General features: G+C 44.3%; 1 protein-coding gene across 6 annotated transcripts; it reads right to left on the bottom strand.

Annotated features, from left to right (window-relative positions):
- Positions 1–29,212: 29,212 nt before the first annotated feature.
- On the bottom strand, positions 29,213–120,172 carry hspbap1 (hspb associated protein 1). 6 transcript variants are annotated; one of them, XM_078227883.1, is made up of 8 exons: positions 119,986–120,172; positions 112,951–113,130; positions 84,566–84,750; positions 74,196–74,332; positions 65,692–65,863; positions 49,295–49,378; positions 33,958–34,068; positions 29,213–31,874 (listed from the first exon to the last, which is right to left on the bottom strand). In XM_078227883.1, exons 1-8 carry the CDS (start codon positions 119,993–119,995, stop codon positions 31,377–31,379), a joined length of 1,377 nt encoding a protein of 458 aa, XP_078084009.1. In that variant the 5' UTR covers positions 119,996–120,172; the 3' UTR covers positions 29,213–31,376. The 6 variants fall into 6 exon arrangements, with proteins under 6 accessions (XP_078084009.1, XP_078084010.1, XP_078084012.1 ...); XM_078227884.1 differs by having other exon boundaries at positions 119,875–120,057; XM_078227886.1 differs by lacking the exon at positions 49,295–49,378 and having other exon boundaries at positions 119,875–120,124.
- Positions 120,173–144,179: the final 24,007 nt, after the last annotated feature.

Here is a 144,179-nt window from a genome sequence, read left to right as displayed (position 1 = left end):
CACTGTCTGTGCGGGGTTTGCACTTTCTCCGCCGTGTCTGAGTGGGTTTCCTCCAGTTGCTCCGGTTTCTTCCCACAATCCAAAGACGTGCTGGTTAGGTCCATTGGCCATGGTAAATTCTCCCTCAGTGTACCCGAAAAGGCGTCAGAGCGTGGCGACTCGGGAAATTTTCACAGTATCTTCATTGCAGTTGTTGCAGCCATTTTAACCCTTATACGATGGACAAAGAATTGCGAGTAGACTTCTTGTTAATATAACAAAATTTATTTACACACAATTATTAATCACCCACCCAATCAATAATAAGTTATCTTACAGAATACTAAAGTTCAAGTCGAATACTAGACCTTAACTTTTGCGTGACTGGCAAGTACCCAGGCAGATATCTTTTTTGTTTATATCCAATTCAATCCAATCAAAGTCCAATTCAAAGTCTCAGCAAGTGAGACATTCCCGATCCAAGCTGACAAGACAGGCTCACCACTTCCTGTCTTGGCCTTGATCTACATGATCCAAGCCCATTGGAGCAGGCATTGTGCCTTCTCCAAGACTTGATTTTATTTGCATTTTAACCAAAAGACCAAGATGCCTAGTCCGTGTGTCGGTCTCCTTGGCCCTCTGTGTAGTCTGGTGCTTTGGGCTGGTCTGATACTCTGGCTCTGGTCTTCCTTCCTGCTTGGGTGTGGTGGCTCTCCTCGCGCTGGTCGTTGCTGGCGATGGTCACCGTTGTTGTCGTTCGTTCACGGGGGAGAGAGAGAGAGAGAGAGTGAGAGCTTTTTCTGTTGTGCAGCATCTTTTATCCCTCCTTGGTTTCATGTCCTTTTGGGCGGTCTCTTGATTTTCGCCAATCAATCGATCAGGGCTTGATCACCCTGATCGATAAGAGTCCAATCAGGTGCTGCCACACCGATCTCTGAGTGTGTAACTAACACAGTAAGAGTTTTAACAACACCAGGTTAAAGTCCAACAGGTTTATTTGGTGGCATTTGCTACCAAATAAACCTGTTGGACTTTAACCTGGTGTTGTTAAAACTCTTACTGTGTTTACCCCAGTCCAACGCCGGCATCTCCACATCATGTGTAACTAACAGCCATGCCTGTAGGTGCTGGAGGCACGTGGGTCACATACCTCCCTCCCAAATAAGGGGTTAAAGCTCCCCTTTGTCTGGTAAACAAGTATGTCTGACCAGAGAGTGTCCATTGTCTTTGGGACGGCCTATTTCCTGTGTATTCAGTCGTCTGAGCTGCAGCCTGTTTCTCTCTATCCTTTTCTTTTGAGGCCGCTTGTCTGTTTCGGTACTTGGCCAATTATCCCAGCATGCTCTGTAAATTGCCATTTTAGGTGGCCTGTTCTGCCACATTCCCTCCTGTTGATCCTGAACGTAAAGCGTGATGGATCACAGACTCAGGACCAATATCTGTCAGGAAATCCCCAGTCACTCAACAGTCAAGTAAAGCCCAGGCACTGGCAGACGCAGTAATAACAATTTACATTTCAGAAGATCTGTCCAGTTAACAGACAGCAAACATTCTACTGTTAACCATAAATGACAAACAATCACACATTCTAAAGCAAAATCATTAAAATAAGCCAGTTCCAAACAACAACACATTCTAAAACGAAAGGTTGAGGGAGCTAGGGCTGTTCTCTCTGGAGCGGAGGAGGCTGAGGGGAGACTTAATAGAGGTTTATAAAATGATGAAGGGGATAGATAGAGTGAACGTTCAAAGACTATTTCCTCGGGTGGATGGAGCTATTACAAGGGGGCATAACTATAGGGTTCATGGTGGGAGATATAGGAAGGATATCAGAGGTAGGTTCTTTACGCAGAGAGTGGTTGGGGTGTGGAATGGACTGCCTGCAGTGATAGTGGAGTCAGACACTTGAGGAACATTTAAGCGGTTATTGGATAGGCACATGGAGCACACCAGGATGGTAGGGAGTGGGATAGCTTGATCTTGGTTTCAGATAAAGCTCGGCACAACATTGTGGGCCGAAGGGCCTGTTCTGTGCTGTACTGTTCTATGTTCTATGTTCATTACAATAAGCCAATTACGAACAACCAAACATTCAAAAACAATTGCAATAAGTATTCACGGGTCCAGGGTACATTCCGATATTAAGATTTTCAACTGTCCATCATTGTCCATTAGTGCAAAGAGTAATCCGGCGGGTTCTCTGTAAACATTGTGCTAATGAATTAGAGGGGGCTATGATTTGAGGGAGGACCCCACGAGCCCGCTTTTACCAAAACGGGCGTGAAATCGCGGTAAAGTTGGGCGTCGGGCCTATACTGAGATCTGCACCCGATTCCGAGCAGATCGCGGCTTTACCGACACCCGATTGACCCGCGCCCGAATCGGGCGGCCCAATGATTTAAATGCATTTGTATGCATTTAAATCAACTTAATTAACCGCGCGCCCAACCCTACCACCAAATCCCACTTTACCGTCTTCTGGCCCGTTCCGCATCCGCGCTGTTACCGACCTGCAAAATAAAAGTCTGAAGTCGTCACTGCAGCCTCCGAAGAGCGGGGTCAGCGCCTCCAACGGCTCTCTGACCCAGGTCGTCCTCCGGTTGATTTGGGGGGGGGGGGGGGGGGGGGTGATGGGAGGAGGAGGGGGGGGCGGGACCCAGATCATCCTCTGGTCGGGTGGGGGGAGAAGGGGGCGGGGGGTGGTGGGGGCGGGGGGGGGGGGGGGTTGGTGGGACCCAGTTCATCTTCTGTTCGGGGGGGCCAGGCGGGGTGGTGGGAGGGGTGGGGTGGGACCCAGATCATCCTCTGGTCGGGGGAGGGGGGGGTTCACTGCCAGTCTGCGGCCGATCGGTGGGGAGGGAGGGGGCAGGGGGGTCCGCTTCCGCTCTGCAGGCGATCCCTCCTCCCCACCAGAGGAACAAATCCCTGCTGCCGGAGTGGACGTGCGGCCATGCCATCCCACAAAACCTTCAGGATGAAGCGATTCCTCGCTAAGAAGATGAAGCAGAACCGGCCAATTCCACAGTGGATCTGCATGAAAACCGGCAACAAGATCAGTACAAGTCCAAGAGGAGACACTGGAGAAGGGCCAAGCTGGGCCTGTAAAGGGAGACACCATCACTGGTACACTACCAGCCACAGATTACTCTTCCCTGCAGGGGCAAGAGAGCGGGAGAGATGGCTGTGGCTGGTAGTGTACCAGTGATGGTGTATCCCTTTACAGGCCCAGCTTGGTCCTTCTCCAGTGTCTCCTCTTGGACTTGTACTGATCTTGTAGCCGGTTTTCATGCGGATCCAGTGTGGAATCAGCCGGTTCTGCTTCATCTTCTTAGCGAGGAATCGCTTCATCCTGAAGGTTTTGTGGGATGGCATGGCCACACGTCCACTCCGGCAGGAGGGATTCGTTCCTCTGGTGGGGAGGAGGGATTGCCCACAGAGTGGCAGCAGACCCCCCTGCCCCCTCCCTCCCCACCGATCGGCCGCAGACTGGCAGCGGACCCCCCCCCCCCCCGACCAGAGGATGATCTGGGTCCCCCCCCCCGACCAGATGATCTGGGTCCTGCCCCCCTCCCCCCCCCCCCCCCACCTCACCAGAGGATGACCGTCAGAGAGCCGCTCTCTCCGCTTTCTGCTTTTTTTTTCTTTCGTGCCCTGGCGCGCTCTGTCAGATTTTTTTCAAACTGCGCATGCGCAGTTCAGAGCACCGATCGGTCCGCCAGCGCTAAGCCCCGCCCACAGCATGAATCGGACTGGAGCCAGCAAAACGCGTATGGGCGCGCTGGGAAGAGGATTCCAGGCTCGGATCTATTTGACGCCCGGATTCGGCACTTAGACTCAAAATGGTAAAATCAGGCCCCACGTCTTGTCGTTGTGTCAAACCACAAATAGCCGGGATACGAAAATAATCCATCTTGCTTGCGGTGTCCTGCGTGTTGATTCCGACGATGAATCCGATGAGGTAGATCTTAAGTTGCATCTTCATCATTGTCCTGAGGAGATCAACATAATTTCTGTTGTTATCGTGTCTAATATCTGATGTATATATATATATGAATTTGTTTAAATTTTACATGATTTCCCCCTTTTTTTTCTGAACCCGATTTATATTCAGATAATCCATTGGCAAAAAGTTTGACTCTCAAGTGACAACGTTCTGGTCAAAGGACCATGCCAGCTGATGAAAGTACAACAAATGACATTTCATATTTAAAAATCAGGATACCGTTTTGAAGAAATTAGTTTTAAAACAAAAGACCATCAGTTTGCTATCAAAGAGTCTTGGAATAATTTACAGGAAGAGGCTGCTGTGTAGGAAGATCTTTCATGACTTTTCAGTGGCAAGGTAAATGACTCAAAAGTAACTGGGTGCATTGCTGGCAATATTCAATCCCTCGACAGATGTTCCATGCCAATTTTCCAAGTGAAGACATTTAAATTCATTAAAAGTCACATGGCTTATTTTTCTTTAATGAAATAGTCAATCCTCCTAACGAGTTAACCGAGTCAACAACTGGATAACAAGATTAATCATGGTGAAAATGGTTTTCTAGCATTTTAACATAACAGGCAAATCAAATTTCATCAGATACTGCTTTCTGATGGAGGTTCCAGGAGCCATTTTAGGAACAAGGTGGGAGGTTGATCCTGAATTTGGCAGCAATGCTTCTCTTGCTTTGATCTGTCATAGTCCCTGTATGAGCGGCTTCTGTAACCACCACGACCATTTCTCTGTCTCTGTACTGTTTCCTGCCATTCTATATTCAATGCCAAGGGGTAGGGAGTTGATCAGACTCCGGGTACAGCTTTGGGCTATGTTCTGGTCCTAATCCCTCCGGATTCTAATATAAACCTGCAGAGTTTACCCTATCATCCTCGTTAGTAACAACGCATGCAACAATAAACAATTTCCCGAAAGCAGTTATTTGTCCAATAAGGAGTTTACACCTATTGGCTCTGAGTTTTAAATAATCATTCAATATAGACCTTCCACTCCCTTTGATTTATTTGAAATTCTGGCCATCACGTGGGGCATTTGCCATCTTAATTCAGGCTTAGGCTAAATCTCCAGGAATATTAGGTTCTGTGGGATTTGATATCAGAGTAACAAAGTTATTTCTTGTCAATATCCCACCAGAGTCACCAATTATGTTGCTGCGCCTGCCGTACAGTCTGTTTCAACCCTTATATGGCGGACAAAGAATTGCGAGTAGACTTCTTGTTAATACAACAATATTTATTTACGCACAATTATTAATCATCCACCCAATCAACAACAAGTTACCTTACAGAATACTAAAGTTCAAGTCAAATACTAGACCTTAACTCAACTCTTGTGTGACTGGCAAGTACCCAGGCAGATATTGGCCTTTATCCGTGTGTTGGTCTCCGTCGTCCTCTGCTTAGTCTGGTCCTTCGGTCTGGTCTGACACTCTGGCTCTGGTCTTCCTTCCTTCTTGGGTGTGGTGGCTCTCCTCGTGCTGGTCGTTGTTGGCAATGGGCACCGTTGTTGTTGTTCATTTGTTGAGTAAGAGAGAGAGAGAGAAAGAGAGAGAGAGATTCTTCTGCTGTGCAGCACCTTTTATCCCTCCTTGGTTTTGTGCCCTTTTGGGCGGTCTCTTGATTTTCGCCGATCAACTGATCAGCGCTTGATCACCCTGATCGATCAGAGTCCAATCAGGTGCTGCCACACCGATCTCTGAGTGTGTAACTAATGGCCATGCCTGTAGGTGCTGGAGGCACGTAGGTCACATACCTCCCTCCCAAATAAGGGGTTAAAGCTCCCCTTTGTCTGGTAAGCAAGTATGTTTGACCAGAGTGTGTCCATTGTCTTTGGGACGGCCTATTTCCTGTGTATTCAGTCGTCTGAGCTGCAGCCTGTTTATCTCTATCCTTTAAGCTGCAGCCTGTTTATCTCTATCCTTTAAGCTGCAGCCTGCTGTTTCAGTGCTTGTCCAATTATCCCAGCATGCTCTGCAAATCGCCATTCTAGGTGGCCCGTTTGGCCACACAGCGTTAATGTAAGCCTCCTTGTGACTAATAAATAAACAATGATATGTAACATTTGATGACCAATTTTGTAGAATTTACACGGATTAACTGAATTATGTGGGAATAGAATGGACTGCGGTACATTGTTACCGATAACCAGCTCTGTGCACTGCCAATTGAAGAACTGAAAGCCCATTTTTTAGTTGACGCGGCTGATATCCAACCTCAGGTTGTCTGCTCGTCAATGCTCCAATGCATAAGCCTGGCGGCACAGCCGATCACATCATCAATCCTGACTACATGTGGAATAAGAGTAGCCCATACAACTCCTTGAGCCTGCTCTGCCTTTCAATAAGATCATAATTAATCTTCTACCTCAATATTATTTTCCCAACATATCCCTTGATTTCCTTCGTGTCCAAAAAAACTACATATCTAAGTCTTAAGTAGGCTTATTAAGACTGTTGAATTCCCCATGCCAGTGAGATGTAAATCCTTGGTTAATGAGTGTATTCAAGACAGAGGTCGATAGATTCCTGGGCATGAAAGCCATCAATAGATATGTGGATACAGTAGGATTGTGGAGCTAAGGTCGAAAGTCACAGAATCACAGGATTGTTCTGGTGCAGAAGGAGGCTGTTTGGCCCATCGTGTATACAAACAAGCATCACAACTTAGTGCCATTCTCTTCCTTTTCCCTGTAACCCTGCACATCGTTTCCATTCAAATAAGCATCCAATCCCCTCTTGAATGCCTTGAATTAACCTCCCTCCACCACACTTCCAGGCAGTCCATTCCAGACCCCAACCACTTGCTGTGTGATAACGATTTTCTTACATCATATTAACTTCTCTTACAATCATCTTAAATCTGTGCCATTTTGTCCTTGATCCTTTTCCGAGTGGGAACAGTTTCTCCCTATCTACTCTGTCCATTCCCCTCATGATTTTGAGCATCTCTATCAAATCTCCTTTTAGCCTTCTTCACTCCAAGGAGAACAGACCCGACCTCATCCCTGGAACCATTCTTGTAAACTTCTTCTGCACTCTCTCCAATGTGTTCACATCCTTCCTGTGGGAAAATAATATTGTGGCGCCCAGAACTGTACACAATATTCTAGCTGAGGTCTAACTAGTGTCTTTTATAAATTCAGCATAACTTCCTTGCTCTTACACTCTATGCCCCTATTAACGAAGCCCAGAATACTGTCTGGTTTACTAACTGCTCTCTCCACCTGTCCTGCCACCTTCAATGATCTATGCATATGTGCACCCAGGTCCCTCTGCTCCTTCACCCCTTTAAGTACTTCACCCCTTGTTTTATATCGTCTCTCCATGTTCTTCCTATGAAAATGCACCATCTCACACTTCTCCGCATTGAGCTACACCTCACACCTATGAAGTTTAGTGTGGAGAGGTGTGAGGTGATGCATGATGCATGGCCAGCCATGATCGTATTGAATGGCAGAGCAAGTTTGAGCGACAATATGATCTTTGATTTGATTTATTATTGTCACATGTATTAGCATACAGTGAAAAGTATTGTTTCTTGTGCATTATACAGACAAGACCATAAGACCATAAGACATAGGAACAGAATTAGGCCACTCGGCCCATCGAGTCTGCTCCACCATTCAATCATGGCTGATATTTTTCTCATCCCCATTCCCCTGCCTTTTCCCCATAAGCCCTGATACTGTTCATAGAGAAGGTAAGGAGAGGGTGCAGAATGTAGTGTTGCAATCATAGCTAGGGTGTAGAGAAAGATCAGCTTAATGCAAGGTAGGTCCATTCAAAAGTCTGGTGGCAGTAGAGAAGAAGCTGTTCTTGAGTCGGTTGGTACGTGACCACAGACTTTTGTATCTTTTTCCCAACGGAAGAAGGTGGAAGAGAGAATGTCCGGGGTGCGTGGGGTCATTAATTTTGCTACTCCAACACCTGTCTCTTATCATATTAACAAATGGCTCTAGGGTGGAGAATTCCAAAGATGCATAGCCCCAAGAGTGATTAAGAAACCTCTCCTCATCTCAGACCAAATGATGAACCCTTTATCCTGAGACTATGATCATTCTAGAACCGCCGGATTAATAAAACAGCTTTTCAACACCAACTCTTTCAAACCCCTTAAAAAATTCAATAGCAGAATTTTATGATGCCCCACTGGTGTGTTTTCAGGCAGAGGGTGGGGGAGGGGGGCAATAAAGTTCCCCAGTGGTCTTCCCACCATCCTCCTGCCCACCCTGACCTGTCCCCAATTTTATGCCGACTCATCCATCCAATTACAGCCACCATCCATCCAGTCTCAATTTGGTGGGAGGATTTCAGGGGCAGAGAGAATTCGGCAAGTTACCCTACTCGAGTCTCAGTGAGGCAGGAGCGCCATCTCCCTCATGGGTCCCTTTTCCACATTGGACTCCCCCAATGCGTACCCCCCACCTCAACCTGCGGGTGCCCCCTCCCCACCTGATCTCTCCATTAAGACTCCCAAACCTTCTCAGCCCACCGCCCCTTCCATCAGCCTCACCTTCCCTCTCTGTCATGGAAGCTCCCGCACTTATCGGGTCTTGGACTCCGGGACTATGGATCCGGGCACTGCTTATAGTCCCAGTCCTGGTCACTGCTGTCACTGGTGCTGCTGGATCTGCAGAGACATTCTCCCCAGTGAGGTTGGGGGGTGTTGGGGGGGAGCAGAGGAGGGGGCAAGTCCTGTCTCCAGCCAATTAACACCTCTTGGAGTGTTGAATGGCTGTGAAGGCTACTATGATTGGCAGGGATGTGTTCCCTGCTGATACTTTGGGTGTTAGGAAGCCGCACAATTTGAAACCTCCTGCCCCATTTGATAGAGGTTTACAAAATTATGACGGGTTTGGATAGAGTGGATAGTCAGAGTCTTTTTCCCAGGGTCGAAGGGCCAATTACTCGGGGGCGTTGGTTGAAAGTGAGAGGGAGAAAGTTTAAAAGCGATGTCAGGGGCAAGTTTTTCACACAGCGGGTGATGAATGTCTGGAACGCGCTGCTGGAGGAGGTGATGGAAGCAGATTCTATAACAACATTCAAGAGGCAATTGGATGGATTCATGAATAGGCAGCGAATAGAGGGATATGGACCATGTAGCAGCAAGACAATATTAGATTAGAGAGGCATCTGTGTCGGCACAAACTTGTTGGGCCGAAGGGCCTGTTTCTGCGCTGTACTGTTCTTTGTTCCTTATCTGTTTAATGAGATCACCTCTTACTCTTGTAGCAATGTGAGACTCCTAACCATTGTACAGATATTCTCCACCAGCACCCCACAGCCAAAATGCCGCTCTTCCATTCTCCTGCAATCTGCAGGCATTCGAACCTTCATTTTCCTGAACAAACTTCAGAAACTCTTCCCACTCTCTGCCCTTTACAACATTGCTATCCCAGTCTATATAATGAGAACTAAAGTCCTCCATTGTAACTACTCTGTAGTTTTTGCATCTCTCAGTAATTTCCCTGCAACTTTCCTCTGCCATATTATTCCCATTAGTTAGCGGTCTATACCATTCACTACCTCTGTGGAATGGCACCTCTGTTGTTTTTAAGATCAGGGAGGTTAAGCTTAAAGTTTCTTTATTAGCGTCACAAGTATACAAGTATCTTACACTAACACTGCAATGAAGTTACTGTGAAAATCCCCTAGTCGTCACACTCCGGCACCTGTTCGGGTACACTGAGGGAGAATTTAGCATGGCCAATGCACCCTAACCAGCATGTCTTTTGGACTGTGGGAGGAAACCAGAGCACCCGGAGGAAACCCACGCAGACAAGGGGAGAACGTGCAGACTCCACACAGACGGTGACCCAAACCCGGGTCACTGGCACTGTGAGGCAGCAGTGCTAACTACTGTGCCACCATGTCGCCCATAGGATGGAGCTGTATAAAATGCTTGTTCGACTAGTGTACTTGTTCAGTTCTAGTCACACCACTATAGGAAGGATACGATTGCACTAGAAAGGGTGCAGAGGAGATTCACCAGAATGTTGCCTGGGCTGGAGTGTTTCAGCTATGAAGAGAGCCCAGATAGACTGGAGTCGTTCTCCTTACAGCAGAGAAGGCCAACGGGAGATCTTAGAGGTACTGTAAACATAATTTGAACATTATTACATTTCCTCTTATTCTGACTCCGCATAAAGCCTTTCTTACTCTAGCGCTATCTGTCTTTCCCAGTGTTTTATGCAGCTTGTTTTATCTTTCTAACTTTACATACCGGTTTCTGTCCCCTGTTAAGTTTGTTAAAATCTTCCCAACTGCCCTGCAAAGACATTGGTCCAGGCCCTATTGAGGTGCAACTTGTCCAACCTGTCAAGGTCTCACCTTCATAGAACCAATCCCAAAGTCCCAAGAATCTACAGCCCTCCCTCCTACATCATCCTTGGAAAAAAGAATAGAGGCATGGACTATTTTCTAAACGGTGACAAAATTCATAATGCTAAAGTGCAAAGGGACTTGGGAGTCCTAGTCCAGGATTCTCTAAAGGTAAACTTGCAGGTTGAGTCCGTAATTAAGAAAGCAAATGTAATGTTGTCATTTATCTCAAGAGGCTTGGAATACAAAAGCAGGGATGTACTTCTGAGGCTTTATAAAGCACTGGTTAGGCCCCATTTGGAGTACTGTGAGCAATTTTGGGCCCCACACCTCAGGAAGGACATACTGGCACTGGAGCGGGTCCAGCAGAGATTCACACGGATGATCCCAGGAATGGTAGGCCTGGCATACGATGAACGTCTGAGGATCGTGGGATTATATTCATTGGAGTTTAGGAGGTTGAGGGTAGATCTGATAGAAACTTACAAGATAATGAACGGCTTAGATAGGATGGACGTAGGGAAGTTGTTTCCATTAACAGGGGAGACTAGGACGCGGGGGCACAGCCTTAGAATAAAAGGGAGTCACTTTAGAACAGAGATGAGGAGAAATTTCTTCAGCCAGAGAGTGGTGGGTCTGTGGAATTCATTGCCACAGAGGGCTGTGGAGGCCGAGACATTGAGCGTCTTCAAGACAGAAATTGATAAATTCTTGATTTCTCGAGGAATTAAGGGCTATGGGGAGAGAGCGGGTAAATGGAGTTGAAATCAACCATGATTGAATGGTGGAGTGGACTCGATGGGCCGAATGGCCTTACTTCCGCTCCTATGTCTTATGGTCTTATCCTTCCAACTACACATTCACAGTGTAGCTGAAGGTGCTTCCTGCAAATGTTATTGTCCAGTACACAGAAAGTGTTCTGGAGTTTCCACATGTAACAGGACGTGAACTCCACAAGACCAAGATGCCCTGCCCTGCCGCGATTAGATTATTAGCTGATATAACAGAAATAAACTTAAGACTTGATTTAACAGCTTCTTGCCAATCAGCTGCTTCCCTTGTGCAAAGTTCAGTTTATCTTAATGGTGTGGTTATGTTAAATGCTTTTAATTAGTTCTTATCTACAATCTCATGTCAATTTACTAAAAAAATCAGAATCTTTATTGTTATTATCCTTTGTTGTTTATCTCCCAGACCTAATTAATTAACTGAACACTGATTATAATTATCTGATACATTATCAAGTTGACTTTAATTTTCATACCAATAAATAGATATTTATTGACCTTACAGTCGCTTTGTTTAAACTAAATTCAAAGCTTATCAGTATATTCAGCCGACAGAATTAATTTTGTTCTATGGTGTAACTTTATGATTCAGTCCCTCTGTGTTTATGGGTTGTGGTTGCTGTGATCTTGCGTGGACTCTGCTCCCTTTATCCCCATCGCTTCTCTCCTGCCTGTACAAATGACCCTGAGACTCGCTGCCCGCCAGTTCACCCAACTGGTACCCAGCCGCAGGAGCTCTCACCAGCAGCAAAACAAAACGAAAGTACCGCAAATGCTGGAAATCTGAACACCCTCGAGCCAGGTCAGCGTCCTGGAGAGGGAGATAGAGTTAATGTTTCAGCTTGACATTCCATTGTTAGTGGAAGAGCAGAGTGCCACATTCCAGGTCATGGGAATCTTCTCCTCTTGGCCAGATTCTGCGTGCTTGCCCTCCCTTTGTGCAATGCCGCAGTAAACGTCTCATCTCGTTTCTACAATTGTCTCATCATTTGCTTTACACCAACATCACTTTTGCCATTTCACCATTTCTGATCTTCGCCCAACACTGACTCACCCCCCCCCCCCCCCGCCCCCTTCTCTTATTTTCACAGGAACATGAACAGGTCATTCGGCCCCTCGAGACTGGTCCTGCATTTCCATTGGATGGCACTTGTCATGTACCCCACCTCCATCTTTGCTTCATGCACCTCGAGTCTCTTTATTTTCTCCTTTTTCCTCAGCTCATTGTTTCCCAGTTCCAAAGAAAAGGTTGCTGATCTGAAACCATAAGACCGTAAGACATAGGAGCAGAATTAGGCCACTCGGCCCATCGAGTCTGCTCCGCCATTCAATCATGGCTGATATTTTTCTCATCCCCATTCTCCTGCCTTTTCGCCATAACCCCGGGTCCCCTTATTAATTAATCAAGAACCTACCTATCTCCTATTTCTCCCTCCGTAGATTCTGCTTGACCTGCTGAGTGTTTTCCAACATTTTCTGGCGTCATTCGCAATTGTATGGCTGGCACCCACTTCACGCAGCCTGAGTCCATCCATCTAGACTTTAGCTCACTGGAATCAAAATGTTTCACTCCCATGACTGCATTTGATGGAGTGTTCGACTGGGGGCTATTCAATAATAAACAGAGGTCACACTGCAGGAAATGTAGCTTCTTAATGTATTCGAACAGTACAATTACACATCACTAACTCACGCTGCTTACATAACCACTCTGACATGATAGCTGAAGTGGCCTGAGCAATTTCAATGAAAGGTGTCTTCATAATTCTTATGAGTCAGGGAACAGTCCGCAATGAGGTAAGTTATTAACGACACAACCTTTCCATTGAGCCAAGTTACAATCATAAAATCAGAACGTGCTTCAGCACAGGAGGAGGTTGTTCGTCCCATTGTGTTTGTCCTAGCCCTTCGGCAGAGCTATCCAATTGATCCCATTCCCCTCTTCTTTCCACATAACCTTGTATGTTTCTTCCCATCAACTATTATCCAATTCTCCTTTGAATGTTACTATTGGACTACTGGTGCCAGGGACCTGAGTTCAATTCTGGCCTTGGGAGACTGTCTGTGTGGAGTTGCATGTTCTCCACGCTGCTGTGTGGGTTTCCTCCGGGTGCTCTGGTTTCCTCCCACAGTCCAAAGATGTGCAGGTTAGGTGGATTGGCCGTGCTAAATTGCCCCTTAGTGTCCCAAGATATGTAGGTGAGGTGGATTAGCCATGGTAAATGCACAGGGTTATGGCGATAGGGCGGAGGGGAGGGTCTGGGTGGGATGCTCTTTTGGAAAGATGGTGCAGACCCGATGGGCCAAGTGGCCTCTTTCTGCACTGTAGGAATTCTATATATCATAGAATCACTACACTACAGAAGGAGGCCATTCGGCCTGTCAGAGTCTGCCCCGACCACAATCCCACCCAGGCCCTATCCCCATAACCCCATGTATTTACCCTAGCTGGTCCCCCTGACATCAAGGGTCAATTTAGTAAGGCCAATCTACCTAACCCACACATCTTTTGGACTGTGGGAGAAAACCCATGCAGACATGAGGAGGAAGTGCAAACTCCACACACATACAGTGACCCGAGGCTGGAATTGAACCTGGGTACCTGCTAACCACTGCGCCACTGTGCCGCCTAATATATTCTATATTAAAAAAAGATCTTTGGATTATGAGAAACAGTGGGATTTTGAGGGAAGGGAAAGAGAACAATTCTCCATGAAATTTAACTCCTGCTCAATATTACTCAACTTTCTTAAGCTTAAAATAAATAGTTCAAATGCGTTGATGTAAGAACAAAGATGAATCAGTCTGAGGGTTGAGCGGGTTAAAGAGATGAATTGGAGAGGTATGTCAAACTTGGGCATTTGCCCAAGTTCCTGTAACTCAAGTAAACAAAACTAACTGAAATCTCTGCACTGTTGTATGGAAATAGTCCAGCGTTCAGGCTCTAATACATGGGAGCTATCAGCCTGTTCCACAAAAATCCTCCCACGTCCCCGGGAAGTCAGGAGCTTGATCAAGGCCACTCACTGCTTTGGCTGTTGGTAAACAGGCCAAAAACTGTCACATTTGAAGATGCGCAGGCAGGAATGTATCACTCCTACTTTAGGAGTTCACACATTACGCACGAGACAACTTTACTAAGACATGGTTGTAATATCAGTGCGGCTGATGTCGATACAAGAGAAAACTGGCGCGGGGGGCGGGGGGGAGGGGGGGGGGATTCTTAACAAATGAAAAATTCCAAATAACTTCCAAAAATTCAATTAATTTGACAACTGCTTGATATGATGGAGGTGTCTAAAGTTAACAATTGAGCCTCTTTAACCTTGAAGGGCAATGGAAACTGGGCTGAAAGACCATTTATTGCTGTCACGCTTTCGTGACCAGCTGGATTATGTAGCTAGCGTTAGGATTAATAAGTAGACAACCAATAGCTCTTCACGCCAAGTGCTGGAACTATGATTCCTTCAGATTCCCCGTCTCTTGCAAATGCGAGTGTGCAATCAAAATTGTGGTTGGAAGGGTGATGGAAACAGCAGAGGAAATTCAAAATGGTGGGGTGGTGTGTTAGATGGGTGAGGGGGAGGGGGGCGGGGATTGGGAGTAGTTTGGTGGATTAAGAAATCCATGAATTTGATTTCAAAATCTATTCCCTTAACATCCAAAACCAGAATAAAGACTATGGGTGGAATTTGCCCGTCCCGTCCGCCACAGGAATCACAGCGGGCAGGACAGAAAATTCAGCGGACTACGCAAAGATCCGTTAACCTCAGCTGAGAATTTCCGGCCTTAGAGCGAGCATGGCCGGAAAATCCCGCCCCATATTCCATTTCCTATTTTGTCCCCCTTCATACATCCTGTTGTTATCCTCAAAATCTTGACATGCTGATCACGTGGCAGTGGTCAGGGACGTGCTACCAAACTCCACTTCTCTTCTGTCCATTTGAAACACAGGAACATAGAAACCAGAAGCAGGAGTTGGCCAATCGGCCCTTCGAGCCAGCTCCGCCATACATCTTAATCATGGCTGACCATCAATTTCAATATCCTGATCTCCCCTTCTCCCCCATATCTCTTGATCCCTTTAGCCCCAAGGACTAGATCTAATTTCTTCTTGAAATCACACAGCATTTTGGCCTCAACTACTTTCTGTGGTAGTGAATTCCACGTATTCACCACCCTCTGGGTGAAGAAATTTCTCCTCACCTCAGTTCAAAAAGGTTTACCCCTTATCCTCAAACTATGACCCCTAGTTCTGGACTCCCCCACCATTGGGAATTCAATATCCTGATCCCCCCTTCCTCCCATATCCCTTGATCCCTTTAGCCCCGAGAGCTATAGCTAATTTCTTCTTGAAATCACACAATATTTTGAATGCCGATACCAAAGCAACAGTCAAATGCTGGGAATCTAAAATATTCAGCGGGGCGGTAGAGAAATGCAGAGTTTGCATTTCAAGCCATTGGATATGCATCGGGAATGGAAAAGGTTCGAGATGTTCCAGTCATTAACCAGGTGCAGAGACAGAGAAAGTGGGAAGAGGAGGGAAAATGTTTGCGCAGCACAATAGATTAAAGGGCAATATGGATGATGGTGTGAGATAAAAAGTGGCTGAAAATGGTTCGAGAAGAAAGAAAACAGTTTTGTAAGGGCAAATGATCTTCTAGAGGACATTTGATGTTTTCAATGGATGCATGTAGATGATCAACCCCAGCCCTGGATAATGCTACCTTTTCCTTTTTGCCTTGTCACTTCCAAGAGGTTGCCTCATTTTGCATTATAATGGATGTTGGGTGCATTTCTACAAACATTCATTCCCTCCACCACCGACGCTCAGTAGCAGCAGTGTGTACTATCTACAAGATGCACTGCAGCAATTCACCAAAGATCCTTAGACAGGACCTTCCAAACCCACGAACACTTCCATCTAGAAGGACGTGGGCAGCAGATACATGGGAACACCACCACCTGCAAGTTCCCCTTCAAATCAGTCACCATCCTAACTTGGAAATATATCGCCGTTCCTTCGCAGTCGCTGGATCAAAATTCTGGAATTCCCTCCCTAACGGCATTGTGGGTCAACCCACAGAACATGGACTGCAGCGATTCAAGAAGGCAGCTCACCACCACCTTCTCAAGGGTAACTAGGGATGGGCAATAAATCCTGGGCAGCCTTGTGGTTGGAAGGGTGATGGAAACAGCAGAGGAAATTCAAAATGGTGGGGTGGTGTGTTGGATGGGTGAGGGGGAGGGGGGGCGGGGATTGGGAGTAGTTTGGTGGATTAAGAAATCCATGAATTTGATTTCAAAATCTATTCCCATAACATCCAAAACCAGAATAAAGACATGTCCCACGAATGAATAAAAAAACAAACTTCACTAAACTCCTCAAGTGATCCAGTCATTTACCATCACAGCAGTAAAATGACAGATTTGGTTTCTGAGAGTTAGATTATGTGATCATATAGGAGTTACATAGAGTATACTGCACAGAAATATGCCATTCAGCCCAACTGGTCAATGCTAGGATTAATAATCCTTTCGAGCCTGCTCCCATTTAAATCTATAATTGTACCCTTCTATTCCCATCTCAGATACTTGTCTAGCTTCATCTTGAGTGAGTCCATACTATTTATAGAATAGAATAGAATCCCTACAGTGCAGAAGGAGGCCATTCGGCCTGTTAAGTCTGCACCAACCACAATCCCATCAGGTCCTATCCCCATACACTCATGCATTTACCCTAGCTAGTCCCCCTGACACTAAGGGGCAATTTAGCATGGCCAATCAACCTAACCCGCACATCTTTGGACTGTGGGAGGAAGCCGGAGCACCCGGAGGAAACCCACGCAGACACGGGGAGAAAGTGCAAACTCCGCACAGTGACCCAAGTTGGGAATCGAACCCGGGTCCCTGGCGCTGTGAGGCAGCAGTGCTAACCACTGTGCCGCCCTATTTACTTCAATCATTCCCCATGGTAACGAATTCCACGTTCTCACCACTCTTAAGTTAAAGAAGTTTCTTCAGAATTGCTTATTGGATTTCCCCCACAAGAGAAAATATTCTCTCTGCATCCACTCCATCACAATTTTTCATAATTTAAAAACCTTTATTTTGGGTGACTGCTAAGCCTTCATTTTTCAAAATTGACCCAGCCTGTCGATCCTTCCCTGATATGGAGAGCCATGCATTTCTGGTATCCTCCTTGCCAGTTCTTGTCATCATTAGTTACGACGAGTGCACTCTTGTGTGAAATGTTTACAAGGGTAGCAGACTGATATAGGAGCTTGACACAGATCAATGGAGAAGGAACACATGAATCAACTGGTGAGCGAGCAGAAGGGAAACATGTTGGACATGCATTATACAGAGCTGAAATCAGCCAAGGGAAAAGCTCGGGTATGGTTCCAGTACAAAAGTTTAAAGTTCATTTTTTAGTCATAAGTAAAGTTTATATTAACGTTGCAATGAAGTTACTGTGAAATTCCCCTAGTCGCCACAATCTGGCGCCTGTTCGGGTCAATGCACCTAACCAGCACGTCTTTCAGAATGTGGGAGGACACCAGAGCACCCGGAGGAAACCCAGGCAGACACGGGGAGAACGTGCAAACTCCACATAGACAGTGACCCAAGCCGTGAATCGAACCCAGGTCCAACTCTGTCTCAGTGTGTCAGTTCTGTCTCAGTGGGTAACACTCTCACCTGCGAGTAAGAAAGTTTGTAAAGTTGAGTCCCACTCAGTATTAAGGGAACGCCGCACTGACAGAGGTGCTGTCCTTTGCATGAGACCTGAAACTGAGGCTCTGTCTGCAATAAATTCTACAGCACTACTGTTAGAAAGAGCTGGGGAGACCTCCCCTGTGTCCTGGCTAATCTTCATTCCTCAACTGACATCACTAAACAGATTATCTGGTCATTCTCCAAAGATGTTCTGGTCACGCTATTATAGAAAGAATACTATTAAACTAGAAAGAGTGCAGAAGGGAATTACTCAGATGCTAACGGGACTTGATGGTTTGAGTTATAAGGAGAGGCTGAATAGACTGGGAATTTTTTCTCTGGAGCGTAGAAGGCTGAGGGGTGATCTTATCGAGGTCTATAAAATAATAAGAACATAAGAACTAGGAGCAGGAGTAGGCCATCTGGTCCCTTGAGCCTGCTCCACCATTCAATAAGATCATGGCTGATCTTTTCGTGGACTCAGCTCCACTTACCTGCCTGCTCACCATAACCCTTAATTCCTTTACTGTTCAAAAATTTATCTATCCTTGCCTTAAAAACATTCAATGAGGTAGCCTCAACTGCTTCACTGGGTAGGGAATTCCACAGATTCACAACCTTTTGTGTGAAGAAGTTCCTCCTCAACTCAGTCCTAAATCTGCTTCCTCTTATTTTGAGGCCATGCCCCCTAGTTCTAGTTTCGCTGCCAGTGGAATAATGAGGGGCATAGATCAACTAGATAGTCAATATCTTTTCCCAAAGGTAGGGGAGTCTAAAACTAGAGGGCATAGGTTTAAGGTGAGAGGGGAGAGATAGAAAAGGATCCAGAGGGACAATTCTTTCATACAGAAGGTGGTGAGTGTCTGGAACAAGCTGCCAGAGGTAGTAGTAGAAGGGGGTACAATTTTGTCTTTTAAAAAGCATTTGGACAGTTACATAGGTAAGATGGTATAGAGGGATATGGGCCAAATGCGGGCACTAGGAGTTTAAGAAAAAGGGCAGCATGGACAAGTTGGGCTGAAGGGCCTGTTTCCATGCTGTAAACCTTTATGTGCGGGTTAAGTGGATTGGCCATGTTAAATTGCCCCTTAGTGTCAGGGAGACTATAGAGCGCAAATGCATGGGGTTATGGGGATAGGGCCTGGGTGGGATTGTGGTCGGTGCAGACTCAATAGGCCAAACAGCCTCCTTCTGCACTGTAGGATTCTTTGTTACATTGGTGTGTGTGGGAGTTTGCTGTGTACAAATTGTCTGCGGGGTATTCTATGTAGCAACAATAACTATACTTCAAAAATACTTCATTAGATGAAAAGAGTTTCGGCAGGTCCTGAGGTCGTGAAAGGCACTCGATAACTGCAAGGTTTTTTTTTTCACTTCAATGAATGGTAGGATTAAATTAACCAGAGTTTGCTGCTCTTTGAACCTTCTCACTCTAACTGCTTCTTTTCTAGATCAGAATTGTTAAGTATCTGGAGACTGGAGACTCAATAGAGGGTTGTGTGGGCTTATGGAAAACAAGATTCAATCCCTATGCAGGATTTATGGCATTAAAGGGAGAATTGATCTTCTGAGCATCTTTCACGAACCATGACATTAAATCAATTGTTTCCCCACTGCACATCCTCCGAAACAGAATGAATGTCAGAAACGGACTCTGTATAAAGTCAAATGAAACTAGGCAATTTTAACCCATCCTTCCCCAAGCACAAGACATGCTCTCCAATCCCAGGTACTGGCTGTGACACCACAGAATCAAACTTTTGCCATTTTAATGTTGTACATGATGTGTGTGGAAGTTTTCCTCAGCTCCTGATTCTAGCATGGGTACTATATCCTTGGTGTGTAACAATCAGGTTGCAATCTATAGAAAGCCCTTCCCATTTCCCACCATGATATTTTTCCATCCGAAGGGTCCATCAACCACCTTCAACAGGCCTCGAGTCATCAAAACCTCTAGGGTCACACGAGAGACATCAAAGTGATCCCAACCCAACCGGTACTAATGTCACAGAAAATCAACCAAATCAGAGGCATATAATAATCAAAAACCTCCGTAAAGTAAAAGTTAAAATAAAAGTTTATTTATTAGTGTCACAAGTAGGTTTACATTCACACTGCAATGAAGTTACTGTGAAAATCCCCTCGTCGCCACATTCTGGCGCCTGTTCGGGTACACTGAGGGGAAATTTAGCATGGCCAATGTATCTAACCAGCACGTCTTTTCGACTGTGGAAGGAAACCGAAGCACCCGGAGGAAACCCACGCAGACACGGGAGAACGTGCAAACTCCACACAGTGACCCAAGCTGCGAATCGAACCTGGGTCACTGGTGCTGTGAGGCAGCAGTGCTAACCACTGTGCCACCGTGCTGCCCCAGAGAGTCAATGTGGCACAGGAGGTGGCTATTTAGTCCACTGAGCCTATGGCAGCTCCAAGGGGAACAATCCAATCGGTCACATTCCCCTATTTTATCTATTTGATTTGATTTATTGTCACATGTTGAGATATAGTGAAAAGTATTGTTTCTTGTGCAGTGCACAGACAAAACATACCATTTATGGAGTATGCAGGGGAGAAGGAAAGAAGAGGGTGCAAAATATACAGTTACAGATAGGGTGTAGAGAAAGATCAGCTTAATTTATGGTTGTCAATTCAAAGTTTGATGGCCGCAGGGGAGAAGCGGATCTTGAGTCGGTTGATATGTGTTCTCAGACTTTTGTATCTTTTTCCTGACGGAAGGTGGAAGAGAGGGTGTCCGGGGTGCGTGGGGTCCTTGATTATGTTGGCTGCTTTTCCGAGGCAGCGGGAAATGTAGACGGAGTCAATGGATGGGAGGCTGGTTTGCGTGATGGACTGAGCTATGTTCACAACCCTTCGTAGTTTCTTGCAATCTTGGTCAGAGCAGAAGACATACCAAGCTGTGATACGTCCGGAAAGGATGCTTTCTATGGTGCATCTGAAAGAATTGATGAGAGTCGCAGCGGACTTTTTAAAATTTAATGTCGCAAGTAGGCTTATTGCAATGAGATTACTTTGAAAATCCCCTAGTTGCCACACTCCGGCGCCTGTTCGGGAGAATTGAGCATGGCCAATGTACCTAACCAGCACGTCTATCAGACTGTGGGAGGAAACAGGGGCATCCAGAGGAAACACACGCAGATAAAAGGAGAATGTATAAACTCCACACCAAGTCAGGAATCGAACCCGGTCCCTGGCATTGTGCGGCAGCAGTGCTAACCACTGTGCCACTATGCTCTCACGCCAAATTTCCTTAGCCTCCTGTTGGTGAGCTTCCCTAAATATAGCACGGCCTGGAGTGACCAGGACAGGTTGTCGGTGATCTGTACACCTAGAAACTTGAAGTTCTTGACCATTTCCACTTCATCACCTTTGATGGAGACAAGGGCATGTTCTTCACTGTGCTTCCTGAAGTCGATCACTATATCCTTCACATAGCCCTGTAAGTTTGTTTCCCTCATGTGCCTATCCAATTTTGTTTCAAAATCATGAAATGTCTCCACTTCCACCACCTTCATAGACAGCAAGTTCCACATCATTACCACTTGCTGTGTAAAAATGTTCTTCCTTACATCGCTCCTTCATCTCTTAGCTGAATGTAACTGAAGTTGACCAGTTGGATCAATTGACTGCTTCAGTGCTGTAAATTTAATTAAATTCAAGCAATGAAGAGCATCAAGATAAGCTGTAAAGCAGAGGAGCTACAAACTATTACCTGACAGAGCAGTCAGCATGGAGTATGCAGAAGGAAAAATAGAGGACTCTTTAAAGTGTAACACTCTAACTGCATAGGATAAGTCAATGACATGAATCATTTATGTGTCATGAAATATAAATAATAAAGGTTTATTATTAAAAGGTTTATTAAAGTCAACTCCCATTGAGGCCAGAGGCTGAATTGAGAAAAAGGGTTACAATCCATTTAAGCAAAATACAAAAAAAAATGCAGAAAAACAAAAGAATTAAAGAGTTCTGCCAAATGTTCACTGGCAGCATTCGACCCAATAGCACTATTGATCCACCAGGCAACCATAACTGCCTGGAGATTGTCTATCACTCAAACAACTGTTTAATGCAAAACACTCCAAGCACCCCCCTTGCCCAATGCAGCTGTATTCCTACTCCACGCCCCACAGAGAGTCAAAATAAGATATCCTTCCACAGACCATGGTGTTGGTATCAAGGGTTGGGGGAATGGAATGGAAGGTAGAGGAATAAATCCAAACATTTAACAGTGGAGACAATTTTGTTCAGTGTATTTACTAAATTGAACAGACATGAATGCAATAAATGTCTTGGTTGAAAACCATGGTTCCATTCGTTTTAAGTTGGGGTCCCTTACGTTAGGCATGAGAATTGCAAACCTGCAATTTGCTTGTTCCTGCATTTTAATATTTTCATTCCACTAGATTGAAATTGTGGAAGCTTGTTATTAATTTGACGTGGCAGTTCTGACAGAAAAGTTACACACTACATGATCATACTTCAGGTCAGTCTTGGGAGATCTGAAGCTTCCTTGTAGCTTGACATCATAATTACACCATTCAGCATCAACCTGATGAGATAATTCCAATGCAGCAAGAGCACAGGAAGACGTGGATGTAAGATCATTCTGTAAATGTATCTCTGGAAGAGATTAGTTAAGATAGAACACTGGATTTAGGAGCAGGAATAGGCTATTCAGTCCTTCCGAGCCTGCACCGCCATTCGATAAGATCTTGCAAATACTTTCAGCAACATCGTCATCATTCAGAAGTGTGACAGATTAGATGTCTTGACCAGTAGCACTAACAAGACAAAAGCTGCTAAGGTGTCACATTGTGAATTTTGAACCAACTCAACACAGATTTATTTAAAAGCTGTTGCCAGATTGAAGTCCAAAATGGGAGAGAGAAAAACCCGCCAATGGCTCTGGTAACTTCACAGCATGTCGTGTGACTAATCACACAGAGATGCGTGGCTTTACAATACATAACGTCCCTCCCTCATTATTTCAGTAGCATGACAACAAACCTTTAAACATTAATGGTTAACTATGAACATCAGTTACATTACCAGACATTATTACCTACATATGTATGATTAATATGAGTCCTTCTGGTGGACATAGATTTTGTTTTGGTAAGATACGATGTTCCAAATCTTTGGCAACCTGCTCCTCAGGTACTTCATCTTATGTAGTTGCTTCGTTGTCAGCTTCCAGAGATATTGGCTGTTCTACTGGAGTAGAATCTGAACTTGGTTCTGTAGTAATTCTTGGTTCAGGGATTTCACAATCTTGGGTTCCTGGCACAAGCATTTCTGATATTGTCTCCGCTAATTCACTTATTGAAGCGAGGATTTGATCCGTGTGTCTCCGCCATATTCTCTCATCATCAAGTTGCACTGTATAAAAAAACTGGGCCTGTCTTAGGTAGAATGGTTAAAGATACCCTTGTTGTTGTAGATCACTTGTAGTTTCGCGCTAAAACTCTTTCTCCTTGTCTAAAACTCCTCAGTTTCAATCTTTGTTCACGCTGAGTAACTTGTGCTTGTTGTTGTTGCTGTAATATTGGAGTAGTGGCAGGTGATGTGAGTAGATCGAATTTCGTTCTCAGTTTCCTTCTCAGGAACAACAGTGAGTCTTGTGCGTTCTGTGAGCTGTGTTCTGATAGAACATGACAAAATTGCTTACTCTCCTGGGTAGCAAACATTTGTCTCTTGATGCTTTGATATGTTTCAATGACTGTACTAGCCTCTCCACCAATCCATTAGGGGACGGATGATATTGGACAATCCTTGTGTTCGTATACCGCTGCCTAAAGGCAATCCACAAATTCCTGGGATGTGAATTGAGTCCTATTATCGCTGACTAGTTGTTCAGGCTGTCCAAATCTTGCGAGCAACTCATCCAATTCCTCTATGGTTCTTTCCATCAAGGTGAATTTTATCATCCTGATTTCAGGCCACTTTAAATGTGCATCCACTAGGGCAAGAAACATGTAGCTTTCAATGGGTCCTACAAAGTCATTATGCATCCTCTGCCAAAGTCGTTTTGGCCAATCCCATGGCTGAAGTAGTTTAGAGGTGGAGAATTCTGTATTCTAGTGCATGAATGGCATTGCCCCACCTTTTTCTTTCAAGTCCTGGCCACCAGAAATAGCTGTGTGTGAACTCTTTCATGGTTTTATGACAATTATGCTGAGCGCTTCTTTCTCAATTTGTGCATAATTTTGTTCCACGCTTGATAATGTTCGTGATGCAAATGCTATTGGCCACTCAGAACCCACCCCATAGGGTGATGGATCACATGCTAATTGAATTTCCAACTCTGGGGTTAAAGGGAACCAATAGCTCAGAATGCTTGAACACGTCTTTAACTCCTTTGTACACTTTCACACTCCTTTGTCCAATTTCATCGCTGGTTAGCACACAAAGTATGAAGTGGCTTTAGTAATGCTGTAAGGTTTGGGATGAACTTCCCATAATAATAGATTAGTCCCAACAATGATTGCAACTGTGACACGTTCTGCGGTTTTGGATCGCTGCTATTTTCTTAGGTTCTTTGTGGAGGCTTCCACAATGGAAGGCTTCCTCCAGTGGTTACATCACAGCTTGGTATGGCTCCTGCTCTGCCCAAGACCGCAAGGAACTACAAAAGGTCGTGAATGTAGCCCAATCCATCACGCAAACCAGCCCCCCCATCCATTAACTTTGTCTACACTTCCCGCTACCTCGGAAAAGCAGCCAGCATAATTAAGGACCCTATGCACCCCAGACATTCTCTCTTCCACCTTCTTCCGTCGGGAAAAAGATGCAAAAGTGTGAGGTCACGTACCAACCAACTCAAGAACAGCTTCTTCCCTGCTGCTGTCAGTCTTTTGAATGGACCTACCTTGCATTAAGTTAATCTTTCTCTACACCCTAGCTATGACTGTAACATTACATTCTGCACTCTCGTTTCTTTCTCTATGAATGGTATGCTTTGCCTGTGTAGCGCGCAAGAAACAATACTTTTCACTATGTTAATACATGTGACAATAATAAATCAAATCAAATCAAAATCATCTATTACGTGACCTGACTAACTGATGGATGACTTGAAAAATTCACATTTTTCTTCCTTCACACAGAAGTTCTATTTCTCTGGACACTCCAGTGTTTCCTCTGTTTTGTAAATGTTCCTATTCAGTTCTGCCTGTGATTAGAATGTCATCCAATTAGCACTGGACACCATTAAGGTCATAAAAGGACTAGGTCCATTGATTTCTGGAATATGGCCAGTGCCAATATTATTCCGAATGGTAGGTGCTTATACTGGAACAATCCCTTGTGGGTACAAATCATTAGCAGTGGTTGCGATTCAGTTCCCAGCCTCATCTGGAGATATGCTTGGAACAAGTCTATCCTGCTGAGCTGCTGACAACCACCCAGTCCAGCAAATAGGTCCTTGATTAGTGGTAAAGGGTACTGATCGACAAACAGTAGTGGATTTAATCGGCTTCTTAAAGTCCCCGCAGAAATGTACAAAACCATCAGATTTGATAACTGGGATGATTGGAGTTGCCCAATCGGTCACCATTACAGGTTCAGTCACTCCATCCTTGATTAGTTTCTCTAGTTCCACTTCTACCTTTGGTTTAATTGCATAAGGCACAGTTCTTGTCTTGAAGTATCGAGCATTGCTTTCAGGTTTGATCTTGAGCTTTGTCTCCACTCCAGTCATGGATTCTAGAGTATTCTCGAACACCTTACTGTACTTCTACAGAAGTCTTGGTAGCGTGTTCTTGCTGTCAACCAATTGGTTAATTGCCCAGCAGCTTAGCTTGACTTTGTGTAACTATGCTTTCCAAAGAGTCCAGGAAAGTTTCTCTTTACTATGTATGGAGGCAATTCTGCTGGTTACCCATTAGCTTCAACTGAAACCATGATATATCCCCTTCAGCGGGACTATCCCCTCGGTATAAGTTTCAGGATTACGTTTGAAGGTTTTAGTGGTAAGTGTTTAAGCTTCAGAATATGTATGTTTTCTGGGAGAAGTGATACAGCAGCTCCCGTATCTACTTCCATTTTTATTTCTTGTCCGTCTAACTTTGGATAAACCCAGAACCTTTAGGAATTCTCTTTCTAGATCCATTTTCTTGGATCTTTCCTAGTCCAGTATCATCTTGGAAGTATTTGCCCTCATCAGATATTTGGTAAAACCCTTTAGATCGTGTCTTGCATTTGCACACCTTCAGGGTTGGAGAAGTCTGTCATGTCCAACACGCCTTTGTTATGCTGCCTTTCTTGCCACAGCTTCTACATTTATTTTCTCTAATCCAATATTCATGTGGCCCCACTTGAGCACACTTATGTCATGCTTGCATTTTAAGAGATTTCTTCCTGTCCATTCCCATCATGTGCACTTTGGCTCCAGCACCAATTCTTCTGCGGCCAATTCCATGGACACCGCAAGCTTCAGTCTTAAAGCGCTTTTGGTGCGCAATCGTCTTAAAATTGCTTCATTTCCAAGTCCACAAAAGAGAGTGTCTTCAAGGGTCAAGGCAAGCTCGCAGTTTTTCACTAACCTTCTCAGCGTTGCAACGAATTGCGATGTATTTTTGCCCTCTTTTTGTCTCCATCGATGAAATTGGAATCTCTCAACAATTATTAATGGTTTAGAAGAGAAATTAATTTAGAGAATCTTGGTCAGTTCCTTGTATTTTGTTTTCCATTAGGTTTCCCAGGATGGGCAAGGCTCTGTCGCAATATAAAGGTTTAATACCCTACAATGCTTAGGAAAGCAACTTTTAAATTTATCTGGTATCTCGTTCGCAGCCAGATAACATTGAAATCTCACTTTGTGAGTATTCCATGTTTCCACATTTTCTTCGAATGCCTTTCTGGCACGGCTATTGCAGTTACTGGTTATTAATTCATAGTACTTTCTTTAACTTTTCCTCCTCTCATTTCTTTTTACTCTTCCTTATTAATTTGTATTATTTGTTTTGTTTTAGTTTCATCTGTAGTTTGGGAAAAAATATTTTAAAAATTTTTACTCAGCAAAGGTGGTTTTAATTGTAATTCTTTTATTTTGTTTTGGAGTAGCCGCCTCCCTTGAAGAATTCAGAGTCCCTCTCTATGCGAGGGTCTCCATTGTTATAGCCTGCCACGTGCAAGGTTCCCACAGCCTGGAAGTCAGCTTCAAAACGCTAAGTAAACATTTTCTTTCAGCCACAGTTTTGTACTTTTTTTCAACAATGTTTTGTCACTGCGTCGACTTATTTTAAGAGTCAAGTTGCTGAATTTTTTTTTTCTCAACGTCGAGGCTCCAGTTGAAGGAAAACACTCCAGAATCTGGTCGGAAACCTATTCGCTCGCCAGTTTTGCTTTCCTGTCACCAGTTTTATCTTTCATAGAATCGCTACAGCACCGAAGGAGGCCATTCGGCCCATCGAGTCTGCACCGACCACAATCCCACCCAGATTCTATTCCCGTAACCCCACACATTAACCCTGCTAATCCTCCTGACACTAGGGTCAATTTAGCATGGCCAATCAACCTGGATTTTCATTGAAGATCTTTCTGGTAAACCTTCTTGGTCACCAGTTTTGCTTAAAACTGGACTTTGGTTGAAAATCCATCTGAAAAACCTCTTCGCTGCCAGTCTTTATATAATAGGTGTTATGCCTGAGATGTTTTGACCAGTAGTATTAACAAGATGCTGATGATATGTGCCACACCTGTGGTTTTTGAACCAACTCAACACAGAGTCCCCACAGAAACACATTCATTTATAAGGCATTGCCTGATTGAAGTCCAACATGGAAGAGAGATCAAAACCCGCGAATGCCTCTGGCGACATCACAGCACATCATGTGACTAATCACAGCGATGCATTGCTTTACATACAGAACAAGCAGCCATTTTGATTTTCCCAACAAATATCAATAAACAAGAGCAAGTGACAGTCATTTTTCAGTTGTCTTTTACTAATATTCCACAATGCAGTAATAACATCTTGCATTTTTGTAGCACCTTGCAGTAAAACACCTTGTGGGTGCTACACAAGAGCATAAACAGACAAGAGCTGGCACCAAGTCAAAAGGAAAAGATATTTGGAGGTGACTTTTCGTAAATTCAGGAGCAACTCAAACAAAGAGACATAGAGAGGTCCTGAAGCCAATTTCAGTACATGGATTCGGTGGGTCAAGGCACAGATGCTGCTTCACAGCTCCAGGGTCCCGGGTTCGATTCCCGGCTCGGGTCACTGTCTGTGTGGAGTTTGCACATTCTCCTCGTGTCTGCGTGGGTTTCCTCCGGGTGCTCCGGTTTCCTCCCACAGTCCAAAGATGTGCGGGTTAGGTTGATTGGCCAGGTTAAAAATTGTCCCTTAGAGTCCTGGGATGTGTAGGTTAGAGGGATTAGCGGGTAAATATGTGGGGGTAGGGCCTGGGTGGATTGTGGTCGGTGCAGACTCGATGGGCCGAATGGCCTCCTTCTGCACTGTAGGGTTTCTATGATTTCTATGGTGCTGCAAAGGAAGTGGGGGAAGCACAAGAGATTAGAATTGGAGGAGTGCAAAAATCAAGAAGGATTGTCGGTCTGGAATTAAGGCACTGCTCATGTTAAAAGTAACAAGGTTACCTCAAGCTGGTCAACCAAATTCTGAGTCCAATAGAGTTCCTTCATTTATGGGAATCTCAGTTTTAAGAGCAGATTTTTACTTGCATCAAAATCCACATGGAGTGTTTTTATTGTTTCATGGGATGTGGGGTGTCACTGACAAGACTGGCATTAGTTTTCCTTCCCTAATCGCCCATGCAGAGGTGGTGGCGAGCTGTTTTCTGGAACTGCTGTAGTCCATGTGGTGTAGGTACACCCACAGTGCTGTTAGGAAGGGAGTTCCAGCGACAGAGAAGGAACAGTGACATAATTCCAAGCCAGAATGGTGTATGGCTTGGTGGGGAATTTGCAGGTGATGGCACCCTCAAGCACCTGGTGCCCTTGTCTTTCTAGATGGTAGACGCTGCAGGTTTGAAAAATGCTGATAAAGGAGGCTTGGGTTTATTTTGTGGTGGGCGGCACGGTAGCGCAGTGGTTAGCACTGCTGCTTCACAGCTCCAGGGTCCTGGGTTCGATTCCCGGCTCAGGTCACTGTCTGTGTGGAGTTTGCATGTTCTCCTCGTGTCTGCGTGGGTTTCCTCCGGGTGCTCCGGTTTCCTCCCACAGTCCAAAGATGTGCGGGTTAGGTTGATTGGTCAGGTTAAAAATTGCCCCTTAGAATCCTAAAATGCGTAGGTTAGAGGGATTAGCGGGTAAATATGTGGGGGTAGGGCCTGGGTGGGATTGTGGTCGGTGCAGACTCGATGGGCCGAATGGCCTCCTTCTGCACTGTAGGGTTTCTATGATTTCTATGAAGGATCTTAGAGTGATTAACATGCATGGTCCTAGGACTACTGGGCAAATTCTTTAAAATGTTTGCAAAAAAAATATTATTCATGCATCTTAACTTGTTCTAATCAGAACCACAGGATATCAAATGGCATGTCAAGCTTCTGATAATATTGTTTCAGCCAGAGGATGATCTGTTTCAATGTCTTATTTTGGTTTATGTTTAGGCAATGGTGCAGTGGTACTGTCACTGGACTCGTAATCCAGAGACCCAGGGTAACGCTCTGGGGACCTGGATTCAAACCCCAACATGGCAGGTGTTGAAATTTGAATTCAATTAAAAAATTGAATTGAGAGTCTAATAATGACCTTGAATCCGTTGTCAATTGTCTAATGTCCTTTAGAAAAGGAAATCTGCCGTCCTTACCGGTCAGGCCTACATGTGACCCCAGGCCCACATCGATGATTGTCCTCTGAAAGTTCAAGGGCAATTAGGGATGAGGAACAAATGCTAGCCAAGCTGGCAATGTCCACATCGATGAACGAATAAAAACAAAATATCTATCAATCTGGGAAAATCAGAAATTCTAATGTCAAACTAATAAACATAGAATGAGAGATGACCATTTTAAAATATTATTGCTCCTGTTAAGCATTCTCTAAAATCAGTTGGTAAATAAGTATTTTTATACATACAAGAAGGTGAAACAAGGCACTCCACAGAGATAGCCAGCAGCCAAAGTCTTTAAATACATTGTGACCGTTGACATAGCAATTTCTAATGGTGAATGCTGTCAGAAAAATGTGACCAAAGACTGTGACAACAGAGGTAATGTTTGCAGCCAAGTAGATCTAGAACAAAGGGTCATGGTAGGCCACTCAGTTTGAGGTAAGGAGAAACTGTTTCATTTTGAGGACAGTGAATCCTTGGAATTTTTTCTGCTCAGTCAAAGAACTAAGAAAATTACAGCACAGAAAGAGGCCCTTCAGCCCTCCAAGCCTGCACCAACCATGCTGCCCGACTGCACTAAAAGCCCCTACCCTTCTGCGGACCATATCCCTTTATTCCCATCCTATTCATGTATTTGTCCAGACGCCCCTTAAAACTCACTATTGTATCCACTTCCACTACCTCCCCCGGCAGTGAGTTCCAGGCACCCACCACACTCTGTGTAAAAGATTTGCCTCATACATCTCCTTTAAACCTTGCCCCTCGCACCTTAAACCTGTGCCCCCTCGTAATTGACTCTTCCACCCTGGGAAAAAGCTTCTGACTATCCACTCTGTCCATGCCTCTCATAATCCTGTAGACTTCTATCAGGTCGCCCCTCAATCTCCGTTGTTCCAGAGAGAACAAACCAAGTTTCTCCAACCTCTCCTCATAGCTAATGCCTTCCATACCAGGCAACATCCTGGTAAATCTTTTCTGTACCCTCTCCAAAGCCTCCACATCCTTCTGGTAGTGTGGCGACCAGAACTGAACACCATATTCCAAGTGCGGCCTAACTAAGGTTCTATAAAACTGCAATATGACTTGCCAATTTTTAAACTCAATGCCCTGGCTGATGAAGGCAAGCATGCCGTATGCCTTCTTGACTACCTTCTCCACCTGGGTTGCCACTGTCAGACCTGTGTACCTGTACACCCAGATCCCTCTGCCTATCAATACTCTTTTGGGTTCTGTCATTTACTGCATATTTCCCATCTGTATTTACCTCACATTTGTCTGGATTAAACTCCATCTGCCATCTCTCCGCCCAAGTCTCCAACCGATCTGTATCCTGCTACATCCTCTGATGGTCCTCATCGCTACCTGCAATTCCACCAACCTTTGTGTCGTCTGCAAACTTACTGATCAAACAAATTGCAATTTCCTTCAAATCATTTATATATATTACAAACAGCAAAAGGTCCCAGCACTGATCCCTGAGGAATGCCACTGAATATATATTCAAAACAGATCAATAAGAGATGTAGGGATAGGGCAACAAAGTGGAACTAGAAGATCAGCCATGATCTTATTGAATGGTGGAAAAGGGCTCCAGGATCCTTATGGCTTACTCCAGCTCCCATTTCTTATGACTGCATAATATTTTTAATATTACTGATAAATCGAGTTACGACTCTTCCTTTTAGGAATGATTTATTTCCACACTTAAAAAAATAAAATCAAAAGGGCATTAATGCTCTCATCTGACTAATGAGAGCAGTGCCTGTCTAGCAGAATCTTAGTCATTAGGCTGATCACAGCAGGGTGGACCAAACAGTTCAGCAACTCATCAGTGGATATCACAGTTCTCGCAGTACCAGGGGGTTCGGGATTACAGTCCATTCTTCCGCTGCTATGGTTAGCTTCCAGGGTATTGGTCAGAGAGACATCATCACCCTCAGGGACTCTGGATACTGCGTGTTGGGCTGCAGCAGCTGTTTCTTGGGCAACAGGGACTAGGTTAGGCCCAAAAGGAATGCTGGTGGCAAGGGCGGATTTAGGTCCTTCAAGGTTCCTCACAGCATCTGTAGTTGCAGAGTGCTCTGCTCCTTCGCCTGAACCACATTTCCTTTTCTTAGAAAAGGCAGATGAACCGGGCGCTGATGGATTTCCGCCCTTGGCGGAGCAACTCTTTGGCTTATCTAAACAGGCCTGGACTGCAAGGTTGAGGTAGTGCAGGTTTGTTTCATGCGAAGGGATTTCAGCCTAAACAAAGAGAGAGAAAAATCTTTAAAATGTTTTGATCTATAAATATAAACGGTCTCGGTAATGGGGTGACCATGAAACTATCATCGATTGCTGCCAAAACCCATCTGGTTCGCTGATGTCCTTCAGGGAAGGAAATCTGCCGTCCTTACCCGATTTGGCCTACATGTCCAAAAGGTCGTGAATGTAGCCCAATCCATCGCGCAAACTAGCCTCCCATCCATTGACTCTGTCTACACTTCCCGCTGCCTCGGCAAAGCAGCCAGCATAATTAAGGACCCCACGCACCCCGGACATACTCTCTTCCACCTTCTTCCGTCGGGAAAAAGATACAAAAGTCTGAGGTCACGTACCAACCGACTCAAGAACAGCTTCTTCCCTGCTGCTGTCAGACTTTTGAATGGACTTAACTTGCACGAAGTTGATCTTTCTCTACACCCTAGCTATGACTGGAACACTACATTCTGCACTCTCTCGTTTCCTTCTCTATGAAAGGTATCTCTTGTCTGTATAGCGCGAAAGAAACAATCATTTTCACTGTATGTTAATACATGTGACAATAATAAATCAAATCAAAATGTGACTTCAAACCGCACAGCAATGTAGTTGACTGTTATCTGCCCTTGGAAATTGCCCAGCAAGCCATTTAGCTAAAGGACAATTAGGGATGGGCAACAAATGCTCCTCAGTGACACCCACATCCCATGGAAAAAAATCATATAATCAAAAAACAATCCTACTTCAAATGTGTCTATCCTGCAAAGGGCTTATTTATTTTCACTGACTTCAAGTTTCCCAGCAGCCAATCAGAAAATGCTTTGTTACTGTTTACATTACCTAATCAGAGAAAATTTAGAACCAATCAATAAACACCCTGACACTGTTGGTCCAAATTAGATCACGGGTGCATTTACACCAATGAGAAAATACTTAAACATCCACCAGCTGCTTCACTAGATGTCAGAGATTCACCATGACTCTTAAAGGTCTCTCTGATGCCATGAGCAAAGCCACAGGAGACAGTACATGCCATGCTAAATTGTCCCTTAGTGTCCCAAGATGTGTAGATTTGATGGATTAGCCATGGTAAATGTGCGGGGTTACAAGGATAGGATGGGGGGGAAGACAGCCTGGATAAGATACTCAGGAAGGAGTCTAACAACACCAGGTTAAAGTCCAACAGGTTTATTTGGTAGCAAACGCCACTAGCTTTCAGGGCGCTGCTCCTTCGTCAGATGGAGTGGAAATCTGCTCTCAAACAGAGGAGCAGCGCTCCGAAAGCTAGTGGTGTTTGCTACCAAATAAACGTGTTGGACTTTAACCTGGTGTTGTTAGACTCCTTACTGTGTTTACCCGCGTCCAACGCCGGCATTTCCATATCAAGATACTCAGGGTCAGACTCAGTGCATACTCGATGGGCTGAATAGCCTTATCTGCAATGTAGGGATTCTATATATATTAGGGGCGGCACGGTGGGTAGCACTGCTGCCTCACAGCACCAGGGACCCAGGTTCAATTCCAGCCTTGAGTGACTTTGCGGAGTTTGCACATTCTCCCCGTGTCTGCATGAGTTTCCTGCGGGTGCTCCAGTTTCCTCCCAGTCCAAAGATGTGAACATTTGGTTGATTGGCCATGTTAAATTGCCCTTTAGCGTCCCAATATGTGTGGGGGGTAGATAATAATAAGCCGGATAAATACGTAGGTTAATACATGTGGTTACGGGGCTAGCGCCTGGATAAGATGCTTTCTAAAATAATCGGTGCAGACTCAATGGGGCTGAATGGCCTCCTTCTGCACTGTAGGGAGTCTATGATTTGATGCTTAGTTATCCGAGCAGGAAATGTGCAATAAGTCAGAAAGATCAGCGAACCTTTCTGGTGCAATTCTTCAGCAGAAACAGTGTGTTGACTGACTGGCTGTGCACTTGCAGCATTTTGTGTGTTTGCACCAAACAAGATCACCAATGAAATCAACAGTCAGTTCATAAAATGCCCACAGATGTAAAATTTAAATGCTTATCTTCTTGATATTCAAATTTGGTAAATGCGGATGCTGCATCAAAACTCAAGACGGACTCACGCACCTCTGTGGCATTCAGCCAGTTGGCAATGTCAGCACAAGGGTCCGCAGACTTCAGCGCACATACGACAGTGCGAGTCAATGCCTCCCCAACTCTGGCTTCATCATCATTATCCTGGAAAGAGAGTGAAATGGAATAAGAAACACTGCTATCACTAGCTTAAAAGTATGAGCTGTGCCACACTCCCAATATATGTCCAACAGTACAGAGAATTTATTATGGTCTATCTGGTTCAGGTTCAGAAGAGCGCCCAAACTCTCCCAACCAAGATCTGAGGTCACAATTACTGCACTTCATTTTTAAAATTCATCCAAGGCCCCTGGCCACCTGGCTCAGCTGTTACTTTGTCAGTTGCTAAGACTGGACATGAAATTTCATTATTTTGCTTTCAAAATTAATTGGGCAGTGAAGAACGCATTTCATTCACTATTCTCTATTGCAATAAGTACAAATTGTCCATCACAGATGCTGTCGAGTAAGAGATGCCCCCTTTAGAACGATCTCCCAAAGTGAAACTTCCCTTTAAAGCTTCAGGTATAGAACAATGTCACAATTCTGGCTTACATGTTCAGTTATGAGTGTGAATTGAATATGAAAATCTGAAACATATTGTTTTTAGGAAGATAGGAACAAGGGTTGGCCATTTTGCCCCTCAAGCTTGTTCCATCACTCCATTAGATCATGACGGATCAACCCCATTTTCCTACTCTTGCTCCATATCACTCGATATCTTTGTCTAAATAAAAATCTATCACTGTTTTGAAACGCTGGGGGAGAGTTGCAGAATTCCACTCCCTTCTGTGTGGAATAATGCTGCCTCATTTAATTCCTTAATAGTCTGGCTCTAAATTTAAGATTATTCCCCCTTGTCGTTTATCAGCACCACTGAATCATTTTGTCATCTTAAATCCCTCAATTAGGTCACCAAACAAGGCTCAAAAGAATAATAGGCAGTTTTATGTAACCTGTCTACAGAATTTCACTCCTTAAGCAATGGTATCACGCCAGGGAATCTGCACTGCAACCCCTCCAAGGCCAATATATCCTTCCTGACACGCGCTGCCCAGAACAATACGCAGTACTCCAGTGAGGCACTGAACAAGGATCTGTAAAATTGAAGCATAATATCCTCCTCTTTGTAAGCAGGCACTGGAGATAAAAGCCAATGTTCCATTCGATTTCTAAATTGCTTTTTTGTGCTTGTCCACTAGTTTCTTTTTAAACTAATTTGTTTACGAACAGCCAAATCCTTTTGCTTAAGACAAAATAAATTCATGGGGAGCATTATCGAAATGTGCAACCCTCCACATGAAGCAGGGAGGGGAACAATACAGAAAATATTTTACACTCAACATGAAGCAGCAATAAGGAATGACCCTTGAGCAAGAATAATGTGTTATGTATAATAACGCTTGGATCTTAAACTCCCTGGCCCATCACATCATGATAAGTAAAGACCCATAAAGATTCCTGCTGTTTTACTACCATATTCCAGCAGTCATATAAACCATAATACCATATGAGGTATCTTTATTACTTGAGTTGCTGAAGAAATTACCCTAAAGTAATTAGAGGTCCTACAACAAAAACACAAAGTGCTCTAATGCAGTCAACAATATACTACATGTGACATGTTTAATTAAAACAGACTCCTTCAGGGCCCTTTCATAACTTTCCATGGTTGCTTTCAAAACTCATCACTTGAATCATTCTCTTCCTTTCATTGCACACTATTTTTTCGTATGTAAAACACAACTGAGGCATACCATAGAAAATTACAGCTCAGAAACAGGCCTTTTGGCCCTTCTTGTCTGTGCCGAACCATTTTAGGCCTAGTCCCACTGACCTGCACTTGGACCATATCCCTCCACACCCCTCTCATCCATGAACCCGTCCAAGTTTTTCTTAAATGTTAAAAGTGACCCCGCATTTACCACTTTATCCGGCAGCTCATTCCACACTCCCACCACTCTCTGCGTGAAGAAGCCCCCCCCTAATATTCCCTTTAAACTTTTCTCCTTTCACCCTTAACCCATGCCCTCTGGTTTTTTTCTCCCCTAGCCTCAGCGGAAAAAGCCTGCTTGCATTCACTCTATCTATACCCATCAAAATCTTATACACCTCTATCAAACCTCCCCTCAATCTTCTGCGCTCCAGGGAATAAAGTCCCAACCTATTCAATCTCTCTCTGTAACTCAGCTTCTCAAGTCCCGGCAACATCCTTGTGAACCTTCTCTGCACTCTTTCAATCTTATTTACATCCTTCCTGTAACTAGGTGACCAAAACTGTACACAATACTCCAAATTCGGCCTCACCAATGCCTTATATAACCTTACCATAACACTCCAACTTTTATACTCGATACTCCGATTTATAAAGGCCAATGTACCAAAGGCACTCTTTACGACCCTATCCACCTGTGACGTCACTTTTAGGGAATTCTGTACCTGTATTCCCAGATCCCTCTGTTCAACTGCACTCTTCAGAGTCCTACCATTTACCGAGTACGTTCTTCTTTGGTTTGTCCTTCCAAAGTGCAATATCTCACACTTGTCTGCGTTAAATTCCATTTGCCATTTTTCAGCCCATTTTTCTAGTTGGTCCAAATCCCTCTGCAAGCTTTGAAAACCTTCCTCACTGTCCACTACACCTCCAATCTTTGTATCATCAGCAAACTTGCTGATCCATTTTACCACATTATCATCCAGATCATTGATATAGATGACAAACAACAATGGACCCAACACCGATCCCTGCGGCACACCACTAGTCACAGGCCTCCACTCAGAGAAGCAATCCTCCACAACCACTCTCTGGCTTCTTCCATTGAGCCAGTGTCTAATCCAATTTACTACCTCCCCATGTATACCTAGCGACTGAACCTTCCATGAGGGACCTTGTCAAAGGCCTTGCTGAAATCCAGGTAGACAACATCCACCGCCTTCCCTTCATCCACTTTCCTGGTAACCTCCTCGAAAAACTCCAATAGATTGGTCAAACATGACCTACCACGCACAAAGCCATGTTGACTCTCCCTAATAAGTCCCTGTCTATCCAAATATTTGTAGATCCTATCCCTTATCACACCTTCCAATAACTTGCCCACCACCGACGTCAAACTTACTGGCCGATAATTTCCCGGATTTCTTTTGGAACCTTTTTTAAACAACGGAACAACATGAGCCACCCTCCAATCATCCGGCACCTCCCCCGTGAATACTGACATTTTAAATATGTCTGCCAGGGCCCCTGCAAGTTCAACACTAGCTTCCCTCAAGGTCCGTGGGAATACCCTGTCCGGTCCTGGGGATTTATCCACTCTGATTTGCCTCAAGACAGCGAGCACCTCCTCCCCTTTACACGTGATCTGTTTAGGTACATTTTCGCATTTTTCTTCATTTCCATGCTGCATAAATGATAGGATCAAGCAAAAGCACAATTTGTCAGTCAGACAGGAAGACAGAGATATGGCATTTCCATTCTCCTTTGCAACTTATCTCCTGGGAGTCATTTTGTTCTTTTGAGGGAGTTTTCTGCTGGAGGTAATGCCAGCATTGCATGAAAAGGTTACCCAGCATCTGAAAGTTTGATTGTTTGATGTATTCTTTGATGTACTGACCTGCACTGAGGCATAGTTCGATTGCCCTCCCGGCAGCTGCCCAAGTGACCATTCCTCATGAGAAAGCAAATATCACAATCATGCAAAGCAAAAGTTACTGGAATGCCAGCAAGCATGGAAGGTCCTTCCATGAGTATAGGATCTGAGGAGATACTTCTGTAATATTCCTACTGCTGCCCACTGAATATCAGCTACCTTAAAGCAGACCAGGAGATATACCTGGCAACCTTCTTGGTCTGTAAGTTTCAGCTGTTAGGTGCCAGCCATGGCTGAATGGGTAGCACTCTCATTGTAAGTTTGTGTCCCATTCCAGAGACTTTAATGAGAAATCTAGGCTGACCCTTCAGCGCAGTGCTACACTGTCAGATGTCATTAAACTGAGAACCTGAGCTTCCTCTCACAAGAGTCCCCATGGAATTGTTTTGAAGAACAGCGGGGAAGATCTCCTGATGCCTTGCAGGGCCACTTGTTACAGCTTAACCAACATCATTAACACAGATTAGCTTGTCATTCATCACACTGCTGTTTATGTAACCCTGCTGTGTACTAATTGGCTACCATATTTCCTACATTACAGTGAATACGCTTCAGAAAGTACTTCATTGGTTAATTAAGCTGTTTGAGTATACTGCCATCATCAAAGACACTATATATGGAAATCTTTTTTTAACTTGTTCTTAATGTTGACATGATTACTGCTTCAATCATTAATATGCCTGTTCTCTGCTCAGAATCTCTTTCAGCAACATCTGTGTCCTTTCAACAGTTGGAAATATTAGTTTTCTTCTTACCATAACCTTTCACAATTTTAAATAACTATCACATCATCTTGCTACCACCTCTATTCTAAGGGGAAAATGCCCCAATTTTTCAAAGCTTTCACGTCAGGTTTAACTCACTACATAACCCACGATGCCTGAACTATTTTAGAACATAGAACATAGAAAGCCACAGCACAAACAGGCCCTTCGGCCCACAAGTTGCGCCGATCACATCCCCACCTCTAGGCCTATCTATAGCCCTCAATCCCATTAAATCCCATGTACTCATCCAGAAGTCTCTTAAAAGACCCCAACGAGTTTGCCTCCACCACCACCGACGTCAGCCGATTCCACTCACCCACCACCCTCTGAGTGAAAAACTTACCCCTGACATCCCCCCTGTACCTACCCCCCAGCACCTTAAACCTGTGTCCTCTCGTAGCAACCATTTCAGCCCTTGGAAATAGCCTCTGAGAGTCCACCCTATCCAGACCCCTCAACATTTTATTACTCATGATTGGATCTAGCAATACCTCTCCTTCCGCAGGCAAACAGACATATTGCTTCAGGAAACAGTATACATTTACTTTTCTCCCTTCCATCTCTCCTTATCCCAGTCAACGAGTGGGTCATTGAAATCTCCTTGATAAAATCATTTTGTTATTTCTACTCGGGTCACTCTCTGTCTACAGATTTCCTTTTCCAATTCCCTCTCACAATGACAGTCTGTACAGCGACTCCATTAATTTCCTAAAAGTATTATAACCCTATCTTAATATTGTAAGCAGTCTCACAACACCAGGTTAAAGTCCAACAGGTTTATTTGGTAGCACGAGCTTTCGGAGTGTTGCCCCTTCATCAAACGAGTCACCTGATGAAGGAGCAGGGCTCCGAAAGCTCGTGCTACCAAATAAACCTGTTGGACTTTAACCTGGTGTTGTGAGACTTCTTACTGTGCTTACGCTAGTCCAACGCCGGCATCTCCATATCATGCCCATCTTAATATTCTACTCCTTCAGTATGAAGCCAAAGATGACCTTACACCACTCCAGTTATCAACCTGAAATGTTAACTCTCCATTTCTCTCTCCACCGATGCTGCATGACCTGCTGAGTATTTCCAGCATGTCTTTATTTCAGATTTCCAGCATCTGTTGCATTCACAAAAAACTGCCTTTGTATAAATGTAAGTTGCATTTATTCCTATATAAAAGTGATTTATTTATTCCTATGTGCTGATTCTTTAGTTCTGATTCTCCCCTGGCCCCTTAAGCTCTCAGCGTTTAAAATATTGTAGTGCCCTTAATTTACAGTTGGTAAGAACATAATGTTAAGCACAGCGAGTGTAATATGATACTTGACTTTACAATGTGATATGAATAATCTAAACATATGCTGAATCAGTCTAATTCAGCAGAAGGTCACATTCATAAATTTACATTACTCTGCACAATGAACATTAATGTTTACACCATCCAGAGGCTTACAGGTCTAATGAAAGTCAAGACTTTTAAGCGTTCAGCACTGCAGGAGGCGATGCTACAACACGAGTAATCCAAGTGTGTACATGAATATTCACTTATTTATAAATATGTTTACCAATATATAAATAGACTTGTACACAATGCAATGCATTTGTATACATAGCCTGTCAGCTTAAGTTGCCCAAGTTCTCAAACCACATCATCTGCAATGCCACTTAGCCTCTTTATGATTAAGTTGTTTACTTTCAAATCCAATTTGTATATAGGCAAACGATTCATCCCCTTTGTACCTCTACTTCATCCATCCTGCAACTCAGTTGCTTAATTGAATTGCAAAAAGACTGAGTGCTGTTCTACATAGCACTGAAGGACAGCAAATTAGAAAAGAAGAAGAAGATTAAGCCTCCTGGGAAGGACAAGTGAAGAAACTGTATAGCGCAGAGAAAAATACAAGCCATAAAAAAAAAAGCTGTATTTCTTTAGGACCTTTCACAATCTAGACATATCCCAATCTGCTTTACGTCCAATGAGGTACTTTTTGAAGTGCGGTCACTGTTACATACCAGAAAGAAGTCTCACAACACCAGGTTAAAGTCCAACAGATTTATTTGGTAGCAAATACCATAAGCTTTCGGAGCACTGTTCCTTCGTCAGATGGAGTGGAAATGCATGGAGCACATTTCCACTCCATCTGACGAAGGAGCAGTGCTCCGAAAGCTTATGGTATTTGCTACCAAATAAATCTGTTGGACTTTAACCTGGTGTTTCTCCACATCATGACATACCAGAAAGCCAGGTGACGAAGGGAGCAACGGGAGTCAGTCTCTAGCATGAGTGAGATCAGCTGGATCGCACTTTCTAAGATTCAGCACCTTCTGTGGTCGCTGGTTTGTGGTGGGAACGCTGGAAATAGAGGAGCTCGATCTCAGCAAATACCTCACCCTGTTTTATGTGGGACGAAGGAACCCCAAAATTGAAGTCAAAATTGACCGTTGCAGACTGAAGGAGTACGTCCATTCATTAAGCCTTTTCCAACAAAAACAATCTGGTGGGAGGGGGCAAGCCAGCCATTCCCTGGTTCATTCCCCATGGCATGGCTTGATAATTTGAATCAACCTGCCTGGTGTGAATTTGAAACAAAACCTTGGCAGTTAACACTTAATTGTTCGCTGCTGCATTATCCATGGCAATCAATCAGCATTCTCTTCTCATGAATTATAAATTGTTGCTTCCTTTACTGTTGGTTTATCTTGCATAGCTGTCCCAATGAATGCAAGATGGAAAGCCTCGATAGCATGTATTTTTTTCAGTAATACTCAAGTTAGGTTTAATAAACAATCTCAGAGTAAAAGATCTCTTCGGAAACAGTGACCATAACATGGTAGGCTTTAGCATTCAGTTTGAGAGTGAAAAACTTGGGTCAGAAACAACTGTACTAAACCTAAATAAATATAATTACAAAGGAATGAGGGCAGAGTTGGCTGGAGTGGACTGGGGAAGGGATAAATCAATCACGGTTAACCAAGGAAGTTAAGTGTAGCATTAAACGGAAAGACAAAACATACAATGTGGCAAAGATTAATGGTAAGCCAGAGGACTGGGAAACTTCAAAAAGCTAACAAAAGATGACCAAAAAAAGAGGAAGAAGTTAAACTATGAAGACACTATAACAAAAGTGGACAGTAAGAGCTTCTTTAAGTATATAAAAAGGAAGAGAGAGGCCAAAGTAAGCATAGGATCCTTAGAGAATGAGACTGGGGAAATATTAATGAGGAGCCAGAAATGGCAGAAGAGTTAAATAAATACTGTGTGTACTAGGGAAACTAATAATGCTAAAGGCCAATAAGTCCCTTAGACCTGATGTGCTGCATCCTAGGATATTAGAGGAAGTAGCTACAGAGATGGTGAATGCACTAGTCATCTTCAAGGAATCCTTAAATTCTAGAGAAGCCCCAGAGAATCGGAAAACTACTAATGTAACACCCTTATTTAAAAAGGGAGGGAGACAAAAACAAGTAACTATAGACCAGTTAGCTTAACATCTATCACTGGGAAAATGTTAGAGGTCATTATAAAAGATGTAATAGAAAAGCATTTAGAAATACACTACAATCAAGCAGAATCAGCACGTCTTCATGAAGAAGAAATCATGCCTGACCAATTAGTTAGAATTCTTTGAGGTAGTAATGAGCAGGATAAAGGGAAACCAGTAGATGTAATATACTTGGATTTCCAAAAAGTATTCGATAAGGTACCACACAAAAGGCTACTTAATAAGGTGAGAGCCCATGTTGCTGGGGGCAATATATTACATGGATAGAGGATTAGCTAACTAATAGAAGACAGAGATTTGGGATAAAAGGAGCATTTTCCTCTGCATTTGCCGTCCCTATGGGCGGCACGGTGGCACAGTGTTTAGCACTGCTGCCTCACAGCGCCAGGGAGCCGGGTTCAATTCTGGCCTTGGGTCACTGTCTGTGTGGAGTTTGCACATTCTCCCTGTGTCTACATGGGTTTCCTCGGGTGCTCTGGTTTCCTCTCTCAGTCCAAAGATGTGTGGGTTAGGTTGATTAGCCATACTAAATTGCCCCCGTCAGGGGATTAGCAGGATAAATATGTAGGGTTACGGGGATAGGGCCTGGGTGGGATTGTGGTCGGTGCAGACTTGATAGGCCGAATGGCCTCCTTCTGCACTGTAGGGATTCTATGATTCTGTTCTATCAAATAAATACAAATCAAATATGGTAATGTATTAATTAAGCATCAGGAACCTGCACCCATATAGTTGCTCCAACCACTAGCAGCCATGTAATCTCCTATGAGCGATAAATTAAAATAAAACACAAGGCCAACCCAAGGAAACTTCTTCCCAATCAATAAATAAAAAGGAAGCTCTGTAGAACACTGTGACTACAAGGTGATTCACCTAACAGCTCACCTACCTTTCAAACGGTCAGTGATGACAGTGGTTGAAAACTGTGCGCTAATGTTGGACGGAGTTAATTCTGAAAGTGTTTGATGGGGTGTCAATCAAATGGGATGTTTTGTCCTGAAGGGTGTTACACTTTTTGAACTTCATTCATTCAGGCAAGTGGAGAGCATGCCATCACACTCGGACATGGTGGGTAGGCTTTGAGCAGTCAGGAAGTGAGTAACTCGCTGTAGAGTTCCCAACATTTTACCTGTTCTTATAGCCATAGTATTGGTTTAGCAGGCCTAGTTAAGTTTCTGGTCAATGCGAATCCCAGAATGCTTATGGTGAAGCATTCCGTCATGACAATGCTGTTGAATGTCAAGGGGAGCTGGTCAGATTCTCTCTTGTTGGGGATGGTCATTGCCTGGTACATATGTGTGAGCAAATGTTACTAACTGTTTATCAGCATAAGCCTCAATGTCCATATAGACTGCCTCAGTATCAGGAGTTCCAAATGGTACTGAACACAATGCAATCAGCAGCGAACGCACCCATGTTTGACATTATGAAGGAAGATCATTGACGAAGTAGCCAAAGATGGTTGAGCCGAGGTTTCCTGAGGCTTGCCTGCGGTGATGTCCTGGAGCCAAAAGATTGACCTCCGACACCCACAACCATCTTCCTCTGTGCTTGGCATGACTCCAACCAGTGGATAGGTTTCCCTCTAATTCCAGTTAATTTCAGTTTTGTTAAGGCTCCTCGATGCCACATGAGTCTCATCTCACCCCTCAAATTCAGCTCTTATGCCCATGTCTGAACCAAGGCGGAAATAAGATCAGGTGCTAAATATCCCTGGTGGAATCAAAACTGAGCATCATTGAGCAGGTTATTGCTGTGCAAGTGCTGCATGGTAACACTGTCGAAGACATCTTTCATCACTTTGCCAAAAGTAGATATGGATTTGTCCTGCTTTTTTACTGAACAGTAAATACCTCGGCAATTTTCCATATTGCCAGGTAAATGTTAGTGTTCTAAGTCTACTAGAACAGTTTGGCTAGTGGCATAAGCCTTCAGTGCAATCTACAGAGTCACATTCATAATAGGAGGAGCTAAGCTTACAGGGAAAAACACTTTTTCTTTTTAAACAAGCAGTTCCTTCCTGGTTCCGAAAGAAGCAAAACTGTCTGAGTACTACTGGGGAGGACAGCCCAACTGGGGGAAGCAGCGGTGGCAGTGTCTCTGGAGCTGAGCCTGGCCCAGTAGTGCAAAAGGGTAAGGAAAGGAGGGTAGTGCTAATTGGGGACTCTACGGTGAGGGGGTCAGATAGGCGTTTTTGCGGACACAGACGGGACTCTCGGATGGTGGTTTGCCTCCCTGGTGCAGGGGTCCGGGATGTCTCTGGTCGAGTCCCAGAAATCCTGAAGGGGGAGGGAGAGGAGCCGAAGGTCGTGATGCATATAGGTACTGCTGACATAGGTAGGAAGAGGGAAGGGGTCATGAAAAGAGAATATAGGGAGTTAGGTAGACAGCTGAGAAAGAGGAATGCAAAGGTAGTAATCTCGGGATTGCTGCCTGTGCCGCGGGAGAGTGAGAACAGGAATCGGTGGAGAATGAATGCGTGGCTGAGGGACGGAAGCAAGGGACAAGGATTTGGGTACTTGGATCATTGGGACCTCTTTAGGGGCAGGTGTGACCTGTTTAAAAAAGACGGGTGGCACTTGAATCCCAGGGGGACCAATATCCTGGCGGGAAGGTTGGCTAAGGCTACTGGAGAGACTTTAAACTAGAAAGGTTGGGGGGAGGGAATCGAAATGAGGGGACTGAGAGCGAGGAGGTTAGCTCGCAAATAGATAAGGAATGTAGACAGGGTAAGAGGGAGGTTAGACGAGTGATGGAGAAGGGAAGTGCTCAGGCTGAAGGTCTGAGATGTGTCTATTTTAATGCCAGGAGTGTAGTGAATAAAGTGGATGAGCTTAGAGCGTGGATTGCTGCTTCGAATTGTGATGTGGTGGCCATTACGGAGACTTGGATGTCTCAGGGACAGGACTGGGTGCTTCAGGTGCCGGGTTTTAGATGTTTCAGGAAGGACAGGGAGGGAGGCAAGAGAGGGGGGGGGGGGGGAGTGGCACTGTTGATCAGGGATAGTGTCACGGCTGTAGAGAAGGTGGACGCCGTGGAGGGATTGACTACGGAGTCTCTGTGGGTGGAGGTTAGGAACAGGAAGGGGTCGGTAACTTCTGGGTGTTTTCTATAGGCCGCCCAATAGTAACAGAGATGTTGAGGAGCAGATGGGGAAACAGATCCTGGAGAGATGTAGGAATAACAGAGTTGTCGTGATGGGAGATTTTAATTTCCCAAACATAGATTGGAATATCCCTAGGGCTAGGGGTTTGGATGGAGAGGAGTTTGTTAGGTGTGTCCAGGAGAGTTTCCTGACACAGTATGTGGATAAGCCTACTAGAGGAGAGGCTGTACTTGATCTGGTGCTGGCTAATGAACCTGGACAGGTGGAGGATCTCTCGGTGGGTGAGCATCTTGGGGATAGCGATCATAATTCTATCTCCTTCACGATAGCATTGGAAAGAGATAGGATCAGGCAGGCTAGGAAAGTGTTTCTCTGGAGTAAAGGGAAATACAGTGTCATCAGGGAGGAAATTAGACGGGTAAATTGGAAGGAGGCATTCTTGGGGAAAAGTACCGAAGGAAAGTGGAGGATTTTCAAGGAATGTTTGTCTGGAGCTCTGCATGACAACGTTCCGATGAGACAGGGGGGTGTTGGTAGGGTACGGGAACCGTGGTGCACAAAGGTTGTGATGAACCTGGTGAATAAGAAAAGAGAGGCGTACAGAAGGTTCAGAGAGCTAGGAGGTGTTAAGGATTTAGAGGAGTATACGGGATGTAGGAAGGAGCTTAAGAAGGAAATTAGGAGAGCGAGAAGGGGTCATGAGAAGACCTTGGCGGGTAAGATTAAGGAGACTCCCAAGGCTTTCTACAAATATGTCAAGAGTAAAAGGATGAGATGTGAAGGCATAGGACCCTTAAAAGGTGAAGGGGGAAAAGTTTGTGCGGAACCGTTAGAAATGGCGGAGGTGCTTAATGAATACTTTACCTCGGTATTCACGGTGGAAAGGGATCTGGGTGGTTGTACTGCTGGTTTGCGGTGGACAGAAAGGATCGAGCATGTGGACATAAAGAAAGAGGATGTGTTGGAACTATTGAATGGCATCAAGGTTGGTAAGTCGCCGGGACCGGATGGGATGTACCCCAGGTTACTGTGGGAGGCGAGGGAGGAGATTGCGGAGCCTTTGGCGATGATCTTTGCATCGTCGATGGAGACGGGAGAGGTTCCGGAGGATTGGAGGATTGCAGATGTGGTCCCTATATTCAAGAAAGGGAACAGGGACAGCCCGGGAAATTACCGACCGGTGAGTCTAACCTCAGTGGTTGGTAAGTTGATGGAGAGGATCCTGAGAGACAGGATTTATGATCATCTAGAGAAGTTTAGTATGATCAAAAGTAGTCAGCACGGCTTTGTCAAGGGCAGGTCGTGCCTTACGAGCCTGGTTGAGTTCTTTGAAAATGTGACCAAACACATTGACGAAGGAAGAGCGGTGGATGTGGTCTATATGGACTTCAGCAAGGCGTTCGATAAGGTCCCCCATGCAAGACTTCTTGAGAAAGTGAGAGGGCATGGGATCCAAGGGGCTGTTGCCTTGTGGATCCAGAACTGGCTTGCCTGCAGAAGGCAGAGAGTGGCTGTGGAGGGGTCTTTCTCTGCATGGAGGTCAGTGACCAGTGGAGTGCCCCAGGGATCTGTTCTGGGACCCTTGCTGTTTGTCATTTTCATAAATGACCTGGATGAGGAAGTGGAGGGATGGGTTGGTAAGTTTGCTGACGACACCAAGGTAGGTGGTGTTGTGGATAGTTTGGAGGGATGTCAGAAGTTGCAGCGAGACATAGATAGAATGCAAGACTGGGCGGAGAAGTGGCAGATGGACTTCAACCCGGATAAGTGTGTAGTGATCCATTTTGGCAGATCCAATGGGATGAAGCAGCAGTATAATATGAAGGGTACCATTCTTAGCAGTGTAGAGGATCAGAAGGACCTTGGGGTCCGGGTCCATAGGACTCTTAAATCGGCCTCGCAGGTGGAGGATGCGGTCAAGAAGGCGTACGGAGTACTAGCCTTCATTAATCGAGGGATTGAGTTTAGGAGTCGGGAGATAATGCTGCAGCTTTATAGGACCCTGGTTAGACCCCACTTGGAGTACTGCGCGCAGTTCTGGTCACCTCATTACAGGAAAGATGTTGAAGCCATTGAAAGGGTGCAGAGGAGATTTACAAGGATGTTGCCTGGATTGGGGGGCATGCCTTATGAGGATAGGTTGAGGGAGCTTGGTCTCTTCTCCCTGGAGAGACGAAGGATGAGAGGTGACCTGATAGAGGTTTACAAGATGTTGAGAGGTCTGGATAGGGTAGACTCTCAGAGGCTATTTCCAAGGGCTGAAATGGTTGCTACGAGAGGACACAGGTTTAAGGTGCTTGGGGGTAGGTACAGAGGAGATGTCAGGGGTAAGTTTTTCACTCAGAGGGTGGTGGGTGAGTGGAATCGGCTGACGTCGGTGGTGGTGGAGGCAAACTCGTTGGGGTCTTTTAAGAGACTTCTGGATGAGTACATGGGATTTAATGGGATTGAGGGCTATAGATAGGCCTAGAGGTAGGGATATGATCGGCGCAACTTGTGGGCCGAAGGGCCTGTTTGTGCTGTGGCTTTCTATGTTCTATGTCTTTCTCTCTCTCTGGAGGTTGTCTGGATGCTCCAGGGCTGGCAACCTAAGTACAAGCACGCAAGCCTGTGTGCTGCTAACTGATTTTGAAGAGTGGTTTAAGTCTGTAAGAGGAATATTGCTTGAATTGGAACCGATAGGGATAGGTTAGCAGTTAAGAATTGCATCTTGTCATGTTTAAGTATTGTTCAATTGTTAAATGTTAAGCTAATTTATTTGTTATAGTTAAACTGTGTTGTTAAACAAAGTTTGCTTTGATGAAAGCTTCCTGGAGTGTCAGTAGAGCCTGGTGGCAAGGTGGCATAGTGGTTAGCACTGCTGCTTCACAGCTCCAGGGACCTGGGTTTGATTCCCGGCTTGGGTCACTGAGTGTGTGGAGTTTGCACATTCTCCCTGTGTCTGCATGGGTTCCCTCCGGGTGCTCCCCTTTCTTCCCACAGTCCAAAGATGGTTAGGTTGATTGGCCAAGCTAAATTGCCCCTTAGTGTCCCGGGATGTGTAGGTTAGGGGGATTAGCAGGTAAATGTATGGGGTTACGGGGATCGGATATGGATGGGATTGTTGTCAGTGCAGACCCGATGGGCGGAATGGCCTCCTTCTGCACTGTAGGGTTTCTATGATTCTATGAAACATTATATCCTCACACTAAACAGAAAATTGTTGGGGTCTAATCTGGCATCATAATGTACTTTGGGGTTTCTGATCTGGTACTCTAATACTTTGTTCTGTTTTACTACACACACTTCACATAAATACAAGGGCACTTGTGGCTTAAAGGGTTATTTTTTCTTCTATAGAGGTAATACACATACCGAGTAGGGCTACTTTATCTACATGATGCAAACCCTCCAGCACTGTTGAAAATTGTGAGGAGAAAGGGTTAGAAGTTCACAGCTTTAACAGAATCCATCAGATATATCTGCTAACCTTTCTGCCACTGTTACCAAGCAGTCAGTACTAAGTGCAGTAATAAAAATTTATCAGCAGCTTTGCATTGTATATTTTCATAAACTGCTTGGCTGCAGGAGGTGGGGGGAAAAAAACAAAGACTTACATTTATATAGCGCCTTTCAGAACATCCCTCAAACAACATTACAAAGAGAGTGCAAAGAAAATTTACGAGGATGTTGTCAGAGCTATTTAGCCTGAGTTATAGGGAGCGATTGGCCAGGCTAGGGCTTTATTGCTTGGAACATAGGAAAATGAGCGGTGACCTTATTGAGGTGTATAAAATCATGAGGTGCATAGACAGGATGAAAGCATATAGTCTTTTTCTCAGGGTAGGGGAATTGAAAACTAGAGGGCATAGGTTTGAGGTGAGAGGGAAAAGATTTATAAGGCACCTGAGAGGCAACTTCTTCACACAGAGGGTGGTGCGTATATGGAATGAGCTGCCAGAGAAAGTGGTTGAGGCAGGTACAATAGCAACATTTTAAAAGCATTTAAGTACATGGATGGGAAAGTCTTAGAGCGATATGGGCCAAATGTGGGCAATTGGGACTAGTTGGCAAGGCACCATGGTTGGCATTGACCGGTTGGGCCGAAGGGCTTGTTTCTGTGCTGTATTGCTCTACACTCTATGACATTGCTTTTTGTGGGAGATTGCTGTGTGCAAACTGGCTGTCTCATTTCCTACATTACAACAGTAACTACATTTAAAAGTAATAGGCTGTAAAGCACTATGGGACCTCTGGTGGTCGTGAAAGGCATGATATAAATGTAGGTCTTTCTTTTGATCCAAAAGGTAAAGAAACTAATGAGGTTGTATATGTTACCAGTTCAATCCAGGAGTTAATGCTGACAGTGACAGGATCTAAGGATTCCACATAGTGCCACCAATGTCTGGGAACGAACAGGACCTAGAGGGAGAAAGCAATTATATGCATGAAGAACACAGCAGCAGCAATAAACTCACCTGTCTGCATCTTCTCATGATTGATTCATTGATTATGAAAACTTGTAGTATCGTTCAATTTTAAACAATTACGCTCGGGGAAAAAAATAGAGGGTGTAATTCTTTGCTATTAAGGATATACCAATGTTCAAAGCTTGCCATCATCCTTTTGTTTTCACTTGCACAGGAAACAACCATGTAATCTGATTTTGTACGGCAATCTTTGCAGAATGCACACCAGGAAATACAATGCTGAACATGGCAAAAAGGGGTTTTCACAATTGTCCCCTTTTACCAATTCCAAGATCAAGGAGAAATCAAGATGGGAAAGGAGGCCAAAAGTAGAATTAAAGTTTGAGTTTTAATATTTGGTTTCTTGACAATGCAACTGGAATGTCAGCCATGATTCAGTGTCACACTTGTGATGTTAGTGTACCTTTAAGAGCTTTTTTCTTAAATTCATGCTCGCAGCCTTAGGTGATGTCATTGTTGGGAAGGAGAAAAAAAACTGTGGGCAGGTCAGGTGACAAGGATTGATTTTCAGTTTCAGTTTGGAGCTGCAAGTTACATTTGAGTTTTAGAAGGGACAGCAAGCTAAAAAGAAGTGTTTTCCCTCTCTCCCTGTTGTTTTGAAAATTCTGTTGGTTAGCTGAAAACAAGATCTTGTTTCCCTGAAGGGTGAAAGTCTGCTGTTGTTGGGGGCTGGACCAGAGTCCCTTTGGTGCTTTGGGAGGGATACAAACGATTGGTCTAGTTGGACCAAGGAGCGGCACAGGCTTGGAGGGCCGAAGGGCCTGTTTCCTGTGCTGTACTGTTCTTTGTTCTTTGTTCTTTGAAGCTGTCTGGTCTTCAAACTGTTTGGGGGAGAATCCAGAGAACTGAAGACTTCAACCAAAGGACTCAAATTTCCATTATCACGTGAGCTGTAGTCTGTGCTGTGTTAAACCTGTGAAGAGTTTTTTTGGTCTGTGGAAATTGGTTTGATTGGGACAACTTATATATATTCATTAAGGGTGATACATTATAGTGGTTGTTTAGTTTCTTGTTTATAATTGATAAAAGTTCTTACTAATTTATGTTAATGATATTCTTAAATAACCTTTGTTTGATTAAATCTCCCTAGTGGGTCACTTGAATCATACCCGAAGCGAAGCATCTCATGCTTATCCTGGTCAAATTCAAAATGGAAAACTTATGATTGAAGCAGACTTCATAAAACACTTTGGAGTTTCTAACTTGAACCATAACACGCTGTCGACTTTTAAGTCAGAAGGATGGTTGTAGGTTCGAGCACCATTAGAGATATTGGCATGTAACGCAGTCTGACACTTGAATGTGGGGCTGAACGGGTGCTGCATTGGCAGCAGTGCCACCTTTCAGGTGAGATGTTAAGCCAAGGTTTCCTTTTCTCTCCCAGGAGAGTATTCCTTCACAAAACAGTGGTAGAATCGGACACAGTCAGTATGGTTTATGAAAGGGAATTCTTTGAGGATGTAACTAGTAGACTTGATGAGGGGAGCCAGTGGATGTGGTTTATTTGGACTTTCAGAAGGCTTTCGACAAAGTAGCATGTAAAATTAAAGCACATGGGACTGGAGGTAGTGTATTGAGATGGATAGAAAACCGGTTGGCAGGAAACAGTGGGAATGAACGGGTCATTTTCCAAATGGCAGGCAATGACTAGTGGGGTACCGCAGAGATCAGTGCAAGGACTCCAGCTATTCACAATATATATTAATGATTTAGATGAGGGAACAAAATGTAATATTTCCTTTAGGACTGAGATGAGGAGAAATTTCTTCACCCTGTGGCCGAATGGCCTGCAGAGATTTAACTTTTAATATGCTGAAGGATCTTCAATGAAGAAAACCTGATTTCTGGCCAAAGTTGTTTTTATGTATGATGGGATTCCCTAAAGTGGCTAAACTGGCTTAAAACTTATCAAAGGACACAAGGTGTTGGACTTAACAGCTTGTCCCCAAACAAAAGAGCTGAGGAAATTGGTTACGGAACCTTTGGAGCCAATATTACCTTATATGGGCATTGGAATTTAAACTAGCCTAAAAGGCCTAAAAACAAGAGGAGGTCTGGAGGGGCCCAAGCCTCTGTGCTGGCTTTATTTGATTGGCCGAATCGAATGATGCAATCGGGTTTCTGATCAATTCATTGGCTGGTCACCAAGGAACATTTGGGGTCTAAGAACGCTAACACAAAGAGCTTGTGTTCAATGTGGAAAACCCAGGGACCAAACTCACAGGAAGAGAAGTAATATGTTAAACTGCAAGTTGTGTATTTTTTAATATAAGAACATAAGCACTAGGAGCAGGAGTAGGCCATCTGGCCCCTCGAGCCTGCTCCGCCATTCAATAAGATCATGGCTGATCTTTTTGCGGACTCAGCTCCACTTACCCGCCCGCTCACCATAATCCTTAATTCATTTACTGTTCAAAAATTTATCTCTCCTTGCCTTAAAAACATTCAATGAGGTAGCCTCAACTGCTTCATTGGACAGGGAATTCCACAGATTCACAACCCTTTGTGTGAAGAAGTTCCTCCTCAACTCAGTCCTAAATCTGCTTCCCCTTATTTTGAGGCTATGCCCCCTAGTTCTAGTTTCACCCACCAGTGGAAACAACTTCCCTGCTTCTATCTTATCTATTCCCTTCATAATCTTATATGTTTCTATAAGATCTCCCCTCATTCTTCTGAATTCCAATGAGTATAGCCCCAGTCTACTCAGTCTCTCCTCATAAGCCAACCCTCTCAACTCCGCAATCAATCTAATGAATCTTCTCTGCACCCCCTACAGTGCCAGTATATCCTTTCTCAAGTAAGGAGACCAAAACTGTACACAGTACTCCAGGCGTGGCCTCACCAGCATCTTATACAGCTGCAACATAATCTCGCTGTTTTTAAACTCCATCCCTCTAGCAATGAAGGACAAAAAATTCCATTTGCCTTCTTAATTACCTGCTGCACCTGAAAACCAACTCCTTGAGATTCCTGCACAAGGACACCCAGGTCCCTCTGCACAGCAGTATGCTGCAATTTTGCTGTTATTCCTACCAAAATGGATGACCTCACATTTACCAACATTGTACTCCATCTGCCAGACCCTCGCCCACTCACTTAGATTATCTATATCCCTTTGCAGACTTTCAGCGTCCTCTGCACACTTTGCTCTCCCACCCATCTTAGTGTCATCTGCAAATTTTGACACACTACATTTGGTCCCCAACCCCAAATCATCTATGTAAATCGTAAACAATTGCGGTCCCAACACTGATCCCTGAGGCACACTATTAATCACTGATCGCCAACCAGAAAAACACCCATTTACCCCCACTCTTTGCTTTCTGTTAGCTAACCAATCCTCTATCCATGCTAATACATTACCCATAACACCGTGCACCTTTATCTTATGCAGCAGTCTTTGGTGCGGCACCTTGTTAAATGCCTTCTAGAAATCCAGATACACCACATCCACAGGTTCCCCATTGTCCACTGCACATGTAATGTTCTCAAAGAATTCCACCAAATTAGTCAAACATGACCTGCCCTTCATGAACCCATGCTGCATCTTACCAATGGGGCAATTTATATCAGATGTTTCGCTATTTCTTCCTTGATGATAGATTCAAGCATTTTCCCTACTACAGAAGTTAAGCTAACTGGCCTATAGTTACCTGCCTTTTGTCTACCTCCTTTTTCAAACAGTGGCGTCACATTTGCTGTTTTCCAATCTGCGGGAAGCACCCCAGAGTCCAGTGAATTTTGCTAAATTACCACTAGTGCATTTGCTATTTCTCCCGCCATCTCTTTTAGTACCCTGGGATGCATTCCATCAGGACCAGGAGACTTGTCTACCTTTAGCCCCATTAACTTGCCCAACACTACCTCTTTCATGATAATGATAGTTTCTAGGTTCTCACCTGCCATAGCCTTCCTGTCATCAATTTTTGGCATGTTATTTATGTCTTCCACTGTGAAGACCGACACAAAATACCTGTTCAATGCATATCTCCAATTGCTGTCATGCATTTTAGAATCGTATAGAGCTCAAAACAGTATAACTCTGAACAAGTGGATCTCTGCTTCCAAATAGTGGTGAATGTAGTTAAAGAAAAAACTGATAACTTAGAGTCCACAGTCTGTATTTTCCTCTGTGCCATCTGTTTTATGGCTACATTCTTCTCAGATTGCTTCACGGAATAATGCAGCCAAAAAAAAATAGACACAAATCACAATTGAACTAACACCCTGACTTTATGCAAGCCATAATGCTTCACTATACATGGTGTCCATCCAAAGAATTTGGCCAAGGCCTCAGGAACGCCTTTAAACTTCTGTACAAACTTAGGAGATCTGGTGCTCTCTAAATCGTATCTCACACCTTTGGAGCTTGGCTACCTAAGTAAACTCAGGCCAATTATCACTCAAAAAAGAAAGCACTGCAAGAGCCACTCAGATTTACTTCTTAATCGTACAGCTCAGCTGAAGAACGTTTTAGCGCAGAGAGATTCATTCCAGCAGAAGACCCGCTGTTGGTTTCGATCAACAATTAAGACAGCAGATACTGCTTTCTGGGCACGATTCCTAGCCAGCACTGCAACTGAGCTGATTACTGCTTTAACAGATGTAATTACTTAGAAGCAAATGAAGTATAGCTAGTGACAGTGTTGTCACAAATACTAATTAATAAGTGGCATTACTCTGCAAATTGTTATTTTTCTTTTGAATCATTTGAGGATTGAGCTTTTAGAGCGTGTTAGTTGCAAGCCCATAAACAAGGACAGACAAAACACAAAAGCCATGGATCTGTTTGTGGGAGTGGGGCAAGAAATGGAAAAGAAACACAAGAGCAACTTGAATAAGAAGTCAACCACAAAAAGTCAACCACAGCAGTATATTCCCCCCACAAACATATGAGTTATGTCTGCAGTATGAGTGCTTGATAGGACAAACAGTGAGTTTCCATTCAAAGTAAGATTTTAAATGTACCCCAAGGACTTGAATCTCTCCAGTGTTTCTCCGTAAGCACTCACTTGGAGTCAGAAGTCTGTGAGTTCAAGTTTCACTCCAGAGAATTAAGCACCAAATTTAGGGTGACACTCCCAATGCTAGTACTGAGGGGATGCTGCATTGTTGGATATGCTGTCTTTCAGATGAGATATTAAACCATGGCCTCATCTGCCCTCTCAGGTGATGTTAAAGAATCCCTGGCACTATTTCAAAGAGGAGCAGCCTTATTCCCCACAGTGCCCTGGCGAATATTGGCTCATCAATCGATATCACATCAACGGGTAATCTGGTCATTTTCTCATCATGGTTATGGGATCTTGCTGTACAGGTATTTGATCACGTTTCAAAAGTTGTTGTGAACTGCTTTGGAATGCCCGCAAATTGTGAAAGGCATGAAAAAAATGCGTGGGTTTCCTACGGGTGCTCCAGTTTCCCCCAACAGTCCAAAAGTGCGCAGGTTAGGTGGATTGGTCATGGTAAGTGCATCGAGTTTTGGGGATAGGCAGATGGGAAGGCCTGGGTAAGATGTTCTTTCGGACAGTTGGTGCAGACCCAATGGGCTGAAGAGCCTCCTACTGTAGGTATTTTATGGTTCTAAAATGCAAGCCATAAAAATGTTTAAGAAGTCCATACAGAGCTGCTCAAATTCCTAATGTAGCTCCAGGCATATTGACAGAGGAGAGTTAAAAGTAAAGATAAATGTTTGCTAAGGGTCCAAAAGGCATAAGTGACCAGGTTGTTGGGACAAACTCCACCTTATCTCTCTGCTGCCCATATCTTAACCTGCACCAAATCTTCTTCACTCATCACCCCAATGCTCACTGGCCTACATCACCTCCAGGTCTGGCAACATTTCAAACTTAAAATTCTCAAACACGTTTTCAAATCCCTCCATGACCTCACGCCTCCTAATCTCTCAACGTCCTCTGACATCTCTGCCTTCCTCAAATTCCAGCCTCATGCATATGCCTGATTTCAACTACCCCAGTGCTGGCAATTATGCCCTCTGCTGTGGGCAGTACTCCCTCAGCCTTAACAACTCGGCCCTCTCTTAAAAGATTACAGGTGGGATTTTCCTCCCCCCTCCATGGCGTCTTTTGCAGCGGCGGGAGGCAGTGCGCCACGTGTTGGCAATGGGATCTTATGGTCCCACCATGAACCGCCCAGAAACCCAGAAGATACTCTGTGGGGGCAGGGGTGTGAGGGAGTAGATGGTTGGGCACCATTGGTGGGGCTGTAAGATCCATCTGGCGTAAACAGCATCAAGATTTTGGCATGCCTCTTTGGTCAGGTTGCTGGTCATCTGCCCTAATATCTACTTATAGGTCTGGTGTCAAAGTTGATCTGATAACACTCTTGTGGAGCACCTGAGGACATTTTACTACTTTAAAGGAACTATATAAACATGTAAATTGTTGTAGATCCATTCTGGGTCCTTTTAATTTTTGTCTGGTTTACAAAAGTAGTAAAAAAAAAATTATCCTTCAGCAATTCAACAGAGTTTCTGATCCACACGCAGGATCGCTTGTCAGATTTTATCAAAATAAACTATTCTTCATTAAAATGTTGTCTAAAATTAGCATAATTGAGCACCACGATCCATCATTCTACAACACAAAACATAACATGATATTTCACAATTGTACCCATTATGGGTTTTGTGACACACAGTTTATACTCAGAATGATTGTATCTTTTTGTCTCCATTTACTAAATTATAATTCAAGATTTCCAATTTACTGTCGTATTTCAGAAACTAATTTCCATGCACTTTTGCAAAATAAGCGTAAACAAATGAACAATTAATTCGACACATCACTCAGTGGGTAAAGTTGTGTTTGAAAATACAATTGAAAATTGTATTCTACTAATGGGACAAACAAAAAGATAACTTGTGTAAGCTGATGGGAAAAATAAAACCGTCCACACGTTCACCGAGACCCCAAATTATGTTGCAAGGCCTGAGGTGCTCTGCGACACGCACACACACGCAACTAGATTAATTTAGTACAGTCTGTTGAGATGATAGAGCTACAATAATGAAAACTCTCATTAAATCATAAAATGTAATTAAACTGTTCTTGAGTCTGGGTAAACAATCGAGCCACCCACCTCTGATATGTTTTCAATATGTGCTCTCTGTCTTAAGTTATTAGCAACACTCAGTTGGTTCACTCGCACTGCTGACATCATCAATCATCTGTCAGAAAGTCAGTGCAGACTCGATGGGCCGAATGGCCTTCTTCTGCACTGTAGAGATTCTATGATGATTCTACGAACTCTATGCACTGACAGCAGAGTCAATAACCAAAGCATTTGATTTAAGATAATTAACAAAAATTCCAAAATTGGGCTTTCAGCCTGGAGGAATGGTGAAGCAGATTTAATGGTAACTTTCAAAAGGGAATAGAGTGTACACTTGAAAAGAAAAAATGTGTTATGAGAAAGAGCAGGGAGTGGAACTAATTGGACATATCATTCAGTGAGCCAGCACAGATACAAAAGGCCGAATGACATCCTTCTGGGCTGCATGATTCTATGAAGCTTATGGATTTTTACTTCTTTCACTCAATGTGGCATCAAACGGTCAGGTATAGCACAGGCCAAAGAGAAAGTAAAGACTAATTCATTCCATCTGTTCGGGTACCAGGTCAGAAACCCTGAGGTATATTATGATGTGGAGATGCCGGTGTTGGACTGGGTGGACAAGATGAGAGGTCACACAACTCCAGGTTATAGTTTATTTGAAATCACAAGCTTTCAGGCGACATCACCTGACAAAGGAGCAGCACTCCAAAAGCTTGTGATTTCAAATAAACCTGTTGGACTATAACCTGGTGTCGTGTGACTTCTCATCAAGGTATTTTTGAAGCCAGACTAGACCACAACAATTTGCTATTTTGGCATTAGTGTGAGAATAAGGTGTTTCACTCCAGGCATGATTCTACAGGCAAACTAGGAAGCTTTTATCAAAACAATCTTTATTTAACAACACAGTTTAACTACAACAAATTAGCTTAACCTTTAACAATTGTACAGTACTTAAACATGACAAGGCACAAGTCTTAACTGCTAACTTATTGCTATGAATTCCAATTGAAGCAATATTTCTCTTATAGACTTAAACCCCCCCTTTTATAATTAGTTAGCAAATCACAGGCATACTTGCTATGACTTAAGTTACCAGAGAGGTCTTTTCAGAAACTGCTTTCTTCTGGCAGTCCTGGCGACTGCTTGAAACTGAAATCTTTCCTTCGTGCAAGCTTAGCTCCTCCCATTAATCATATGACTCTCAATCAACCTAATTAAAACTCTACTCTGAAACCCCAGGGGGGAATCGAAGTAAGCACAAATGCATTAGCTCTGCTAAAAGAAACACTCCAGGTCTAAAATTAGTACTTCTCTTGTGCTCCCAGCTATTAACTTAAAGGTTTTCCTGGACAAATCAGCACCTGCAAAACCAATCTGAATTCTAAACATACTCCTTACAAGAAATGTGATATAAATATATTTATTAAAGGTACAGTATCATCATACATCGCACTAATGTGCCTTAACTGCAAGCACTGGACAGCTGCTTTACTGCATCTTTACAAGAACAAAGAATGGGCTGGGTAGCTGCAGTTTAAAAACCAGCACAAGCACAAGGGCCAAATAGCCTAATTCTGTGCTGGAATTTAAATATGATTCTATGATTCTATGATTCTATAATTTCTGAGAGGTTTTCAATTCCCACACCAACTCTAGCTTTGAGCCTTCAGGGAGTGAAAACATGCTAACATGAATCAAATGATGCGAGTCTGTTCTCTGGTTCTGTGCACATAATTTTTCAACTTCACATTTGCTGGAAAAATATCTGAAATTTTCAGTCAAGTACCCTCTGGAAATAAAGAACTTGTGTTTCTATTACACCTTTCACAACAGCAAGCAGTCTTAAAGGGCTTTAGGGCCAGCAAAGTACATTTGAAGTGTTGTTCCTCCTGTACTGTAAGCAACCAGTTTGTGCATAGCAAGCTCCCACAAACAGCAGTGGAATAATGGCCAGAAAATCAGTGTTTTCATTAAAGTGATGTTGGGTGTGACCATAACCATAAGACATAGGAGCAAAATTAGGCCACTCGGCCCATCGAGTCTGCTCCGCCATTCAATCATGGCTGATATTTTTCTCATCCCCATTCTTTTGCCTTTTCCCCATAACCCCTGATCCCCTTATTAATCAAGAACCTACCTATCTCTGTCTTAAAGACACTCAGTGACCTGGCCTCCACAGCCTTCTGCAGCAAAGAGTTCCACAGATTCACCACTCTCTGGCTGAAGAAATTCCTCCTCATCTCTGTTTTAAAGGATTATCCCTTTAGCCTGAGGTTGTGAGAAAAGTCTTGGTTAGGAATCCAGATTCTAAGTACAAATGAGTATGGCGGATAGGAGGCAAGACAGTGTCGCAAAGAGACCCTGGACTGAAGGAGGAGGATTAGGTTAGAAAAGCTAACAGGGGGAGGGAGCATCTGGAGGAAAGGGGGGGGGGGCATCTGGAGGAGGAGGGGGGGGGTGCAAAAAGGTACCAGTGATGGAGGCGATGCCTCTACTCTACTTTCCTGCCAGAGCAGTTTAACCTGCCGGGTTTCCGCCCGGTCCCTGACCTTTTTCTGCTGGCCTCATACTTGGGTACTTGAAGCAAAAGCACCAAGTTTCACCCTTCTCTTGTAAAATGGCTGACAGGTCAGCGGTGAGAAAGCAGGCAGCAGGAAAGCCACCCGGTGAATTTTACAGGCCCCCATCCCGTATTGCAGTGCTCTGTCCATGGATTCTGAATGAACAGCAGTATATGTCAGAGATATCTAAATTCCATTCTTCCAATTATCCGTGCCCACCTTTCCACTGACTGGTGGATACAATTCAACTTATCAAGGCACCACAAAATCTTGAAGACTGCTTAACCTTTTCAGTTCCAGATAACAAGACCCAATTTCTCAAGTTTGCTTTCATTGCTGCAATCACCCCCTCCCTAACCCCCACCCCCTTGACTGATAGGCACCAATGCCATTGGTTATATAGTTGAGGAAGGATTAGCACTGCTGCCTCACAGTGCCAGGGACCAGGGTTCGATTCCCAGCTTGGATCACTGTCCGTGTAGAGTTTGCACATGTCTGCGTGGGTTTCGTCCGGGTGCTCCGGTTTCCTCCCACAGTCCAAAGATGCTAGGGTTAGGTGGATTGGCCGTGCTGAATAGCCCCTTAGTGTCAGGGGGACTAGCTAGGCTAAATGCATGGGGTTATGGGGATAGGATTGTGGATGGTGCAAACTCAATGGGCTGAATGGCCTCCTTCTGCACTGTAGGATTCTATACGTTGGTGCTCACTGGCATCTAAACTATACTGAGCCAAGGGCAACGTTGCAAAGATGGATGGAAAAGGTGGCACTGGACTCCCAAGTTTTCAGAACAAGCTTTGCCTCTCTTATCACTGAAGGGAATCAACAGCTCCATGAATATTATTGTACGCATGACTGAAGGGGCAATTTGAGGAGTTCAAATCAAAACAAAGCTCAGTATAATGTGTATTATTTCCATGACACAGTTTCTGCAGTCAGCAGCAAAACGACAGCATTCACTGTCAATCTCAAAAAAAGCTGCCTACAAAGACCCTGTGAGGCATGGATTTCACCTTTCTCAATGTGAATTTCATTCTGCCACTAGCGATGGGACGTCTCCTGGCCCTTGTCATAAAGCAGCCAATCACACTGAAGAATTCACACAGACAGCAAACCAGGAGGTAACAAGATAAGTTCTATCATCCACTTTTGATAATTTTATGGGAAGTGAAATAAAGACTGGGAGTTACACGAAGTTGTGGTAGAAGCTGAACTAACAATCAAACTTAACAACATTTTAATGTGTAAAAGAAATGGAGAAATTTGACAATGTACAAAAATAAAATTACTTTTGGGGCTAGCGAGGCCATTCAGAAATAATTGGGACTTAGTTTATTATTCAAAGCTAAATTATGCCTCATTCAACAAACATGACCTTTTGAAGGGTTTTTACAGCGACAATGACTACCTAAGTGTGGAAGTTCATGTCAATTCAGTGAAGGATCAGGGAATCACTGGCAGTAATATTCGCACCACCCAAGTGCCAGGCAATAACCATCTCCAACAGGAGAGAATTTAACCATCTCTCCTCGACATTCAATGACATTACCATTGCTAAATTCCTCACTGGCAACATCCTGGACCCATTGACCAGAAACTGAACTGGAATAGCCATGTAAATATTGTGACTACAACAGCAGATTAGAATTTGGGAATTCCGCTGCGAGTAACTCACCTCCTCACTTCCCAAAGCCTGTCACCAGTCACGAGTGAGATGGAACATCCTTTACTTGCTTGGATGAGAGCAGCTCCATTAACTCTCAGAAAGCTGGACACCGTCAGGACAAAGCAGCCCGCTTGATTGGCAACCCATTCACCACTTTAAACGCTCAATCGCTCCACCACTGACGCAGAATAGCAACAATATGCACCATTCACAAGATGCATGGCAGCAGCTTCGACAACTCCTTTCAAACCTGCGACACCTCCCACCTCAAAGGGCGGCAGAAACACCATCACCTGCAGGGAACACCACCAGCTGCAAGTTCCCCTCCAAGTCCCACACCATGCTGACTCGGAACGATATCACTGTTCCTTCAGTCTCACTGGTCAACATTGTGGAACTCCTTACACTGTGGGTATAGCTACACCAATTCCTCAAGGCAGTGGTTCTCAAGGGCAATTAGGGATGGCAATAAGTTCTGGCTCAGCCAGTCACACACTGTAAAAAAACTTCTAGTTTTTTGTGTTTACGCCATCCTAAAGTTGCTGTCAGTTTCCCAGGGTATTCAGGATGAACTCTGACAGTTTCATCAACTGTAAGATCCAAGCCCATATGAATTTTGTTAGAAACTAAAAGGCATTCAATTAAAACTAATGCAACCCCGAGATTGAGCTCTCACCTATTTGGTGGGAAGCCAAAGTTCTGAGCTATTATGAGTTGCATACATACCAGATTCCAACATTTGACGCAGAGTAGCATCATAATAAAATTCACGCAACAAAACTGACTTTTCCCAATCGATTTCAGCATTGCCATAAAAATAAAATAACTACCTCTGCCCAAGCAGAATGTGCGCTCTCAGAGCATATCCAATATTTAATCAGTTTTGCTTTCACCATACAATGTTTGGGGTCTTTGTTGTCATGCCTGGTCCATACTAAACAATACTGTTTGAACAATGATAATTGTATTACAAAGTGAGAATATTCAAACATAAAAATCACTCAGCCATATAGACATCTCTTTAAACTGCACTTTCTCTCTGGTCCAGTCTTGGCCTATTTCAATACTATTAAAAAAATGCAGACAGTGGAGATTTTCTCAAAGATATTTTGTCTTTCTTGTCATGGTCCCAAATTCTGGATAGGTCAACAACAGTGTTCAAAGCCATAATAAATCTAAATATTGAATATTACTGTGATCTTTAAGCCAACTTCAGACTAAAAACAAAGTGAAATCAGGACAAGATGATTTAACTGCACCACAGATTCTGGGCTCAACGAGTGAGTACACCATGTGGTGCAATATCAATTTAAATGCTAGATTTGGTCACACCTGCAGGACTACAGAGTCCTGGAGCTAGATTTTCCCAAGAGCTCAGGAAAATACAACTTGCATGGTTTTGTGCATTCCGAAACGCACATATAGCTTTGCCCAGGATTTTCGTTTTTCCCCAAAGGAATCAGATTCATAACGCATTTTGAAAACTGTGATTGAGTTCATGAGGAGCGTGGGTGCGGAGGTAGGCCAGTTAGAAGGTCTAGTTCAGTTCTCCAACCAAGTAACCTAAGTCCCAATATCAATTAAAGGTCTCTTAAATTTCACCCCTCATCTCTATCACCCTCCCACACATTCCCCTTATGACCTAATCACACCACATCGTCTCAGTTGACCCACGCCACCCCATGCACTCTCAGGTATACCATCTCACCGATCCCACCCAAGGCCCCCTCAAATCATCATTGCCACCCCATGCCCTTCGGGTCACCCATGCTTGTCCCCCATGCAACCTACTATCTTCTTAGAATGCCCTTGCCACCATCCCCCAAGATTGCCCCCATGATACCCAATGCCCCTTCAGGTTGCCCATGCCAACTCCCATGTCCACCCCATGTAGCATCAGGTCACCCATGCCATCCCGTCCCACCACAGGTCCTTTCAGATCATCCAATCATAACCACTCATACACTCTGCGCCATGTACATCATCAGGAGCCGAGGAATAGCAATTAGAGTTACTTCAAAATCACTGGAAACAATCTCTACCAATCTAATAAAGCCTGAATTTTCACTATCATTGATAATGCAAAGAAAAAACTACATTGCTGCAGAAAGATTCTAACTCTTTAAGTGCCCATTAGGTTTGTAAACAAACAAGAAACCACAATGGCATATTACTCGTATTATAGCCTCAAAGTTTCAATCGTTCTTGGATCAATATATCATCTGTTCAACTGAAGCCATTATTAGCTTTTGCAACCCAAACAAGCATTCATATTGGCTACAGCTGTCAAAACTATTGCTTGAAACTGCCAGAACAGGATAGTGCCCCAATTCCATTTCAAAGCAGAGTGCTGGTCAATCAAAGGAAAGAAGCAGGGAAAGAGATTTCTTGCAACTTTTTTCAGAAGCTTTTTAAAAAGAAAACTGTCAGACCTGTCAGTCAATTTATATCACATCACAAAACAAGAGGCTAACAGGACATTCTGTTTTAACATTTTAATGCATTATGGCACTTTCTTCAATGGAAAAAGTATTGTAATTGATAGCAATATTTACAGAATGGTGGTCAATTTAAGGGTCAACTTACCTTTGCAGGACAGAACCCTTTGATGAATCACTGTATTAAAAAATACATTACAGTCCAGCATCTAATAATTTGAAAGTGTTAAGCCATTTTACATTTAACATTTAGGATGCTTCTGACTCCTCAGCAAGCTTTTCCCCCAGTGATCACAAACTCTCTTGAGGAGGTTTTTTTTTTAGGGCTTCCAAAAAACATACTAGCATGCGAAAATTGAGAGAAAGAAATGTAATTTTCCTGTGCTCCTCACAATGGGGACCTTAACCTCAGAAGAGGTGCGTAGGCATTTTGCAAAAGGCCACATCAAAATTGTGTGGAGTCAAAAAGGCAGAGGAAAATTGAATTTCCCGAAAATAAAAACTAAGTTCAGGGTTTCAAGACCTGATTCATACCTCCATTGGAAAACAAAAATCTAGCCCGTTTCCTTACCTAAGGAATTATATACTTGCCTTAAAGGGAGTGTAATGAAGGTTCAATAGACTAATTCCTGGGATGACAGGATTGTCCTTTGAGAAGAGATTGAGCAGACTGGGCTTATATTCCTAAAGGTCTACGCCAATATGAGGGCTTGCACTGAAACACACAATTCTTGAGGAGCTTGACACAGCAGACGCTTAGAGGATGTTTCTCCTGGCTGGAGAGTCTCTAATGAATCTCTGAAAAAGGAATTATCTATTTAGGATTGAGCCGAGAAGAAATTTCTTCACGTTATGTCTTGTGAATCTCTGGAATTCTCTGCCCCAGGGAACTGTGAATGACAGTCAGTGAGCATATTCAAGACAGAGATCAAAATAATTTTGGATACTAAATGAATCAAGGGATATGGGAATAGGCCAGTAAGTGGAGCTGAGGCAGATGATCATATCGAATGGCAGAGCAGGCTGAATGCCCTACTCTTTCACGCATATCTTAACAACACTTGATCTGGTTTGAATGACCCATTTTCAACTGAAGAGGTGATGAGGACTTCCATGCTAAGTTGTGAGGGTGACAGGAAAAACATGAAAGAACTGATTAGAATTCCACATGGACTTTTAATCGAGCACAAGCAGCTATATTGTGCCACTTCCCATGAGGAGAAATACAACCAACACCTGTTCCCCACTTCATACATAAGGAATAGTTAATAATATTATAGTAACATAGAACATTGGAGCAGGAATAGGCCATTCGACTCTTTGAGCCTGCTCCGCCATTCAACATGATCATGGATAATCCTCCATCTCAACACCATACACCCATGCTCTCTCCATAATCCCTTAATATCATTTGGAGTCCCTTTAGAGTCTAGAAATCTATTTCATTCTTTAATATATTCAGTGACTTGGCTTCCACAGCCTTCTGTGGTAGAGGATTCCACAGGTTCAGCAACCTGAGTGAAGAAGTTTCTCCTCATCTCATTACTGGGGCGGCACAGTGGCACAGTGGTTAGCACTGCTGCCTCACAGCACCAGGGACCTGGATTCGATTCCTGGCTTGGGTCACTGTCTGCGTGGAGTTTGCGCATTCACCCCCCATGTCTGCGTGGGTTTCCTCCGGGTGCTCCTGTTTCCTCCCACAATCCAAAGACGTGCTGGTTAGGGTGCTTTGGCCATGCTAAATTCTCCCTCCATGTAGCCGAACAGGCGCCGGAATGTGGCGACTAAGGGATTTTCACAGTAACTTCATTGCAGTGTTAATGTAAACCTACTTATGACTAATAAATAAACTTATAAACAACTTTTTAAATATCAGTGTCACTGATTGACACTGGAGTGCTCCTGGCACCCAAGGAAAGTCCTCTGAAGATATCCACTATCACATTCTAGGGATGGGAGACAATTGGGACCTTGCCTGTGTTATCCAGACCCTGAAAACAATTTGAAATAACCCTTCCCTCTCTTGAAGACACTGGTTCTATGAGGACTACTCACTAAACATCATAAGATAATCCAACGACAACTTGCATTTATATTGCACACTGTAAAATTTGGCACTGATCTCGGAGAGATAAGATTAGGAGGGACAAGGCCATGGGGGGGATTTGAAAACAAGGAGGAAGGTGTTCAAATTGAAGCGCTTCCAGGAGTGACACATGAAGTTAACTTGATGTGAGTGAGGATATAGATTGCAGAGTTTGGCATAAGCTCAAGTTTATGTGGGATAGAAGATGGAAGGCCAGTCACAAGGATATTGGGATGTTCTAGAGTTAACAAAGGCATGAACAAAGGTCTCGGGGCTAAAACTGAGAAATGAAATGAATTGCAATGCATCATTCACAACAATAATTCAACAAGCCATGATCTAATGGAATTTCAGAACAGGCTGAATAGCTTACTCGTGGTTCCTCCAAAAAATTCTAGCAAAGTTCACAATCTTACCTCTCCTGGGTGCAAAGTCACAACATGTGGTTGAACTCCACGAAATCGAGGGAAGCGCTCCAAATCTGGGTTGACCACATTCACACTACTGAATATACTGGACTCTTCATAAGGAATTCGAGTGGGATACAGGAAGGAGGTGCCTTCCGGAGGGAAGAGATGCCATTTCTTTCTGTAAATACATACATTTTAACTTTCCTTAATTAATTCAATGAGAAAAACGTCATGTATAGTACTTAAAAAGGTATTTTCCTTAAGACTAATCACTCTATCTCTCAGACTGTACATATTCTCCAGCTGGTGGCAAACTCTCCACTAAGGTTAGAGCCATTCTGACTCCAGGATAGTCACTCAATTGTCCTTCCATCCCTGTAAGAGGCACCTGACCTCTGTTTGGCATCTCTCCACCGCAGCAACATCAATGGGAACCTGCAATTCTGTCCTGTCCCCCATTCCCCCCAATCGAAATATACATTTAAATTTCTTGTGTCATTTTTTTAAGGAACAAACCAAACTTGGATTTTTAACAAACTTTTAGTGAATAGTAGGGTTAGGGCATATCCGCAGAGAGAAGGGATAAATGGAATAGTTTCAAATCGACAGGCTGCAACTAGTGGGGTGCCCAGCAAGGGTAATTGCAGGGGCCTCAGCTATTTACAATCTATATTAATGACTCAAGACGAAGAGGCAGGGGTTAATGTATCAATGTTTCTGATGTTACCTGGTGAAAATGTAAACTATGTAAGAGGACACAGAGAGGTTGCAAAAAAGATGTAGAGAGGTCAAGTAATCGGGCGTCAAGGTGACAGATGTTGTATATGGTGGGGAAAATGTAGGGTGTAGGGTTATTTATTTTGGTCATGAGAATAGAAAAGCAGAGGCATGAAATTTATACTTGGTACAAGGAGCACAAAGTTAGCATGCAGATACAGCAAGCAAATAGGAGGACAAATAGTATGGTGGTCTTCATTGCAAGGGGGCTGGAGGACAAGAACAAGGACTCTGGTGAGACCATGCCTAGAAAGCATAGAAACTTGCAGCACAGGAGGCCATTTAAACTATAATGTCTGCATGGGCCAGCAGGCAGCCATCCAGTCTAATCCCACTTTTCAGATCTTGGTCTGTACCCTTGTAGATTATGGCTTATTCAAGTAATTATAAATGTTATGAAACTTTTTTTGCCACTCTTCCAGGCAGTGAGTTCCAGATTGCAAGCCCTTGTATTCATTGGCCCAGGCACAGAACACAAGTATCCCATATGCCTGGAGTACTGAATGCAATTTTGGTCTCCATATACTTGCCTTGGAAGAAGTACAATGAAGGTTAATGAGGTTGGCGCTAGGATCAGAGTTGTCCTATAACAAAAGGCTGCGCAAACACTGTGGAATTTAGGAGAGAGGTGATCACATTGAAAAATACAAGATTTTGAAGGGGCTAGACAGGGTAGGCACTAGATGGTATTTCCCCTCGCTGGGCAATCTAGGACATGGGACACATGGATAAGGGACTGATCATTTAGGAATAAGGTGAGAATTTTGAAAAATTCAGGTGACTGTGAATCTTTGTAGTTGTCTACCCAGAGGGCTACAGATAAAGTTAAAGTTTATTTATTCGTCACAAGTAAAGCTTACATTAACACTGCAATGAAGTTACTGTGAAATTCCCCTAGTCGCCACAGTCCAGTGCCTGTTCGGGTCAATGCACCTAACCAGCACGTCTTTCAGAATGAGAGGGGAAACCAGAGCACCCAGAGGAAACCCACGCAGACATGAGGGGAACATGCAAACTCCACACAGACAGAGACCCAAGCTGGGAATCGAACCCAGGTCCCTGGCGCTGTGAGGTGCCAGTGCTAACCACTGTGGCGCCCCAGATGTTCCATTGTTCAGTATATTCAAGGCTGATAGATCCTGATCGCAGAGAAAATCGAGGGATATGGGGAGGGGGCAAGAAAAGGAGCTGAGGCACAAAATCAGTGATAATCGTACTGAAAGGCAGAGCAGGCTTAAGAAGCCACATGCTCTGCTTCTGCTCCTATTTCTTATGTTCTTATATTGCTTCTTTACTTGAGCATCTAGTGCTGGCATCAAAGACTTCCAGCTCAGATATCGCGCTGAGTAAATCGCTCCTTCTTGTTCTGGAGTCAAATCCTCAGAAGACCTAGTGATCTTACTGTCACCGCCCACACCTTACTTGCTGAGTATGATTGACAATTTGAGTGTCAAATTACAGCAATTTTTGTGCTGTGGCTCCATGCTTACTATTTTCTGACTTAAGGGTGTCCTAAGTACATTTTACATACAGCAAACTAGATCAGGGAAACCTTCGGCCAATTACCCTGGGCTGTATTTAAATCCACATCTCAACAGTGAATTGACAACACTCTAAACCACAGCACCATCCTGTCACTGAACTGAAGAGATAATTGCTAAAAGCTGTTGATTTTCAGTAAATTGCCTTTACAGTAAAGGAATAATTCATCCAAGAGACAGGAGTTCGACCATAAATTGCAGGTCTTTTTAAAATTAAGGTATATTGTCAGGGAAGGGATAAACCAAGATACATGACTCACCTTTCAGCTGGGGTAATGGTGCAAGACCAAAGGAACTGGGAATAAAATATATTATTTTGGTGGTGAAAGAGGATGAATGGGAGAGAATGTTACATCAGGTTGTCAGAGAGGCTCGTAAAAAATACTTGCCTCCTATTATTTTGACTCTTATAATGATTGCAACATGAAGCAAGCAAAAATAGTAAATGATCTAAGTGGTAAATATCAGCAGCCCAAAATGTATTCAGACCTTCTTCCACTGCCTCAGCTTACACCAAGCCTTGTTGCAGTTCAGTAAATATTCGCGAGGACTACTTCAACTCAGTCACAAAACCAAGCCTGGATAAAACTACTTAAAAATCTCTGCCAAAATTTCCAAACTCATTCGAGACTTGGCTCAAGAGACAGGTCTAGTAGATGGGTTGACATTGTTGCACACCGCAGGAACAAGTCTTTATTTTATTCACCACCTCATAACTCATAAGTGGTTACATAAGTGGTTAGCACTGCTGCCTCACAGCGCCGGGGACCCAGGTTCGATTACCGGCTTCGGTCACAGTCTGTGTGGAGTCTACCCGTTCTCCCCATGACAACTTGGGTTTTCTCCGGGTGTTCCGGTTTTCCTCCCACAGCCCAAAAGATGTGCGGGTTAGGTGAATTGGCCATGATAAATTCTCCCTCAGCGTGCCCGAACAGGCGCCGGAATGTGGTGACTAGGGGATTTTCACAGTAACTTCATTGCAGTGTTAATGTAAGCCTTACTTGTGACTAATAAATAAACTTTTTTTGTTAAACTCGAAAAAAATGATCCCTATCTGATTTCAAAGTCATCTTCCAAAGTTGTACCGAGCCAGTTCATTCAAACAAACAACAGATGAGTTTTTTTAGATTGTGGTCCAACTTCAGCAACTTTCGTCCCTACTTTTGTTCAACCAAAATCAAATTACCGAACCTTTTGGACAGAGCAAGTAACAGGATTGTTCTATAACAACAGGAGTCCAGATGTATCTCCCATATGCCCATGGGACATGGCCAAAGCTTCCTCAGAGATGCAGTCATTTACGACGCATCTACTTGCAAAACATTTGAAGTTGAAACAGATTCAGAATCTTGAAAAATGAGAATTTGAAGCCCTGGAGAAATTACATAAACCAAGCAGATTGTATACAACTTAGTTAAATCTGTAATGCAACCCAGCGCACTCTTCTAACAAAGCAGAATGTTTCCTCATGTAAAAACAGAAAGTGCTGAAAAACCTCCACAGATCTGGCAGCATCTGTGGAGAGAGAAACAAAGTTAATGAGTCAAAACTTCCAACTAGTGTCAGAAAGCAATGGCCCCACTCGAATTATAAGACTTTAATGCGCATTTGGGCGCTCTTGAAAACTGTGCTGAAAGCTCCGATGGCAGGAGCTACTTGGAGGCTATAATAAAAGAGTCATCACAGGGTAGAGCGCAGTCTAGCTTCTGCAGATTCAGGGAGGCCGTGCCCCCTTTTTTTTTTACTGCGCTGACTGTTGTAAAGCAGGTAAGCTTAAAAAGAGCCCAGTGAAATTGACAGGCCAGGGAGAAGGTAAGTATCCAAGGTAAGTGGTTGAGATTTGGGTGGTTGGGTGGGTTGGAGTCAGGTGTGGGGATGATCGGAGGTCAGGGGATCCAATGGGTATGGGGTCGGAATGAGAGTCAGGCCCATGAGTTGGTGGGGGTGGGGTGGGGAGGTTGGTTCCATTTGGGTGGGGGCCAGCCAGTGAAAATCCCATGGGGGTTTAGGAAGTGGGGAATACTGTCATGGGGGCAGGATAATTAGTTGTGGGGAGGGAGTGGGGAAGTCCCAAGGGGGGGCAGAAAACTGTCTGGGTATTTAAAATAGGTATGCTGATGTTAGAAGTGGTTTTACTTCTTCTAAGTTTCTCTGAGTAACTATTAGCGTTACCGTAGCAGAACCATCCAAAGTTATTATAGAACATAGAACATAGAACATAGAAAGCCACAGCACAAACAGGCCCTTCGGCCCACAAGTTGCGCCGATCACATCCCCACCTCTAGGCCTATCTATAGCCCTCAATCCCATTAAATCCCATGTACTCATCCAGAAGTCTCTTAAAAGACCCCAACGAGTTTGCCTCCACCACCACCGACGTCAGCCGATTCCACTCACCCACCACCCTCTGAGTGAAAAACTTACCCCTGACATCTCCTCTGTACCTACCCCCCAGCACCTTAAACCTGTGTCCTCTCGTAGCAACCATTTCAGCCCTTGGAAATAGCCTCTGAGAGTCTACCCTATCCAGACCTCTCAACATCTTGTAAACCTCTATCAGGTCACCTCTCATCCTTCGTCTCTCCAGGGAGAAGAGACCAAGCTCCCTCAACCTATCCTCATAAGGCATGCCCCCCAATCCAGGCAACATCCTTGTAAATCTCCTCTGCACCCTTTCAATGGCTTCAACATCTCTCCTGTAATGAGGTGACCAGAACTGCGCGCAGTACTCCAAGTGGGGTCTAACCAGGGTCCTATAAAGCTGCAGCATTATCTCCCGACTCCTAAACTCAATCCCTCGATTAATGAAGGCCAGTACGGCGTACGCCTTCTTGACCGCATCCTCCACCTGCGAGGCCGATTTAAGAGTCCTATGGACCCGGACCCCAAGGTCCTTCTGATCCTCTACACTGCTAAGAATGGTACCCTTCATATTATACTGCTGCTTCATCCCATTGGATCTGCCAAAATGGATCACCACACACTTATCCGGGTTGAAGTCCATCTGCCACTTCTCCGCCCAGTCTTGCATTCTATCTATGTCTCGCTGCAACTTCTGACATCCCTCCAAACTATCCACAACACCACCTACCTTGGTGTCGTCAGCAAACTTACCAACCCATCCCTCCACTTCCTCATCCAGGTCATTTATGAAAATGACAAACAGCAAGGGTCCCAGAACAGATCCCTGGGGCACTCCACTGGTCACTGACCTCCATGCAGAGAAAGACCCCTCCACAGCCACTCTCTGCCTTCTGCAGGCAAGCCAGTTCTGGATCCACAATGATTTAAATCATTTCGTAGGATGGTTCCCAGCACTAATTGTCCTTGGGAAGTTAATGCTTCTGACAGTTGCCATGCAAGGGGAGGAGATGGCCTAGTGGTATTACCGCTAGACTATTAATCCAGAAACTCAGCTAATGTTCTGGGGACCTGGGTTCGAATCCTGCCGCATGAGATGGTGGAATTTGAATTCAGCAAAAAAAAAAATCACTGGAATTATGAATGTACTGATGACTGTGAAACCATTGTCGATTGTCAGAAAAACCCATCTGGTTCACTAATGTTCTTTAGGGAAGGAAATCTGCCGTCCTTACCTGGTCTGGCCTGCATGTGACTCCAGAGCCACAGCAATGTGGCTGACACTCAACTGCCCTCCAAGGGCAACTAGGGATGGGCAATAGATGCTGGCCTAGCCAGCGACACCCATGTCTCATAAATGAATAAAGAAAAAAATGCTTACGTGGGAAGTTGCGAGGGGGATTCCCCAGTGCATCTTTTGGTACCCCCCCAAAATCCAATGCTGGTGTCAGGAAATTATAGGCCATTGTTTCGAGTCTTGTTCAGAATTGTTCCAAAGAGGAATCGTATTGGACTCAAAACATTAACTCTGTTTTACTCTCCCCCGATGTTGCCAGACACCTGATGAGTTTTTCCAGTGCTTTGTTTTTATTTCAGATCTCCAGCATTCAAAGTAGTTTGCTTTCATATCAGATCGTTCTCTCGCTTGAGTGAGGGAAAACTGGCATCCAAAATTGTGATAAAGCTTCAAATACTCTTTTCTATAGCAGCATCCACTTGCTTGAATGTCTAACACAGTAATTGCGATCAATTAATAATGTTAATAAAGCTTGTATTCCCTTGAGTGTAGAAGATTAATGGAATATTTAATTGAGGTGTTTAAGATGATTAAAAGGATTTAATAGGATAGATAGACAGAAAGAAACTATTCCCTCAGGTGGGGTGGTCCAGAGGAAAGGTTCATTGCTATAAAATTAGAACTGAAGCCTTTCTTCACACAAAGGGTACTGGAAATCTGGAACTCCACACCTCCTCCCCCAGCCAGCTCACTACCATGTTCTCAAAAGGGGCCGGAGTGTCATTAAAAGCTGGACTTGCTAGTGACAGCAATGTCGTGTGAAATAATTTTGTTTTAAAGAATGCACCTGTTTAAGCCATTTCTAGTTTTAAACACCTCTATCAGGTCTCATCTTAGACTTTCTATTCCAAAGAACCGCAGTCTTCCCGGATTGATGAATCCTCAAAGTTCTGGTCATGTCTTTTTAAATCTAGACACATTGCATATCTTCAGGAACACTGATGGAGTTGTGTTCAGAGTATAGCCTCAATTAGGTCACATTTTATTAATTTTGGGGAGAATACATAAACATCAAGTTGTATTTATATTGCACCTTTAACATAATTAAATATCTCCAGGAGTTTCATAGAAGCTTGACAGAGCAAACTTTTACACTAAGCCACTTAAGGCGATATTAGGACAGATGGCCAAAAGCTTGGTCAATGAGGTAAGTTTCAAAGAGCTTCTTGAAGGAGGAATGAGGGGTAGAGAGGCACTGAGGCTTATAATGGGAATTCCTAAATGTAGGGGCTTGGCAGTTGAAAGAAAGCCACCAATGGTGGAGCAATTAAAAACAGAGATACTCAAGAGGCCAGAAATAGAGGAGCAGCTCAGAGAATTTTCAGGTTAAAGGAAATTTTAGAGATAGGGAGGGGGAGGTCGTGGAGGGATTTGAATGGAAGGATGAGAATTGCAAAGTTGAGGCATTGCTTAAATGGGAGCCAACACAGGTCAGCAAGCACTGGGGTGATGGATAAATGTGAATTGATTTGGGTATTAGGGTTGCATACATACACCAGTTAATTAGAGCAAGTAGCAAGTGGAGCAGCAAAGAGGAAATCTGTAGAAATGTTAATTTTTGCTTTTACAATGATTATGCATTAAAATTAGCACAGCCACAAACCTTGCCTCATAGGTTGACCAGGTGAAAACTGGCACTAGTGCAATACATTTAATTTTGTTAATTTACGTCGTGAACATATTTTGGACAGGATTCAACACTAGTATCTGACTATGGAGAGATAAATCTTCTGTGCTGTTGGCAATGCCTCAAACCCTGCTAAAGCTATAGTGGACGTGTGGGTTTAGAATCATTGAATCTTACTGCACAGAAGGAGTCCAGTGAGCCTGCTGCTCCTGTGCTGTACATCGCTGTAAGAGTTGTCCACTTAGATCCATTTACTTGGTCCTTTTAATCTTTTCTTACAGCGGTTCATTTTTGCAAACTACTGTGGATTCTTTTTCCACTGCTGTTTCTAGTAGGAAATTCGACACACTAACCAACCTCTGCATTAAAAGAGAATCTCTTAATCTCTTGCCCGGTTCTTCAAAGCAATTCTTAAAGCAGATCATTCGGTCGTTATTATATTGCTGCTTGTGGGATCTTGCCACTTGCAAATTGGCTGCATGTTTCCAACATTGCAACAATCACTTCAAAATTACTTTTTATCGGTTGAAAGCACTTTGGGAGGCCTTGCTTTATGAATGCAAGTCTTTCATTTCTTCCTTCTGAGGCGCTGAGGGTAACTGTAAGTTTCCACCCAGGACTCTGGCGATGTTTGGCTAATTTAGCAACAAACAGAAATTGAATTTAGGCTTTACAGACTGTGCACTGCTTGTTTTTTTAAATAACCCACTAAGTTACCTGGGGAAACCACAGTGCAGGTCTTCCTATTTGCCGTTTATCGACATTGCAATGTTGGGGAGGGACTGGGGAGAGGAGGAAACTCTTTCCCTGCCAGGTCAGTCAGCAACTTATGAGTAGCATGGGAAGGGGAAGTAGCAAGTAACTATTGTAATCAGGGGAAAGCCAACTAAAATGAACTTAGTTATACCTTCCTTGCACTTGCAACACCAGATTGCATCCGTAGGAATCAAGGTGACAGGGCGTGTTTGCTGCTTCACTGCCAATCCAAAGTGTGCTGTCCCGTCCATCTCTGCCAGGAAACCCAAAGTCAGACCAAATTACGTCCTACTAAAGAAATATACACATTAGTATACCATTACCGATTTTTCAAGCTTTCATTCTGCTCAGTCTCCTTGCACAACTCCTCTTAATTAGTCTCCACTGATGCTGCTCTGTATCTGAACTTCAGAAGGGATGTGGGCGGGCTCGTTAAACTGAGTACTCTCTCAGGTGGATGAAAAAATTCTCCAGTCCCACCTCAAAATAGGGAAAGGGAGTTCTCCTGGTTTCTTGGCTAATATTTATCCCTTGATCGACATCATTGAATAAAACAAACAGATCAGATGGTCATTATCGCAATGCTGATTGCATGAGCTTGCTGTGTGTGAATTAGCTGGAACATTTCTTACTTCACAACAGGAGATATGCTTTGGTGTCATTCTTGAGGTTGTGAAAGGTATTACAGAAATGCAACTCTTTCATTTTCAGAGTCAACCAAAAATAACAGATCTTCTGCTTTTCCTTGCTGTTCATTAGCTCCCACCTATTACTTCACAGGGGCAGACTGACCCTACTCTGATTTGTAGCAGGCCTTACAGCTGGATGGAGAAAGGATATGTTTATTCCATTCGCCTGACCGGGACTTGAGCCCAATTGCAAGTGAAAATACAGTGAACTAATCGGTGCACCACCCAGTCCTCCAAGACACAAACAAGATTTGACCGGACGTTTTGTCGCCTTCCCTGTCTGTATTCCACTGCCCACTTCTTCCTTTACCAAAGGAATTTGTGTCTCGAATATTGCGCTTTTCACCACATCTTATTATCAAAATCCATTTTGTCACCTACATCATGTCTAAATTAAAAGCCGGAATCTTCTGCCTGTTAACAAGCCAGTCTTGAGGGAAATTACACAAACCAATTTGTTAAGTGTAATATGTTGATGTCATCTAGGACTGATCACAACCTGAATGCTGCCAGCTGCATGAGATCATGTGTTGGTTACTTCTTGTTAATAATCAGAGCTTGTGCCAGATGCTGTGTGTTTTCAAGCATATTAATTTTTTTCTCAACAGATTCCTTGCATCAAACACATGGACCCTTTCCTTTCCAAATCCAGACTCCTTTGCAACAGAAGAATAGCAAGACTCAACCCCTCTACTCACTAATCGGTCAATTCAAGTGTCAAATTATTTCCAGTGGCAGGAGGGTCTGTAAACCAGAGGACACTGATTAGAGTAATTTGCAAACAAACCAGAGTGGGAGGCAGGAAGATGTTTTTTTAATACAGCATATTGCGATGACCTGGGATGCAGCTTTAAGAAAGAGAATGAGATATATACCTAAAGCGGAACAGATGTTCAGGACTATTGGGAAAGAGCAGAAGAAGTGGAATTAATTGGATCGCTCTTCTAAAGAGTTGACAAAGGGACAATGAGCTGAATCGTCTTCTGTGCTGTAACATTCTCTATCAACAATTCATTGCGTCATGGAGTTGCCTGCTAACAGCAGAACCCAGAATTTATAAAGGGAATTTTCCAAGTAATGTGATTAGCAGACATCTAAATAAGATCAGATATAATTAGCCCCATCATCAGGAAGCGGTTAACCTGAGTGGAGGCATACAGATGCTAATTTTGAGAGTCAGGTATGTGAGTGACATAGACTGCCCAGTATACAGTAAGCAGAATCAAAGAGAAAACCAGGGTATAATTGCCAACTCCTTGCAGAAACAAGAGAGGCAGTTTAACATTTGACAGGAAGGCAAGTTTAACATCTAACAGCAAGCCAGCTAACAGCCGAGGCCACTTTTAAAGTCTTACAGCCAAGCGAGAACAGACACCTTTGTAAAGGCAGTTTACCTATTTTCACTGGATCAGGCAAATATGCTTGCCAGACTGATTCAGCCTCCTGATATTGTGTGGTAACTATAAGCTGGATCTGACTTACAGATTTGTTTAAGGTGGATGTTGTCTGGGGAATGGGGAAGTCTTACAGAGTTCAGATATTGTAGATATAGTTTGAAACAGAATGGTGGCACAGTGGTCAGCACTGCTGCCTCACAGCACCAGGGTCCCGGGTTCAATTCCGGCCTTGGGTGACTGTCTGTGCGGGGTTTGCACTTTCTCCCCACATCTGCGTGGGTTTCCTCCGAGTGCTCCGGTTTCCTCCCAGAGTCTAAAAGACATGCTGGTTAGGTGCACTGGCCATGCTAAATTCTCCCTCAGTGTACCCGAACAGGCTCCGGAGTGTGGCGACTCGGGGATTTTCACAGTAACTTCATTGCAGTGTTAATGTAAGCCTACATGTGACACTAAAAAATAAACTTAAAAACAAGGAGTAATTTATCGATAAAATTGTGTATGTTTATTACTTCCGGTATTTACTTGTCTTATAGCATTAGAGACTGTTCGTGTACATTTGTCTTTTCTTTAATACAATAAATAGTCTTGGGTAATCGTTATACTGTTGCTGGGCTGTTTATTCTCACAGATGGTTTCACGTAACTCCTCACACCGTTCCAAAACAAAATTATGCACCACTGCAAACCGGCATCTCACGTTGAGACACCCTCACAGTTAAAATCAGCTTGGCTCGTGAAACTAGGCAAAGACAAGATAACAAGATAACAGGAAAAGACAAGTTGGTCCATCAACAAAAAATGCTGGAAGCGCTCAGCAGGTCAGGCAGCATCTGTGCAGAGAGAAACCATGTCGATGCTTCATCATCAGGTGAAAGATCATCGAGTTGAAATAGTAGCTCTCTTTCTCTCTCCATACATGCTGCCTTGTTAGGAAGTAATCAGTGACAACTTTGAATTGGATGTAATGTGACCAATGGGAACAAGATGTCAGGGTCAGTAAACCATGGAACCAATTACAGAGTGATGTAATAGTCAGCTGACCAACTGATTCACTATAAATAAGGAACTATGTAGAATTGTGGAGAGCTTGGAGTGGCCCAGGGCGGATGTTTCAAGCCTGCCCCATACCACGTTAGCCAGGGCATGATGGTTAAACACTCCCCCCCCCGCCACCGCGACCAGGCACTCAGCTGATGAAGGAGCAGCGCTCCAAAAGCTCGTGCTACCAAATAAACCTATTGGACTTTAACCTGGTGTTGTGAGACTACTTACTATGCTGCAATCAATGGGAGGTACTCTGGCTCTATGCTGGAACCAAGAAAGGTGATAGAATACTGTTTGGACATGTAAAATATCTTCATGGTACTGCTGCAACAGCTTCATTTTCTAAGTCTTTTATTTGGGATCGAAACCTGATAAAGATCAGTTGATAGCTGATTGCAATCTTCTTTTCAAAACAAATCCTCTTCCTTTGACTTCTCTAAGACATTTACTCAACGTAATGGGAGCAATAATCCAGCAGGAAAGCACTTGGACAGAAAATATACGAGCTGAAACAAAACAAGGCCGCACAGTACACGCTTCCTGATAGAAATTTATAGCTGGCGATAACTTAACTATTCTAACAGTGAGCAGGATGAAATTATGTTAACTTATAATGTTTAGCAATCAGTAAAGAAGAGCTGACTTCCTTGCTCTTAAGTTTGCTTTTAATTTCTGTTGGCAATTCATTCAAAGAGACACGCGGGACTAAATGTACCAGGAAGACATGCATCAAAGAAAACAAAGCTTGAAACTTTGGCAAGAGGATTTATCAAAAGCTAGCACAATGTCTCTCAGGAAACTCCCTGCAGCAGCTGGACATATAGACCTTATTCAGGTTGCAACTGCCACAGAATAAAAGTTACTAACCTCTAGTTGTGCATTGGGGTTTATTGCCACAGTACAGTGCAGTGGGTCTGGTCCTAGACCAGTGATGCGAAGGGCGTGAGTTCAAACCCCACGAAGGCACGTTGTGAATTTGAATTAATTTGTGGGCTGGCGCCAGGATATATCCATCTTTACTGGCACAGTGGTTAGCACTGCTGCCTCACAGCGCCAGGGTCTCGGGTTCAATTCCGGCCTCGGGTCACCGTCTGTGTGGAGTTTGCATATTCTCCCCTTGTCTGTGTGGGTTTCCTCCGGGTGCTCCTGTTTCCTCTCTCAGTCTGAAAGAAGTGCTGGTTAGGTGCATTGGCCATGCTAAATTCCCACTCAGTGTACCTGAACAGGCGCTGGAGTGTGACGACTAGGGAATTTTCACAGTAACTTTGTTGCAGTGTTAATGTAAGCCTACTTGTGACACAAATAAACAAACATTAAAACTTTTAGTTCACTGCTAGATCAGAGAAGGAAACCTGCTACGATTAACCCTAGAAATGATTCGAGTCCCACACTATGGGCAAAGAAAATGATAGAATTTTGTAAAAAGAGGCAAATCAGCTCAGCATGCCAGTGTCGACTCTTCATATTGTCGCAGATGCTGGAAATTTGACCAGAACAACTATGCAACATAAAGGCCTAAAATTCTGTACCATTTCCACATTGCTTCTAAGGAGCAATGCAATATACGTCAATCCAGTTAACGGCTTTGCATGTTAAGTGCTCCCTTCTAGTTAGAGTCATAGAGGTTTACACATGGAAACAGGTCATTCGGCCCAACTTGTCCGTGCCGTCCTTTTTTTTTAAACCACTAAGCTATTCCCAATTGCCCGTGTTTGACCCATATCCTCTATACCCATCCCACCCACATAACTGTCTAAATGCTTTTTAAAAGACAAAATTGTACCTGCCTCTACTACTACCTCTGGCAGCTTGTTCCAGACACTCACCACCCTCTGTATGAAAGAAATGCCCCTCTGGACCCTTTTGAATCTCTCCCCTCTCACCTTAATTTAAAGATTAAAATTAATTTATTAATCACAAGTAAGGCTTACATTAAAACTGCAATCAAGTTATTGTGAAATTCCCCTAAACCTAATGCCCTCTAGTTTTAGACCCCCCCCACCTTTGGGAAAAGATATTGACTATCTCGCTGATCTATGCCCCTCATTATTTTATAGACTTCTATAAGGTCACCCTTCAGCCTCCTACGCGCCAGAGAAAAAAGTCCCAGTCTATCCAGCCTCTCCTTATAACTCAATCCATCAAGTCCCGATAGCATCCTAGTACATCTTTTCAGCACTCTTTGTAGTTTAATAATATCCTTTCTATAACAGGGTGACCAGAACTGTACACAGCATTCCAAGTGTGGCTCATCAATGTCTTGTACAAGACGCCCCAACTCCTGTATTCAATGTTCTAACCAATAAAACCAAGCATGCTGAATACCTTCTCCACCATTCTGTCCACCTCTCACTCCACTTACAAGGAGTTATGAACCTGTACCCCTAGATCTCTTTGTTCTATAACTCTTCCCAACACCCTACCATTAACTGAATAAGACCTGCCCTGATTCGATCTATCAAAATGCATCACCTCGCATTTATCTAAATTAAACTCAAAAAAAAGAAAAAAGTTTACTTATTAGTCACAAGTAGGCTTACATTAACACTGCAATGAAGTTACTGTGAAATTCCCCTAGTCGCCACACTCCGACGCCTGATCTGGTTAATGCACCTAACCAGCATACCTTTCAGACAGTGGGAGAAAATCGGAGCACCCAGAGGAAACCCACACAGACAGTGACCCAAGCCGGGAATCGAACTCGGCTCCCTGGCACTGTGAGGCAGCAGTGTTAACCTCCATCTGCCATTCGTCAGCCCACTGGCCCAATTGATCAAGATCCTGTTGCAATCCCAGATAACCTTCTTCACTGTCCACTGTGCCACCAATCTTGGTGTCATCTGCAAACTTACTAACCATGCCTCCTAAATTCTCATCCAGATCATTAATATAAATGACAAATAACAGTGGACCCAGCATTGATCCCTGAGGCACACCGCTGGTCACAGACCTCCAGTTTGAAAAACAACCCTCTACAACCACCCTCTGGCTTCTGTTATCAAGCCAATTTTGCATCCAACTGGCTACCTCACCCTGGATCAGGTGAGATTTAGCCTTATTCAACAACCTACCATGCGGTACCTTGTCAAAGTCCTTGCTAAAGTCCATGTAGACAACATCAATTGCACTGCCCTCATCTACCTTCTTGGTTACTTACCCCTTCAAAAAACTCAATCAAATTTGAAAGGCATGATTTTCTACTCACAAAGCCATGCTGACTGTCCCTAATCAGTCGTTGCTTCTCTAAATGTCTCTCAGAATACCTTCTAACAATTTACCCACCACAGATGTTAGGCTCACCGACCTGTAGTTCCCAGGTTTTTTCCCTGCAGCCTTTCTTAAACAAAGGAACAACATTTGCCACCCTCCAATCTTCAGGCACCTCAGCTGTGGCTGTCTATGATTCAATTATCTCTGCAATTTCCTCTCTAGCCTCCCACAACGTCCTGGGAGACACTTCATCAGGTCCCGGAGATTTATCTACCTTGATGCACTTTAAAACTTCCAGCACCTCCTCCTCTGTAATATGTACATTCCTCAAGACATCACTATTTATTTCTCCAAGTTTCCTAACATCCATGCTTTTCTCAACAGTAAATACTGATGAGAAACATTCATTTAGGATCTCACCCATCTCTTGTGGATCCGCACATAGATAACCTTGTTGATCCTTAAAGAGGCCCTAATCTCTCCCTTGTTACTCTTTTGCCCTTTATGTATGTGTAGAATCTCTTTGGATTCTCATTTGCCTTATCTCCCAAAGCAATTTTGTGTTCCTTTTTTGTCCTCCTGATTTCTTTCTTAACTCTACTCCTACACCCTCTATACTGTTCAAGGGATCCACTTGATCCCAGCTGCCTATGCATGTCATGTGCCTCTTTCTTCTTCTTGACCAGGGCCTTAATATCCCGAATCATCCAGGGTTCCCTACTTCTATCATCCTTGCCATTCACTCTAACAGGAATGTGCTTACCCTGAACCCCGGTTAACACTCTTTTGAAAGCCTCCCACTTACCAGCCGTCCCTTTGTCCGCCAGCAGACTCCCAATCAACTTTTGAAAGTTCATGTCTAATACCATCAAAATTGGCCTTGCCCCAATTTAGCATTTTAACTTTTGGGCCAGACCTATTGCTCTTCATAGCTATCTTAAGACTAATGGAATTATGGTCACTGGTCCCAAAGTGATTCCTCACTAACACTTCTGTCACCTGCCCTTCCTTATTTCCCAAGAGGAGGTCAAGTTTTGCCCCCCTCTCTCGTCAGGCTATCCACATACTGATTGAGAAATTTAATGTTTCTTTAAGCTGAGGGAGGTAACAGTGGCTGCAGGACTCTGTGCGTGTATGCATCTGAATCAATCACTAATGTCATTGCTGATGCTGTTCGCTGTATGATTGTTTTTTTTCTGCTTGCAATGTGACTGAGTAGTGAAGGACAGTGCTGCAATGCACCATCAGGCATGCTTTCTTTTGCCCTACTTTGAAGGTGCTTTTCAGCTGCTGTAGTGCTGCTGGCCTCCCAAAGGGCACGTTAATTCTTCACCAGCTGCAAGGCAGGGACTGGCTAAGATCAGCAACCTAGAAGGTCTGTTAAAACAGCTCCTTCCTGGCAGAACATTTCAGCAGCTTTCGATTTGGCTGGCAAACAATCATTCGCCTCTCTTTAACCACTTCCTCCATTCAACACATCTTTCATCAGTGCACAAAAAGGCACAAGTTAATAGTGCCACAGTTTTAACACAAGGTGTCCATCAAAAGTAGGCTTAAAGACATTGAGCACAAAAGGTGGAGGCCCTAAAGTACGGAAGCCACCCTGTTGGATTGAGACTGGGGGCCAATCTGCCTGCCCCAGTGGTTTCTGGCAGATGTTAAAAAAGACCCCACAGCACCTGAGGAAGGAGAACAGGGAGTTTTCATGGTGTTCTGGACAACATTCTCCCACTTAACCAGCATCACCAAAAAAAAATGTACTATTGTCAGTAAAGGGGCAACATGACAGCTTTCATTGTATATCAAGTAATTAAAACAGATTTTGAAAAGATCCTTTAAAATGTGAAGTCACTAAATGTAAACTTTGTGAAAAGGAGTATTAGAACAAACAAAGGCAACGGGCGGCATGATGGCACAGTGGTTAGCACTGCTGCCTCACAGCGCCAGGGACCCGGGTTTGATTCCTGGCTTAGGTCACTGTCTGTGTGGAGTTTGCACATTCTCCCCATGTCTGAGTGGGTTTCCTCCGGATGCTCCGGTTTCCTCCCACAGTCTGAAAGACGTGCTGGTTAGGTGCATTGACCCGAACAGGCACCGGAGTGTGGCGACTACGGGAATTTCACAGTAACTTCACTGCAGTGTTAATGTAAGCCTTACTTGTGACTAATAAATAAACTTTAAATACTGCGGATGCTGGAATCAGAAACAAAAAGCAGAAAATGCTGGAGAAACTCGGGTCATCCAGACTCGAAACATTGGCTCTATTTTCTCTCTACAGATGCTGTCAGACCTGCTGAGATTTTCCAGCATTTTTGGTTTTTGTTTGTGTTTGAACAAACAGGTTTCCTACATTCCAAAAACTGATTTTGGGATGCCCCGAGTTTATAGAAGGTTTTATACAAATGCAAGTCTTTTTTTCGCTGCAGTTAATCTTCTTTGTACATTTTCTCTGTTGCTAAACATACATGACATTAGAAGGCATTGCAGTAGGCAACGCTACAATTCCTCTTGCATGCTTGTAACGTTATGGGCTTTTTTCCTTAGTCGCATTGAACCCCAGGAAAAGAGCGACAGAACAATCCTATGAACTGCCTCTCATGCTCAAAAAATCACAGTGTGTCTTTATGTGTCCAATGTCGAGGTAATTATGGCAAATCCAGGGGGGGTGAACCTTTATCAATGTTTTGGTTTACAGGTTACATCACTTGACATCATACAATTTTCTTAACTTCAAAAATATGCATCAGACTGGTTTAAGAGACATACACAAATACACACTTAACTATACTGCCTTTGGAGACAAAAAATAATAAAAGTTGCTCAATGTGAACCTTCAGAATATGGTTTCTGATTAACTTTACACACCAATTTGCTGTCTGCAACTACATCTCTCGCCTGCAACAAACTCTGATGGCTTTGAAGAAGCCAGCCTCAGATTTTGAATTGCAACAAAGGAATTGTTAAAACTGTACTTCTCAAACTCAATGACTGTTGCCAGTAAAATGCATCTACATGCACCTTGAAAAGATCAACAGGAATTGGACGGCTCAACCACTTCCTGGGGAAACAGATTAATCTGTCCAAAAACACTGGACAGTTGATGAGTCATGTCTCATCCAACAGTAACAGCACCAAACACTTACCTTCCTGGACTGAACTTGGTTTCTGGCCTGTCCTGATGTATATGTAACCAGATAGAAACATTTTCTCAAAGTGAATAAATTTAACCCAGGGTGGACTGCGGAAAGTAGGATAGAAAGCAACTACATAATCCATTATATGCTCTATTGGAACAATTCTGCCTATGACGTAGGAGCAGAGGTAGGCCATCTGGCCCAGTGAGCCTGCTCCACTATTCAATGTGGTCATTACTGGTCTAATATGAAAACCCTCAACTCAATGAGAGACTCCATACTCTGATTATACTTTCTGGTCCTCGAATCTCCCTCAAGAGGAAATAACCTCTCAGCCCTATCAAGCCCTATGAGAATCCGATATGCCTCAATAAGGTCAGCTCTCATTCTTGTAAACTCCAATGAGTACAGGCCCAACCTACTCAACCTCTCCTCATAAGAAAATCATTCTGCACCCAGGATTAACTTAGTGAACCTTTGCTGGACTGCCTCCAATGGCAGTATATCTTTCCTTAGATAAGGGGACCAAAACTGTTCGCAGTTCCTCTTTTTCTAATGCACAGGAATCTCAAACAATATTTGACAAGAACTTTTTTATTCTTAAAGAAAGAGTTGCTTTTACATCGCGCCTTTCACTAACTCAGGGCATCCCAAATCACTCTAAACCCAATGAAGTACTTTTGAAGTCACTGTTGTAATATGGGAAGCACAGCAGTCAATTTACACACAGCATGGTCCCACGACCAGAAAAGCAATAATAGCCAGATCATCTGTTTTTAGTGATATTGATTATAAGATCAATATCAGCCACAAGACAGCTGCCCAATGTGTCTCGAAATAGTGATGTGGGATCTTTTATGTCCAGATGAGGCAGCATACAGGGAATCCATTTAACATCTCATCCAAAAAGCTGATACCTTATTAAAACTAAGCATTTGCAAATTGATTAATAAATTGTTTTCTTTTGGGTTAAGGCTGTTGCAGGGAATCTTTGGACATCTAGTTAAGCTCAGTTTGGGCTGAACACATTTTGAACTGTTGGGGTTACCTGAAAGACCTCGGCTTTTTCCTCAAACGTCATGGCAATGTACTTGTAGTCAGCATAGGCCCAATACTGAGAGCGAGGGAAAGCATCAAACAGTCCAGCTGAGACGTCGGGTTCGCCGTGAAGCCAGTCTAGGAACTCCTGCAGTGTGGCCTGTACGTAGTCACAGTGTGTTTCAAACTGAGGAACTAGGAAAGACAAACATTTAAGGTAACTGAGCTGCGAACAGGAAAGTAGTCTTGTCAAGTTTTCTGAGTATTGTGTGCACTGTATTTGCATACAAGGTGCTCATTTTTACTTCTGTGAAATAGGAATTGCTAGAATTTCCCAAACTTTTCCAAAGCTGTGGAACCCTTTTGACGTTGTAGGAGTAACACACACACCCCCGCGCTCTCTCACCCACATATACCTCTCTCTCTCACCCACACACCCCTCACAAACACACACACATCCACCCCACCCATCTCTTTCCCTCTCTCTCCCACACACACACACCTCTCTCACCCTGGTTGCTGCCTGCCTCACCCCGTGGCCACTTCCCCTCCCACCCCATGGCCGCTTCCCCCTCCCGTCTCATTGCCTCTTCCCCCTCCTGCCCCATGGCTTTTGCCTACCTCGTTCCACCACCCACTCAGCTGTCCACTTGCCTTCACTCCACAGTTTGTTCTCTTGCGCTCTCGCCCTTGCCTGGGTTTTTGAAAACTCATTTTGTCGCTATTTACAGCTCGTCCAAAGGCCAGCTTTTCATTGCATTGGCTGCCGACAGGCTGACGAGTGCACCTATCAGCAGCTAGCATGGAGTGAAAACTGCCTCTGATTGTATAAGCTGGAAGAACAGCTTTCTCAAATTTACAATGGCCAGACCTACTGCGGAATGCCTGGATGTCTCCCACTGAACCCCAAGGTTCTGTAGAAACCAGTTTGTGAAATGCTTTGTTTGACAATGAAAAACCAAGTTTCACCCAGTTCTCCTTCTACCTTTCTGGTATCCACATGCTGCAATGGTAATGAAAGTTGTTGACTAATCATTGCAATAAATCACCATTGATTAGGCTATAACGGACCCAATCAAAAGGCAAGAAAAACTCTGTGGTGAAGACCATTGGGAAGCATACATCCAAGGTCACCAATTACTGCAAACAAGCGATACTTATGAGAGGTCATGTTTCAAATTATCCATATACTGCCTCAAAATGTTATTTTCTGTACGAAGTCTACCTAATTTGCATTTTAATGAATCAATTCTAACTGTTTTTTTAATCAACTTTCTAGGGCATCTGTTCCATAGACTGATCAGTTACTCATTCAAGTATTGTTTCCACACACAAATACACCCAATCTTTTGGACCACAAAACATCAGCTAATAATGGTGTCAAACCAGTAAGGTTTATGGTGCTAAATGACCATTGTTTTTCTGATGTATTGTGTCCTGTAGCATATCTTAAACCCTCTCCACATTAGAAAAAATCATCAGTTAATGTTCGTTAGTCACCGGAGCAGAAGGTTATTAAACAAGAGTGCTCAGATTTCAGCCTGCGCATTAGCAGCTGAATACTTAACAATTGAAAATAGGTAGGTGAAAATGTGCTATGCATCATTAAAATAGAAAAGTGAGCGACATTACAAAAAGTACCCTTGGGTCTGTTGACAAGAAACTATTTAAAAGGCATTCTGAATGTCACACCAAAAAGAGGTCAACAAAGGCATATACATTTAAATAGATTAGAGTCCTTCCTGAGCAGACACTTCTCAAGATTATTTGCGATGTTAATACAGATTTTACACTTCTTAAACAATTGACAGTTAATGCAAGTCGACATACCAGAATTACACCATGGAATGGTTGGTCATAGAAAGAGTGAATTCTTGATGTGAAATTTAATTAACATCCACAGTTAACGTATTTTTAAAAATCTCAACATTAAGTAAGATGTAAAGCTGACCGTAGCCACGCAGGTGAAATGAATTTGGGCAATCTCAGTTCAGTCCCCAGTGAATGTGGTGGCGTCGCAAACAACTCTCTCTAATTCTGTATTAATGAGTATTAAATTGCCAATCTCATTGAGAGAGCTCACAGGGTGGCTGTTAATGAAAAATGTTACAGGCACTTAGGTGGAATAGGGAACATGCTTTTGGGATTGAATCTGAGGCACATTAACACTCTCCCGCTAACCAGTGCTAGGTCCAACCTCAGAATGCAGAAACTGAGTGCTCAATGTAGAAGAGATTGATTTCCCCAGTATTAATATCCTGCACCTTGATGAGCACAAAATTCACAAGAAAACAATTTAAACATAACCATGATTCATACATTGTTATTCATGGGATCTGCTAAACCCAGTGAAAATTGGAGCCCAGTTTTTCCCTTCAGTGGGTCAGAGAATTCAGATATGGTAAAGGCATTGATGAAGTAACTTGATATTTAACTATATGTACAGACATTATTTAAGCTTCTTCCTTATCAGTTAATACTTGTTTGGCTTAGTGCAGTTTCAATAACCAAGCTTCTTAACCTGTTCATGTTGAATAACATGCAGTGAGAAAAGGGCATCAGAACTACAATGAGAAATAGTTTTATTTTCTACATTATTCAGATCATAACTCTTCACTAAAGGGAGATGCGCCTCATCAACTGTAGTCATACTCAAGGATCATTGTGTTTTTATTAGACATTCCCTACAAATTCTGCTATAACTAATGCATCACACAAATCATCCTACATGTAATATTAACTGCTATCAAGGTTAGACTGCATCATGGCACATAACCTTGTCCTCTAATTCGTTACTTTCTTAAAGGACAAGGTAGTTCTACAATTATCCTTCATGGAAACCCAGTCATTGGTGAGTAGCTATGCTGAGATCGGTGCCTGCTTGACTCACTTGCTCATATTCTCAATCGCAGAAAGTTGATAGTTCAAGTGCTGCAACATTTCAGCACAGAATACTGACAGTTCAGTGCAGTACTGAGGGACTGCTACACTATCCAAATTGCCAACGTTGAATGAGATATTAAACCAAGATGCCACCTGCCTCAAATGGTACAGACAAACTTTAAAGATCACATGGACAGGGAATCCTCCTAGTATCTGGTTAGAACAACGTTTCTTCAACCACCATCAAAAAACAGGTCAATCGTCTTCAATTTATTGCTGTTTATGGAATCTTACTGCGTACAAAGCAGTTGCTGGTTCATAAGCATAATAGCAGTGACTGCACAACCAAGTTACAGATCACACATGAAACATGTTTATAAGGTTGAGAGATATCCAATGCTGTACAAGGTGTTTCCTACCTGTATGATTAATGGTTAGGTAATTACCTCCCATATATTTTAAATAATTAACTCAGGTCTTTTTTTATCCTTCAATTTGGGCAGCACGATGGCACAGTGGTTAGCACTGGTGCCTCACAGCGCCAGCGCCAGGGACCCAGGTTCAATTCCCAGCTTGGATCACTGTCTGTGTGGAGTTTGCACATTCTCCCCGTGTCTGCGTGGGTTTCTGCTGGGTGCTCCAGTTTCATCCCATAGTCCAAAGATGTGCAAGTTAGGTGGATTGCCCCTTAGTATCAGAGGGACTAGCTAGGGTAAATGCATGGGGTCATGGGGATAGGGTCTGGGTGGGATTATGGTCAGTGCAGACAATGGGTTGAATGGCCTCCTTCTGCATTGTAGGATTCCATGAATATTTGCCTTCCTCAAGTCTAAAACCTTTCCCTTCTCAACACACATGAAACTCAGAAATATCATGTCACTAATTAAGAGGTTCCTTTACTGGCAGGTTGTTAAATAATTCCGATTTTTTACTCAATCACTGAATCAAGAATGACCTGTCGGTTCTAAAACATATTGTTTCAGAAAAGGTACAGTAGCATAGCAGCTATATTTCTAGACTAGCAATCCAGAGGTTTGGACTAATGATCCGTGGACATGCATCTAAATCCTATCACAGTAGCTGGGAGATTTAAATTCAATTACTTAATTAAAACAAATCTAGATCATCAGGAGCACGAATTGTGGCCATGAAATTACCACATGGTTATCAAAAAAACTTCACTAATTTCCTTTATGGAAGGAAATCTACCATCCTTACAAAGGTGTGACCTACGACTGCAGCATTAACCTGCTCGCTGATGCCCAGTTTGACTCCTCACCCTTGATCCAAACATGAACAAAAGAACTGAACTCAAGAGGATGAGATGAGAGTGACTGCCCTTGACAGGCAGCATTTGGCCAAGTGTGGCATCAAGGAGCCCGAGCAGAACTGGAGTCAATATTTATCAGGGGAAAACTCTCCCATTGGTTAGCGTCATACCTAGAGCAAAGGAAGATGATTGTGGTTGTTGGAGATCAATCATCTCAGTCATGGAACATTGCTGCAGGATTTCCTCAGGGTAGTGTCACAGGCGCAGCCATCTTCAGCTATCTTATCAATGATCTTCCTTCCATCATGAGGTCAGAGGTGGGATGTCTGCTGATGATTACACATGCTCAGTACTATTCACAACCTCTTTGATACTGGAGAAGTCTGTGCCAGAAGGCAGCAAGATCTGGACAACATTCAGGCTTAAGCTGATAAGTGGAAGTAACATTTGTACCACACAAGTGATTTGATTTGATTTATTATTGTCACATGTATTAGCATACAGTGAAAAGTATTGTTTCTTGCGCACTATACAAAGCATACTATTCATAGAGAAGGAAACAAAAGAGTGCAGAATGTAGTGTTACAGCCATAGTTAGGATGGAGAGAAAGATCAACTTGATGCAAAGTAGGTCCATTCAAACGTCAGATAGCAGCAGGGAAGAAGCTGTTCTTGAGTCGGTTGGCACATGACCTCAGACTTTTGTATCTTTTTCCCGACGGAAGAAGGTGGAAGAGAGAATGTCCGGAGTGCGTGGGGTCCTTAATTATGCTGGCTGCTTTGCCGAGACAGCGGGAAGTGCAGACAGAGTCAATGGATGGGAGGCCGGTTTGCGTGATGGATTGGAAGTGATGGGCAATGACCATCTCTAAGGGATATAGTGGCAGAGGGGTAATATCACTGTACCAATAATCCAGACGCCAATGGGCATCGCTGGCAAGGCCAGCATTTGCTGCCCGATCCTAACTGTCATTGAACTGAGTGGCCATTGCAGAGGACAGTTAAGAGTCAACCACATTGCTGTGGGTCTGGAGTCAAGAAAGAATGGCAGGTTTCTTTCCCTAAAGGATATTAGCGAACCAAGTGGGTTTTTACAGCAATTGCTTAGAGTTTACTGGTAATCATTACTGAGAGAGCTTTCAATTCCAGATTTCATTAGTTGAATTTGCACCTAGCAGCTGCTATGGTGGGATTTGAACCTATGCCCCCAGAGCATTAGCCTGGGCTTCTGGAATATTATAGAACATAGAAAAGCTACAGCACAAACAGGCCCTTCGGCCCACAAGTTGCGCCAAACAATTTCCTTACCTTCTAGGCTCACCTATAACCCTCTATCTTACTAACCTCCATGAACCTATCCAAAAGTCTCTTAAAAGACTCAATCGAATCCGCTTCCACCATCACTACCGGCGGTTGATTCCACGCACCCACCACCCTCTGAGTGAAAGACTTACCCCTAACATCTCCTCTATACCTACTCCCCAGCACCCTAAACCTGTGGCCTCTCGTGACAACCATTTCAGCCCTGGGTAAAAACCTCTGAGAATCCTCTCTATCAATACAACAGTAAAGTGTCTCCACCACTACCTTCTCAAGGGCAATTAGGGATGGGCAATAAATGCTGATCTTGCCAGTGACACCCAACATCCCATGAAAGTTTTTTTAAATTCAGCCTTGAACACATTCTAGAAATTTATTGCCTCTGCTACTTGAACTGCTTTGCTTCACCAACCAGTCTGCGTAGAAAATTAAAATCTGTGTGAAAATTTAAATGTAGTAATCAGTATTAAATTAGATTACAATGGTCTACATGTATCACAATACACCCTGTAACCTTGACAACGGTTTAATGACAGTTGAACCTAAAGTGAAGCTGAATGGGTCAGTAGTTCAATCAGAAGTTAACATTAAAAGCTAATGAAAAGATCACAAATGACCCAAGTTCCAATGATGGCTGCTGCTGATGAGATGTAACTAACTTCCTGGAAAAGGTCACATTGTACAATTTCTAATTTGATTTGGAGAAACAAATGCTGTCTCAATAAAGCAGCTGAATGTGCTTTGGCATAATTCACGCTCTGGCTGTTTCTTCCCCAACGGCAAATTAACGTGGTTAAATCCATCAATGCTCAGTCCGCGGCACACTCACCTCCGAGTCAGAATGCCGTGCGTTCAAATCCCACTCCTGAGTCTTGAGCACAAAAACCCAGGCTGACATTTCAGTGCACTACCGAGGGAGCGCTGCACTGTCAGAGGCACCACCTTTCTGATTAAACCAAAAACCCAGCCACCGTATAGTCTCTCGGATGGGTGCAAAAGATCACATGGCACTATTTTGATGATGATCAAGGGAATTCTCCCCCAGCCTTCTGGCTGATATTTAGCCATCAACTGAAATCACTAAATCAGATCATCTGGTCATTGCTGCTAACAGGATCTTATTACACACAAATTGGGTGCTTCGCTTGCAACATTACAACAGCGACTGCACTACAAAAAGTACTTTATTGGCTGTAAATTGCTTTGGAAAGTCTTAAGATCAAAACAGACACAAAAATATAAGTCACTTTTCCTCCTTAATGCAATGAAGTAGAGGGAAGAATATGGACAAAGTAACTCTACGACCACCCTGTGACCAGTAAGAAGTCTTACAACACCAGGTTAAAGACTTTAACCTGGTGTTGTTAGACTTCTTACTGTGTTTACCCCAGTCCAACGCCGGCATCTCCACATCACTCTGTGACCACACAGGAAGCAAGGTCCAATATTCAGAGGAGACGAGAAATTAAACTGGAGATGAGGTGCAGGCAAAGTTCCCTTCTCTGCAGAACAGAGCTTATCACTTTTCTAATGCTGCAACCAAGTCACAAATTCATCATTTGGACGAAACCTCAGTGTTTTTATAGCTGCGTGGAGGAGTTGAAAAGTTCATGTAGGCTGTTGAGCACAGTATGTCGCTCCAAAATGTCATAACTGCGCAACTCCTAAGCACTCAAAATCAATCGTTCTTCCGGAAACCCGTTAGCTTTTAAAACTACAAGTGGCATCCCCTAATCACTGCTCCCCCAGTTGACCTCATCTGGCCTCCTGCTTGTTTCTAACTTGGTGCATTTTGCACTGCTCATTCATCTCAGTTCTTGAGTCTTCAATCAAGTTTAATCCCCAGTGGAATCCCAACGAACAGCAATGCACAGTCCCATCAGGGTTGCCAACTCTCCAGGAATGGCCTGGAGCCTCCAGAAATCAGAGATTAATATCCAGGACAACAAAGGAGAAATTTTCTTTCAACATTTTTTTATGCCGTTTGGTAAATAGTCAAAAACAATTCAATTGGGTATCAGAGTCTGCTTGCCGAGTGCCTATGGAAGTGTAACATTATGAGAATCACTGTGAGAATGTTGCACAACCAATGCAGGTGGGGGCGAGAAGCAAGGCAAATTGAAGAAAAGAGCTCCAGCCATTCACCAAACCAGATGTCCACAACCCTAGTTACATCCCCACAGAGAGGTTTCCATCAGGTCACTGAGGAAAGACATCAAGTATGGAATCCAATCAGTTCTCCAGAGAGAGTGGGAAACCAGAAAGAGAGAGAGAGAGAGAAAGACCCAAGGCAACTTGTATACAATTGCAAGCAGCCAACTATATAAGGGCTCCAGTTCACCACCCTCAGGCATAGAAGGTGTGCACATCAGAAAACATCAAGAGCAAAAAAACGAGGCCATGAGTTTCCACTTTCTAAAACGGAAAGAAATGTGCAAGAATGTTCGCATTTTGCCAAGATGACCCTCCATTTTCATAGAAGGAAGGTCTCCTACCCAATATTTCAACTCTTCTCTAACAAAGCAGCTGACATTGATATTAGCACTCCCCCGTAGAACTCGGGTAGAGTCCCCCTCTTTGTTGGGCCACTCCATGACAACAGTAATTACAGATAATGGCCCTTTGCATTAGGGACCAGCTACGCCAGTGGGGATGGGAGGAAGGCAACTTCCTTTTGCCTTGAGTAATACAACTAAGCCCCAATTAGTGTTCCCAGCTATAGTCACACCCCTGATGAATCCAGGGTATAAATGAGGTTGAAGCAATCAACACGATCTCCCTCATCCAACCAAATCCCGCCTTCCATCGACCGCCGCCCACCCCCCCACCCCCCCCCGCCCCACCCCACCATTTGAAAAACTGCTATTCCCAAATGTCCCTTTTAACTGATAGCACCAGAAAGTCAAGCAGGGTGAATGGCCTCCATTTGAATTGATTTGATTTATTGTTGTCACACATATTGGGATATTGTGAAAAATATTGTTTCTTGCACACTACACTGGCAAAACATACCGTTCATAGATTACTTAGGGGAGAAGGAAAGGAGAGAATGCAGAATATAGTGTTTCAGTCATAGCTAGGGTGTAGAGAAAGATCAGTTTAATATATGGTAGGTCCATTCAGACGTCTGATGGGAAGAAGCTGTTCTTGAGTCAGTTTATTCGTGATCTCAGACTTTTGTATCTTTTTTCCAAAGGAAGAAGGTGGAAGAGAGTATGTCCAGAGTGTGTGGGGTCCTTAATTGTGCTGGCTGCTTTTCCGAGGCAGTGGGAAGTGTAGACGGAGTCAATGGGTGGGAGGCTGGCTTACATGATGGACAGGACTATGTTCACAACGCTTTGTAGTTTCCTGCAGTCTTGGTCACAGCAGGAGCCATACCAAGCTGTGATACATCCTGAAAGGATGCTTTCTATGGTGCATCTGAAAAGTTGGTGAGAGTCATAGCAGACATGCTGAATTTCCTTAGCCTCCTGAGAAAGTAGAGGCATTGGTGGGCTTTCTTAACTGTGTCAACTTGGGAGGGACCAGGACAGGTTGTTGGTGATCTGGACACCAAGAAACTTGAAGCTCTCAACCATTTCTACTTCAACCCCATTGATGTCCTCCACTACACTTCCTGAAGTCGATGACTATCTCCTTCCTTCATTTTATTGACATTGAGGGAGATTATTGTCATCGCACCAGTTCACCAGATTATCTATCCCTTTCCTGTAATCCAACTCATCATTGTTTGAGATCTGACCCAATATGGTGGTGTCATCAGCAAACGTGAAAATGGAGTTGGAGCAGAATTTGGCCACACAGTCATAAATGTACAAGGAGTATAGTATTGTAAGGGACTGAAGACACAGCCTTCTGGGACACCGGTGTTGAGGATAATTGTGGAAGAGGTGGTGTTGCCTATCTTTAATTAACATTCAAGGAAAAACAAATTTGGAAATTCCTCATTATTTTCTTCTAAAAATAAAAAGCAGGCTTTGACCAAAGGGTGCTCTTCCCTTGTTAACCACTGACAATCAAAGTTCCACATGGTTCTGCAGAAATTATTTGCTATTTGTTCAAGAATTTTTCCACTTAAAGTCTGGCTGCCAAAAATAGTCACTTGAACTTTAATCAGAGGGACTGTTAATTCTTAAAAAAAGGAGTAATGTACACAGCAGGTGAAATAACACGGTCAGTGGGACAGGAAAGAGCTGCAGCAATCCACAAAGGATCAGACTCGAAATCAACTAAACTGAACCAGCGAATCAATGGAGATAGAGTAACAAAGGCTGCTTTGTTCTATCGTCTCGCCAAAATTGGAATGTAACGCAATCCACTGCCCACAGAGCAGTGTTGTATTCTCGTGGCTCCGGGATTTGGTTTTCATCCTCTTCAAAGCACAAATACTGCCTCCCATTCAAGCCAACAGTGCAGCTTAGGGACACATACAGACTGTCCCCTTTAACCTGTCTGACCAGGAAAGCTCAAAGAGGAAGTACAGACACAAGATGTCTGTCTCCGCCACAGCAAATACAAGAAAAATTAACAGGGGAAGCAGTGGGAGATGGAATTACTCTCTACTAAAAACACTTCCATAGGAATTTCCTCCTCCTCCCAAGTTCATCCGACCATTCTTTGACCCACACTGGCTCTTCATCCGATAATGTCTCGGTTTCAAAATCCTCATTTTCAAATCCCTTAATGGCCTCCCCCTGTAACCTCCACCAACTTTACCTCGCTTCACCAATTCCTCCCAACATAGAAACATACATGTAAAATAGAAGCAGGTGTAGGCCATTTGGCCCTTCGAGCCTGCTCTGCCATTCATGATGAACATGGCCGATCAACAAATTCAATACCCTGATCCCTATTGCCATATTTACCACAATGTCAAACTCTATCCAATAATGCTCCTCTGAGGCATCTTGGAATGTTTTATACTGAGGGTACTACATAAATGTAAGCTGGAAAATCTCAGCAGGTCTGGCAGCATCTGTAAGGAGAGAAAAGAGCTGATGTTTCGAGTCCAGATGACCCTGTGTCAAAGCTGCTTTGACAAAGGGTCATCTGGACTTGAAACGTCAGCTCATTTCTCTCCTTACAGATGCTGCCGAACCTGCTTAGATTTTCCAGCATTTTCTCTTTTGGTTTCAGATTCCAGCATCCCGCAGTAATTTGCTTTTATATAAATGTAAGCTGTTGTTAGATACTAATATGACATTGTAGCTACATATTTAAGAACAAAGAACAATACAGCACAAGAACAGGCCCTTCGGCCCTCCAAGCCCTCACCACTCCCTGGTCCAAACTAGACCATTCTTTTGCATCCCGCCATTCCCACTCCGTTCATATGGCTATCTAGATAAGTCTTAAACGTTCCCAGTGTGTCCGCCTCCACCACCTTGCCCGGCAGCACATTCCAGGCCCCCACCACCCTCTGCGTAAAATACGTCCTTCTGATATCAGTGTTAAACCTCCCCCCCCTCACCTTGAACCTATGACCCCTTGTGAACGTCACCACCGACCTGGGAAAAAGCTTCCCACTGTTCACCCTATCTATGCCTTTCATAATTTTATACACCTCTATTAGGTCACCCCTCATCCTCCGTCTTTCCAGTGAGAACAACCCCAGTTTACCCAATTTCTCCTCATAACTAAGCCCCTCCATACCAGGCAACCTCCTCTGCACTCTCTCTAAAGCCTCCACGCCCTTCTGGTAGTGTGGCAACCAGAACTGGGCGTAGTATTCCAAATGCGGCCGAACCAACGTTCTATACAACTGCAACATCAGACCCCAACTTTTATACTCCATGCCCCGTCCTATAAAGGCAAGCATGCCATATGCCTTATTCACTACCTTCTCCACCTGGGACATCACCTTCAAGGATCTGTGGACTTGCACAACCAGGTCCCTCTGCGTATCTACACCCTTTGTGGTTCTGCCATTTATCGTATAGCTCCCCCCTACATTAGTTCTACCAAAATGCATCACTTCGCATTTATCTGGACTGAACTCCATCTGCCATTTCTTTGCCGAAATTTCCAGCCTATCTATATCCTTCTGTAGCCTCTGACAATGTTCCTCACTATCTGCAAGTCCAGCCATTTTCGTGTCGTCCACAAACTTACTGATCACCCCAGTTACACCTTCTTCCAGATCGTTTATATAAATCACAAACAGCAGAGGTCCCAATACAGAGCCCTGCGGAACACCACTAGTCACAGGCATCCAGCCGGGAAAAGACCCTTCCACTACCACCCTCTGTCTTCTGTGACCAAGCCAGTTCTCCACCCATCTAGCCACCTCCTCCTTTATCCCATGAGATCCAACCTTTTGCACCAACCTACCATGAGGGACATTGTCAAACGCTTTACTAAAGTCCATATAGACGACATCCATGGCCCTTCCCTTGTCAACCATTCTGGTCACTTCTTCAAAAGCTCCACCAGGTTAGTGAGGTATGACCTCCCTCTCACAAAATCATGCTGACGATCGTTAATGAGTTTATTCCTTTCTAAATGCGCATACATTAGATTTTCAAAAGGTTTTCAAAACTAAACTAAACTGGGATTTGTAGTTAATGCAGAGGATTGCATCAACGTCAGAGAGGACGTTCTTAAACATCCAAAAGGGAAATGGTTAAATACTTAAATTGGGGAAGAGCTATACGGGAGTGAGACTAATCAGATAGCTCCTTCAAAGAGGTGGTGGGAGATGGCCTCCTTCTGTTTGATAAAGGACTATGTAGTCCATCCAATGACTAAAGACCAGAACATGTGAAATCAGGGGTCAGTTTGCAGAATAAAATGGTAGTTACCTAAGAGCTAACAGGGATTAAGGGTAGCCATTCAGACCGGCAAAAGGTGGGATTGGTGCTGGGATCACAAAGAACAATTCCAAAGTTTTCAGCAACACTAAACTGGGATTTGTAGTTAATGCAGAGGATTGCATCAACGTCAGAGAGGACGTTCTTAAACATCCAAAAGGGAAATGGTTAAATACTTAAATTGGGAAAGAGCTATACGGGAGTGAGACTAATCAGATAGCTCCTTCAAAGAGGTGGTGGGAGATGGCCTCCTTCTGTGACGTACAATTTAGTGATTAGATGTAAATTTAGTGCTTGATGTTGACACTTCCCTCAGCTCTATCTGAGTTGAAACATATTGCCATAACAACTTTAACAATTATTTTTTGTGACATTTAGTTTTCACCATCAGTCTACTCACTGTTAGAGCTTGTCATTTGTACACAATCCTTTCTCCAGTTGCTACAACACCTAGGCTCTAAGTGCTACCATAAATAGAAGGCAAGTGTTGCTGTAAGATTGTCAATAAGATTCATTCTTGGGCAGAAGGGATGAAAAGAACACAAGGAATTTATAATAAAATGCTGGTAATATAGGCCTGTCAGCATCTGACAAAGAAAAGACAAGTTAACGCTTCAGGTATAGATCTTTTACCAGAAACTGAAATTGAGCAATAAATAAGCTCCTTTTATAATACTGAACAACATGAGAGCAGGGTTTGCTTAAAACTGTACAACACAGTATAGGCCATTCAGCCTGTCATATCTGTCATTAGACTCTTCCTGATAGCCCTGTAAATATTTTCCCTTCGAGTACGCATGCAATTCTCTCTTGAAAGTTAGTTTCTTTCAGCTCACTCTATCAAAACCACTCTAATTTTGAATACCTTCAATCTCACCTTAGTTTCTTCTGCTACAAGAACAATAATTTATTTAGCAAATGTCAGGTCTCTAAGCTTGAGACCTTTCTTTACAACAATCTGAGGTCCCTATCTGCTTCAAGAAGACGACCATCATCCCGGTACCTAAGAAAAACCAAGCAGCGTGCCCGAATGGCTATCGGCCGGAGGCTCTGACATCCATCATTATGAAGTGCTGCGAAAGGTTAGTCATGGCACGAATCAATTCCAACCTCCCGGACGATCTGGATCCACTAGTTTGCCTACCGCCGCAACAGGTCCACAACAGACCTGTTGCGGGGAGGTCGTGTCTCACGAACTTGGTCGAGTTTTTTGAGGTGGTGACGAAGATGATTGATGAGGGTAGGGCAGTGGATGTTGTCTACATGGACTTTGACAAGGCCTTTGACAAGGTCCCTCATGGCAGACTGGTGCAGAAAGTGAAGTCGTATGGGATCAGAGGTGAGCTGGCAAGGTGGATACAAAACTGGCTCGGTCAAAGAAGCCATGATGTGGAGATGCCGGCGTTGGACTGGGGTAAGCACAGTAAGAAGTCTCACAATAACAGGTTAAAGTCCAACAGGTTTATTTGGTAGCACATGCCACAAGCTTTCAGAGCGCTGCTCCTTCATCAGGTGAGTGGGAGTTCTGTTCACAAACAGGGCATATAAAGACACAAACTTGTGTCTTTATATGCCCTGTTTGTGAACAGAACTCCCACTAACCTGATGAAGGAGCAGCGCTCTGAAAGCTTGCGGCTTGTGCTACCAAATAAACCTGTTGGACTTTAACCTGGTGTTGTGAGACTTCTTACTCGGTCAAAGAAGACAGAGGGTAGCAGTGGAAGGGTGTGTTTCTGAATGGAGGGCTGTGATAAGTGGCGTTCCTCAGGGATCAGCGTTGGGATCTTTGCTGTTTGTAATATATATATATAAATGATCTGGAGGAAAATGTAACTGGGTTTGATTAGTAAGCTTGCAGACGACACAAAGGTTGGTGGATTTGCGAATAGTGATGAGGACCATCAGAGGATACAGATCAGTTGGAGACTTGGGCGGAGAGATGCCAGATGGAGTTTAATCCGGACAAATGTGAGGTAATGCATTTTGGAAGGTCTAATACAGGTAAGAAATATGCAGTAAATGGCAGAACCCGTAAGAGTATTGATAGGCAGAGGGATCTGGGTGTACAGGTACATAGGTCACTGAAAGTGGCAATGCAGGTGGAGAAGACAGTCAAGAAGGCATACGGCATGCTTGCCTTCATCGGCCGGGGTATTGAGTTTAAAAATTGGCAAGTCATGTTGCAGCTTTATGGAACCTTAGTTAGGCCGCACTTGGAATATAGTGTTCAATTCTGGTCGCCACACTACCAGAAGGATGTGTAGGCTTTGGAAAGGGTACAGAAAAGATTTACCAGGATGTTGCCTGGTATGGAGGGCATTAGCTATGAAGAGAAGTTGGAGAAACTTGGCTTGTTCTCACTGGAACGACGGAGGTTGAGGGGCGACCTGATAGAAGTCTACAAGATTATGAGAGGCATGGACAGAGTGGATAGTCAGAAGCTTTTTCCAAGGGTGGAAGAGTCAATTACTAGGGGGCACAGGTTTAAGGTGCGAGGGGCAAGGTTTAAAGGAGATGTACAAGGCAGATTTTTTACATAGAGAGTAGTGGGTGCCTCGAACTTGTTGCCGGGGGAGGTAGTGGAAGTGGATATGGTAGTGACTTTTAAGGGGCGTCTTGACAAATACATGAATAGGTTGGGAATCAAGGTACATGGTCCCCGGAAGGGTAGGGAGTTTTGGTTCAGTCGGGCAGCATGGTCAGTGCAGGCTTAGAGGGGTGAAGGGCCTGTTCCTGTGCTGTAATTTTCTTTGATCAGATGCCATTTCCCTGGCCTTGCACTCAACACTGGAACACCGAGATAACAAGGATACCTATGTCAGACTCCTATTTATTGACTCCAGCTCAGCCTTCAACACCATTATTCCCACAAAACTTATCTCCAAACTCCGTGGCCTGGGCCTCAGCGCCTCCCTCTGCAACTGGATCCTGAACTTCCTAAGTCACAGACCACAATCAGTAAGGATAGGTAACAACACCTCCCCCACGATCATCCTCAACACCGGTGCCCCACAAGGCTGTGTTCTCAGCCCCCTACTATACTCCTTATACACCTATGACTGTGTGGCCCAATTCCCCTCCAATTCGATTTTCAAGTTTGCTGACGACACCACCGTAGTGGGTCGGATCTCAAACAATGATGAGACAAAGTACAGGAATGAGATAGAGAATCTGGTGAACTGGTGCGGCAACAATAATCTCTCCCTCAATGTCAACAAAATGAAGGAGATTGTCATCGACTTCAGGAAGCGTAAAGGAGAACATGCCCCTGTCTACATCAATGGGGACAAAGTAGAAAGGATCGAGAGCTTCAAGTTTTTAGGTGTCCAGATCGCCAACAACCTGTCCTGGTCCCCCCATGCCGACACTATAGTTAAGAAAGCCCACCAATGCCTCTACTTTCTCAGAAGACTAAGGAAATTTGGCATGTCAGCTACGACTCTCACCAACTTTTACAGATGCACCATAGAAAGCATTCTTTCTGGTTGTATCACAGCTTGGTATGGCTCCTGCTCTGTCCAAGACCGCAAGGAACTACAAAATGTTGTGAATATAGCCCAATCCATCACGCAAAGCAGCCTCCCACCCATTGACTCTGTCTACACTTCCCGCTGCCTCGGCAAAGCAGCCAGCATAATTAAGGACCCCACGCACCTCGGACATTCTCTCTTCCACCTTCTTCCTTCAGGAAAAAGATACAAAAGTCTACGGTCACGTACCAACCGATTCAAGGACAGCTTCTTCCTTGCTGCTGTCAGACTTTTGAATAGACCTACCTTGCATTAAGTTGATCTTTCTCTACACCCTAGCTATGACTGTAACACTACATTCTGCACTCTCTCCTTTCCTTCTATATGAACAGTATGTTTTGTCTGTATAGCGCGAAAAAACAATATTTTTCACTGTATGTTAATACATGTGACAATAATAAATCAAATCAAAAAACAGTTTCTTCCGGTCATGCTGTGTTAAATGTGGATAGGACTCCACTGAGTCTGTGAATTAGACTCTCTTCTATGCTCTCTCCCACAGGTACATAGGGGCTGGCATTAATGCCCCATCTGTGGAGGCTGGTCAAATAGGGTCGGCGGCCGGTGATGAACCTCTTGAAGGCGGACCACTTTTTCCTTGAAACCAGTCAGTTGTTGGGTTGAGTTTGAGACCAGGCACTTGTTTGTTGTGTCCAATGATCCCCATTCATTGGTCCTGGTGCAGTTTGTGTTGAGGTCCTGTGTGGAAGGGTTTTTCCAGATCAGCCTTTTTGATAGGAGTCGTACTTTGGGTGGGCTGAATAGATTAGCATGAAGCGGCAGGTTGGGGGCATTGCAAAACGTTTCGGTATTTTGTGTGTTGTTGCAATTTGACGGAAATTTAGGGGAGTGATGTCTGCCAGGACAGGGAATGAAGGGAATGGTGTTGAGAAGAGTATCCAGCAATAATATCATGGTAGCATTCAGTTGGGTTTCAAATGTGTGCATGCGCGTGAGGGGGAGAGCGAGTGCAAGTCTGTGTGTGAGACAATCTTGACCAAACAGAGGCACATATTATGCAATGGATCAGAGTTCACATCTCACCCCCCTGCCAGTACCCACGTTTGCCTGGGAAGCTAATAATCCTATCAGAGGTCTAAATTCCAAAGGAAGCTTCATGACAAGAGTCCACACAAGGAAACCTAGTCAAAGCCTCAAAGCCAAAAGGAAAACAATCACAAATTCTTTTAACTTTAAAATTTCCAGTTCTGAAGGGTCCATAAATCAACCTTTAACCCATTACTTACTCAGCTACTGAAAGAGCATCTACAATATTTTTTGTTTTTATTTTAGATTTTAAGCAACAGTTCCTTGTTATCAATAGTTACAAGGTTATTAACATGGTGCTATAAAGAATATTATAATGGGAAAAACTGATGCAGTAACCTGGCTGATGATCTTAGCTGATGGATGAGAATGCATTGAGAAGGGAAGTAACTGGGACAAGGGGATAAAAAGAGCCAGAAAGATGAGACAAACACTTAAACACATTAAGAACAAAAGATGGTGTTAGCCATGGCTCAGCGTGTAGCATTCTTGACCGAGTCAGAAGGCTTTAGATTCAGGTCCCATCCAAACGACTGTAGCACAAAATATCGACTGACACTCCCATTGCCAGTAATGAGGAGGTGCTGACTTCCAGATGTGACACCAATTTTTCCCCCTCAGATGGGCATAAAAGATCCGGCATTTCAAAAAGAGGAAAGGGGTTTTCACAGCTGTCCTGGCCAATATTTAGAACATAGAACAGTACAGCACAGAACAGGCCCTTCGGCCCACGATGTTGTGCCGAGTTTTATCTGAAACCAAGATCAAGCTATCCCACTCCCTATCATCCTGGTGTGCTCCATGTGCCTATCCAATAACCGCTTAAATGTTCCTAAAGTGTCTGACTCCACTATCACTGCAGGCAGTCCATTCCACACCCCAACCACTCTCTGCGTAAAGAACCTACCTCTGATATCCTTCCTATATCTCCCACCACGAACCCTATAGTTATGCCCCCTTGTAATAGCTCCATCCACCCGAGGAAATAGTCTTTGAACGTTCACTCTATCTATCCCCTTCATCATTTTATAAACCTCTATTAAGTCTCCCCTCAGCCTCCTCCGCTCCAGAGAGAACAGCCCTAGCTCCCTCAACCTTTCCTCATAAGACCTACCCTCCAAACCAGGCAGCATCCTGGTAAATCTCCTCTGCACTCTTTCCAGCACTTCCACATCCTTCTTATAGTGAGGTGACCAGAACTGCACACAATATTCCAAATGTGGTCTCACCAAGGTCCTGTACAGTTGCAGCATAACCCCACGGCTCTTAAACTCCAACCCCCTGTTAATAAAAGCTAACACACTATAGGCCTTCTTCACAGCTCTATCCACTTGACTGGCAACCTTTAGAGATCTGTGGATATGGACCCCAAGATCTCTCTGTTCCTCCAGTCTTCAGAACCCTACCTTTGACCCTGTAATCCACATTTAAATTTGTCCTACCAAAATGAATCACCTCACATTTATCAGGGTTAAACTCCATTTGCCATTTTTCAGCCCAGCTTTGCATTTATCCCACACCATGACATCAACGCTTTCTGCACAATTTGGTGACTACCTTTCCTATATGTCCACAGTAATCAATTAGTTTTTAACTGTTTCGGGACATCCTGAGATCTCGCAAGACACTTTATAAATGCAAGTCTCTTTTTATAGATAATGCTATGTCAGCAATTAGTTCTCCTCAATCAAGTAGAAGTAGCATAAAACTCCCCCTCTACTGCCTTAGCCCAAGTTTCAAATTTCACTTCCTACTGCACATCAGTGTTTGATTTTCCGAATCTACATCAATGCAAACATGCCTTCAGCTCCCCTAATGGAGATCGATAAATCAGTGCTGAATTTGTGGCAATCTTTTGTCACAAAGGACTGTTTTTTTTGAGTAAAATATGTTTCACATGTCATCCTCACAGTCATCAGGAAGAGAAGGTTGTATGATAAGGTTTGGCCTAGTCTCAACAGACATACGAGAAGATAAGTTGAACGGCCACCTTCTGTGTCATAATGTTTCTGTGACTCTGAGTGCAAAAACAGAATGCCAATCTATCAACGAATTTAGCCGTTTTGAAGGAATTTGTTACTGTTATTTCATTGAGCATCACTCACTATTCACAGTACTTGTGCAAATGGGACAACAGCCTCTGAAAATCCAGAGGACACAACATTAATATTCATTGCCTCTTTTCCAGTGAAAACCCTTGAGGAAACCATAATATTCAGGGAACAGAGCATCACAATCTGCACTCTTATTTCTCCTAGTTTGTCCCCTCACGCCAAGGCACGGGGCAGTACGGTGGCACAGTGGTTAGCAACGCTGCCTCACAGCGCCGGGAACCTGAGTTCGATTCCCGGCTTGGGTCACTGTCTATTTGGAGTTTGCACATGCTCCCCGTGTCTGTGTGGGTTTCCTCTGGGTGCTCCGGTTTCCTCCCACAGTCCAAAGATGTGCGGGCCATGCTAAATTTTGGTCCTAGTTTCAGGGGGATGAGCAGGGTAAATATGTGGTGTTACGGGGATAGGATGGGATTGTTGTCAGTGCAGGCTTGATGGGCCAAATGGCCTCCTTCTGTACTGTGGGAATTCTATAATATCTTACCCACCACCACCACACCCCCCTTTTGCTTTTTGGACACTTACATGGTTGAGTCTTCTTCCTATCTGGCAAGGGATAGGGAAGGGGGCATCTGTCAGAGGTGTGCTTATACAAGTGTCAAGCCTAAATGGCCCAGTTACAGCTCCCCACCTTCCAAACATTTCCAAAGCATTCTGAAGCATGAATAATCCCAGGTTACATTTATGCACCATTTGGCTTGCGCACAGTGGAAGCAAAAACACATTACAGTAAATCTTCATTAGAACGCTCTCCCAATATGCCACAATCTCAGTTACAACATTTGTTTTTAAATGGCTATTGCACTTCTAAAATACTTATTTTCACTCCCTCTCTGCTCCAGTAAGCATAAATCTATCTGCTTCACGCAGATAAGACCCATGAGGTCCCAAAGCCAGTTTGCAGCTGTCAGGCGGGTGGTAATTGCCAGTCTGGAATCTTGGATTCTCATACAGTCTCCATAACTTATTTTTCTGAGCTCTCATCAATCCAGAAACTGCAAGGCTGATGTGCGTGCATGCGTGTGTGTGGGGAGGGGCGACGGGTGTGTGTGTGTGTGTGGAGGGGCGATGTGTGTGTATATACGTGCATGTGTGGACAGGGGGGACATGTGTGCATGTGCGTGTGGGAAGGGGGACGTGTGTGGGGACAGGATGGGCGCACGCGGGGGTAGAGAGAAGGGGACCAGCACGTGCAGGAGGAAAACATGGGCGCAGGGGGCAGCAGGGCGGGGAGGCGCGTGGGCCGGGGGGGGGGGGGGGGGGGCGTGTGCACGGGGGGGGGGGGGGCGTGTGCACGGGGGGGGGGGGGGGTGCGCGGGTGGGGGGTGCGGGTACGTGGGTGGGGGGTGCGGGTGCACGGGGGGGGGGTGCGGGTGCGCATGCGCACGGGGATACAGGCGCACGGGGATGCGTGTGCACGGGTGCATGGGGATGCGTGTGCACGGGGATGCGTGTGCACGGGATGCACGGGGATGCGTGTGCACGGGGATGCGTGTGCACGGGGATGCGTGTGCACGGGGATGCTTGCGTGCGTGAGGGGGATGTGTGCACGTGTGAGAGAGGGGAAGGGAGAGGGAGAGAATGGAATAACTTATCTAAAGCACAGATTAAATTGCGCAGAAGCTAACCACAAATAGATTCTGCATGGCATTTAATTATCTCCAGCTATGCTCATCCTGAAGCCTCTCAATTCCATTCTTAGTCAGGTGTTCAATCAGCTATGCATTAAAGAGTTTTTAAACACAAGATTAACATCTCTAAATGGCTAAGTCTATTGCACAAATTCCGTGCCCTCAAGTTATGCTTTGGGCTTGTTGATTTCACACAACTGGCAAAAAGGTACAGTCTGAAGCCTGGGCAAAATTGGAAGCCCGCTGATTACAAGTATCACAGCGAGAGCTGTTGAGCCAAGTCAAAATAAGCAGCTTAACTTCAACTAGTTTAGTAATATTCCATATAGCAAAGAACCGTGAATAGTTGCAGAAATTCTCTTGGCGAAGGAATGGGAGTGCAGGCTTCCAAAATAATTTGCTGAGCAATTCAAACATGTTGATATCCTCAGAGATATGCTAACGTTACTAATCGCAAATCTTTCCAACATAGTACTGCTTGTGGGATAAAGAATGTGAAACTGCAGCATCTTCAACCATGTAAATGCACAAAGGTTATGAACAACATGTTGCGCTGGTATAATGAATGTTTCAATCTGCTGAAGGAACAGCAAAATATTTTAGCAACAGCAACTTATCTTAGTATAGCCCCTTTGGCATCATAAAGCATTCTTCTAAAGCGCTTCACAGGAGCATCTTAAAACAAAGTATAACACCGAGCCACATAAAGAGATGCAGTCTTAGGTCAGTTGAGCAAAAGCTTGGTCAAAGAGAAAAGTTAAAGTTTATTTATTAGTCACAAGTAAGGCTTACATTAACACTGCAATGAAGTTACTGTGAAATTCCCCTGATCGCCACACTCCGGCGTCTGTTTGGGTTAATGCACCTAACCAGCACGTTTTTCAGACTGTGTGAGGAAAACGGAGCAATCATAGAAACACTACAGTACAGAAAGAGGCCATTCGGCCCATCGAGTCTGCGCCAACCACAATCCCACCCAGGCCCTACCCCCATATATTTTACCCGCTAATCCCTCTAATCTACGCATCCCAGGACACTAAGGGGCAATTTTAGCATGGCCAATCAACCTAACCCGCACATCTTTGGACTGTGGGAGGAAACCGGAGCACCCGGAGGAAACCCACGCAGACACGAGGAGAATGTGCAAACTCCACACAGACAGTGACCCAAGCCGGGAATCGAACCCAGGTCCCTGGAGCTGTGAAGCAGCAGTGCTAACCACTGTGCTACCGTGCCGCCCGTACCGGCACGCAGAGGAAACCCACACAGACACAGGGAGAATGCCACACAGACAGTGACCCAAGCCAGGAATCGAACCCAGGTCCCTGGTGCTGTGAGGTAGCAGTGCTAACCACTGTGCCATCCCAGGTAGGTTTGAAGAATGAAAACAAGGTGGAGAGATGGAGAAGTTTAGCAAGGGTGCTCCAGAGCTTAGGACCTAAGCAACTGTCGATGTGGCCACCGAAGATGCAGCAATTAAAATAGGTAATGCACAGGAGGGCTGAATTGGAGGAGTGCAGCTATCTCAGAGGGCTGTGGCACAGAGATAGGAAGGGGCTGGAGTAGAATACAAAGATAGGAAGCAGCCAGAGATTTGAAAGCAAGAAAGAAAGTGTTAAATTGAAGACTTTGCTCGACCCAGAGCCAATCCAGGCTAGTGAACTGAGTGTGGGGTGAAAGGTCTTGAACGGGACTTGGTGCAAGTTAGACAGCAGAGATTTGGCAAACTGCGAGTGGAATGTGGGACATTAGCCAGGATTGCAACTGGAATAGTCAAATTTAGAGGTAATGAAGTGTGGGGTGTGTGTGTGAGAGCCTGAGGCTTTAAGTTGAGCCAATATAGAAAAAAAATCTCAATTCATGAAGTCAAAAAAAATCAAAGGAGGAATTTTCCTTTCCTTTTCAAGGTGACCTGTCAATTTTATACCAACACACTAACACTACCATTATTATGAAGGACAATTCTTGAAATCAACCCTGAATCTAAGAACAGCAAATCAATGTCAATCTCAGCAAAAGTAATGGAAAAAGTGCTATTGGGTAAAGATATGAAAATCTCGCTCCTGCCTCACCTTTAGATATTTTTCTCAATGGTTTTGCAAGGATACATACAAAGTAGGAGCAGGATTAAGGCCCTTTGTGCCTGCTCCTCCATTCGACAAGATCATGGTTGATCCGATTGTAACCTCCCACCTACCCCCAGTAGAATTATACCCCCCAGAACATTCCACCCCCTTGTTTATCAAGATTCTATCTAGTTCTGCCCTGAAAACATTCTTCGCTGTCCTTTATATTATGTCCAATTTTCTTACCCGCCACCCATCTTTATGCAATTACATGCTTTTCTTTAAGTTTGATGCTATCTTTAATTTTGTTAATTCATTATAGATGATGAGTCCTCCCCTTGGATTTTTTATTTCCTCTTGGAACGTATCGATTCTGTGTATCCTAAAATATCTCTTTAAAAGCTTGCCACGACATCCCAATTGACCTTACCGTTTCACTTTAGCCAGCTCTGCTTTCTTTCACTGTGAGGTTATCAATTAATCCTATTTCGTTGCACAATACCAGCTGTGTCCAGTCTGCTTTCTGGTCAATTCCAGAACATGATGTTCTAAGAAACAATCCCAAAAACATTCCATGAACCCCTTAGCTACCTTTGCCCATCTGATTTTTCCAGTCTATATGTAGATTGAAATCCCCTTTGATTATCGCCATCAAAAACAGACAATGCGAGAAAATCTCAGCAGGTCTGACAGCATCTGTGGAGAGAGAATAGAGCCAATGATTTGAGTCTGGATGACCCTTCCAAGGGTCAGCATCCGCAATATTGTGCATTTATGATTATCACCGCACCTTTCTGAGAAGCTCAAAGTCTCTGTTCCTTTATACTCTGTCCTACCGTGTAGTTACAATTAGGGCCGTGCATACCACTCCCACAAATGACTTCTTGCCATTAACATTTCTCATCTTGATTCACAACACTTCTCCACCCTGGATATCTGAACTTAGATCATCCCTCTCTAATGTGCAAATACAATCATTAATTAGCAGAGCCACGCCTCACCTTTTCCTAGCTTTCTGTTCCTCTCAAAAGTCGTGAAACATTCAATATTCAGGGCTAAAAATGTGTCATCAGCAGTCATGTCTCTGTAATGGCTGCCAGATTGTACTTATTTCTGTATGCAGTATCAGTTCACCCTCCCTCAGTATGCTATCCTTTCCTACCATTACATTCAATTTTGCTCCCCCAACTTGGACAGTTTCTAGTACCAAGGTGCCATGGTCAGTTTGTTCATCAATTCTGCAGCCCCACCTTCATCCAAATAAGCTCAAAGAACCTCAATTCTGTTGGACAATTGCAAAGGTTGAGGTTCCTGCACTCCTGCCCTCTGGGTCCCTTAGCTGCCTCAGTTGCAGCCACACCCTCCTGAAATGACCACTGTCAAAAATCAGAAGACTCTATCGTGAATGGCGTGACTGCCTCCTTGTGCAAAAGATCCAGGTACGTTCCCCCTCCTTGACGCATTGCCATGTCTGCAGCTTAGCCTCCAGTTCAATAATTTTGATGAAGCTCCTCAAGCTGCAGACCCTTACTGCAGATGTGTTTGCCCTGGATCACAGCCTTGATACATCATCTGTCCTGCCTTCCTTAATGTGTTTAAACCAATTACTTAATTATATTATTCACGTATTTATGTTCTTTTTTATATATTTTATTGCCCTTGGCATCATCTGTGTTCTTTTTAAACCTTAGGAATAGAACACACCTTAACTACTTACCAAATACTTGCCAAATAGTTAGCTTCTACCCCTGTAGTCAGGCAGGAACCAATGACCTAACTATGTTAGGGGTTGTTGGTTTTACCCAAAAAGTAAAAGATGTGGTTTACACGCATAGATTCATAATAATAAGAATAACACCCCAATTACATCATCAAATCCTGTAACCCGCCCTTAAAGCAATCATGCAACAACCTAAATATATAACATTCCTCCCCCTTTACTTCATGACAACAAATTACAACTATGTTATACATAGGATCAATAATAAAGTTCATCAGGAGTTGTATACAATGTTAAGGTGCTGGATCAGAACCCCAAGTTACCTTAGGATGCCAGACTAGACCCCAACATTTTTTCTATTTTTGGCATAAAAGTGAGTTTAGGATGCTACACTCCAGGAGTAATTCCACCGACAAATTATGTACCTTTTACAGTAAAACAAACTTTATTTAATAACACGGTTTCAGTATAACTCAACAAATGAAGCAGCTCAACGATTAACAGTTCAATAACATTTAGGAATGAAAAGGTGACAACTTTAATTTTTACTTCATGACTTTCAGTTTCAAATAAGCAACAATGCTATTACAGAATTAAATGCCACATGGGGCTTAATAGGATGGAGGGTTATAGGTAGGCCTAAAAGGTAGGGATATGTTCGGCACAACTTGTGGGGCCGAAGGGCCTGTTTTGTTCTGTAGTTTTCTATGTTTCTATGTTTAAATACAGTTAGCAATCATAAATATACATACTATAATGAATGTTGACAATCTTGAAGCTTTCAGAGAGCGAGATAGAGATTCAGAAGCCTGAAAATTCCTTCCAAGTTCAACCAGGCTTCAGCTACAAATTAAACGGCCTTCTGCCAAAAGCTTTCTTCCGTCTGCTATACGCCCAGGACCGCACATAAACCACATCATCACAAGACCCTGTCAATCACTCTAATCAGAAATCCTAGGCGTACTTAAGTAAACAGAAGTCCATTAATTTTACTGAAAATAAACACTTGCAAGTTTGAAATTATGCTGCTCTCCCAAAATTTGAGCTGCATTCCTGCCAGACATACTGACTGCCTGTAGCATAAAGTTGAATTTTCAAACATTCCCCACTATTATCATTGCAACAATATTCTGGAATTTGGCTATCCTTGTCCCTAGTTTTGGAACTTCAGTGGACACTTCTTCTCTTGGAACTAATTCTGCTTCATTCTCACAAGGTATAGTAGCATAGATGCCATCAACAAGGCAACTCAGATTCAATTAAGTCTTCTGTAGTAGTATTCACAACACTAGGGGATAAAGAAGTTGGTACTTCTGGAGATGATTCAGATAAATAATTTCAAGGTGACAACAATTGGTCAGCATGGCATCGCCAAACCAATTCATCTTCAGTTTGAACCATGTAAGAAATTGGACCTGTTTTTGCTAAAACTATGGCTGGTGCCCATTTCTCATGTGTGGCATAATTACGCACTAATACTCGATCTCCTTGTTGAAATGAGTGTTGTTTTGTCCTCACCTTTCGTCTAACAACTTGAAATTGTTATTGACGCTTGACTATCTCTGATGTTTCTGGAGGAAATAACAAATCAAATGTAGTTCTCAACTTTCTCTTTAAGAGCAGTAATGCAGGTGAACTTTGGGTAGTCGCATGAGTCGTGTTTCCATAAGATGCCAAAAAGCTATTCACACGATATGATAATGAACCTTGCTCTCTTGAAGCTTTTAAAGAGTGTTTCAAGGATTGTAGGAATCTTTCAGCTAAACCATTGGTTGGTGGATGCTCAGGTGCGGATTTTATATGCTGAATACTATTTACTTTGTGATAGTCCTCAGACATTTTTTGAGGTAAACTGTGAAGCATTATCACTAACAATCAGTTTCAGTTTAGCAAATCCTGCAAAAGATTTGTCAAGTTTTTCAATGGTTGTTCAGCTGTAGTAGATCGCTTCATAAACAATTTCTGGCCACTTTGAGTGCGTATCAAGTATGACTGAGAACTTGTAACCCTCAAACAGACCTGCAAAATCTACATGCAATCGTTGCAATGACAATTTAGGCCACGCCTAAGGGTGTAAAGGAGACAACGGTGTTGTATTTCTTATTCATGCACAGGATTTACACCATCCTACTTTTTCTTCAATCTGAGCATCTAGACCTGGCCACCAAAAATAACTGTGCGAATTCCTTCATCTGGACTATACCAGAATGTCCTTCATGTGGTTGTTCAAGACCACATCCAATGATCCAATGTTGCTTTGGAATTATTCAAGTGCTCCAGGTAACACTGTACACCAGAGAGACCACTTAAAATATGATCCATTGATTTTTGGAATAGGGCTGGTAATGGATGTTATTCAAAAAGGCAATCTTTTATAATGAAAAAGACCTTTATGAGGAACAATAGTAAACAATGATTGAGATTCAGTGGCTGCATTTATCTGTAAATATGCTTATGAAAGATTAAGCTTGTTAAATTTCTGCCACCTGATAACCCAGCAATCTTCAATTAAAGGGAGTGAGTATTGATCAGGACACAACACTGGATTTATGGTTGTTTTAAAATCACCACAAGTACAAACTGAACCATTTGGTACAATTGCAGATCGCACAATTACTCAATGTAACCAGCTCTAACACACCAGTGTTAACAATTAATACTAATTCTTCTTCAAACTTGGGACAAATTGCATTTGGCACCACTTTTGCTTTGAGACTTTTTGGTTGACTATCAGGCTTTATTTTGAGTTTCACTTGAACTCCCTTCATTAAGCCAAGTGTTACTTTGAAATCACTCTTCTATTTATCCAGAAGGTGCTGCAGATCTGTTTTAACATCGACCAGTCTGCTGACAGCACTCCAGTTAAGCTTGATCTTCTCCAACCATGATCTCCCGAATAGAGCTGAAAAATTAATACGGACCACAGATAGGCAACTCCGCTGTTTCTCCACTCAAATCTATGTTGACCATGATGTAACATTTTAATGGCATGAACTCTTCAATGTATGTCTTTAAAATCAGCTGGTTTTAAAGGAAGATATTTCAGGTTTTGCTGATATGTAGTCTCAGGAATTAATGATACAGCAGCACTAGTATCAACCTCCATCCAAATAGGTTGTCCACTTAACAAAGTCATCCAGAATCAATGTAATTCCCTCCATATGGATATGACGCTCAGCTGGAGATCACATTCTCTTCTTCACACTCCTAATTCTTTTTTTCTATGTTGTAAATTCTTCTTGTAGAATGCAAGTTGTTCTCCTTCTTGAAGGTACCCAGATTCTTCTCCTGAATATTCTTCTCAGTGGAAGCTGGTCTAGCCCAACCAACTTTTGCCATTTGACCCATTTTTCCATAATTCTTGCATTGGCTATCCTTGCCCCAGCATTCACTCGCTGAATGGACGATCTTGGCATATCTGTGGCATGCTGGTTGCTGTTTTGACTTCTTGCAAGCAGTTCCCAACTTGTGGACCTTCATTCCTGCACTGTGAATTGTGAAGCCTCTTTAGTAGCTAGTTCCATCAACACTGCAATTTCTACTGCTGTCTTTAAAGTCAAAACATGTTCAGTAAGCAATCTTCTTTGGACAGCCTCATTTTGGAGGCCACAATCTCGAAGTGTTTTTAAAAATCTTGGATTTTATTTTAACACATCAAAGATGCAGAGAAACAGAAGAACATGAAGAATAGTATGCTGCAGCTTGCAAAAAATGAGAGAACAGTTCAATGCAGTAAGAACTATAGTAACAAAACGTAATGAAAATTTTTTATGATAGATCTTAACTCAGCAGTTGGGGAAACAGCAACCATGAACCTACATATCACGCAATATGTGCTTAAGCACACAGCAACATGGTAGCATTGCTCTATAATAAATTAAATTGTATTAAATGCTAATTTTGACATTAAAACTTTTGCAAAAGGACTAACATTAATTACACAAATTGTTATTTTTGTTATCTAAGTGGGTGATCAGTAAACAAAATGGTGCAGCCACAAATCCTTACCCTTTGTCATCTTCCTCTCTCCGATCCTGAATTTTAATCGCTTTCCATTAAGGACATGCGAAAGATACTCCACATTCCACTTCAGTGCTGGCCAGTCAGAAACCATATTCAGAAACACTGCAGGCTGCTGCAGTGATGCCACGATAACCCTGACCTCCTCGGGGTTAAACGGCTTACCAGCTACAGGAAGAGAATACATACAAAAGACCGATTGCAGAGTTATGTTTAATCAGACCAATACAATTTATCAAAAGTGCCCTTATTGAAAACCTTTGCTCCCCTTGGAATGTTATTGTGTGCATCACAAATCTTCAAGATATCCACGCGTCTCCAATTTTGCATCCTTCGATCTTAATTATTCCAGCACAGGCAGCTGTAATTTCAACTTGCCTGGGCCCTAAGCTCTGGAATTCCTTCTTTAAATCTTGCTGTTTCTCTCTCTTCCATTGTGATACTACTAACAATCTGCTTCTTTGACCAAAATTTTGTTCATTGTCCTAATGTCTGCTATGTGCCTCAGAGTCATTTTATTTTGAGAACACTCTTGTGAAGCATATTGAGATGTTTTACGATGCTAACTGCACTGGATAAGGTTTAAGTTGCTGTTGATTAGCAGGGTCAGGAGAGTGTTTTCTTCTGTATTATGACACTTAAGTCAGTGCAAACCACCAACAAAACTCTGACTTGGTGCAAAATATCACAAACACAGGAGCTCAGGCTTCAGGCAGCTGCTATTTGACATGCCAATTGTGGCTTGTGGGTAGGACTGTCGTCTCTCAGTCAGGAGGTTGGTTGTCAGTTCAACTCTCACTTGAGTACAAAAATCAAAGCTGACTGCAGAGTAATACCGAGGGAGTGCTACACTAACAAAAGGCCATCTATCAGATGAGATGCTAAACTTAAGACATTTCTCAGGTGGATGTAAAAGATCCCCTAGCACCATGTCTAAGATGAATGGGAGAGCTCCGGTAAATATTTATCCCTTAATAGACATAACAAGAAAACAGAAAAACAAATCATATTGCTGTTTGTAGAAGCTTGCTGTGCACAGCTTAGTTGCCTAAGTTTCCAACATAATGACACTGACTACATACAAATGTATTTACATATTAATTCGGAGCACGAGTAGGCCACTCGGCCCCTCGAACCTGCTCCACCATTCGATGAGGTCGAGGCTGATCTGATTGTAACCTCAACCCCACATTCCTGCCTACCCCAATAACCTTTCACCCCCTTGCTCATCAAGAATCTATCTAGCTCTGCCTTAAAAATATTCAAAGATTATGCTTCCATTGCCTTTTGAGGAAGAGAGTTCCAGAAATCTAAAACCCTCAAAGAAAAAATATCTCCTCATCTCCATCTTAAACGAGCTTGACCTCTCATTCTAGATTCTCTGCCAAGAGTAAACATTCACTCCACATCCTTCCTGTCAAGACCCCTCAGGATCTTAAACATTTCAATCAAGTCACCTTACTTTTCTAAATTGATTGATAATTTTCACATGTATTAGTATACAGTGAAAAGTATTGTTTCTTACGCACTATACAAAGTATACCGAAAATATAGTACCTAGAAAGAAAGGAGTGGTGCAGAATATTGTGTTATCAAAAAGCTGATGGCAGCGGGGAAGAAGCTGTTCTTGAGTTAGTCGGAATGTGACCTCAAACTTTTGTATCTTTTTCCCGACGGAAAAAGGTGGAAGAGAGAGTGTAAACTCTTTTGGATACAAACATAACCTCTCCAACCTTTCCTCATAAGGCAATCCTACCATTCCACGTATTAGTTTAGTGAACTTTCCCTGAACTGCTTCTAATGCAGTTACATCCTTCCTTAAATGAGACCCACACTGGAAACATGACTCCAGATGTGATCCCACCAATGCCCTGTACTATTGAAGCAGAATCTCCCTACTTTTGTAATCAGCTCCCTAAAAATAAATGATAACATTCTATTAGCTTCCCTTATTACTTGCTATGCCTGTATACTAGCCTGTGATTCATGCACAAGGACATCCAGATCCCACTGCACTTCAGAATTCTGCAATCTCTCACCATTTAGATAATAAGCTTGTTTCAGTCTTCCTACCAAAATGAACAACTTCACTTTTGCCCATATTACACTCCATTTGCCAAATTTTTGCCCACTCACTTAACCCAAGTCCCTTTGTCACAATTCTACAAAAAGGAACTACAAAGGTTGTGAATGTAGCCCAATCCATCACCCAAATCAGCCTCCCATCCATTGACTCCGTCTACACTTCCCACTGCCTCAGAAAAGCAGCCAGCATAATTAAGGGCCCTACGCACGCCGGACATTCTCTCTTCCACCTTCTTCCTTCGGGAAAAAGATACAAAAGTCTGGAGTCACGTACCAACCAACTCAAGAACAGCTTCTTCCCTGCTGCTGTCAGACTTTTGAATGGACCTCCCTCGTACTAAGTTGATCTTTCTCTACACCCGAGCTATGACTGCAACACTACATTCTGCACTCTCTCGTTTCCTTCTCTATGAACGGCATGTGTTGTCTGTATAGCGCGCAAAAAACAATACTTTTCACTGTATATTAATACATGACAATAAATCAAATAAATTCATGGCCCTTTGAGAGAAGTAAGTGATTTCTGTTTTAAATCTGCTACTCTAATCTTAAAGCTGTGACCTGTCATTCTAGATTGCCCCACAAGATTGCCACACATCCTCTCTGCATCTACCCTGTTAATTCCCTTTATCATCTTAAAACCTTTGGCAATTTTTGTCTTTTTAACCTCCAGACAGTAGAGGTCTAAACTCATCACTCCCTCTTTTCCTTAGTCAAATTTCCCCCGCCCTCGGCTCCGCTCGCCGGTACACTGTTTCCCCGGCCCCGCTCTTCAGCACGCCGTTTCCCTGGCCCTGTTCGCCGGCACGCCATTTCCCCGGCCCTGCTCGCCGGCACATTGTTCCCCCGGCCCCGTTCGCCGGCACATTGTTCCCCCGGCCCCGCTCGCCGGCACATTGTTTCCCCCGGCCCCGCTCGCCGGCACTTCATTTCCCCAACTTTTCTCATTGGCACATCGTTTCCCCAGTCCCGCTCGCCAGCACCACGTTTCTGTGGCCCCGCTCGCCGGCACCTTGTTTCCCCAGCCTCGCTCGCCGGCACCTCGTTTCCCCAGCCTCGCTCGCCAGCACCTTGTTTCCGTGGCCCCTCTCGCCGGCACCTTGTTTCCCCAGTTTCGCTCGCCAGCACCTCGTCTCCGTGGCCCCTCTCGCCGGCACCTTGTTTCCCCAGCCCTGCTCGCCAGCACCTCGCTTCCCTGGCTCTGCTCGCCAGCACCTCGCTTCCCCAGCTCTGCTCGCCGGCCGCTCGCTTCCCCGGCCCTGCTCGCCAACACGCTGTTTCCCTAGCCCTGCTCTCCAGCACATCAGTTTTTTTTCCTTTCTAGTGAATTTCAGGTTTCATTTTCTGCTTGGCTGCAGTTTGAGTTTTAGTTTTAGAAGGGAGATCAAGCTGGAAAGTAGTGTCTCTCTCTGTCTCTCTCCCTGGTTTTGGAAATTCTACTGGTTAGCTGAAAGCAAGATCTTGCCTTTCTGAAGGGGAGAATCTGCTGTTGGTGACTTGACCAGAGTCTACCTGGGGTTCTGCGTAGCTGTTCTGACTTCAAACTGTTCTGGGTGTGTCAAAAAGACTACTAGAACATACAAGACTGAAGGTTTTCAATTCTCCAACCAAAGAACTCATTTCCAGTATCACGCGAGCATAAGTCTTTGCTGTGTTGAACTTGTTTAAAGGGTTTTGTCTATGGAAGGTTTTGGTTTGATTGGAATATCTCAGATATAGTTGTTAAGAGATATACATTATCGTGGTTATTTTGTTTTTGTTTGTAATTGATAAAAGTTATCGCTAATTTTCTTTCCATACAAGTTAATTATATTCTTAAATAACCTTTGTCTGATAAAAGCTCTCTGGTGGGTCATTTGAATCATACCTAAAGTGAAACATATCCTGCTTATCCCAGCCAAATTCAAGATGCAAAACTTATGATCCAGGCGGGCTCCAGAAAACACTTTGGAGTTTCTGACCTGAACCATAACAGAGGGTCAGGATGATCATCCCCGCATGCTTACGAAGCCGAATCCAGGATCAATGGTGCAAAGGTCATCCAGGGTTAGTGCAGATGAAAGAACTCGCACAGAACTAGGATCTGACTCTCAAAAAGAAAACGTGGGCAATGCCAGTCATGCTATAGATTGTGGAATGACCCACCTCTACACTCATTTCACCCATGGGATTGGCCAAAACAATTTTGGCAGAGGATACATATCGATTTGGCAGGACCCATTGAAAGCTACATGTTTCTTGTCCTAGTGGACGCACATTCAAAGTGGCCTGAAGTCAGGATGATGAAATCCACCATGACAGAACGAACCATCGAGGAGTTGGATGTGATGTTCGCAAGATTTGGACAACCCAAACAACTAGTCAGCGAGAATAGGACAGTCGTATACAACACATAAGGATAGCCCCATATCATCCGTCCACTCACAGGCCGGTGAAGAGGCTTGTACAGTGACTGAAGAATGCCATCAAAGCACCAAAAAATGAAGGTTCGCTATCCAGGAGAGCAAACAACTTTCTCATGCCCTTTCAGAACACGACTCATGCCACCACACAAAATTCACTGACAATGTTGTTCCCGAGACGGAAATTGAGGATCTACTCCCGCCATCTGACACGACACATTGAAACTGAGGATTTTTAAACAGGTTGAAAGTGTTTTAGCAAGACACTGCACGTGAGAAGTGGGTACCTATAACCATTCTAGCTAAAACAGGCCCAATTTCTTATACAGTGCAACTTAATGACGAGAATATGGCAGAGACACACGGATCAAATTCTCACTTCAAAAAGTGAATTTGCGGAGACGGTATCAGAAAAACTTGCATCAGAAACCCGAGGTTATGAAATCCCTGAACTAAGGAATACTATAGTCTGGGTCCGTACTGTTTGAAGTTTAGAAGGATGGGGGGGGATCTTATTCAAACTTACAGGATACTGCGAGGCCTGGATAGAGTGGACGTGGAGAGGATGTTTCCACGAAAAACTAGAACCAGAGGGCACAACCTCAGGCTAAAGGGGCGATCCTTTAAAACAGAGATGAGGAGGAATTTCTTCAGCCAGAGAGTGGTGAATCTGTGGAACTCTTTGCCGCAGAAGGCTCTGGAGGCCGGGTCATTGAGTATCTTTAAGACAGAGATAGATAGACTCTTGATTAATAAGGGGATCAGGGGTTATGGGGAAAAGGCAGGAGAATGGGGATGAGAAAAATATCAGCCATGATTGAATGGCGGAGCAGACTTGATGAGCTGAGTGGCCCAATTCTGCTCCTATGTCTTATGGTCTTACAGAATCAAATCCGACACCAGTAGTAAAACCAATAGCTCTGGAGGCTGACAACAAAGCAACTTCACAAGATGGAAATATCTGGTACTCACGAGAAACAGGATACTAAGAATGTCAAAGATCAAACTCCAGACTGTCGTACCGTACCAAAACGAAATCGATGTCCACCAAAAGGACTCTCATATTAATTGTACATATGTAGATAATAATACTTGGTCATGTAGTTGATGTGCATTGTGGATATTCATTAACATTTAAAAATTTGTCATACTACTGGAGGGGGAAGGAATTAGTCACATGATGTGCTGTAATATCATCAAAGGCATTCACGGTTTTTCTCTCTCTTCCATGTTAGACTTCAATCTGGCAACAGTTTTGAAACAAATTTGCTTTGAGTTGGTTCCAATCCCACAGTGTGACACCTTATCATCCTCATCCTATAGTACTACTGGTCAAAACATCCAAAACATTCAATTCCATGTTAATTTTGAAAGTGACATTATTCCAATTGCAAACAAATATTTTTAATTTAAATGAATTAAGGGATACGGGATGTGGGAAAAAGCACCAGATTAGCCATGAGTGTATTGAATGGCAGGGGAGGGAGAGGTACGAGGGTGGGTAGGAAGTGTCAGACACACTGCAGGTGATGTTCCCATTCCAGGTGTCACTGACAGTGAGTTTGAGGGAATGGACAGAGTATATAGGATGAAATTGTTCCCGCTGGGATAAGTATCGAGAACGAGGACACAGATTGAAAATAATTGACAAAAGGAGGAAATGTGATGTGAGAAAATCCTTTTCACACAATGAGTGTTGAGGAGCTGGAATGCACTGCCTGGTGTGGAAGTGTGGTGGAGGCAGGTTCAATTTGGAATACTGTGTACAGTTCTGGTCACCCTATTAGAGAAAGGATATTAAACTAGAAAGAGTGCAGAAACGATTTACTAGAATGCTACCGGGATTGATGGTTTGAGTTATAAGGAGAGGCTGGATAGACTGGGATTTTTTCCTCTGGAGCGTAGGAGGCTTAGGGGTGATCTTATAGAGGTCTATAAAATAATGAGGGGCATAGATCAGCTAGTCAATATCTTTTCTCAAAGGTACGGGAGTCTAAAACTAGAAGGCATAGATTTAAGGTGTGAGGGGAGAGATACAAAAGGGTCCAGAGAGGCAATTTTTTCACAGAGGGTGGTGAGTGTCTGGAACAAGCTGCCAGAGGCAGTAGTAGAGGCGGGTATAATTTTGTCTTTTAATAAGCGTTCAGACAGTTACATGGGTAAGGTGGGTATAGAGGGTTATGGGCAAAATGTGGGCAGTTGGGATTAGTTTAGGGGTTAAAAAGGGGCAGCATGGACAAGTTGGGCTGAAGGGCCTGTTTCCATGCTATAAACCTCTATGACTCTATGAAACAATGTGCAGGAGTGCCAGGAAAAGACAGGGGAATGGCACTCAGTCATGACTTTCATTCACAGAGCTAGCGCAGCCATGATGGGCCGAATAGCCACCTTCTGCGCCTTAACAGTTCTGTGATGCTGAATTTACCTGTGGAGGACCAAATTCAGCGGCTCATCACAATCCTCCCAGTCACCATCGATTCAACCCGACAATAACACTAATTTATCATTATCCGGCCGGTTTCAAGCCGAGCCTAACCTTGGCTCATTATCAGCTCCCCTTCCCTCCAACTCCGAAGCCTGAACGACTAGGCCCTCCTTAGCAACCATCAGACGGTCCACAGCAGCGGAGGCGCTTCATTTTGTGCGGTCTGCGCATGCCTGCTCCGTCCCGACGGAAGGAACAGGAACGCTGATCTTGCGCATGCGCTCACCTTTACTCCGTCTGCGCATGCTTAGACCTTCAGCCATGTAACCGAATGGGGATGACAGGAGAACGCCTCGCGCATGCGCGGAGGGAAGGAAACAGCAGCGCAGCTGGTGTTATTGGACTGATTGAGTGGAATTTGTGAAGAGCCACCTTGGCCCAGACGGAAACCCATTCAAAACATCAAAGTTAATAGAGTCAGAGAGTTCCCACAGTGCAGAAGAGGCCATTCAGCCCATCAAATCTGCATCAACTCTCTGACAGAGTATCTTATCCAGGCCAGCACTCTATCCCCGTAACCCCATACATTGCCCATGGCTACTCCACCTAACCTACAACTCAGTCCATAATGCAAACCAGCCTCCCATTCATTGACTCTGCACTTCCCGCTGCCTCGGAAAAGCAGCCAGCATAATCAAGGACCCTGCACACCCTGTCGGTCAAAAGATACAAAAACCGGAGGTCACGTACCAACTGACTCAAGAATAGCTTCTTCCCTGCTGTCATCAGACTTTTGAATGGACTTACCTTATATTAAGTTGATCTTTCTCTACACCCTAGCTATGACTGTAACATTATATTCTGTATCCCCTCTTTTCCTTCTTCCCTAAGTACTCGACCTACCAGTGGTAAGCCGCAGTGACCAGCTCGCCAGCGCTGAGTCCGTCCCTGTGGCTCAGAAGGGAAAGGGGGAGAGCGGTAGAGCTATAGTTATTGGGGACTCGTTTGTTAGAGGGATAGATAGGAGGTTCTGTGGCAACAAGAGACTCACGGATGGTATGTTGCCTCCCGGATGCCAGGATCCGTGACATCTCCGACCGTGTCTTCAGGATTCTAAAGGGGGAGGGGGAACAGTCACAAGTCGTGGTGCACGTCGGCACCAAAGACATAGGTAAGAGAGGGGACGGGGATTTAAAACAGGAATTCAGGGAGCTAGGGTGGAAGCTGAGAGCCAGGACAAAACAGGTTGTCATCTCTGGTATGTTGCCGGTGCCACGGGATCGCGAGTTGAGGAACAGGGAGAAAGTGCAGTTAAACACATGGATGCAGGGATGGTGTAGGAGGGAGGGTTTCAGCTATGTGGATAATTGGAACATTTTCTGGGGAAGGTGGGACCTGTACCAACAGGACGGGGTGCACCTGAACCAGAGGGGCACCAATATCCTGGGAGGGAAATTTGCTACAGCTCTTCGGGGGGGTTTAAACTAATTTGTCAGGGGGATGGGAAAAGGAGTTGTAGTCCGGAGGTCAGTGAGTGTAGTGAGGTAATGGGAAGGGTATCATGGTCAAAGGTGGGTACCAGCAGACAAGAAGGTGGGTTGAAGTGTGTCTACTTCAATGCAAGGAGCATCCGAAATAAGGCAGGTGAACTTGGGGCGTGGATTGGCACTTGGGACTACGATGTTGTGGCCATTACGGAGACATGGGTAGAACAAGGACAGGAATGGTTGTTGGAAGTTCCGGGGTATAGATGTTTCAGTAAGTGTAGGGTAGCTGGTAAAAGAGGTGGAGGAGTGGCACTGTTAATCAAGGAGAGTGTAATGGCTGCAGAAAGGCATTTCGAAGGGCATCTGCCTACAGAGGTAATATGGGCTGCGGTGTGGAAAGGAGTGGTCACGTTGTTAGGAGTTTACTATAGGCCCCCAAATAGTAATAGAGATGTGGAGCAAGAAATTGCTAAGCAGATTATGGATAGGTGTGGGGGTCACAGGGTAGTTGTCATGGGGGACTTTAACTTTCCAAATATTGATTGGAGTCTTTATAGGTCGAATAGTTCGGATGGGGCAGTTTTTGTGCAGTGTGTGCAGGAGGGGTTCCTTACCCAATATGTGGATAAGCCGACAAGAGGTGGGGCCACATTGGATTTGGTAATGGGAAATGAACCGGGCCAAGTGTTGGATCTGGTTGTGGGAGAGCACTTTGGAGATAGTGACCACAATTCGGTGTCTTTTGTTATTGCAATGGAGAGGGAGAGGGCCATGCGGCAGGGCATAGTTTACAATTGGGGGAGAGGTAATTATGATGCAATCAGGCGGGAATTAGGAAGCATAGGATGGGAACAAAAATTGTGAGGGAAAGGCACTAATGAAAAGTGGAACTTTTTCAAGGAACAAATACTGCGTGTCCTTGATTGGTATGTCCCTGCCAGGCAGAGAGGAAATGGCCGAGTGAGGGAACCATGGTTCACAAAAGAGGTGGAATGTCTTGTCAAGAGGAAGAAGGAAGCATATGTAAGGTTGAGAAAACAAGGTTCAGTTGGCTCGATGGAGGGTTACAAGTTAGCAAGAAATGAGCTGAAAAAGGGGCTTAGGAGAGCTAGGAGGGGACATGAGAAGTCCTTGGCGGGTCAGATCAAGGAAAACCCCAAGGCTTTTTACTCTTATGTGAGCAATAAAAGAATGACCAGGGTGAGGTTGGGGCCGGTCAAGGACAGCAGTGGGAACTTGTGTATGGAGTCAGAAGAGATAGGAGAGGTGATAAATGAATACTTTTCTTCGGTGTTCACCAAGGAGAGGGGCCATGTTTTTGAGGAAGAGAGGGTGTCACAGGCTGATAGGCTGGAGGAAGTAGATGTTCGGAGGGAAGATGCACTAGCAATTTTGAATAAACTGAAAGTTGATAAGTCCCCTGGGCCTGATGAAATATATCCTAGAAGTCTTTGGGAGGCAAGGGATGAGATAGCAGAAATTGAGGATCTGATTAAAATGAAAAGGGAGGCGTACGTTAAGTCCAGGCAACTAAAAACAGATGGAGCTCTGGAGGAATACAGAGAGAGTAGGAAAGATCTCAAACGGGGAGTTAGAAGGGCAAAAAGAGGTCACGAGATGTTCTTGGCAGGCAGGATTAAGGAGAATCCTAAGGCATTCTATTCATACGTTAGGAACAAAAGAGTTGTCAGGGAGAAAATCGGACCTCTCAGGGACAAAGGAGGGGAATTATGCTTCGAACCCAAGGGAATAGGGGAGATCCTAAATGAATACTTTGCATTGGTATTCACGAAGGAGAGGGGCGTGTTGACCCGTTAGAGAAAATCTCCATTACAAGAGAGGAAGTGTTAGGTTTTTTAGGGAACATTAAAACTGACAAAGCCCCAGGGCCTGATGGCATCTATCCTCGACTGCTCAGGGAGACGAGAGGTGAAATTGCTGGGCCTCTGACGGAAATCTTTGTCGCTTCTTTGGACACGGGTGAGGTCCCTGAGGATTGGAGGATAGCGAATGTGGTCCCGTTGTTTAAGAAGGGTAGCAGGGATAACCCAGGAAATTATAGGCCGGTGAGCTTGACGTCCGTGGTAGGGAAGTTGTTGGAGAGCATTCTTAGAGACAGGATGTATGTGCATTTAGAACGGAACAATCTCATTAGTGACAGACAGCATGGTTTTGTAAGAGGGAGGTCGTGCCTTACAAATTTGGTGGAGTTTTTTGAGGAAGTGACAAAAACGGTTGATGAAGGAAGGGCCGTGGATGTCGTCTATATGGATTTCAGTAAGGCATTTGACAAAGTCCCACATGGCAGGTTGGTTAAGAAGGTTAAGGCTCATGGGATACAAGGAGAAGTGGCTAGATGGGTGGAGAACTGGCTTGGCCATAGGAGACAGAGGGTAGTGGTCGAAGGGTCTTTTTCCGGCTGGAGGTCTGTGACCAGTGGTGTTCCGCAGGGCTCTGTACTGGGACCTCTGCTATTTGTGATATATGTAAATGATTTGGAAGAAGGTGTAACTGGTGTAATCAGCAAGTTTGCGGATGACACGAAGATGGCTGGAATTGCGGATAGCGAAGAGCATTGTCGGGCAATACAGCAGGATATAGATAGGCTGGAAAATTGGGCGGAGAGGTGGCAGATGGAATTTAATCCGGATAAATGCGAAGTGATGCATTTTGGAAGAAATAATGTAGGGAGGAGTTATATAATAAATGGCAGAGTCATCAGGAGTAGAGAAACACAGAGGGACCTAGGTGTGCAAGTCCACAAATCCTTGAAGGTGGCAACACAGGTGGAGAAGGTGGTGAAGAAGGCATATGGTATGCTTGCCTTTATAGGACGGGGTATAGAGTATAAAAGCTGGAGTCTGATGATGCAGCTGTATAGAACGCTGGTTAGGCCACATTTGGAGTACTGCGTCCAGTTCTGGTCGCCGCACTACCAGAAGGACGTGGAGGCATTGGAGAGAGTGCAGAGAAGGTTTACCAGGATGTTGCCTGGTATGGAGGGTCTTAGCTATGAGGAGAGATTGGGTAGACTGGGGTTGTTCTCCTTGGAAAGACGGAGAATGAGGGGAGATCTAATAGAGGTATACAAGATTATGAAGGGTATAGATAGGGTGAACAGTGGGAAGCTTTTTCCCAGGTCGGAGGTGACGATCACGAGGGGTCACGGGCTCAAGCTGAGAGGGGCGAAGTGTAACTCAGACATCAGAGGGACGTTTTTTACACAGAGGGTGGTGGGGGCCTGGAATGCGCTGCCAAGTAGGGTGGTGGAGGCAGGCACGCTGACATCGTTTAAGACTTACCTGGATAGTCACATGAGCAGCCTGGGAATGGAGGGATACAAACGATTGGTCTAGTTGGACCAAGGAGCGGCACAGGCTTGGAGGGCCGAAGGGCCTGTTTCCTGTGCTGTACTGTTCTTTGTTCTTTGTTCTTTGGCATTGATCTTTGGGTCCTCACTGTCCACGGGGGTGGTGCCAGAGGACTGGAGAGTGGCGAATGTGGTTCCTCTGTTTAAGAAAGGGAATAGAAATTACCCTGGTAATTATAGGCCGGTTAGTCTTACTTCGGTGGTCGGTAAGTTGATGGAAAAGATCCTCAGGGATAGGATTTACGACCATTTAGAAAGATGCAGCTTAATCCGGGATAGTCAGCACGGATTTGTGAAGGACAAGTCTTGCCTCTTTGCAGCCTACAAGAGCCCTCCACCTCATCCACTACTCCACCAATCTTGGTGTCATCAGCAAATTTACTGATCCACCCTTCAGCCCCCTCCTCCAAGTCATTTATAAAAATGACAAATAGCAGAGGACCAAGCACTGATCCCTGTGGCACTCCGCTGGTAACCGGTTTCCAGTCCGAAAATTTTCCATCCACCACCACCCTCTGTCTTCTGTTAGATAGCCAGTTACCTATCCAATTGGCCAAACTTCCCTCTATCCCACACATCCTTACTTTCTTCATAAGCCGACCATGGGGGACTTTATCAAACGCCTTACTAAAATCCATGTATATGACATCAACTGCACTACCTTCATCTACATACTTAGTTACCTCCTCAAAAAATTCTATCAAATTTGTTAAATATCTTCCAGGCAGAAGTAGATAGATTCTTGACATAAGGAAGTGAAAAGTTATCAGGCATAGCAGGAATGTGAAGCTTAGGTTAAAATGAGATCAGTCATAATCTTATTGAATGGCAGAGCAGGTTCATAGAATCATAGAATCATAGAATCCCTTCAGTGCAGAAGGAAGCCATTCGGCCCATCTAGCCTCAAGAGGCCAAGTGGCTATTCCTGCTCCTAATTCGATTTGATTTGATTTGATTTATTATTGTCACATGTATTAACATACAGTGAAAAGTATTGTTTCTTGCGCGCTATAGAGACAAAACATATCGTTCATAGAGAAGGAAACGAGAGATTGCAGAATGTAGTGTTGCAGTCATAGCTAGGGTATAGAGAAAGATCGACTTAATGCAAGGTAAGTCCATTCAGAAGTCTGACAGCAGCAGGGAAGAAGCTGTTCTTGAGTCGGTTGGTACGTGACCTCAGACTTTTGTATCTTTTTCCCGACGGAAGAAGGTGGAAGAGAGAATGTCCGGGGTGCGTGGGGTCCTTAATTATGCTGGCTGCTTTGCCGAGGCAGCGGGAAGTGTAGACAGAGTCATTGGATGGGAGGCTGGTTTGCGTGATGGATTGGACTACATTCACAACCCTTTGTCGATCCTTGTGATTTTGGGCAGAGCAGGAGCCATACCAAGCTGTGATACAACCAGAAAGAATGCTTTCTATGGTGCATCTGTAAAAGTTGGTGAGAGTCGTAGCTGACATGCCAAATTTCTTCTGAACTGTCTTCTGAGAAACTAGAGGCGTTGGTGAGCTTTCTTAACTATAGTGTCGGCATGGGTGACCAGGACAGGTTGTAGGTGATCTAGACACCTAAAAACTTGAAGCTCTCTGAAGCGTATGTATGTTTGTATATCACTCTAACTCTGCATTTCCTCACTGTAAAGGAGAAGGGAACAACAGGTGCTAAAGAACTGCTGCTGGAGGAGAGACATATTCTCTATATATGCCGTGTTTGTGAAGTCTGCCTCTCCACTCACCTGATGAAGGAGCAGTGCTCCAAAAGCTCGTGGTTCCAAATTGAAGACGGGAATGGGTTAATGAATCTTGGAACACTTAAGCATTTAGACTCACCTCCGTAATACTTAAGAGATTCGTGAGGAGTACTGTAGAATTCATTGTTTTTGTTAAAATTCATTGTTTTCGTGCAACCAGACCAGATAAGAGAATCAGCTATCCCTGCTGTCTCCAGCTTATCGTATTCAGGAATGTGGTTAACCCAGCCTGAATAAGCTAAACAGTCTCCATTTTCATGTACCTTTGTTTAATACGGTGAAGCTGACATGTATGCCTTCTGTCTTCATGTAACAATAGATTTATATATATTCATTATATGTTATGCATCTATACTATTTTAAACTGATATAAATTGCGATAATAGGCTCTTGTATTTTAATTAACCTGTTTGTGCAAAATCTGATGTTGTTTCAAGGCTGTGCGTAACATAGAGGGATGGAACAGAAACAATTGCGGCCTTGGAGGTTGCCGCGATTGAACAAACTACACAACATAAGAAACCGCCGATGCAGCAAGGATCCCACAATGAATGACGAACAGTGACAGACATCCTGGAGAATTGGGGAATTAGGGGTGGGAACCGGGATGTATAACTGTTTGATCTTAACTCATATTCGGGAAGAGGCCTGAGACCATGTTAGGAATCGGACCTCTCCCACAATTGTGAAAATAAACACTGCATTTTGACCTACGATTAGTCTTAGAGGTATTATTACCTACTACACAAATAAACCTGTTGGATTTTAACCTGGTGTTGTGAGATTTCTTACTGTACTCATGTTCTCAGCCATCTTGGTCCCAAACTCTGGAACTCCCTCCCTGAGCTTCTCCGTCTCTCCTTCTTAAATCCCTACCTCTTTCACTAGTAACACTGCGGTGAAGCTCCGTGTGATGTCTTATTATGTTAAAGGGGCTTTCTAAGTGCCAGTCGCAAGGTTTTAAACAAAGGATTTAAGCATGGACAACAGCTCAATAAGTTCCTGCCAAGTTGTTGGCTTTATTTTTATCAACTGTTGTTCAATTGGTGGGAGACTTACCTTTGAGGTCACAGACACAAAAACCCTTGGTGTAATATCAAGGGAGTGCCACACTGCCTTTTGTATGAAGTCTTACACTCAAATTCTGCCTGCCTTCTTCACTGGATGTATAAGATCCTGTGGCATTATTTTGAAAAAGAGCAGGGAGTTATCCCCAGTGTCCCGATCAATATTTATTGCACTAGGTTGTGATGAACAAAGCATCGTAGCTGTGAGGGACAGCTCGGTGGATAGGATATTAGGATGTAGATAGGCTGGAAAATTGGGCGGGGATCCTGGATTCAGGATTCAATCCTGGACCGGGGAGCAGCGCGGGCTTGGAGGGCCGAAGGGCCTGTTCCTGTGCTGTATTGTTCTTTGTTCTTTGTTCTTTGTTTGCTATTTGTGGGAATTTACTGTGAAATATTACAAACATAGAATCCTACAGTGCAGAAGGAGGCCATTCGGCCCATCGAACCTGTACCAATCACAATCCCACCCAGGCCCTATCCCCATAACCCCATTCATTTACCCTAGCTAGTCCCCCTGACACTAAGGGGCAATTTAGCATGGCCAATCCACCTAACCCGCACATCTTTGGATTGTGGGAGAATACCGGAGCACCCAGAGAAAACCCATGCAGACACGGGGAGAATGTGCAAACTCCACACAGACAGTCCCCCAAGGCGGGAATCGAACCCGGGTCCCTGGCGCTGTGAGGCAGCAGTGCTAACAACTGTGCCACTGTGCCACCCTACAGTGACTACACTTCATAATTTCCTAATTGGCTGTCGAGCACTTTGGGATATCCTGTGGTCATGAAAGGCTCTATATAAATGCAAGTCTTTCCTTTTGTAGAAGTAAGCAGTTGGACTACAGAGGTTATAGATAGAAAAAAAACAGCTGGAGTCCAGAGGTAGTTGATAGAAGTAAATAGATGGTGCGCAGAGGTTGTGGATGATAGAAAACAGCTGGAGAACACAGAAAAGGGGAAGCGTTCCAGCAATAAAGAAGACAATGTTTACAAGATGTCCTTGGCGCAGACTCAGCAACCTCGCCTCTGAGTCAGTGGGTCATGTATTTAAGTTCCTGTAAAAAAATTGATATGCTTGTTTTCCTTTTCATAGAGAGCGAATATGGAAAGAATTTGTTTAAATCATGTTCTGGAAAATCCTTCCCCATGACACTGATAAGAGAAGCTTTTGAAAATCAGGCTCTTTCACCCAGCAAGAGGAGTGTCATGGATGCATTCATTGCAGGTACATATCATGAATAATGCATTTGTTTACATCAAACAATGATATAGGTGGTCAATAAATAAGGCGATGAATAAACAATTTCCAACATACTAACGAGCAGTGGCATTGTCTGAGGAAGGAAAGTTAGCCAACCTCAGAAGAATTTCTGCTTTTTGTTAATTCATTCACAGGATGTGGAGCCAAACTGATAAGGACAGCATTTACCACTCATCCCTAATTGCCCTTGAGAAGACTGTGGTGAGTCACCTTTATAAAAACAAGATTTCAGAGTCAACTTCCTTCGGGAAGAAGATACAAAAGACTGAGGACTTGTACCAACCGACTCAAGAACAGTTTCTTCCCTGCTGCCATCGCATTTTTGAACGAACCTATCTCGCATTAAGTTGATCTTTCTTTGCATCCTAGCTATGATTGTAATGCTACATTTTGCACTCTTTCCTTTCCTTTCCTTCTCTATGTACATTATGCTTTGTATAACATGCAAGAAACAATATTTTTCACTGTATGCTAATACAGGTGACAATAATAAATCAAATCAAATCAACTCAAATCAAAAAGAAAGGTAAGTGTGTCATGTGATCCAGTCTTAGTTTCACTTTTGCCTGTGAACAGAACACAACACAGCTCTGATATCTTCAGGCTTTCTATCCATATATATCTGTTCTTAAGTGGTCCGAATAAATGAACCCACAATATGTTTAGCCAACCCCTTTTGAGCGACTGGTGCCTTTATAACATTATGACAGCAGAACACAGTCTGGAGTCGCACAGGGCAGAATTTTTCCATCCCGCCAGCGGCAGGCTTGGTGGCGGACGAGCGTGAAGAATCTAGCGTAAGCCAAAAAGACAGAAACCCACCAGCATAAAAACACATTCAGTCACCTACTCTGACCCAGGTTTGATTCTAGCCTTGGATGACTGTGCGGAGTTTGCATGTTTTCCCCGTGTCTGCATGAGTTTCCTCTGGGTGCTCCCTATCCCTGATACCCTTTGACTCCCTCGTCAGTCAAGAATCTATCTACCTCTGCCTTAAAGATATTCTATGGCCCTCCGTCCACTGCTCTCTGTGGAAGAGAGTTCCACAGGATTCACACTGAATCCACCCCTTCTAATTTCCACGTTCCTTCCTTGCACTATCTATCCACAAATCTGCAGTCTGATTAGTTAAGAAGATACTCTGTCGATTGGCCTGTCTATTCAGGTCCCAGTTCCCCCGACTGTGACATTACCATGTTGCAATTTCAACAGCTTGTACCCCCCTCCCCAAAAGAAATTGAAAAAGCGAAACAAGGCACATTTAACTCCTGGCAGACACCATCAGTTGCCCTTCCACAGGAAATTATGACCCTGTGTGAGAGGAACTGGCGAGACTGGAGAAACTGGATGACAACACGCTACTCAGGAAAATGCACCCTCTGTTTACATAACTTGCCGATTCAACAAGATGTTAAAGGATTCGCTCCATTTGTATAAATATCATGTCACCCTGGGAAACCATGAGGTACGCATGCTGTTTATAAACCGCTTCTCCTCTTCACTGGCTGCAGTTTAAAGTCTGTGGAGGCGAGATAAATCTTTCTGTGTTTGTGGGAATCCTGCTGTGGTCGTCAAATAAAACCCGGCACACCAGCAGTCTGTCAACATTTCACAAGCAGTGAATGAGTGCAGCGTGTCTGTAACCTGCATACAACAGGTGATAGTTTGTGTTAATGCTTCAGCGACCATAACTCATGTGATTAACATCTGTAGCTTAGAAAAAGTGCAGCTGCTCCAGACATTGATATCTGTCTGTAGGATAAAGCGGCACAATTTACTGGAGGTTACATGACTCTGTAAGTCACTCATATGGGTCGCTTATTATTCGTAATTCAAAGTGGTACTTATTAGCGTATCTTAATTACCTTATTATTTGTAATTCAAGCAGTTGATGGAAACAGAATGTATGCAATAGCTCTCACACCTAGATTTCATTGTTTATTTTTTCGTGTCACAAGTAGGCTTACATTAACACTGTAATGAAGTTACTGTGAAAATCCATTGCTCGCCACACTCTGGTGCCTGTTCGGGTACACTGAGGGAGAATTTAGCATGGCCAATGCACCTAACCAGCACGTCTTTTGGACTGTGGGAGGAAACCGGAGCACCCGGAGGAAACCCACGTGGAAACAGGGAGAACGTGCAAACTCCACGCAGACAGTAACCCAAGCCGGGAATCAAACCCGGGTCCTTGGCGCTGTGAGGCAGCAGTGCTAACCACCGTGCTGCCCAGAAACCCAGCAGTCTGGAATTTCTACCCTAATCCTCTCTGTTTCTTTGCAAGGTCTTCCTTTAACAATCTCCTCAAACCTGACTCTCCACAAAGTCATAAGGGCTCAAGTTTTTGATTTGATTTGATGTATTACTGTCACATATATTAACATACCATGAAAAGTACTGTTTCTTGTGCACCATGATGTGGAGATGCCGGCGTTGGACTGGGGTGGGCACAGTAAGAAGTTTAACAACACCAGGTTAAAGTCCAACAGGTTTATTTGGTAGCAAAAGCCACACAAGTTTATTTGGTAGCAAATAGGTGGGTTTGTATGGTGCATCTTGTGCACCATACAGACAAAGCATACCATTCATAGAGAAGGAAAGGAGAGAATGCAGAATGTAGTGTTACAGTGATAGCTCGGGTGTAGAGAAAGATCAACTTAATGCGAGGTAGGTCCATTCAAAAGTCTGACAGCAGCAGGGAAGAAGCTGTTCTTGAGTCGCTTGGTACGTGATCTCAGACTTTTGCAATTAGATGCATTTCTGGAGAGAGAAAGGATTGAAGAATACGGTTAGGATGGAGGCAGATAGGTACAAAGGAAAAATAGGCTGTGCTTTACCATGTTGTCTTTCACAATCGATAAAGATGGTATGATGGTGGTGTAGTGGTATTGTTACTGGTGATCCAGATATCCAGGGTGGGACTTTCCAGCCATGCTTGCCCCAAGGCCGGAAAATCTCGCCCGAGGTCAGCAGACCTTTACATGGTCCGTGTCCCGCCCACTATGATTCCCGTGGTGGGCAGGACGGGAAAATTCCACCCTCTGGCTCTGGAGAGGTCGATTCAAATCCCACCATGGCAGCTTAGAATCATAGAATCCCTATAGTACAGAAGGAGGCTATTCGGCCCATCAAGACTGCATCGATCACAATCCCACCCAGACCCTTCCCCCGTAACAAGGTGGTGGAGGCGGACACACTGGGAACGTTTAAGACTTATCTAGGTAGCCACATGAACGGAGTGGGAATGGAGGGATACAAAATAATGTTTGGACCAGGGAGCGGCGCGGGCTTGGAGGGCCGAAGGGCCTGTGCTGTATTATTCTTTGTTCTTTGTCCTTTGTAACCTCATATATTTATCCTGCTAATCCCCCTGACACTAAGTGGCAATTTACCACAGCCAATCAACCTAACCTGCACATCTTTGGAGTGTGGGAGGAAACCCGGGAACCCGGAGGAAACCCACGCAGACACGGGGAGAACGTGCAGACTCCACACAGACAGTGACCCGAGGCTGGAATCGAACCCAGGTCCCTGGAGCTGTGAGGCAGCAGTGCTAACCACTGTGCCACCATGCTGGGGAGGAGCTGGTGGAATTTAAATTCAATTAATATCAAAAATCTGGAATATAAAGCTAATCATCAGTAATGTTGGCCATGAAATTATGATCGATTGTCGTAAAAACCCATCCGTTTCACGAATATCTTTTCGGGAGGGAAATCTGCCGTTCTTACCCGGATGGCCGACATGTGACACCACAGTCTACCACAGCAATGTGGTAGACTTAACTGTTCTCTAATCGAGCAAGCCACTTAGATCAAGAGTAATTCGGTGATGGGTAACAAATGCTGCCATATTCCTGGGACGTGACTAATACACCACCACCATTCAGGATGGATGTTGAGTTTGAGAACGTGGGAATCCGTCCAATGATTTAGATCAACAGCTGAGATATTTCGACTATTTTGGATATTAAATAGCACCAGAGTGAGAGAACGGCCATTCCAGAGGACAATTAAGTGCCAACCACATTGCTGTGGGTCTGGAATCACATGTAGGCCAGACCAGGTAAGGACAGCAGATTTCTTTCTCAAAAGGGCCTGAGTGAACCAGATGAGTTTTGTTGCCCCTTGGATATGGGGGTCATCTGACGTTATTGACAAAGAACCTCAAACTCTCCAATTATCGTGCAAAAATTTCATTTATTGTACCTTACCAAGTTCACGCAAAAGTATGGAAACTCCACTACGGAATGCATCAAAACTTCATTCCACACAAGGTATTCAAACTCTGTCTTACTTTGTCATGCACAAAGTATCTAACCTCTGACCTACTTTGTTATACACAAAGTATTCAAAACATATCAAAAGTTCACAAAAATATCCTTGTTCTTAAATATTACCCGTGGAAAGGCGAGGTGACCAGACTCCCCCCTGGTGGGTTTGTTCCAATGTTTCTGAGTCCTGGACTGGGGGTCTTGTTGCTTCTTCTGTGGTGGCTGGTCCTGGGTTACTCTACTTCCGCTCCAGGAGATGGCTTTCCAGCAGGGTCACCGCCTCCGCCTGGGAAGTGAAGAAGTGGCAGATGGAATACAACGTGGGAAAGTGTGAGGTTACGCACTTTGGTAAGAAGAATAGAGGCATAGACTATTTTCTAAATGGGGAAAGGCTTCGGAAATCTGAGCACAAAGGGACTTGGGAGTCTCGGTTCAGGACACTCTTAAGGTTAACATGAATGTTCAATTGGCAGTTAGGAAGGCAAATTCAATGTTAGCATTCATTTCTAGAGGGCTAGAATACAAGAGCAGAGATGTATTGCTGATGCTGTATAAGGCTCTGGTCAGACCCCATTTGGAATATTGTGAGCAGTTTTGGGCCCCATACCTAAGGAAGGATGCACTGGCCTTGGATGCAGTCCAGAGGAGGTTCACAAGAATTATCCCAGGAATGAAGAGTTTGTCATATGAGGAGCAGTTGAGGAGTCTGGGCCTATACTCGATGGAGTTTAGAAGGATGGAGGGGGGGTCTAATTGAAACTTACAGAATACTGAGAGGCCTGGATAGAGTGGACATGGAGAGGATGTTTCCACTAGTGGGACAGACTAGAACTTGAGGGCACAACCTCAGAGTGAAGAGACGCTCCTTTAAAACTGAGATGAGGAGGAATTTCTTTCACCCAGAGGGTGGTGAATCTGTGGAACTCATTGTCACAAGGGTTGTGGAGGCCGGGTCAGTTAGTGTCTTTAAGGCAGAGATAGATAGGTTCTTGATCAATAACGGGATCAAGGGTTACGGTGTGAAGGCAGGAGAACGGGGATGAGAATCATATCAGCCATGATTGAATAGTGGAGCAGACTCGATGGGCCGAATGGCCTAATTCTGCTCCTATATCTTATGGTCTTATGGGATACAGTGGCAGCCCTGGTCAGTGCAAGCGCACTGCAAAAGAGGACGGACCAGCAGTGTTGATAGATGATGAATGATCTTCTTTGCTCAGCCCGGCTTAGTGAACCTCCCCCAGTCTCCCACTGGACCGCCTCATATACCCCTAGCGCAGTCAATCCTTTTCTCACTCAGCTACCTTGGCCTTTGCCAACACCAGGTTTCCCCCTCCTTCCCACAATCACCATGTTCCCACAGTAGCTGCTATGCTGCTCACACTCTAGCTCCCACCCAAGCCAGCCGCACCTCATCACCATGTTAAATGTAAACACTTCCACCCACACTCTCCCTCTCTGTGTCATTGCAGGACAAACTTAACCACAGCAGGCAGCAGCAGATGCAGCCATTTGGAGTCATGCCTGAGCTCCGGACCCTCGCACCTTTTGAGGATGTGGAGTTGCCGGCGTTGGACTGGGGTAGGCACAGTAAGAAATGTCACAACACCAGGTTAAAGTCCAAAAGATTTATTTGGTAGCACGAGCTTTCAGAGCGTTGCCCCTTCATCAGGTGAGTGAAGGGGCAACACTCCGAAAGCTCGTGCTACCAAATAAACCCGTTGGACTTTAACCTGGTGTTGTGAGGCTACTTATTGCACCTTTTGAGGATCGAGCCCTCAACTTGGCCGGGGGAGAGGAAGAACATGACTGTGCTGCTGGCGAAGTTAGGAGGTCTACTATGTTTAATATGCGGGGTTATGGGGATAGGACGAGGGGGTGGGCCTGTGTAAGATGCTCCTTCGGAGAGTCAGTGCAGACCCGATGGGCTGAATGGCCTTCTGTAGGGTTTCTATGAACAGCCACTGTTCATTCAGATCCTGTGCCTGTTCTTCACTGCACATCATCCCAGCCTGATGCTCCCACAGTCTTTACTTAGCCTGATTCATAGGGAGCTCTTGTACCCATCAGGCTTCTCTAGTGTCCTCACTTTGCCGGTGTTTTTACCCATCGGGCTACAGTTTCTACGACAATCAATGAAGGTTGTCATGGTCACCATCACTGGGACTAGCTTTCAATTCCAGATTTATTAAATGAATTTAAATTTCATCAGCGTGCCGCGGTGGGATGTGAACCCGTGTCCTCAGAACATTAGCCAGGGCCTCTTGATTATTAGTCCAGTGACATTAGCATGACGCCAAAGTCTCCCCCATTGGGGGGCCCAAGCCTCCGAAGTAGGACATAGACCCAGAAGCTTTTTTATCAGAGGTGAGAGTACCACCCACTGAGCTGCAGCTGACAAATAACAGATTGAAATAGTTTAACAAGGGATCAGCTTATTGAACCAAGCAGCTAATTCCTGTTCCCTCACGTCCATATGTTCTGATTGATAATTCATGAGCAAGGAACACTTCTGGCATGAGTCAGTTGTACACATGGTGTGTAAAATGAACACGGAATGAAAAGTGATCGTGTCTATTCTACTTATATAAATTCTACTTCATTCCAATTGATTATATGACTTGTGTTCCACACTGTGCACTGCAGACAAGATTGTCTAGATGAGATCAAATAGGCCTGAGGGCCTGCTTCATCTTGTGATATATTTGCAGCAGAGAAACATTAAAACCCGCTGAAAAGATAATAATTCTAAATAGACGATATAAGCAAGTTGTCGATGGCATTACTCTATGCGATATTAACATTATTCAGTAGGTGAATGTAAGTTTTCAATTCATCTACAAGGCCAGCTAGAGATTGTATCCTGCAACTAAATCATGACATTTGAGTGCTGATCTCAGCTCCCAGATTCCTAAACTTTGATCTTGTTGCAAGAAGTTTACAGCAAGTGGGTTAAATTAGTGGCACAGTGGTTAGCGGTGCTGCCAGGGACCGGGGTTTGATTCCAGGCTTGGATGGCTGTCTGGAGTCGGCATGTTCTCCCTGTGTCTGCATGAGTTTCCTCCTGGTGCTCCGGTTTCCTCCTACAATCTGAAAGACATGCTGATTAGGTGCACTGGGGAGCCAAGCTAAATTCTCCCTCAGTATACCCGAACAGGTGCCGGAGTGTGGGGACTGGAGAACTCTTGGCCGCAGAAGGCTGTGGAGGCCAGGTCATTGAGTGTCTTTAAGACAGAGATAGATAGGTTCTTGATTAATCAAGGGATCAGGGGTTATGGGGAAAAGGCAGGAACAAAGAACAAAGAACAATGCAGCAAGGAACAGGCCCTTCGGCCCTCCAAGCCCGCGCCGCTCCCTGGTCCAAACTAGACCATTCTTTTGTATCCCTCCATTCCCACTCCGTTCATGTGGCTGTCTAGATAAGTCTTAAACGTTCCCAGTGTGTCCGCCTCCATCACCTTGTCCGGCAGCACATTCCAGGCCCCCACCACCCTCTGTGTAAAACACATCCTTCTGATATCCGTGTTAAACCTCCCCCCCCTCACCTTGAACCTATGACCCCTCGTGAACGTCACCACCGACCTGGGAAAAAGCTTCCCACCGTTCACCCTATCTATGCCTTTCATAATTTTATACACCTCTATTAGGTCACCCCTCATCCTCTGTCTTTCCAGTGAGAACAACCCAGTTTACCCAATCTCTCCTCATAACTAAGCCCTTCCATACCAGGCAACATCCTGGTAAACCTCCTCTGCACTCTCTCTGAAGCCTCCACGTCCTTCTGGTAGTGTGGCGACCAGAACTGGGCGCAGGAGAGTGGGGGTGAGAAAAATATCAGCCATGATTGAATGGCGGAACAGAATTGATGGGCCGAGTGGCCTAATTCTGCTCCTATGTCTTATGATCTTATGAATTTTCACAATAACTTAATTGCACAAGCCTACTTGTGACACAAATAAATAAGCTTAAAACTAACATCAGGGTCCCATGTGGGAAAAATTAACCATTTTTTGGTGACGCTGCCAAGAAAGTGGGAAATAAAGTGATCTTTCTTTACAACCCACTTGTGTTCACTCCATTATTGCTCTTTCCCCGCCTTCAGCAGCTGTATCTTCAGCTTCCTAAGCCCCATGCTCTGGAATTCCCTACCTAAACCTCTCTACTTCTTCACCTTCTTTGTAATTCCCCCTTAAAACTCACCTCATGCCCTTTGAAATGGCCTTGTGCAGTTCAAGGGCAATTAGGGATAGCCCAGCCAGCGACATAAACATCCCACTGGGTTCCCCCCATGCCGACACTATAGTTAGGAAATCCCACCAACACCTCTACTTTCTCAGGAACTAAGGAAATTTGGCATGTCAGCTACGACTCTCACCAGTTTTTACAGATACACCATAGAAAGCATTCTTTCTGGTTGTATCACAGCTTGGTATGGGGCTCCTGCTCTGCCCAAGACTGCAAGGAACTATAAAAAGTTGTGGATGTAGCCCAATCCATCACGCAAACCAGCCTCCCATCCATTGACGTTGTCTACACTTCCCGCTGCCTCGGCAAAGCAGCCAGCATAATTAAGGACCCCACACAGCCCGGACATTCTCTCTTCCACCTTCTTCCGTCGGGAAAAAGATACAAAAGCCTGAGGTCACGTACCAACCGACTCAAGAACAGCTTCTTCCCTGCTGCTGTCAGACTTTTGAATGGACCTACCTTGAATTAAGCTGACCTTTCTCGACACCCTAGCTATGACTGTAACACTACATTCTGCACTCTCTCGTTTCCTTCTCTATGAACGGTATGTTTTGTCTGTGTAGCACGCAAGAAACAATACTTTTCACTGTATGTTAATACATGGGACAATAATAAATCAAATCAAAAGATTTTTTTTTTATCTGGGCGTCATTGGCTGGGCCAGCATTTATTACCCAGAGAGAATTATTCTCTTTTGTGGGGAGAAGCAATATAAGATAGTCACTATGGAATTAAGAATAGTCCTCTTTCCTCAATGAGTGGTGAGAAGGGGAATTGTTGAGGCGAATAGAAATCATAGAAATCATAGAAATCATAGAAACCCTACAGCACAGAAGGAGGCCATTCGGCCCATCGAGTCTGCACCGACCACAATCCCACCCAGGCCCTACCCCCATATCCCTATATATTTACCCGCTAATCCCTCAAACCTACACATCTCAGGACACTAAGGGCAATTTTAGCATGGCCAATCAACCTAACCCGCACATCTTTGAATATAGCATGAATGTATTTTAGGGGAACCCAGATAAGCATAAGAGGGGGGAGGGACTGGAGGGTTAGATTTATAGGGAAGGCGATGGCCTAGTGGTGTTATCGCTGGACTATAATTTCCAGAAACGTAGCTAACGAACTGGGGACCCAGGTTCAAATCCCATCACGGCGGATGGTGGAATTTGAATTCAATAAAAAATATCAGAAATTAAGAATCTACTGATGACCATGAAACCATTGTCGATTGTCGGAAAAGCCCATCTTGTTCACTAATGTTCTTTAGGGAAGGAAATCTGCCGTCCTTACCTGGTCTGGCCTACATGTGACTCCAGAGCCACAACAACGTGGTTGACTCTCAGCTGCCCTCCCATGGCAACTAGAGATGGGCAATAAATGCCGGTCAGCCAGCGACACCTGTGTCCCACGAATGAGTAAAAAAATATTTAGATGGCTCATCTAGATGGCTCACGTCGAGCGTCAACACCAGCATGGGCTGGCTGGGCTGAATGGCCTGTTCCGTGCTGTCTGCCCTATGTCATCCTCTCTGAATTCATGGTTTTTGTCTCTGAGCATTCCAAACACGGCAAGTCCCATAAATCAATCCTCAGCCTGTGCTGAACTCTTCAAGCCTCAAGGCACTATAATTCAGTACAGATCCAGATCCCCGGAGAATGGTGAGGTATAGTGATCCCAGCTGAAACTGTGTGCACATCGCTGAAGAGAAAGGATCGGGTGGAGCTGGGAAACCCGCCACAGCTGGATGTTCTAGTGTCCGCGTCAGCTGTGACTCAGTTGGCAGTGGCCTTGCCTCTGATTCAGCAGGTTGTAGGTTCAAGTCCTACCCCAGGGATTTGAATGCAAAAATCTAATACAACATTCTGGCATCATGACTAGCTTAGGGGTTCTAAAAAAAAAGAAGGGCGGCATGGACAAGTTGGGCCGAAGGGCCTGTTTCCATGCTGTACTCCTCTAGAACTTAATAACGCTATCATGGAATCCCGACAGTGCAGAGAGAGGCCATTCGGTCCATCGAGCCTGCCCCGACAACAATCCCACCCAGGCCTTATCCCCATCACCCCGCATATTTACTCTGCTAATCCCCTGACGCTCAGGGGCAATTTAGCATAGCCAATCAACCTAACCCACACATCTTTGGGAGGAAACCAGAACATCCGGAGGAAACCCACGCAGACATGGGGAGAACGTGCGCACTCCACACAGACAGTGACCCAAGGTCGGAATTGATTCCAGGTCCCTGGCACTGTGAGGCAGTAGTGCTAACCACTGTGCCACCCAGTATGGTACTGAGGGCCTGTTGCACTGTCGGAGATACAGTCTTCTGGCTATAACACGAACCAAGTCCTGTCTCGCTTCTTGGATGGCTTGAAAAGATCCCATGGCACTATCTTAAAGACCAGGGGAGTCCTGGCCAATATTTATCCCTCAATCAGCATCAATGAATATAAATTGATTATCTGCTCATCACCATGTTATTTCTGGAAATTTGCTCTGCCCATTTTGGCGGTTGCATTTCCCAATTTGCAACAGTGATTACACCTCTAAAAAGGTACCTCATTGGCTGTAAAGCATGTTGACTTGTGCTGAGGTTGTGATGGTCGCTATATAAATGCAAGCCTTTCTCGTAATTTGCTAACACAGTCAATTAACCTTATTGACACTTGGAGACGGTAACTCTGCCTGTGGAGCAGCACTCAAAGTGCGTGGACATCGGTGGGGAGAGGATCAGGTGGAGCTGTGAAGCCTGCCACAGCTGGATAGACTAGTGTCTGTGTCAACTGTGACTCAGTTAACAGTGGTCTCGTCTCTAATTCAGTGGGTCTCCTCCAGAACCAGAAGGGAAAATTAGAGAGACAAAGACGGAATTAATACAAAACAACAGAGACAAGAGGGTCGATTGTAACTCTTATCTGCTCTGCAAAAACTAGGCAAATTAGTTGCCCAATTTTAACTTGCCTGCTCCTTTGATACCACCTGTAGTATTAACCTTTATACAGGGTCTTTCGGAAGCTGAGTATATACCCATTAAGGTCCCATAAAATTACCAGGCCCTTGTTTATTTTTTAAGCTGGACCTGAATGGTGAAGCCATTGAGAACTTCTGGCAGGTGTCGGGACGGTTGAAGAAGTTCTGGGAGGTAAATCTTCCTTACGCTGGTGTGCAGAAATCCTCCTTCACAGGCTCCACAAAGGCGTGTGCAGGAGTTCCAATCACACCCTAACCGCCCCCCCCCCCCTTCTATTTGATCCTTCTAAAAACTCCTTCCTTGTGACTTACCCGCTTGCCAGTGAGCTTTAATATGGCCCCAGCCATAAGGGCAGCACAGTGGCACAGTGGTTAGCACTACTGTCTCACAGCGCCGGGGACCTGGGTTCAATTCTAGCCTTGGGTGACTGTCCGTGTAGAGTTTGCATGTTCTTCCCGTGTCTGCGTGAGTTTCCTCCCGTGTCTGCGTGAGTTTCCTCTGGGTGCTCCGGTTTCCACCCACAGTCCAAAAGACATGCTGGTTAGGTGCGTTGGCCATGCTAAATTCTCCCTCAGTGTACCCGTACAGGCGCCAGAGTGTGGCGAACAGGGGATTTTCACAGTAACTTCATTGCAATGTCAATGTCAGCCCATTTGTGACACTAATAAATTAACTAAAAACTCCCGCCAACCATTTATTGCCCCTAATGGATAGTCAACTGTCCAACAGCATCTAGCTGAGACCCAGGATTGAAAGCCCTTCACACCCCCAATCCAATTCCATAAGCCCTCCAGCTTAAGCCAGCGAGTGTGTCTTCAGGCATTCACCCTGCCTACTTGGCAGTTAAAATCGGCTCCAAGCTTAATTGTTTAAACCTTCATCGTTGCTGGTGCTCAAAGTTATGTTTTCTTTACACTCTGTTCCCGCAGCTTCCCTGGTGAAAAACAATTTGAAAATTAAACAAGGCCTGCCATATCGTTTAACAGAAGAACAGCTGTTGTGAGAGACAGAGAGAGATGGGGGGAGAGAGTCTGGTGTCAGGTGCCTCCTGGCCATCGGGCCATTTCCTTTACCCACAGATGGCCTGAATAAACCCAGCTGCGGATCTCAACAGCGACACATAAACAAAACCCTTCCAACATCTGAAAAGCAGCCCGGAGCGAAGTCAAGCCTGACGCTTACAAAAATAAGAGGCCTGGACTGTGTCAGCTCAGAGCCACAAAAACAATGGTTCAGTACTGCCCCGATGTTAACATGCTGCGACATGCTCTTCCACATATGTTAGGGCAACTTATACGCAGAGCGGTACCAATTCAATGTGGCAGTGTTGTTCTGGCTCCTCACAAGGTTGGCTACAACTTTATGGCCGTGACTGAGTTGTCCAAGTTATCCTAGAAACTCGGGCTGAAATGGTTACATTCCAAGGACAAGTTTCCTGCACTAGGCTTGGCTTTCCTTGAGTTTAGAAGATAGAGTGATCTAACAAAGAGAACAAAGAACAAAGAACAATACAGCACAGGAACAAGCCCTTCGGCCCTCCAAGCCCGTGCCGCTCCCTGGTCCAAACTAGACCATTATTTTGTATCCCTCCATTCCCACTCCGTTCATATGGCTATCTAGATAAGTCTTAAACGTTCCCAGTGTGTCCGCCTCCACCACCTTGCCTGGCAGCGTATTCCCGGCCCCCACCACCCTCTGTGTAAAATATGTCCATCTGATATCTGTGTTAAACCTCCCCCCCTTCACCTTGAACCTATGACCCCTCATGAACGTCACCACCGACCTGGGGAAATGCTTCCCACCGTTCACCCTATCTATGCCTTTCATAATTTTATACACCTCTATTAAGTCTCCCCTCATCCTCCGTCTTTCCAGGGAGCTGTGGTGTTTAAGATGTTCAAAGGAGTCAATGGGGTAGAGGGACTGCTTATGATTCAGCATCAGGTAATTCCCAGGGCCATCCACATTTCTTGCTACCTTAAAGAAGTAGCCAGAGATCAGAGAATTCTTTACGTTAAGCGCATTTTCCTCCATTTCAAAGTTGAGTGGGGTAGAGTCTATTTCTTCAGATAGGGTGAGTCCAGAACAAAAGGAGGCTTAAATGTCTTTTTATTGCCCGTTCCTGAGGGCATTGGCATTTAAGAGTCAACCACATTGCTGTGGGTCTGGAGTCACATGTAGGTAAGGACGGCAGATTTCCTTCCTTAAAGAACATTAGTAAACCAGAGGTGGCACAGTGGTTAGCACTGCTGGCTCACAGCGCCAGGGATCCAGGTCCGATTCTCAGCTTGGGTCACTGTCTGTGTGGAGCTTGCATGGTCTTCCCGTGTCTGCGTGGGTTTCCTCCGGGTGCTCCGGTTTCCTCCCACAGTGTGGTGAACCATCATTGGTTACCACTGTGGGGTTATTCTAATGTTGTTGTTGGGCTAGGGTGTTCACACTGTGGGGTTGTTATAATGTTGTTGTTGGGCTAGGGTGTTTACACTGTGGGATTAATATACCTGTGGTGGTTGCTGTTGTGGCACATCCCAGTCGGACCCCGCCTCCTGGGAGAGGTATAAGACCCTCTGCTCGGGCGGGACCCCTCCAGTCTGGAATGGTGTACTCGTGTTCAAATAGTTCCATTGTTAGACAATAAAAGCCTTCAATTACAGAAGCCTTGTGTCTCGTGCTCGATTGTCGTGCATCAATTTTATTGTCTAACACGAAACTCTCGACAGAAAGGAGAGTATGGAACAAATGCTAAAGCCAGAGCGTCTGACGCTGGATCCACGTGCGGTCGGCGCCTCTAACACCTTCGACCACTGGCTGAAGTGTTTCGAGGACTACCTGGCAGCCTCTGCAGCAGTCACCACGGATAACGACAGACTCCAGGTCCTCCATGCGAGGGTAAGCGACACTGTCTACCTCGCGATTCGTGCGGCCACCACTTACCCGAGGGCCCTCGAGCTTTTGAAAAAGCGCTACACGAAACCTCCCAACGAGATCCACGCTCGTTACCTCCTCGCTACACGACGTCGGCAGTCGGGCGAAACCATGGAGGATTACGCCAATGAGCTCTTGCAGCTTGCCAGGGGCTGCGACTGCAAAGCTGTGTCGGCTGAGCAGTACATGTACGACCTCGCCCGAGATGCGTTTGTGGCAGGGGTAGGGTCTTCGTACATCCGGCTCAAGCTGTTGGAGAAGGGGAATCTCAACCTGACCCAAGCTATGGAGATGGCTGAAATGCTGGAGGCGGCGCGAAGAGCTTGGCCCTGTATCCGGAGGACCACGTGGAGACAACGTGGCAGGAGCAGTCACAAATCCCTCCTCGCCCCACGGGCTCGCGCTCCCATATCGACCCGACGGCGGCGGCAGCCCCAGGCGGCCCGCGGTGCTATTTCTGCGGAGGAGCCAAGCATCCACGGCAACAGTGTCCTGCTAAAGCGGTGGTCTGTAATCAATGCGGTAAAAAGGGGCACTACGCGAAAGTCTGCAGATCGAAGCCCAAGAACGGCAGTGCAGCCTGTGACCCTCCAGAACGGAGATCATCTCCATCGACGTCGCAGTACCCACGAGGTCCGTCCATGTGCGAGCCCAGGACGACGCCATTGTGGTTGGCGGAGTCGGAGGAGGATGACCACCAGGAGTCGCTACGCTTGGCGCCCTCAACCATGTGCGATTCATGGGGGCGGCCATCTTGGTCGACGACGACCAGGAGCGACCAGCAGGGGTCCTCAGCATCAACCTCGGCTGCCTGCAGTGACGTCCAAGGGCCAACGGTGGCGTCGATCTCTCTGGACCAGGCTAAGCACCACAGGCTTGACTGTTCAATGATGAACATTAAGGTAAATGGTCGTACTGTTTATTGTCTGTTTGACAGCGG

Source organism: Mustelus asterias, chromosome 14, assembly GCF_964213995.1.
Source record: "Mustelus asterias chromosome 14, sMusAst1.hap1.1, whole genome shotgun sequence".
Taxonomy (NCBI): domain Eukaryota; kingdom Metazoa; phylum Chordata; class Chondrichthyes; order Carcharhiniformes; family Triakidae; genus Mustelus; species Mustelus asterias.
This window is presented reverse-complemented; position numbering and strand designations above follow the sequence as displayed.

Coding starts and splice junctions, on each gene's coding strand:
- hspbap1 (XM_078227883.1), bottom strand. Junction 74,333..84,565: donor AAAAAGCCGAGGTCTTTCAG/GTAACCCCAACA, acceptor TTTCTTTAGTAG/GACGTAATTTGGTCTGACTT. Junction 65,864..74,195: donor GTGTTGCAAGTGCAAGGAAG/GTATAACTAAGT, acceptor ATGTATTTACAG/AAAGAAATGGCATCTCTTCC.